General features: G+C 43.2%; 2 protein-coding genes and 1 long non-coding RNA gene across 4 annotated transcripts; 1 reads left to right on the forward strand and 2 right to left on the reverse strand.

Annotated features, from left to right (window-relative positions):
• The first annotated feature begins 7,063 nt into the window (after positions 1 to 7,063).
• LOC311522185 lies at positions 7,064 to 37,777 on the forward strand. Of its 2 annotated transcripts, none has more exons than XR_014712066.1 (6): positions 7,064 to 7,204; positions 17,217 to 17,405; positions 25,704 to 25,841; positions 26,193 to 26,241; positions 27,170 to 27,281; positions 36,089 to 37,777. It is a non-coding gene; the product is annotated as an uncharacterized lncRNA (long non-coding RNA). The 2 variants fall into 2 exon arrangements; XR_014712067.1 differs by having other exon boundaries at positions 17,217 to 17,298.
• RAD51 (RAD51 recombinase) lies at positions 32,046 to 49,799 on the reverse strand. Its single transcript, XM_084631234.1, has 10 exons — positions 49,654 to 49,799; positions 47,114 to 47,226; positions 46,298 to 46,435; positions 44,370 to 44,487; positions 43,619 to 43,710; positions 40,863 to 40,957; positions 35,757 to 35,870; positions 34,047 to 34,176; positions 33,636 to 33,757; positions 32,046 to 33,302 (listed from the first exon to the last, which is right to left on the reverse strand). Exons 2-10 carry the CDS (start codon positions 47,198 to 47,200, stop codon positions 33,179 to 33,181), a joined length of 1,020 nt encoding a protein of 339 aa, XP_084487360.1. The 5' UTR covers positions 47,201 to 47,226; positions 49,654 to 49,799; the 3' UTR covers positions 32,046 to 33,178.
• Positions 49,800 to 62,381: 12,582 nt separating this feature from the next.
• Positions 62,382 to 107,758, reverse strand: KNL1 (kinetochore scaffold 1). The gene is made up of 26 exons (XM_084632746.1): positions 107,638 to 107,758; positions 102,498 to 102,552; positions 102,027 to 102,066; positions 99,692 to 99,751; positions 98,572 to 98,633; positions 98,012 to 98,061; positions 96,973 to 97,012; positions 95,485 to 95,522; positions 95,088 to 95,140; positions 88,277 to 93,352; positions 86,206 to 86,353; positions 84,986 to 85,053; positions 84,745 to 84,843; positions 82,367 to 82,482; positions 80,119 to 80,209; positions 75,721 to 75,837; positions 74,828 to 74,915; positions 73,367 to 73,447; positions 72,892 to 72,931; positions 72,664 to 72,765; positions 72,093 to 72,193; positions 71,711 to 71,779; positions 71,433 to 71,542; positions 70,657 to 70,775; positions 64,578 to 64,700; positions 62,382 to 64,441 (listed from the first exon to the last, which is right to left on the reverse strand). The coding sequence occupies exons 2-26, from the start codon at positions 102,530 to 102,532 to the stop codon at positions 64,327 to 64,329; spliced, it is 7,041 nt and encodes a 2,346-aa protein (XP_084488872.1). The 5' UTR covers positions 102,533 to 102,552; positions 107,638 to 107,758; the 3' UTR covers positions 62,382 to 64,326.
• Positions 107,759 to 112,182: the final 4,424 nt, after the last annotated feature.

The raw sequence follows: 112,182 nt of genomic DNA on the forward strand, positions 1-112,182 counted from the left end.
TTTTATGTTGATGTAAATCCTCGAAATCAGTGGTGTTGCACTGGAGTAAAACTTGCTTAACTGAATGAAGAATTCAACCCAATACAATAGCTATACTAGTAAGTGCAGATGTAAGAATCTGGTACAGTATAGTAACTTGCGCTGCTCGTCCCACTGGTCAGTAATAGGTGTAACATGTTAACACTTTGTCAAGCATGACATAAAGTAGTCTTAACCACTGTTAGATGGCTGCTGCTGAACAGAGTGTTGGATAAATGAACTGTAATCGAGTCAGATTGTCAGTGAACCTCCTGAAAAATGTGAGCTCACCTGTCTGGTTGTGCAAAACCCCACAATTGTGTATACCCATTGTCTTCAGGTATGTAGTAACTCAGCCAGCAGGCACATTTTTGAAGCACTGTTGAAAATTTGACCCCAGATTTTTATCTACATACAATAATGCTTTTTCAGGACTGAAGTAACTATGAATTAAAACATAAATCAAACCATCTGTATGAGTGTGTGACAGAATGCACCCTGTGTTGGGATACCCGCCGAGATCTCTTTCTACTCAGCTTCCAAGAGCTCAGTTCGACTCCAACCTTCGTCACTCAGGTATCTTTATTTGGCAGACAGCAATGCTATGCATGTCTTTTTAAAAATATTCTGTGGTAGAAGTGCTTACTGCAGGCTGGGGCGGGGTGTTGCATGTTAGTTATTATTCGCCACCAAAACAGCTTTATATACCCATCCACCAATCATTCTGGGCCCACTAAAGTACAGTTGTTTTGCCTTAGAAACAAGTCTTGGGTTTTTCTATGCCATAACATTCAGCACCTTTTTAAAGGTGTCTTTCTGGAATGTATTATAGACCCATAAACTCTCAAACTATACAATCCCTGCCCCAGTTGTCCATTTTGGCCCACAGATACCATCCAAACGCACCTGTTGTAGTTCTCCAACAGCTGCCAATATTACCCCAGTGTACAAACAAGACACATTTTTCAGAAAGGTACATTGGTTTCGTTTAGTTCTAGATGGTGGTTTGTAGATCATTTTTCCATCCATTCTAATGGTGCAATTGGAGTCTTTTGTACTTCTGTGGAGGTCTTGGGACCGGAGAACCACGGATTGGAGAGTTTCTAAACTTTGGGACCAACTCCACAGCCTTCACATCAGGACACACAATGTTGTAAGCCTCCACCAGCTCATGACTGCAAATCTGTAAGACAAAAAGGGAAGAAACCATTTATCGCTTCTTTCTTTATTTTTTTCAGAGTGGTAGCTGTGTTAATCTGTATCAGCAAAAAGAATGAGGAGTACTTGTGGCACCTTAGAGACTAACAAATTTATTCGGGCTAAGCTTTCGTGGGCTAAAACCCACTTCATCGGATGCATGCAGTGGAACATACTGTAGGAAGATATATATATATACACAGAGAACATGAAAAAATGGGTGTTACCATACCAACTGTAACGAGCCTAATCAATTAAGATAGGCTATTATCAGCAGGAGAAAAAAAACTTTGTAGTGAAATCAGGATGGCCTATTTCAAGCAGTTGATAAGAACGTGTGAGTAACAGTAGGGGAAAAATTAGCTTGGGGAAATAGTTTTTACTTTGTGTAGTGACCCATCCATTCCCAGTCTTTATTCAAACCTAATTTAATGGTGTCCAGTTTGCAAATTAATTCCAATTCCGCAGTTTCTCGTTAGAGTCCGTTTTTGAAGTTTTTTTTGTTGGAGAATTGCGACTTTTAGGTCTAAAATTGAGTGACCAGGGAGGTTGAAGTGTTCTCCGACTAGTCTTTGAATGTTATAATTCTTGACGTCTGATTTGTGTCTGTTTATTGATTTGTGTAGAGATTGTCCAGTTTGGCTAATGTACATGGTAGAGGGGCATTGCTGGCACATGATGGCGTATATCACATTGGTAGATGTGCAGGTGAATGAGCCTCTGATGGTGTGGCTGGTGTGATTAGGTCCTGTGATGGTGTCCCTTGAATAGATATGTGGACAGAGCTGGCAACAGGCTTTGTTGCAAGGATAGGTTCCTGGGTTAGTGTTTTTGTTGTGTGGTGTGTGGTTGCTGGTGAGTATTTGCTTCAGGTTGGGGGGCTGTCTGTAAGCGAGGACTGGCCTGTCTCCCAAGATCTGTGAGAGTGAGGGATCGTCCTTCAGGATAGGTTGTAGATACTTGATGATGCACTGGCGAGGTTTTAGTTGGGGGCTGAAGGTGACAGCTAGTGGCGTTCTGGTACTTGCTTTGTTGGGCCTGTCCTGCAGTAGGTGACTTCTGGATATTTTTCTGGCTCTGTCAGTCTGTTTCTTCACTTCAGCAGGTGGGTATTGTAGTTTTAAGAACACTTGATAGAGATCTTGTAGATGTTTGTCTCTGTCTGAGGGATTGGAGCAGATGCGGTTGTGTCTTAGAGCTTGGCTATAGACAATGGATCATGGGATGTGGTCAGGGTGAAAGCTGAAAGCATGTAGGTAAGTATAGCAGTCAGTAGATTTCTGGTATAGGGTGGTGTTTATGTGACCATCGCTTATTAGCACTGTAGTATCTAGGAAGTGGATCTCTTCTGTGGACTGGTCCAGGCTGAGGTTGATGGTGGGATGGAAATTGTTGAAATCATGGTGGAATTCCTCAAGGGCTTCTTTTCCATGGGTCCAGATGATGAAGATATCATCAATGTAGCGTAAGTAGAGTAGGGGTGTTAGGGAACGAGAGCTGAGGAAGTGTTGTTCTAAGTGGATTTTAGCCCACAAAAGCTTATGCCCAAATAAATTTGTTAGTCTCTAAGGTGCCACAAGTACTCCTTGTTTTTTTATTTCCCCATGCTAATTTTTCCCCTACTGTTACTCACACCTTCTTGTCAACTGTTGGAAATGGGCCATCCTGATTATCACTACAAAAGTTTTTTTTTCTCCTGCTGATAATAGCTCCACCTTAATTGATTAGTCTCATTATAGTTGGTATGGCAACACCTATTTTTTCATGTTCTCTGTGTATATATATCTTCCTACTGTATTTTCTGCTGCACACATCCGATGAAGTGGATTTTAGCCCATGAAAGCTTATGCCCAAATAAATTTGTTAGTCTCTAAGGTGCCACAAGTACTCCTTGTTCTTTTTTCTTTATTTTTTGTGAGCTTTGAGTGCCTTTTTTTGAACCCAACGCTGCCCTTTACTTCCCAGGTCTACCAAGCATACAGAGGGGCCAAGTCAATCCAACACTAAGCAGAGCCCATACCACTTTGCCTTTGGAAAAGGGTGGTAGGGAGCTTGGTCTTGGATCATGACTTTAGATCCCACTTGATGCTCAGTTAGGTCTCCTTTGTCATCGAACCACACCTTGGTCTTCTGTACTTCTGCTTCATTGGTTGACATATTCTCCTTTCCATGGTCTTATTACCAGTGTTTGGTTCCTCCCCCCTTCCCAATATTAATCAGGTGAGTTACTCCAAAAACTCCCTGAATTCTCCCTTGTTTTGTCTTTTCTAACAAGTTCCCTATCATAGTTATTACTGCCCTGCTGTTGAGTAACATTTCCTTTACCACCTCCCCACCCCCACGATAGTGGCTTTTACCATGGGGCATCTTCAGCTGTCCTGTGAAAGGGGTGCTACAAAAGACAGCTGTGGTGCGGGGGTCTTGAAGTTTTATTGGTAGTTTACCAACTGAGGCTGCTCACTGGGCTGGCCCCCTTGGAGTGCTTTTAATCTCTTCACTTCTTCCTTCATTTCTTTTTCTTAAGATGCCTAAATTGCACCCCCGGTCTTCTGTGTTCCTGATTTGCCTGAGCCTTCCCCAAGAATCTCTTGCCCCTGGGGCCAGATTCCACCAAAGGAGGTGATTGTATTGCATGTACCTTAATGATCTCCTTTTTGCTCCTCCAGTCCTTTCTTTTCCTTTTCTAATTTGTGGACCTTGATGTTTAAGTCATTTATTTGCTGATTCAAGGCTCCAATTCCCAATATTAAGCCTTGTAACAATATAGTCTTTTGCTTGTCCTTTTTGCATTTCTTATCCAGCGTGATCTGTTGGAGTTCTTTTTCCAATTGGTCCCAGTCCCCTCCTAATACATCTCTGGGGAGTCCATAGGGGCATTCTTTGGATTTAACCCACTCCTCCAGCGTCCTGGAAACCTGTTCAAATTAGAACCTTTCCAATGCCATTGCTGAGCTGCTGGGTTGCAAAACTTAACAGCCAAGCTACACGTATAATAAACTATATGTTACCTGCTCCAGATTAATGGATCCAGGTTGAGTCATGGCACTGCTTATGTTGGGATTCCCTCCGAGACCTCTTTCTACTTGTCTTCCCAAGAACTCAGTTCAACTCCAGACTTCGTCACTCAGGTATCTTTATGCAGCATACAGCAGTGCTACGCTGAGTTGATCAGACTCAAATGCAGGGGGTAGGGGGTAGATGCAGGGTACATCATAGCTCCAAAGTTACACAGAAACCCTGTCCTTTTATATACATTACACATCTCATTGCATCACACGTTTTTTGACTGGCTTGGTTACTTTGCAGAAACCAATCCCTGTGCAGCATATGCTGTCCTCGCATTGTCTATGTTTTGACTTCCTCTTTACTTCATCTCTACAATCCTAACTTATTTTGTCCCTTGTTAGATAGTTCATAGTAAATATGGGTGTTCTCCCTCTTATCTGAGTTGGCTCAGAAATTCTGTCAGATGACTAATGGGTATTTGATAGAGGTCTATAAAATCATGACTGGTGTGGAGAAAGTAAATAGGGAAGTGTTATTTACACCTTCTCTGAACACAAGAACAAGGGGTCACCAAATGAAATTAACAGGCAGCAAGTTGAAAACAAACAAAAGGAAGTTTTTTTTTTTTGACACAACGCACAGTCAACCTGTGGAACTCCTGGCCAGAGGATGTGGTGAAGGCCAAGACAATAACAGGATTGAAAAAAAAGAACTAGATAAGTTCATGGAGGATAGGTCCATCAATGGCTAATAGCCAGGATGGACAGGGATGGTGTCCCTAGCCTCTGTTTGCCAGAAGCTGGGAATGGATCACTTTGTGATTACGTGTTCTGTTCATTCCCCCTGGGGCACCTGGCATTCAGAAGACAGGATACAGGGCTAGATGGACCTTTGGTCTGATCCAGTATGGCCGTTCTTATGTCCTTATGTCGTCTTAACCTACTGACATATTTACTTATCTTATTTAACACAAATACTCTGTCATCAACCTTCAGTTACATCCCTAATTCTATCTTCCAAAAGTTGAGGCCTACCTGCATATGTAAATTACTCATGGCTGGCCAGGCCTCCTTTACACCCTGTGTCCACACCCTACACACTACAAAGTATGCCTTGTGAGGGTCTGTGTAGTGCGGTATGGACACGTCCGCATGGTTGGGAGGCCATGGCTGGGTTTATAGTGCAGTGTGGACACTCAACCGTGGGCTTGAAAACACAAGTCAGCAGGCAAGGTCCCACAGACCCAAGTTTACTAAGCAGTGTAGACATAGCATACACCAAACCATAGCTGGAATGCAGTGCATTGCAGCCCACTGCTTCTCCCTGCCTGACATGCCTGTCCACTATAACATGCTATTGGGCTGAGTTGTTGGGGAGTGCCACAGGGGCTGAACATGCTGTCTCTGCCCCAGCTAAGAGCTCCCCAAGCCCCAGGAAATGCTCAGCAAGTCAGATCTGGCAGCTTATTGGGTCCTTTGTGGCACCTAAACAACAAACCTCCTAAAAATTGTAAGGCTCAAGGAGCTCCAACAGACCTCATAAAGCTCCCCCATAGGGCTGATGCACTTATACACACAGAGAGCGCCCTACTACTGTGCAACTCCTAAGGTCTGCAAGGGACTAGGTCCTTTCCAAAGGATCTTAATTAGTGACACTCCCCATCTGCAGACCTCAGGGAAGAAGGGGGGATTCCCCTGCCAAGTTTCCTTTTCTCCCCAGTCCTATGTTATGGCTATTGCAAAACCAAAGGCAATTCCCAAACAAAAAACTTTTAAGGTTGCAACATATATCAGTGGTTTCAGTGTATATCACTCTTCGAACCAGACACCCAAGCTATCTTACCTCTTCCCTGTGTAGTAATGCCTTGTCTCAACCCTAATCTTGAGGGACTTACTCTCGGGTTAATTGGGTAGTTTAGCCAAAGGATCATTTATTCCATCGCCTCTCACAGCGACCTCCATCAAGAGTGCCAGTCAGTACCAACTCTTGTGATTTTTTTGGGTTGGTCTGGTCCCTCCATATTTTTCTGTGTTGGGGCTGGAACATCATTGAGGCTTGACTTGACTGTGAGTCAGCTTCCCAGTTCTATAGCAGAATTTTGGCTTGCGCACCATCTGTCTGCCTGTGTCTAATTTAATCCATTCCAGTCTGCAGAGCATTGTCATTCATAATTATTCCCAGCTTGGCCGGTGTGAGTGAGGGAGAGAGACAGAGAGTGAGAGTGTGTTTTGGAGCGTGGCATCCTGCATCTGTGTTTGGAGACTGCGTAGTCATTTTGGGAGCTCTCCTCCCCCTCTCCAAACATTACATGCAGAGTTGGCTGCAAAAAGGGAACCTGACCCAGGGGCAACTCCAGCTGAATTTTGCGTGTGAAAAAATTGGCCGAGGAGCTGTCACGAAGGCCAGGGCAGTAAATTCTGGATCTGATCGCTGTTTACTGCTTTCATTTCCCTTTCCTCCCAGCTTCTGTCACGCACTCCCAGGATGGCAGAGCCAGGGAAGGGAGTGAGGGAGTTGGACATGTGAGGGAAGAGCTTTAGACAGCAAATGGAATATAGCTCTATTTCTTATTACTAGAAGAAGGAGAGTTCGGTATTAACAGCAGAGCGTTTTTTATGCACCAAGTCTGCAAGCCTGGGCCTTTAGAACAGTGTGGCATGTAAAGGCACATGCTTATACCTATAGGATTATGCCTACAGTACAGATACACACTTACGTAACCACACTTAGGATTAGGAATCTGTCAGATTGCCTAGGGAGGGGACTGATAGGGAGGGTGAAGGACAAGATAAGCAGCAAGGCCATGTTGGGAGGGGCAAGAAAGGTACAGAGAACTAGGGAAGGAAGTGAAAAGGGAAACAGAATGAAGAGCGGTGAAGAATAGCAGTGAGGAGAAGGCTAGGAATGCAACAGAGGAAGGTGAAGAATGAAGGAAAGAGCAGAACAGGAGAATGTACTAGAATCGCTTCCATGAAAATGTGAGGTAAAACTGAGTTCGAACCAGCTAGGAGGCATCTCCCAAGCCATGCCTTAGAAAAGGGCTGAGGAGGAAACAGGACGCTCCAGCAGCTTCCACACTGCTTCCCCTTTAGGTCAGACCCATTTATCTATTTGTTTACTGTTAGCCACATTTCTTAAAAGCCAGCTTTGTGGTTGGGGTGATTTACACACTCTATAAACATGTGGAAGTCAATGGCTCTCACAGCTGCCTGCATTTCCTCCCCGAGAAAAAATGGGCATAAACTATGCCATTCTCCCTACCCTCCTCTTTCCAGCATTGTTGCATGACCACACCTTGACAAGCCCCCCTCTGCCCGTTACCAAACCATGTAGACTCCTGAGTGGCTCCGTGCAGGATACCTGGCAACACATGGTTCTTTTTCCTTGTAAAGATTTTATACAGTTGTAGTTAATGTTTGCATTAGTCAGTGATATGAAAAGTTATGTGTTTAGTGTTTTTTCTCTTGAGGCATAATGAAGACATAACAGCTGGGTTTGATTATCTAGCTCAGTGGTCTCCAAAGGGGGTGCGTAAGACCGTCCCTGGGGGTGCGTGGCAGGAGGAGCGCTGCCGACACGGCGGCAGCAGCACTGCTGGACCTATGATTCTTCGGCGGCACGCCGGCAGGAGCTCTTCTTCTTCTTCTTTTTTTTTTTTTTGCTTCCCCATAGCTGGCCCTGGGGGTGCGCGATTCAAAAAGTTTGGAGACCCCATTCTAGCTGACTATCTCTAGATAGGTATATCTCAGTATTATTTGTATTATTGTAGCATCTAGGAGCCCTAGTCATGGGCGAGGACTCCATTAAGCTAGGTGATGTACAAAAACAGAACGAAAAGATGATCCCTGCCCCCAAAAATGTATTGCCTAATGCTTACATTTAAAAATCTTAAGTTGTTCCCCACAGCCATCATGAGATTTTGATAAATAATAACCTGGGGGGTTCTTTTTATTTGGAGTCTGCATTTTGAGCCTGTAGGGTTCCTGTTTTCAAGCTTTCTTCTGCAGCTAGAAGGGCTAAATATTTGTTTTTTTAAATGAAAGCTACAATTCTCATGTGCACATGTGACTCCAGGAGCTTTAAGAACAACAACAAATGTCACAAGGCTTGCAATAAAATTGTGAGTTGACAATAGTCTGTGTCTCTGTTTCTGTGGCTCTGTCACCAGTAATCTGAGTGCCAGGTGCTGAGAAGAGTAGGAACAAAACACTCTTGGTCTCTCTTTCCTCCTCCACCTCTTGGAGTAAACTTGAATAATCAGTCGAACTAGTCTGTTGGTATGAAGGGCTTACCGAGGGAAAGCTGAATCAGAGATGAAGTCAGCATTTGTGCTGAACATGGGGAGGTTAATGACTGCAGCACACAGGGAGATATAGCCTGTGGGCAGCAGGACTTCTGAAAGTGAGAGTTAAATTTAGGTTTCCCTCATAGTTTCAAGGCTGCCTTCTGTAAGGGTCTGGAACAGTTTGTCTCTAGGAAGTTTTTGTTTTATATTTTAAAACTTCAAACTAATCTAAAATGCTCAGGAGCTGAGTTTGGAGCTTTGTGCCTTTTGCCTCTCAGATCAGATCCTGTGAGCAGCTCCTGTGACATTGCAAGCGCCCTGGACTTCTATTGGACTTGGTGAGAATTGAAAGGTCTCAGAACTTTGGAAGATCTGACCCTTAGACAGTAGTTTAAAGAATCTTATGGGAAGCAGTGTGGTCCAGTGGATAGAGCTCTGAACTGGAGCTCAGGAGACCTGGCTTCTATTCATGGCTCGGTTGGTGGGTGACCTTGGGCAAGTCCCTTCCCTTCCCTGAGTCTCGGTTTTCTCATCTGCAAAATGAGGATAATGCTAGTGACCTCCTGTGTAATGTGCCTTGATATCTTCTAATGAAAAGTTCTATATAAGAACTCATTATTGTTATTACATATTGAAACCTAGCACTGTGACAGTCTCCAGCGGTTGAAATGTTCAGAGTAGTGGGTGAGCTTAGGGAGGTTTGTAATTCCCTTCATTTTGGGGGTGATGGGCCCACTTTTGCAGTCGGTCTCCTACAGTTTGTGTGAACTCTATGCAGTCGGTTGGGTATCTTAATAGTCCTTAGTGGTCGTGTGCAGTTTCCAGAGAGTGATGGAATGGCTGTGCCATAGCCGACATTAGCATTCTGGTGTTTTTTCAACACCATGTAAACAACGTGTTCAGAAAAGGAGATACATTTCTTCTGGTGCTTGAAGTTCCCCAGGTACATGCACATGGGGCAGAACTGGCAAGGGCAATCCTGCAATATGATGTCTGGTACATATATTCCAAACATTTTGGAATGGCTCTTGTGAAGCAATGCTACCAGCCTTAAAGCAGTGATCACCAAGCACAGGTAGCCTCTATTTCCAAGACTCTAAATGAATTGTGGGATATCTCATTGATGATAGGCTAAGGAGCCTTCTAACTCAAAGTTACTAATTTAAATCCAGCCCAGGCTGCAAATGACCAAAGTTGTTCCCTTCTGATGGTGGTTTGGTGAAATTAGTTGGCTGTCTCTCTTCAGTTCCTGATGGACAGGCATACACAGCACAAAACCCACCATAACAGCCTAAACTGATGGGCATCTTTGCTGCTGAGTGTCTCGGCAGCAGGACTAAGGACTGAGTGGGATGGAGATGGAAGTGTGCACTCTCACTTCTAGATGGAACTCTGTCAAATTGGTTTTGAGACATATGGGCCTGATGGTGAGACTTGCACTAGTGTTGCCTATTTTGTAACTGTTCTTTAGATACATGGAGGCCTCCAGGCCTGTCATTCTGGCACATTTAACCAATGCTGAATTTTAACACCTAATAATAATTCTGGACTTTAAACCTGAATTTCTGAGTGATGGGACAGTCCTGGGTCATTTCCAGGAATGAGTCCTTCAGAATCCAGTCTTGCTAGCACAGTCCAGATGGCCTTAATTTGGCCGTGAACTATTTCGAAGGGAGAGGGGGTCTAGTATACTTTGCGTAAAATCTACCTCTGTGCCAGTCTCTAATTGCTGAAATGCTCATTACAAAGCAAAATTTTGGCCCCAATTTAGCTCCCCAAAGGAACTGTGTTGCTTGGTTTACTCAATTCTTGTGAAATGAAAAAGTAAAATTTAGGTTATGTGTTAAAAATAATTGCTTAACAATAGGGGCAATTAGGTATTAAGATGATCTCAGGCTTCTTTTGGCACCATCTCTAGAGGTGTTTAGAGGGATAATGTCAAATAATTTAGGTCCAAAATGTAGGACTGGGGTCTGATTCACCCTCTGTTTATACCAGTTTAACTTGCATTCATAGACTTTAAGGCCAGAAAGGACCACCATGATCATCTAGTCTGACCTGCACATTGCAGGCCACAGAACCTCATCCACCCACTCTGGCAGTAGGCCCATAACATCTGGCTGAGTTACTGAAGTCCTCAAATCATGATTTAAAAACTTAAAGTTAGAGAATCCACCATTTACTCTAATTCAGACCAGCAAGTGACCCATGCCTCATTCTGCAGAGGAAGGTGAAAACCCTGCAGGGTATTCTGCCAATCTGACCTGGGGGGAAATTCCTTCATGACCCCAAATACAGTGATCAGTTAGACCCTGAGCATGTGGGCAAGACCTACCAGACAGACACCTGGGACAGAATTCTCTGTACAGTAACTCTGTAGTGTAGAGCTCTCCCTTTCTTGAGTCCCATCTCTGGCTGTTGGAGATATTTGCTAATTGCAGTCGCAGGTGGGCCACATGCCATTGTAGGCAATCTCATCATACAATCCCTTCCATAAACTTATGAAGCTGAGTCTTAAAACAAGTTTGATTTTTTTTTTTTATCCCCCCACGGCTCCCCATGGAAAGCTGTTTTAGAATTGCACTCCTCTGATAGTAAGAAAGCTTCATCTAATTTGAAGCCTAAAACTTGTTGATGGCCATCTTATATCCATTTGTTCTTGTGCCACCACTGGCTCCTAACTTAAATAACTCTTCTCTTTCCCTGATGTATATCCCTCTGATGTATTTATAGAAAACAATCATATCTCCCCTCGGCCTTGGTTTGGTTAGGCTAAACAAGCCAAGCTACTTAAACCTCTTGTAAGGAAGGTTCTCCGTTCCTGTGATCATTCTAATAGCTCTTCTCTGCACCTGTTCTACTTTGAATTCATCTTTCTTAAACATGGGAAACCAGAGTTGCTCACAGTATTCTCGATGAAGTCTTACCAGTGCCTTCTATAATGGTGTTAACTATCTCTACTGGAAATACTTCGCCTGATGCATCCTAGGATTGCCAGCAAAGGCCCTAATAGTTTTACTAAACCAGGGTGAATAGAATTTTTTTCATTATTTTTTGCAGCTCTTATTGAATACAACTTCTTTTAAAAAATGTCTTATTTTTCCAATCCCCTGCAGTGCTGGAAACCTAAACAAAACAGCATTATCCCAGGGCACGAGAACCTGGGGGTCAAATGAGTGAGCTATCGGGAGAAACTGGAACTGACTCAAAAGAGACCCATCTGTGTTAGTGTCACAGTACAAGCTAAAGGAATTGCAAGAAGTAAGCAAGCTGCATACATGGTGAAAAATAAATAAGGATTTTGAAGGTTCTTTCTGTGTTAATAATAAAAATTATTAGTGTTAGTAATGCAGTAGGAACATTTTTTTTAAAAAAATCTGATTTTTATTTTGACAGGGTAAATTAGATAAAACACCTGGGGGATTAGAGTGTAGAGAACAGTCTTGCTCCGTGCTGGATTTGGAAGTAGATAACCCAGGAGTCCTTTTCCATGTCCTATTACTTAAAATTCTAGGTAGGTAGCACTCCCATTGCAAATCAATGCAGGTATGAGTTGACAGGCCAGGAGCCATTACTGTGAATGCCTCCAACGGGAACCTGTGGAGGATGGGAACTTGTTAACAACAGGAGATTTGAAAATAGCTGTCCTGTCCTGGCCAGGTATGTCACAGTTAGCATCCAGTGGCCAGATGAGGGCACACAATGTTAATGGGAGGGCTGGTGTTGGAGCTGATGGGGGAAGAAGGCGCTAGGCTCTCTTCTGGCTCTGGATGACTTTGGGCAAAATGGTTGTCCCTTCTGTAAAAAGGGGGAACAGTTACCGATTGGTGTAAAGTACTTTTTTCTACGTAGCATTTTTTGTTGGTAGATCTCGCTCAGTAGCATTATTTATGTTAGTTTTGATGGAAGACTTCACTCTCTAGGGCCGCCAGACTGGTAGGTTTCACTAGCACTAACAGCACACAAATTTTAACAAGAAAGTTTAAAACAACCACCACCACCACCCAGTAATAGCTAAAGCTACCAGACTGTCTTATAACTGATGTGGCTTCTGGGGAGTGGAGTGGAGTGGAGTGGGGGGGGGGGGCAAGAAGCACTGGTCATCAATTAAACTGGGAACCGGTCTCAGCTGACCCAGAATCCAGCGTCACGAAGGTGGTATAGGCGCCTTCACCTCCCCTCCTGAGCTGTGCAGAGTGCGGGTCAGCCGCAAATAAGTCAGGCATGAAACTATGATGGAGGAACCGAAAATCAGGTGAAAGAAACCTCCCAATTGTGGGTTCTGGTCTCTCACCACGTTGGAAGGAGGGTCACTCATTCAAATCTCAGGCTGAGACTCTTGTCATTAGTGAGCAGACTGATACCTTTACCTGTGTGGATTCGTACTTTGCACTGGGAATAGTTCCTCTGACGTCAGTGGAGCTACGTGTGGAGTAAGATGCTACTCAATTGGTATATCTACACTAGGCTTTCCTCACCACTTGATTGCCAGTTAACTTGAGTCGCCTAACACACTTGTACGTACCAGTCTGGGCATTCCTGGAACAAACATTTGTGCACACTAATGTTCATGGTTTTCCTAGAGCATTCTGGGTTAGGATGTTTTACACCCACTTTGCACTAATGTACATGGTTCAGGGCAGCAAGAGAATCAGGCCTGTTGTCTTCAGGGGACTATGCAAGTGAGTAAAGTTATGGCCTGTGTGTTTTCAGGATCTGGCCCATGTTGGGGGTCTCTGAGGAAGCAAATATTGTCAATTTTGACCTGAGATGTTTCGGTTTTTGTTCTAGTTATAAAGTCTGGTCATAAAGAACAGATCTGCAGTGTTCCCGTTAAAGAATCTGAATGTAATTGTTTTTTGGCTTGTTGCTGCTGCCCATAAATCAGTCTCAAAACAAATTATATTTCCAGGGAGGGCTTGAATAATTTATTAGCTGCCTAAAGTTCCCAGCGATGTCTCTGTGCATGGTCAGCTTAATTGGACAGAATTTTCATTAAAAATAGCAGTGGGTGGGGACATCAATATTTCTATCAACTGTCTTCCCCAGATGTGTTCTCTCCCTCTTGCTGCCCGTCCTTTACATGCTCTCAGATTGATGGTTTCTTTGTTTCAGAGGGCATGGAAGTGTACTCGTGGCCTCCTTCATTTACTTTGTCCAAATGCGCTGTTACACTCATGGCAACAAACTGGGTGGGGAAGGGACGTGCTAGAAGATGGGAGCAAAAAAGGACAGGTTTGCGGGGGACAGGGCTTAGCAAGGTCTGTGACTACTACAACACACTCCCTTCCAGAGCCTGGAATGGTACCCAAGATTCCGGAGTCTCAAAATTCCTCTGCTGGCCTCAAATATCTGTGAAACCCACTGGCAACATGTGAGTCTCATCCTCCTATAGTGGGACCTGCTCTAGAGATGAATCGGGGCTGTGTAGAGATGGAGACTGTTGGACAAGAATCCTGCCTCATTTGTTGCAGAAGTTGGAAGATCTGTAAATAAATGATTGAGGCAGGGAATTGCAGGAATAGAAAGGGTGATTTCATGGTTAAGGCAGTTGAATGCTGCCTTGGAGAACTGGATTCTATCCCTACATCTGTCACAGAGTTCTTACGCGATGCTGGGCAAGTCACTTAAACCAAACTTTTTACAGATGGCCACGAATTGTGCTGCATGTTCCTCATTTTCTGGGTACCCAGTCTGACACCCTGGGGTCTGATTTACAGGAGTGCTGAGCACTCACAGCTGCAGATGGAGTCAGTGAGAGCTGTGTTCTGAACATATAAAGAGCTACATAACGCTAGGTTCTCTGAAAAATCAGGATCTGGGAGTCTCATACTGGAGCCCAGAATTAGTGGACGCTTCTGACAATAACTTTAGGCCTCAGTTCCCCCTCTGTAAGCTGAGGATAATACCACCATGAGCACCATTGAAAAGCCCATGGGGGAGTTAATTCTGTATTCAGTGCAGGGTGTGGACAGCGTGCGGTACATGTGGCATGGGTGTAAACACTGAATGCTGAGGATAAAAAGAAATATGGAATAGCTTCCTATTAAGTGAACACGATGCACCCTCTGCACTGAATGAGGCAGGAATCCTGTAGAAAAAATAGAATGTGATCACAAAATTAAAGGCCATATCATAATGTAATATGCACAAGGGGTGTTGAATTAAGGTTGCACAGGCAATCTTAATTCTAGCATTTCCTAACTTTTGAGAGCTTGTTTTTTAAACTTTTCAGGTTTTTTATATATGTAGTGTTTTGTATGTAATCTTTACCTATATATTAGACAGACCAATAAACGGCAAACTAATATAGTCCACAAATAAATAGAGAACCCTAAAAACCACAGTTTGTACTAAACCTAATTCAGCCCAAATACAGGTGTCTATCTTTATAAGTATAAAATAAACATGGAATTGGCATGAGCGAGAGGCTACGTAAACACACTCTTGTCTTCCGTAGGAAACACAAAACTTCTTACTGTGCTCCCATGTGTACAAATAAAATAATAAAACATTGTGGTTCTAAGTAAATCTAAACATGTCTTTCCCCACCCCCCATCACACAGCACCAGTGTACGGAAACAAAGCCAAGCAGGGGTCTCTAACAGCTCTGGATTTAAGATTTCATCCTACCCTCGTTGTTAGGTACCTTTCAACAAAGTCAGTGGAGCTACACTGGTGTAAATTAGAGGAGAGTTAAGGCCTGGGACCAGATCCTCAGGTGGAGTAGTTTCAGTTACTCCGGTGAAGTTATGCCTGTTTATATCAGCTGAGGATCTGGCCCTATATTTTTACTAAAACCCTACTGATGACCTAATCGTGCATTGCTTGGACACCAACAATTTCTGCTGCAGCCAGTTGTCCTTTGGGTTGCACAAGGTATGTAAGAACAGGTTCAGTTGTTCTATTATTTTATTATCTTTCCAGTCGCAGACCCCTATAATGAGAGGTGCACCCCCAATTTCCAGTTCCTTCATTAGGAACTGAGGGGCGTGCATCACCTCTTGGATTCAGACATGCTATGACTACCAGGCTATCTGAGTATAAATTACAAGTTTCAGAGTAGCAGCCGTGTTAGTCTGTATTCGCAAAAAGAAAAGGAGTACTTTTGGCACCTTAGAGACGAACCAATTTATTAGTCTCTAAGGTGCCACAAGTACTCGTTTTCTTTTTGAGTATAAATGCAAGCTTTCTCCTTTGTATTAAGCCTGCCCTCCCTGTCTGATTCCATTAGTAATGTCACAATCCAGTGTTTGTGACATCACAGTCCATCGGAAGGCATGTGAGGGGGATTGATGCGATGGGGATTTGACAAATGCTGGGTTATTCAGAAATCTGTGAATGAATCAGGCAGGAGGAGCAGACTGATTAGAACAGGAAATGCTTCTCTTTATTCACAGATTTCCTGGTACTTGGCAAGCATGGAAAGTAGGAAAAGTCCATTGGTATGGACTTTTAACTGGGGGGCTTGATCAAATTGCATTGCTATGTGGTGCTTTTAACACAAGCAAATGAAGGTTGTGTTTTAACAGTTAGTTCAGTATTTTGTAGGACTTGCCCTATTGTAAACAATAAGCCAATAAATTTGGTGAAATTAGTTTCAGATGGAGAGCATGGTATAAAATGCAATAAGTGAAATGTTTGATCATGATCCAAGTTTGCAATTCACACTATAAATGAAACTGTTACGAGTGTTGTTTTAAATGGTAAATTCTGTAACACTTGTAAAAACTGCCGTGATAAGTCAATACGCTTATCCTGTGGGCACACTGAACAGACTAGCCCGACTGTATTTTTATGGCAACTGGAAGAAACCCCAGACGCTCTCATTAACTGCTGGGGCTGATCAGCACAAAACTAAAATTGGAGCTAGACAGCCTAATATTAACGTGATGCATTTATTCCACGTTCTGTTGGTCATACTTTGCATTTCATGTTGCACAGATCCATAGATCAGAACCATAATTAGCCTCTCCACACGGATCTCCCCATGCCCAAAGGAACAGGGGTCAGCCATGTCCATGGTACCTCCCCTCTGCCCCCACTGATGTGGTCTCTATGGTCTCCCCGCCCCTTTCCCCCTTCGCATTACTGCATCCAGAATGCTCTATGCTCTCTGTGCTTCAAAGGAGTAGGAATACCTAGGAGAACGTGTGCTTTCCTGCCCTCTGCAAACCAGAATGCTGGATTCCACTCACATCCATCTCTCTGCTCCAGGCTGCTGGGCAGATCTCTCTGAACTTAGGCAGACTTACACTCAGGTCTATCTTCCTGCAACTCAGATGCCAGTTGTGCACATTTTCCCCCACATCAATTGAGTGAGCAAGATGGCTTTATGATTACTTTAAATGGGCTGCATACGAAGACATTTGAAATGTAGTGGCCTGTGGTTCTCTAACACAGTAATGTCCAAACACCTTGCAGATAAGGAAGAATCTCCCAAGGGAAATAGGGGAAGCCCTCTTAATTGATGGATTTAACACCAGCCTGATTAAAATGCTAACAAATATACAACGGGGAACGCTCCTGGACTGGAAGGGGCGAACTAGAAGATCTAATAGGGCTTTGCCATTGCTAGGCTCTGTGACTCTCAGTAGAAGTCACTATAGGCGAATGCTGGAGCTCCAGGCCCTTGCTGTAGGAGTAAAACTGTGAGTGCAGTTGTGTGTTTCGTTCTCTCACTCTTTTTTTTTTTATTCTCTTCCTGCAGGTCTCTCTTTCCCCCTTCCTGTTACAGACATACAGTTCTCTGTCATACAGCCAGGATCATAACTGAACTGTGTCACTGGATGGTTAGTATTCCGTGATTCTTTCGACTCTCTTCTGGAAAGATTTTCTGCTCCACCGGTGACCCAAACGGCAGCTGACATTTAACAAGCTAGGAACACAGAAGGCTCAGGTAGAGATTGGGGGATTTTCTTGACCTTTTTGCCAACAACTTACGCAGAGGTGGCAACTGAGGTGGGCATCCCCATCTACTATATGCCAGGGGGTGATGGTTTCAGTGAGGACTCTTTCCTCGCCAGGTACTTTCTAACAGGATATCTCGTCCCTGCAATTGCTTCTTGAGTTCCAGGTCCTCTGGACTCTCATATTTTTTTAGCCATATTCTCCTCCCTTTTTCCTAAACCCTTTTTGTCTCTCTCATTTATTTAAACTCCTGGGGCCAAATCCATTCCTAATGTAACCCCCCGGAGGTCCATGGAGTTCCAGCAGAATGCAATCTGCCTGATCTCTTGTGTTCATACACATGGCTGCTGGTGTAAACCTGCATGTTTATAATAATGCCATCTCTTTTGGGCCAGACCGTGAAATCTCAGTGCCCGTGGGTGAGCCGTTAGTCCCATGAAAGTGTCAGTAACAGCTTTTCACAATATGGCCCTAGGCATTGTTGATTATTATTTTTAGTATTTATTATTGTGTGGTGTTTGAGCTGTTGGGATTTTGTGTCTTTGGTGGGCGTCCTGGGTATTCTGTTAACTATTGCAGTGCTCTTGATGTGCTTTGGAGAGAGGGCACTGAATAATGGATTTATGATAACTATTTTTATTGTTGGTATCACATTCGTATGCCAGCAGACATACATTTAAACACACATCCATGGTCACGCACCCAGGCTTGTTTATATACCACCAGAGAAATACAGTGCGCTCATGTTGGAAACACGTGTGTCAAATTCTCTACTGGCTTGACTCCCTCGACTCTAGTGGGAACAAAGAATGGTGAAACCTGCAGTAGGGAATATCTGAACTATTGGTGTACCTTTTAGGCTTGTCATTTTCTTACTGACTGTAAAGTCAAATCTGTACTAAAAGGGCTGTTGAAGAGAATGGTGACATCTTTGTGAGTGCCACAGGTGACTCTCAAAGTGGTTCAGAGAACAAGTCCTTATCTGCCTATATCTCACATGCAGTTACATAAGAGCATAAGAGTGGCTATACTGGGTCAGACCAAAGGCGACCAATGCCAGGTGATTTAGAGGGAATGTACAGAACAGAGCAATTATTGAGTGATCCATCCCGTTGCCCATTCCCACCTTCTGCCAGTCAGAGGTTTAGGGACACCCAGAGCATGGGTTTGCATCCCTGACCATCCAGGAACTTACCTTACTGTTTCTGAACCCAGTTATACTTTTGGCCTTCATAACAGTCTCTGGCAATGCGTTCCTCTGGCTGATTGTGCGTTGTGTGAAGTAGTACTTCCTTTTGTTTGTTTTAAACTAGTTGCCTATTAATTTAATTTGGTGACCCCCCAGCTCTTGTGTTATGAGAAGGGGTAAATAACACTTCCTATTCACTTTCTCCGCACCAGTCATGGTTCTATAGACCTATGTTATATCCCTGGTTAGTCATGTATTTTTTCAGCTGAACGGTCCATTTTTTTAAAAATCTCTCCTCATACGGAAGCTGTTCCATACCTCTCATCATTTTGTTGCCCTTCTCTGCACCTGTTCCAATTCTAGTATCTCTTTCTGAGATAGGGTGACCAGAACTGCAGGCAGCATTGACACTGTGGGCATGCCAGGGATTTATACAGTGGTATTATGATATTTTCGGTCTTATTATCTATCCATGTCCTAATGGTTCCTAACATTCTGTTAGCTTTTTTGTCTGCTGCTGCATGTTGAGCAGATGTTTGCAGAAAACTACTGCTTTTAGAGTTTTTCTGCTACTTGGTTCTGTTTAAAATAGGTATGTGAACCAGTTCTGGTCCAACAGTCAACCTAAACCTTCACCCAAAACTTGATCCCAGATCTTGAAGCTCTTAAAAGTTGTATTTGTATAAAAAGCCCCAAAACCAAAGGCACCAGGAAAGCACAAAAGGCTGCTGTTCTGTTTCTGATCCAGACAAACACAGAAAGCACTGAAAATCAGGTGAAAGTCTGATCTGTTCAGATTGATAGCCACAAGCAGTCCAAATAAGTTTACTTAAGGTCTGGATAACAGGACGGGAAGGAGTGGGGTAGGCTGGGATGGGAACATGGAGGATTTACTTCTGTTATATGATACACCGTTTGAAAAATGGAAGGAAAGGGTGAATTGGAAGCTGCTCCTGAGTGCAGTAATCTACAGAGATGGATTTATAGGGATTTTCTGGGCTTCAGAAACTCAGCTAGCCTATAAAGAGAGGCCAGCATGCATGAGGATGATTAGAAAGCATAAAATAACAGAGGGGGAAAAAGGGAAAGTACTAACTGTTCGTAGCTGGGCCTTCGGTGAGTGTGGTGTTAAGGTATTTCTCTGAGCAGGACAGTGAAAATAAAACGAGAAAACAGCTGAGTATAAGAGATGGTAAAGAGCTGATGCATCCTAGTCTTTCCCTCACCAGAGCAGGTTTGTTCTTACAGTGCATTTTCTGGTGTTCTTGCTAGTCCCATTTTCAATGTCCAAAGCAATCGGGCTGCCCCAACTTCCTGCCCTAGATGAATCATCTCACTGTCAGGAAACTTTCCGGCTATTCAGCCTAAATTTACCTTTTCTTAATTGCAGCCTATTACTTCTACTTATAGCCCCTTGGAGATCCCTAAATATTTTTTCCTGCTCCTGTGGGACAAGCCAATCAAGGATAAAATACTTGTTATATTGTGTGCTACAGTTTGAAGGAAGATCACTCCAGCCCCTCCATCCCACTAGGAGACTAAATATGGCTTAGATTATTCAGGCTGAATACTTAGACTTCAGGAAGCCGTTCATGCATTTCTAGCCAGCTTGGCTTCATGCAAAGTTGCTGTCACTAATTAATCAAAGAGAGATTCCAGTCATGTTCTCTGCTCTGGAATCAGGCTGCTTTGGCCTGACATATCCATGAAAAAAACAAGGCGCTGTTCTCCCCCCCTGACATTCCCTCCTCCCCAGAAAAGCAAGAAAAGGTCCTTCTGCCTAATTTAGCGATACCAGACATCCCGATTTTATTGGGCCCATCCCGATATTAGGGACTTTGTCTTATATAAACAACTATGCCCTCTTACCCCCGAAAAAAAAAGTGTCCTGATTTTTCGCATTTGCTATCTGGTCACCCTAGCCTAAATTGAATTCAGGTATAATGCAAGGAAACGCAAATATAGTAGGTGAGCAATAAAATGTGGTAGCGGCTACTCTACTTTCATTACAGCAAGCTGGTACTTAAACTTGATTGCCAAATCTTCGCTCTATCCCTTTTGTAACCCAAACTGACAATGTTTTACATCTCAGGTGACTCCTTTTCCCTCTTGTTTCCTGGTATTACTCCTGTGGCTGAGGGGAGATGCTGGTTGCTATTGCTTTAGATACAGTGCTCAGCTAGTTATGAATTGTGCCAGCCCAAATCGGTCATAAAATCCATGTCAGTGCTGGGGAGTCCTTAGGTTTAGTTAGAGGACTTACCCTTCTCAAGTTTTCTTTTGTGCTCATTCCCTCTGGGGTTCGCTTGATTGATAAGCAGCACTGTAAGCCAAGCTCTCAGAGATGTGTCAAGAGTGAGGTGGGGAGACTGAATTCTTTGACCCTCTGATTAAAAAAGGGTAGGAAATGAAAGCCTGGGTCTCCTGTCACATTCTTTTTTGCACAGATTTAACTTCTTTGACTTGATGGGCATGACACCTGATTTACACAAGGCTGTGTGACGGGAGACTCATGCCCTGTGCTTGGAAACCATGTTTAAACTCAGTTTAAAGCCCTGTAGCCTATTAGTCTGCAGGAATGGTTTCTAGCCCTGTTAAAAGTTGGCACTATGGACAGACTGTAACTGTGCCCCCATAATCATCTATAGATTTTGGCAGTCCAGAGTTTCAAAGGAGTTAGGGCATCATGATTAGGGCCCTACCAAATTCATGGTCCATTTTGGTCAATTTCATGGCCATAGGCTTTTAAAAATAGTCAATTTCATGGTTTCAGATATTTACATCTTAAATTTCACAGTGTTATAACTATAGGGGACCCCACCCAAAAGAGGGCTGTGGGGGGGTGGGATGCAGTATTGCCACCCCTACATCTGCACTGCTGCTGATGGAGGCGCTGCCTTCAGAGCTGAGCAGCCAGGGAGCAGCAGGCAGTGCAGATGAGAAGGGTCCATGGTATGGGGGAGGATCACTTTTTGGGCAGGGGCAGGGCCAGCCTTACAGGTGAGTGATTGCCCAGGGTCCTGTGGTTCTCCTCCCCGCCCCCACAGCCAGCCCAAGGCCTCTTTAACCCCCCGAGTGCTGGGCCCGGAGCTGAGGAGGGTAGAAGTGTGATGGGGTGGCACTCCAGGGAATAGTCGCAGAGTTTCTTGCAGCCAAGGGAGGTTCCCAGAGAGCAGCCCCTGCAGGAGAAGAGGAAATCCCATCCCTCCCGAACCCTGCCAGGACTAGCAGCTGGAGCCCAGCACATGGTAGGAGCCCTAGCTGGGGGGCTCCTAGTCCTGCCCCTTCCCTGCAGATTTCACAGTGGAGACCAGATTTCACGGTCTATGATGCATTTTTCACAGCATGAATTTGGTAGGTCCCTACTCGTGATTAAGTCCCCTCTATGGAGCTGAATTGGAATTAATTTGCAAACTGGATACAAGTAACTTAGGCTTGAATAAAGACTGGGAGTGGATGGGCCATTACACAAAGTAAAACTATTTCCCCATGTTTATTCCCCTCCCCCACCCCCCACTGTTCCTCAGATGTTCTTGTCAATTGCTGGAAATGGCCCACCTTGATTATCACTACAAAAGGTCACCCCCCCCCCCCCACTCCCCTGTTGGTAATAGCTCACCTTAAGTGATCACTCTGGTTAGTGTGTATGGTAACACCCATTGTTTCATGTTCTCTGTGTATATAAATCTCCCCACTGTATTTTCCACTGAATGCATCCGATGAAGTGAGCTGTAGCTCACGAAAGCTTATGCTCAAATACATTTGTTAGTCTCTAAGGTGCCACAAGTCCTCCTTTTCAGCAAGCCCTTCTGTAACCCAGTGTAGCTGGAACTATGTTTAAACACAACCTCCAGACGCAGCTCACGGCCCAGTCTTGAAAGGACCTGTGTTTCATCCGCAGAGCTCAGAATGCTCCAGCCTCGCACTCTGACCTGTGAACTTCAGCCAGCATTGGGAGGCAGTGGTGTTTCACAGGAAGAAATTCATCCTCCTGACTCTAGACAGTGTCTCCTATACCTGCTAGAGTAAGACGACCTCACTGGTGCATCCAGGGATGTTACCCACAGCCGGATGGGCTTTTCTTCCCCTAATTAAATCTGAGGAGAAGTGGGGGGTCGGGGGGAGGGTGTTTGGCAGAGAGAGGGAGTTGTCAGCATGTCCTGCCAGTGAAAAGAAGGGACTGAAATGAAAAAGTTCCTTCTGGCATGCGTAATCAAAAACTAATCACTGCTGTGTATAACTCGCTGTTGTTTCTGTGCAAGTGTGAGCCAGGGGAGTGCAGGCTGCTTGGCTAAAGGACAGAGCCCCCGCCCCCAACTGTCTCACACTGGGGGTGTGGGGGGAGGGAAGTGTGTGGAGGGGAGGATTAATCCACTGTCGCTGTGGATTAATGCTGACAGGAGGGCTGGACTGCAACAAGATAGATGACAGGGTTACACGGCAATGCGTGAGAACCCTGCCCCTTTTAAGCGAGCTCTGTTTTCCTTGCGTGACTGCTTTCCTTCTCTCTTCCAGCCAGCTTCCACCTTGTGACCGGCTCTCTTAACTCATTCTTTTCTGTCCATGGGAGGGAGAGTGCAGAAACTGGAGGAGTCAGGGGGCAGGAGGGGAAATCTGGCCCAGGGTTTAGAAGTGAAACAAGATGCGAGAAGCCTGCTTTGTTCAGAGGGCAGCTTCTTTTACAAGAGTGGTTTGGTACGTTAGCACTGGAAGGGAGCACAAACTCCCCGCTCCTACCTTCCAGCTGCACAGCGCTCTCAGAGAGCAGGAGCTCCCATGATCTCAGCAATCAATCAGTAGCCTGATAGATCAGTTCATTAGGGTGACCATTTTACCCAATGAGAAAACGGGACATCCGGAGGGGCCCTTCTCCCCCGATGCTGTTGCCAGTCGCTGGAACCTGCAGGGCCCCCCTCAGGAGGCTTATGCCCATGGCTGGAATCATGTGCAGGGCCCCCACATGCTGGAATGTTGCCTCCCCCTAGCCCTGCCTCCCCACCTGCGGGGGGCTGGCATCTCCGCTCAACCCTTCCTGCACCGCACCTGACTCTTCTGACAAAAGTGGGCATTTGTCCAGTTTGCTCTTGCTAACTGATCAAGTCAGCAGGAGCAAACTGGACAAATGCCTCCTTTTGGGGGGGGTGGGGGAGAGTGGGGTCAGCTGGGACAGGGCTTAAAAAAAGGGACTGTCCCAGCCACAACCAGACATACATTCACCCTAGTTCACGTACCCACACTGCTAATGGTAGCAATTCAGCACTCAGGCTTTTATCCTGTCACTGTAAATACAAACCAGCTGTACAGAACGTGGTCTGCTGCTACTCCCTGCTCTGCTAAGGTCTTCCCCTTCAAAGGTCCAGTGTACGTCTAGCTTTCACCTTAAAAATCCCCAGTGTGCTCCTTCTAAGTAAGTCCCCAAGCCCAGCTCTGCTCCTGTTGGGGCAGTCTCTCACAGGCACCCCCAAACTCCCCTCCCCCATCACTTCCCCTGTGGCCACTCTTCAGACTGGCTCTCCCCTGAGCCCTCTACAGGGCCCCTGGCTCACTCTTCCCTCCACAGTAACCCCACCCTCACTCCCCCGTCCACCAGCGTGAAGCAAGCTGTGGGGGCAGTACAGTACGTGAGGAATCAAATGATTGTTGTTCCACTTCCTGCTTGAAACCTTCAGGATTTGACAAATATTAGAAAAGAGCTGCTGTGGTGGGAGTTTTTGTTTAAGATGGATATTTGTTTTAAAAGAGGTGGACTAATGCAGTCACAATGGATAAATAGCTCTGCTGGGAACACAGCAAAGTTTCTCAGAGTACAGGACGAATAAAGCAGATACATACCAACAGTTGCGGCCATGGGGCTTTCAGAGTGGTAGTAGCTAAATGTTGCTACTGGCTGAAGGCTGGTGTGGGCTTGTACTCTGATGTGATTTGGTTGTCTCAATCCCGTTCCTAGTGGACAAGTGAGCATATCAGATTGGTAAAACCAATACCAGTCTCCACAAAGAGGTAATAGAGCACATAGGTAGAACAACCTTACCTCCTCCAAGTTCATCCCCCACATCCATGCTAGGTCTGTTCCTTGGACAACTAAAGGATTTTGTCTCCAGGGCCAGCAGTCTGCTGACTTTCAAGAGTACTAAATTCACTCAGTTTTTTTAAGGATTACATTAAATGTAGAAAAAAGAGAGCCCTAAACATTAGTAACTACTTATGGGAGAATCTGGGACATGTTGCGATGGACTCCTGTTAACACAGGAATTTTGGTCACTGCCAAACTGGGATGGATTGGAACCTGTGATAGGCTGTTTCTCACCACTAACTAACTGTCTAAGGCTATGTCTACACTGGCACTTTTGTCGCTGAACGACAAAAAGTTTAGCAATGAAAAGTGCTGGTGAGGATAGCGCTTTGTCGGCAGGAGCCGCGCTCCTGGCGATGAAGCTACCAACCCTCATTGGGGGTGGTTTTATTTTGTCACCAGGAGAGCTCTCTCCTGGTGATAGAGAACGGCCATGCAGCGCACATTACAACGGTGTGGCCACAGCGGCACGGCCGTGGCATTGTACAGTGCACTGTGTCATCATAGCCTAATTCATCAAATCTTCCAGGACTGATGGAGCTTTGTAACACTAATGCATTCTTTCCTTCCCCAGCAAACTGCTGCCCAGTTCAGAGAGTGGCACTCCAACACTCAGAATGGGGGCAGGGGGGCAGAGAAAGAACACTATGAAATATTAAACACGCTCATCCACCTCTCATTGTATAAAATATAAACGTATAAATGTCTTCACATAGCACCCTAGATGTACACAGCCTTGTAAAACAGCTAAATAGCACCCAACAAAAACTAGAACAGCTGCTCCAAAACACTTACAGGGGGAAAGTATGAGGACAGGCTTAACTATTCAAAAGGGGCCTGGAATTTTAGGTACCTTAAAAAAAAAATTTGATATCTGGGGCCTAAGTTCCTGAGCAGCAGCAACTTCTTCTGAAGTAAATGGGAACTGAGGATGACACCACTAACAAACAGCTGCCTGCCTACCAAGCAGTGAGTTGTATTCACATGCAACGTGCTAATGCTGAAAATGTTTCCTTTGTTTTCAGACAGGCAGTGTGTCATGCCATTCCAGGCCAGGCTGCAGTTCTGGTGGGATGAGATCTGTTGCTACACCAGAAACCTTAGACACTACCTCACTAGCCAAATAAGAACTTTTCTGGGCACTGGAAAACACTGGGAAAGAGGTAAACCCTTAGAACGTCAGCACTAGCCGGTCTGTGAGCTAAATGAATGCTCAGGATGATGTGTGTAGAGGTACAGTCTCCAGAAGGATCATCTTTTCAATAGTAACATAAAAAGAGTAGTGTAATTCAAGGCATAGATGATTATTGAGAATAGCTATCATAAACCTAGAGAAAATAACTTTCTGCAATGTACTATACATGATATTTTAACCAGGGTGCCCCCAGCTCTGCATCCCTTTTAGCTGAAGATATTTTTGTGTTTACTTTTGCTCTACAGTGGGGCCATCAATTTAACTTCAGCCTCAGTGTTATGTCAGTTACATTTGTTTTCTTCCCTCTCAAAAATTGCAGATGCTACAAAAAACTATAAGGAAGAATTACTCAGCTGTAGAGCTATCAGGTAATAATTACTTTGTATTTCAGTTAGTATCTTTCATTCAAGGAGCTCGGTGGTCTCCACAGATTAATCAACTAAGCTTCAAATGATATGTGAGAGATAGATGAAGGGGGTCTCTATATAGCCCTTACCTACCGGTGCATGCAGTCTCAAGGAAGAAACATGGAATCAGTTGAACGGTAGAGGACAAACTTATAGAACAGTTTAGGGCAGGGAATGAAGAATAATGTAGCCAGTTATCACTGTGGGGGGAATTTAGATAATCAACATCCTGCTTATCTCAATAGGACACACTTTCTCTTAGAAAAAAGAAAAGGAGGACTTGTGGCACCTTAGAGTCTAACCAATTTATTTGAGCATAAGCTTTCGTGAGCTACAGCTCACTTCATCGGATGCATTCAGAGCGGATGCATTCAGTGGATTCCACTGAATGCATCCGATGAAGCGAGCTGTAGCTCACGAAAGCTTATGCTCAGATAAATTGGTTAGTCTCTAAGGTGCCACAAGTCCTCCTTTTCTTTTTGCGGATACAGACTAACACGGCTGCTACTCTGAAAACTTTCTCTTAGGTGATTGAATGCCAATAGTTGTTACTGAAAACAAGGAAAAGATTGGTGGCAATCCATGGGGCTTCAAAGCCCAAAGTTCACTGTAATAATTAAACTATCTTCCCCTATTCAACTAAATAAAAGAGATTCTAGAGACTAAAGCTAATGGAAATACTGAAGCCGATTGCGAGGGGGGAACAGAACAGATAACGCATGGTCCTGTTGGTAGCTACAATTGTATCCCCTTCCTGTAACTATCAGCCATACAATCTCTCCACTAGCACCAACAGCCAGTGTTTTACCACTGGTAGCAATGACCATTATATTATAGACCCTGTAGTACTCAAAGGAGACAGCTTTTTTTTTTTTTTTTTTTTTAAAAGGTTAATAGTGGATATTAAACTCGACGACACAAACTGCACTTGAATGAGAAGACAAGCAAGCATCCAGAGTTATCCCTTGTGGATGAGACTGATGCTTCAACTGCAGATTCTGGTGAGGAAACCTAGGCATGAGCAACGTTGAAATGAGATAACACAGGGGTTCTCAAACTTCATTGCACTGCAACCCCCTTTTGACAACAAACATTACTACGTGACCTCAGGAGGGGGGACCTGAGCCTGCCCGAGCCCCACCACCCGGGGTAAAGGGGCCCAAAGCCAAAGGGCTTCAGCCCCAGGCAGGAGGCCAGTAACCTGCACCCCGATGCCCCAAGCTGAAACCCTTTGGCTTTGGCCCTGGGGCCCAGTGAGTCTAAGCCAGTCTTGACAACCCCATTAAAATGGGGTTGTGACCTACTTTGGGGTCCTGACCCAGTTTGAGAATTGCTGAGATAACACAAACCATGTGCAGAAATGCTTCTGTTTTCCTTCTGAATTCTGACCTTTAACAAAGATCCCCTCCAGAGGCAAGTTCTGTTGTCCCACAGTGGGTTTGTATATTTGCAAAGCTAACAAAGAGGGATAACTGGAGCCATTGAGTAGTGCTTTCTTTACGCTTGCACCAGCATGTCTACATCTGGAAAAATTTAGCATATGCTTCTGAAGCTGGCTAGTTAGGAAAACTTTACTGACCACACACAATGGAATAAACTCAGCCAGCTATCTGCCCACAAAGTAAGATGCAGCAAGTTATGAGCTGTAACTGTTTTCTTATGAGAGAACACTGAAATATTTCTCAACAGCATGACACTATGTGCTATTCTTCCAACTGTGAGCCTAGTTCAATTCCTCAGGCCCCATGGTTTCTGCATTTCACATTTGAATCATGCCACTTTTCAATTTGTGTACAAAATGCAAATTATGTAGCCAATAGTGTTGCCAGTTTTCCTGGAGATGCAGAGCAGATGTGTCATTCCTCAGAGGACTGGCAGCTGGACTTTCGTGACTGGTAACTAACCAGAGCTGAAACCACTATGGGGTTGGTCCAGGCAGCAGGATATATTACAGTCTACCATACCGCAGTCAATGGCCCTCAGGGGGGAAAAGAAAAAGCAAAATATCACACTCTGGGCATGTATAGCTTTTAATTAATCCAAATACTTCAGCCCCCTGGTTTCCCCTACCAATACTTCTAAGAACACAGATTGTCATGCACTGTGAAACTTTCAGTTCAACAATAATCCTTTCAAATTAGTCATGTCTAGACTCCAATTTAGGTACTTAGCAAAATGGTCTTGAACAGTGTGGTCTGTGTAAAAAGAGCAGCTCTCTGAATTTATAACCACCCTGTTGACTAATCACATCCCAGTGCTCTCAAGGACACCTTTTTTTTTTTTTGTGGAAGTGTCAAGGAAAGTGCTATAAGGGGACACTAGGAAGAGTGTTTACAGGAAAAGCAGTATTAGCTGTGCTCCCCTGAGATCAAGGGATATGTTGATGACAGGCTTATTTTTAAGTATTTAACATGTTTCAAAGAGGATTATTACTTCAACATACAAATCACTGCTGTGTGATGAGCACTATCAGCCTTCATGGGGAAATGCCTAGCTGGCCAGCTCTATGGATAAAACAAAAGTTACATTAGGCAAAATTTCCTAAGTACTTTAGGAGCCTAAATCCCACGGACTTTCAATAGGTTTAGGCTTTAAGTAACTTAGGTGCTTTTGAAAATTTTACCTCTGTTCCCCCCTAATTGCTTAGCTCGAAGTCTTGCAACTACATCTAGACAGCTCTTAGTGTGGAAACCAGAGTTTTTATGGAGGGCAATTTGATACCAATACAGGTAAGAACTTCAGGAGTAATTGCAGTTGTGCAAAAGACCAAATATTAGAGATAGAAATAGAGGGGAAAAAATGGATTAGTAGCATCAGTTTAATTTTATGGAGCTAACATACAGGGAGATCCAAATAGAGACTATAACTAAATTATCAGATGCTGTCAAAGCACAGCAGAAGCAACACAATACATAATAGGATGAGAGTGGAAATGGAACTTTTACATTTCAGTGCTGCTGAAGGCTGAATAAAGCTAACCTTGTTCTCTGCAAATTCAGGAGTAGTTATCTGCTAGAAAAAGATGAGCTGGCATTACTATGCACCAAAAAAGTCTTCATAGACAAGAGAGGCCTTTAAACTCAAACTGCTCTCAGATTAAATCTCAGAAACTAAGCTGTCAAATCTAGCTGCTACTTCGTAGGACACCTGCAATGAAAATCTGTTGTAAAAATGTGCATCTATGCAGGAGACAGAACTTTCCTGGGGGCTGGTCTGAGATTGTGGAATGAATGCCACCAGGAACTAAGGATCATCACAAACCTGACCATCTTCTGTTCCAACTGCAAGGCTCATTGCCTTCTCTGACAAATTTATAGCATACACACAGCATAACCCTACTAAAACAAGACAGTCCACTGCACCTGCTTCTCCCCCTGGGAAGGATTAGAGGATAAATACATGACAGATGTTAGTCATGTTGCTTAATGCCTTACTAGAAGCCACTGATACCAGAGTGATGTGTGATATAAGAACCTAACTAGTGTGTTGGCGATTCAGTAGGTGACATTTCTCTGAGTTAGAATTGAGCTGCTTATCCAGCATGATATGAAGGGGCAGTCTGCTATTGGAGGGTTGGGTTCATATCAAACTTAAAACAGAACTCATGTAGAAATACTAATCCGAGTTTACTGGGTAAATTTCTCTTCAGCTAATTACATTCTGTGTGCAATTACAAACTGAATAATGTTTGTGATTTTCTAAATTATGGTGTAGTATTATGTGTGCTATTTAACAATAGGTGTGTTTTATACTAGATGTGACTGCAACTTTATATATTGTATACAAAAAACTATGTTAACAGAACATTAAAGTTGCAAAGTCAAACACTCAAAAGCTAAGAAATGGCTGAATTAAGGTAGTCTGTGCTGTCTCAGTTCCAGTCTCCTTAACCACCAAAAAGCACATCCTTGACCCAAAGGCTAGCTCCCTGCCACCTTTCAAGGCCCTGCTTAAAGGATCTGGGTGCTAGACTCTCTCAAAGAAAAGGGCAGAGCACAGTATTTTCCTCTAGCCTCATTTTTGAAAATATCCAAACTGTGTTGGCTGAAATTTTACAAAAACAATTCAGCTGAAAGATGACACGCAGTCTGGAAAAATCTGGCAAAATGATAAACTGAAAATGGAGTCTTATAATGGGAAATGTCAGCCTAATAAGAGGAGCTACCATCCCCACCTATAGTGTGTGTTTGCTGAAGTGCTGAGCCTCTTTGTCACTGAAAGGCACCAAACGTAGAGTAGTTTCAGTATTACTGCTAAAAGAAAAGTAGTACTTGTGGCACCTCAGAGACTAACCCACTTATTTGAGCATAAGCTTTCGTGAGCTACAGCTCACTTCATCGGATGTATTCAGTGGAAAATACAGTGGGGAGATTTATATACACAGAGAACATGAAACAATGGGTGTTACTAGAGTGATCACTTAAGGGGAGCTATTACCTGAGCTATTATGAGGGGTTGGGGGGGGGGGGTGGAAGAACAGGACTTTTGTAGTGATAATCAAAGTGGGCCATTTCCAGCAGTTAACAGGAACATCTGAGGAACATTGCGGGGGAGGGGAGGATAAACATGGGGAAATAGTTTTACCTTTGTGTAATGACCCACGCCCAATCTCTATTCAAGCCTAAGTTAATTGTATCCAGTTTGCAAATTAATTCCAATTCAGCAGTCTCTCTTTGGAGTCTGTTTTTGAAGTTTTTTTCTTGAAGTATTGCCACTTTTAGGGTCTGTAATTGAGTGACCAGAGAGATTGAAGTGTTCTCCGACTGGTTTTTGAATGTGTTAATTCTTGACATCTGATTTGTGTCCATTTATTCTTTTACGTAGAGACTGTCCAGTTTGACCAATGTACATGGCAGAGGGGCATTGCTGGCACATGATGGCATATATCACATTGGTGGATGTGCAGGTGAACGAGCTTCTGATAGTGTGGCTGATGTGATTAGGCCCTATGATGGTGTCCCCTGAATAGATATGTGGGCACAGTTGGCAACGTGCTTTGTTGTAAGGATAGGTTTCTGGGTTAGTGGTTCTGGTGTGTGGTTGCTGGTCACTCTCACAGATCTTGGGAGACAGGCCAGTCCTTGCTTACAGACAGCCCCCCAACCTGAAGCAAATACTCACCAGCAACCACACAACAGAATGAGAGACTGCTGAATTGGAATTAATTTGTGAACTGGATACAATTAACTTAGGCTTGAATAGAGACTGGGAATGGATGTCATTACACAAAGTAAAACTATTTCCCCTTGTTTATTCCCCCCTCCTCCACCCCCCCCCCCGTTCCTCAGACGTTCTTGTCAACTGCTGGAAATGGCCCACCTTGATCATCACTACAAAAAGATTTCCCCCCCGCTCTCCTGCTGGTAATAACTCACCTTAAGTGATCACTCTCCTTACAGTGTGTATAACAACACCCATTTTTTCATGTTCTCTATGTATATAAGTCTCCCCACTGTATTTTCCACTGAATGCATCCGATGAAGTGAGTTGTAGCTCACCAAAGCTTATGCTCAAATACATTTGTTAGTCTCTAAAGGTGCCACAAGTACTCCTTTTCTTTTTTCAGTATAGGTGCTGGTTCTTACATTATTCCATTGAAGCCAGTCCTAGTGAATAATTGTGCGCTTGTTTTGAATGTAATCAGTACATCAGTTGATATGGCCCCCTCTATATGAAGGAAAAGGAAGGGGGACAGTTTTCTGCCATCAATACAAAGAGAGAGAATAAAAACATCTTAATGTTAGGGAAGGGAAGTATTTGATAAAGACAGTACACAGTTTAGTTTAATAGTCACAGTGAGACTCAATTATATGTTTTCCTCCCTTCTATTCCCCAGAAACAATTATGAAGCCAGGTATGGACAAAGAATGAAACAAGGAGAAACCATTTTCACTGCCAACCATTACTGTTATGACTAACTTTAATCAATCAATCCTAAATCACAATTACCCCTTGTGTAAAAGGATTATTTACATGGCTAAGATCTAATCTCAAAAGCACTCCCAAAAGGGCTCTACAAGCTACTTATCTAGCACAGAGTCACAGTTTGCTTAGCTGTTTCAAGCAGACATGGAGACCCTACCCTTTTTTATCGCTGTGGTTGTGCAAAGGAACCGACAAAGAAAAGTTGTAGTTAGTAATACAGGTTCTGGGAATCAGCGGCACCAGGGCAGACTAATGTACTTTCTACTCATTGGGTCAGCACAAAACGCAGTAGTCTGAACTGGTGGCTGTCTAAATCCCAGAAACCACTAATATAACCAATATTTCATGACTCCTTTATTAAAAACAGATGCTCATTCAGTGCTATTGAGATACAAAAGCAAATTCAAAAACAGAGGATGTTTTCAACAGCCAAAAGAATGGAATTAGTATGTTGTGGTCTTCATTGGAGCTACATGATGCAGCAGTTATTCTTGTACCTGTATCTTGTAATACTAGTCTGTTTTATTTCTCAATTAATCATTCAAATAACTGGGAAAATGTTTAAGTTATCACTCCTCCCATTTGACAAACCCAATAACCTTGCACAGAATTCACAAAAAAAATTACAAATTGTTGCCAAGTGCAGTAACAACACTACTGTGCTACCTCCATTGGCAGCATCCAACTGTAGCAACAGTTGTCAGAACACCTGACAGGGCCATAATTCCCCTAAAGAAACCATGTTAGATTAACATGCAGCTATATCCCCAAGAGAAAAACTCCTCCAACCAGGACTAGCTGCTCCTGATGTGTCCCAAACATATCTGTGTAGTCACACAAATGAGATAGATTCTTCAAGCAGCCTTTCCAGTGGCTGCAGTAGGAGAGTATCAGTAAAAGTTGGCCCTATAGAGAAAGCAGCCTCCTTTGGTCAACAGCCTCATGCTGTTACAAGTGAAATGGAATGGACTCCTCAGTCTTTAGCATCTCCCACTCCATCAACATTAATAGCAAACATAGCTTCAGCCTCAGGAAGGCAAGGAGAGTCATAAATTTTGCATATTCTGGTTTCACCTCGGCCTTTTCTCAGATAGAGCCTGACAAAGAGAAAAACAAAGCAATTTATTCAAATACTGTTGGCTTTCAGTAAGTCAACATTACATTTCTGGTAGCATAAAGCTACAATGCACTGAGGACCACCAAGGTTTTTATGATTGCTGTACCACACTGTTTTAATTTCACCACATTAATTGGAAATAAAAGTCACCTTTCAGTGATCAAAGATGCCCTTAGGTTTTTGAAAAAGATCAGAAAAGCTATTGACTGACAGAAACAGAAAAAAAATCAGAAACATTTATGTGTCTAGTTAATTATGGCTTCATGAAGACTTTGAAGAACAACATGAATGGAATTTAGGAATGTGGTCTTACCTTGTGGTTGAGGCATGTGCTATGATGTTCCCTCCAATAGGCTTTTTGGGATCTGCAGCAAACATGGCAGCTCCATCTACCTGTGCTACCACCTGGTTAGTGATCACAACTGCCACACCAAACTATTAGGGAAGAGGCACAAAATCAAGTTCCATTTCTTTTTCACAGATAGAGCTAGTAAAAGCCAAACTCCCTGGTAACCAGATCTCCTCTGTAGGCACTACTTTCCCATTCTAGAGCTAGTGAGGTCCAATCAACTCTCCTCCCCCAGACTGATATTGGGAGATGTAGGAATATACGGAAAATCCTGTGTATGAAGTAAACTCCAGTAAGAGGAAACATTGCAGAAAGTGGTTACTCAGAGAATGAAATAATACGGGGAATGAAGGAGACAGTCCAGTGACAGTTTACCTCATCTGCAAGTCGAAGTAGCATACGCAAAAATCTGGCCAAATGCATCTGCCTGGCTGACAGCTCACCCCTGCCAGAGTAATCAGTCCTATATAGGGCTGTGGCGCTGTCCACTATCAGCAATGCATACCTAGAGAACATGGCATATGTATTACTTTCAGTGCCTGTCTAGCTCTCATAAGCATTTCAGGGCAGGAGCCATGCCTTCATTTGTCTTTGTACAATGTCCAGCACATTATGGGCATTACTGAAACAAAATCATAAATCAACATAATTGTCCTTCCAACTATCAGGAGCTATATTTTTAAAGAGATACCTCCCTAATACAATAGTTATACAATGTGTAGTGATCTAAAGGCCATACCCATTTCCCCATAATTAAGATGGTGCTAAACTCTTCTCTCCTACCCCTCTCCTCAGCTGTTTCAAGAGTATGAGAGAGGACTGGCACTGGCCATTGCTCCTCAGGGTTGATGTGGCTTAGTGCACACTCTAAGGTGGGGTTTCCTCAAGAACGGTCAGGTTTTCTAGGGAGGAGAACACAGCTGGTACCAACCCAAATACATTTTCAAATGGGGCTGAACTCACCAACCCACTGCTTACTGAACATCAATACCCGTAGCACTGTGCACCTAGCATGTCCCCCGCAGTCCTTTGCTGTGGTGCATGAGGAGGCTGCAGTAGTTTAGGAACTATGACAACTAGCACTACAGTCAAAGCTCGAAGATTCTGGAGCAGGATGGAGTCTCCACAACAGTAGGGCTCAATCCTACAGGGTGCTCAGCACTCTGATCTGTTTCAGCTAACCATTCAAGGATGTAAGTAGCCCATCAACTTCAGTGGAGCTACTCACATGTATCAAAGCTTTTAAGCATGTGCTTTAATGCTTTGATTCATCAGCTCAGAGTGATCAGCACCTTGGAAGGTCAAGCCTTTAATGAACAGTTTTAAATACCTACATCATCAGTTTATTCTTCTCTCCAGTTCAACTACTAATTTTAATTCTAAACTAAAATCCATCACAGCCCTCTGATTATATCACAGTTCTTTAACACTCAACAACATTTGAATTCAATTTCCCCTCTCCTAAAAATTAACGTGAACTGATAGTTAGAACTGCATCTATTGCTAGCACCTATTCTTTGTAATACACTACTCTCCAACCTACCACAGCATGAGTCAGAATCACCCAGAATTTCACCAGCAGTTATGGAACATCTCTTATTTACAAATATTTGCAGTTTCACATGAGGCTCATTGGCTGGATCCCTCTTTTAGTGGGATGACCCACTGTCTCTTCTGAAAAGAATCAAGACTGGTCTCATGATTCTGGGGGGAGGGATAGCTCAGTGGTTTGGGGGGAGGGATAGCTCAGTGGTTTGAGCATTGGCCTGCTAAACCCAGGGTTGTGAGTTCAATCCTTGAGGGGGCCATTTAGGGATCTGGGGCAAAAATTGGGGATTGGTCCTGCTTCAAGCAGGGGGTTGGACTAGATGACCTCCTGAGGTCCCTTCCAACCCTAACCTTCTATGATTCTATGACAGGTATTGTAGAGTGTAGATATGTTTAAAAGTATTTGATTAAAAATTAATTATTTTTAGTATCTGTTTAGCAATTATGCAAGCTACACACTTGTCCTTCATTTTGGGTAACTTTGCAGTATCATCATTTAAGAGTGCACAAGTTATTTCAGTTAGTCAGTTTTGTTACCTTGATTCAGCCATCATAGCAGATGCCTGATACAGGAGCTGGGTCTGATGGTCTGTGTTATATGCTCGAGCATATGCCACATTATCAAGGACATCACTGCCAGATAAGCCATACCTAGAGAAACAAATCAGACGGGAACAACTTGGGAGATTCTGCAACTTTGCCTACAGCAGTTAACTAGCAGGTGTACCTCAAGGCTAGCTTAAACTGACCCAAAACTAGGTAAGGGGGAGAGAGAGAGAGAGATTGAGATTTTTATAGGTAAATAAAAACTGGTGATAAAAAGAGCAATTAACTTGAAAATAAAAGTGATCTCCCCATTGAACTCACAGGATCTTACTGCCTAGAAACAGCAGCCACCCACCACCAACCAGGACACCTCTGCAAAACAAACTTGAGAACAAGAGAATGAAAACACACAAACTACCATCCTGCCATGGAATACGCTAAAGGCAGTGTGGTACTCCAATAAAACATTATGAGACTGAAAAACAATTCATGAACTAATTTGAATTTTATTTGATTATAAATTAAAGAGATATCTATGTAAAGAGTAATAAACTATCCTCTATATGCAATTCTTCTGTCACTGCTCCATTACTAAAGGTTGGAGCCACCTTTATGACTGATTTCTTGCCATTGGGCACATTGATAATGACCCAGAGGTCCCTTAAAATTTAGAGGAGAACAGCTGGTTAAGATACTTCCTTCCACAAAGACAAGAGTGTTGGCCAACAAGCTGGTAGTTGTACCAGTTTGTTGCCCGTCAGCATATTTGGTTTACCAAATATAGTCATGAAAGGCCTACAGACACTGAGTGTATGTTGCATATAGAATGGTAGCTGTGCTGTGTGATTTTACTACAGACATACTATGAAGTCATCCAAAGCAAGTGAAGCAGCTGTGGCTTTCCCCATAACACAGCTCATATGGGGTCTTGGCACAGACCACCCCCACCAGGATCATAGAATATCAGGATTGGAAGGGACCTCAGGAGGCCATCTAGTCCAACCCCCTGCTCAAAGCAGGACCAATCCCCAACTAAATCATCCCAGCCAGGGCTTTGTCAAGCCTGACCTTAAAAACCTCAAAGGAAGGAGATTCCACCATCTCCCCAGGTAATGCATTCCAGTGCTTTACCACCCTCCTAGTGGAAGTTTTTCCCCAATATCCAACCTAAACCTCCCCCACTGCAACTTGAGACCATTACTCCTTGTTCTGTCATCTCCTACCACTGAGGACAGTCTAGGTCCATCCTCTTTGGAACCCCCTTTCAGGTAGTTGAAAGCAGCTATCAAATTCCCCCTCATTCTTCTCTTCTGCAGACTAAACAATCCCAGTTCCCGCAGTTTCTCCTCATAAGTCACGTGTTCCAGTCCCCTAATCATTTTTGTTGCCCTCCGCTGGACGCTTTCCAATTTTTCCACATCCTTCTTGTGGTGTGGGGCCCAAAACTGGACACAGTACTCCCGATGAGGCCTCACCAATGTCGAATAGAGGGGAACGATCACGTCCCTCAATCTGCTGGCAGTGCTCCTACTTATACAGCCCAAAATGCCATTAGCCTTCTTGGCAACAAGGGCACACTGTTGACTCATATCCAGCTTCTTGTCCATTGTAACCCCTAGGTCCTTTTCTGCAGAATTGCTGCCTAGCCATTCATAGATTCATAGATATTTAGGTCAGAAGGGACCATCATGATCATCTAGTCTGACCTCCTGCACAATGCAGGCCACAGAACCCCACCCACCACTCCTAAAAAAGACCTCACACCTATATCTGTGCTATTGAAGTCCTCAAATTGTAGTTTGAAGACCTCAAGGAGCAGAGAATCCTCCAGCAAGTGACCCGTGCCCCATGCTACAGAGGAAGGCGAAAAACCTCCAGGGCCTTCCAATCTGACCTGGAGGAAAATTCCTTCCCGACCCCAAATATGGCGATCAGCTAAACCCTGAGCATATGGGCAAGATTCATCAGCCAGATACTACAGAAAATTCTTTCCCGGGTAACTTGGATCTTACCCCATCTAAAAACCCATCACAGGCCATTGGGCCTATTTACCATGAATATTTAATTACCAAAACCATGTTATCCCATCATACCATCTCCTCCATAAACTTATCGAGTTTAATCTTAAAGCAAGATAGATCTTTTGCCCCCACTACTTCCCTCGGAAGGCTATTCCAAAACTTCACTCCTCTGATGGTTAGAAACCTTCGTCTAATTTCTAATCTAAATTTCCTAGTGGCCAGTTTATATCCATTTGTTCTTGTGTCCACATTGGTACTGAGTTTAAATAATTCCTCTCCCTCTCTGGTATTTATCCCTCTGATATATTTATAGAGAGCAATCATATCTCCCCTCAACCTTCTTTTAGTTAGGCTAAACAAGCCAAGCTCCCTGAGTCTCCTTTCATAAGACAAGTTTTCCATTCCTCGGATCATCCTAGTAGCCCTTCTCTGTACCTGTTCCAGTTTGAATTCATCCTTCTTAAACATGGGAGACCAGAACTGCACACAGTATTCCAGGTGAGGTCTCACCAGTGCCTTATATAACGGTACTAAAACCTCCTTATCCCTACTGGAAATACCTCTCCTGATGCATCCCAAGACGACATTAGCTTTTTTCACAGCCATATCACATTGGCAGCTCATAGTCATCCTATGATCAACCAATACTCCAAGGTCCTTTTCCTCCTCCGTTACTTCTAGTTGATGCGTCCCTAGCTTATAACTAAAATTCTTGTTATTAATCCCTAAATGCATGACCTTACACTTCTCACTATTAAATTTCATCCTATTCCTATTACTCCAGTTTATAAGGTCATCCAGATCCTCCTGTAGGGTATCCCTGTCCTTCTCTAAATTAGCAATACCTCCCAGCTTTGTATCATCTGCAAACTTTATTAGCACACTCCCACTTTTTGTGCCCAGGTCAGTAATAAAAAGATTAAATAAGATTGGTCCCAAAACTGATCCTTGAGGAACTCCACTGGTAACCTCCCTCCAACTTGACAGTTCACCTTTCAGTAAGACCCGTTCGGTCCCTAGTCTGTAGCGGTGCATGGGATTCTTCCCTCTTAAGCACAGGACTCTGCACTTGTCCTTGTTGAACCTCATCAGATTTCTTTTGGCCCAATCCTCTAATTTGTCTAGGTCCCTGTGTATCCTATCCCTACCCTCCAGCGTACCTACCACTCCTCCCAGTTTAGTGTCATCTGCAAAGTTGCTAAGAGTGCAATCCATGCCATCCTTCAGATCATTAATGAAGATATTGAACAAAACCGGCCCGAGGACCGACCCTTGGGGCACTCCGCTTGATACCGGCTGCCAACTAGATATGGAGCCATTGATCACTACCTGTTGAGCCCAACGATCTAGCCAGCTTCCTATTCACCTTATAGTCCATTCATCTAGCCCATACTACTTTAACTTGCTGGCAAGAATACTGTGGGACACCGTATCAAAAGCTTTGCTAAAGTCAAGGAACAACACATCCACTGCTTTTCCCTCATCCACAGAGCCAGTTATCTCGTCATAGAAGGCAATTAGATCAGTCAGGCATAACAGAAGAAATATGCTGAGGAATGAGAAGGGCATAGTGCTGAGGAAGTCTCTGTAATGACAGCCAAGGCCTCTAGAAGGAAACACCCTTGGGTAGTTTGAGAGGGAACAATCACTTACAGATTGATAAACCTTGCCTGTGTGTGTACTAGTTACTCCAGAAGGAAACAAGTAAAGGGCTTTTTTTTAAGACAGGAAATTGGTGCATGGCAGGTTTTTTCCAAAAGCAGACAGCATTCTGACAAACCACAAACCCGAAGCAGGTTAGCCAGAGGAAAGCAGGAAGCCAGCTGAATACTTTTACTGTTAGATCTCTGCAGAACATCTTAACCTGTGTATCCAAATCAAACCAGCCTTTCTGCATGATGCAACAGGCTGCAGGCCAGAAACACAATGTTCATTTTATTGGGAAGTCCAGCTGGCAGGGTGTTTTGGTTAATTAATGCTGCTGATCCCTCTGGTCTAGTGCTGTGATTCTAGTCACTCACAAAGTGGATGAGTTAACTAGATCTGCTAATTATTACAGTACTAGAAGTGTTAGCCTCAGATTTACGGCCAAATTCCAAACCGGGGAGTTACATTCTGCTTCCCTAAAATTCTTCTGCCATTTCAGTTGCATATGATATCTTCACTTACTGTCCTAACCTCTGACATGTCTTTACTCTGTTAAAGTTGCAGCAGTCCAGTGGGAATGATATCAAACAATATACTTGAACCCAGACTAAGTGAAGTTCAGATGTACCCCTTAATGTTTCATTTAAACAGTCACATGTAGTTAGGTGCCACAGACACAGTGCTTTAGTCCTGCAGAGCTCTAAAGCTCCACAGAAGTAGAACTACTTGGCTGTTTCTAATCAGTGGAACCAGCAACTCAGGCTTTATACACTGATAAGGATCCTTGCAGGGACAAGATTTTTGGTGCCTCCCCAAACAGATAATCAGAGCTGTGGCATATATCCAAGTTTGTAAAGCATTTTAGAATCTTCAAATGGAGGTCAACAGTGACCTGGCTGCAGTTTTGAAGAAGGGACAATAGATTTCACAGCTTTTCAGAGATGGTGAACGTTGGCCTACCTTTTCTGACAAGAACCTAGTTCTAATAGGTATCGTGAAGAGGTTTACACATGGGATCCTCTATTGTTTCTACAGTAATATTTGTAGGCTAAGCTTAAAATGAAATCTTTTGCATGTACAGTACTTTAGGCAGAAATGGGTTTACAAGGAACAGCTACTAAAAAGTAAATTAGTGTCATCAGCTGTAATAAAGGCTAATTATTCTTGCTTCTCAATAAAGTCGGAGAACTTGTGTCACAAAATGTGTTTGCCAAAAGCCAACGTATGCGTACTGTTTCAAACTGCTTCTATATAGGTGGACAGTTGTAATGTGGGAAGATCTTGTAGGAACAGTCCTCACAGGCAGCTTCCACTGAAGTATATATAAGGAGTCAAGTTGATGTACAATGGTACTGGACAACTTACTGATGAGGCAATGCATGCATTTGTTTTAACTAGAGTCAGTGAATGTCTAACCATAAGTACACACCTTTCAGCCACAGCAAGCAGACGTTCTGGGCGGAAGGTACCCTCTGTGTCAATGTACATGGCCTTTCCTTCACCACCACCTCGGTCAATGGGAAGCTAATGAGACCAACAAATAAATGTTACTAAACACAGTTTCTAGGTCTCGGAAATTAAAGCCAATTACTGCCTCATACCCTACTGATACTAGTATATTTAGTGATACACCTGGGGACCGTTATGATCATCTAGTCCGACCCCCCGCACAACGCAGGCCACAGAATCTCCCTAGATGGGAATAAGATCATACCACTAACTCCATCTGATCTGGTATCTGACCACCAGCAATGGCCAAAACTGGTTTCTTCAAGACAAGGCCCCTTAAATGCACCCCAATCAATTGTGCTATGCTGTGCATTAGGGGCAGGGAGGAAATGCCTTCTATACCCCTACAAGCAATGAATCTTCAGATCACAAACTATTTCAGTACCTCACTTATTTTAACTTGCATAACTATAGATGCTATTGCGTTGTGGAGCTGAGAATTAGTGGACTGTGGGAATTTTCCTAAAAGAGAAAGCCTTAAGGCAAGGGTGCATGTGTGACGAACTACTCCATACTTAAGTGATAAAAACGTTTTTTACATCTCTTTACAGAACTTAAAATAACTAAAAAAACACTTTAATATTAATCAAAAGTTTGTTAGTTTTAAAGGGTGCACCTGGAGAACACATGGCAACACTGGAATGGGATAACTGAAAGCAACAGCAGGGATTCAAGATGTTATGTAACATGCTAATTTGTCAGAAGATTCCCCCTGAGAATATTGCTGATTATTACCTACAGCGTTCTCCACCTAACTACAGATTGCTTAATTACACAATCAGTTTACGCATATAAGAATCAGAGCATGATCGGTCGCAAGTTATTACAGTAGAACCAGTAGGAATACCAGCGTTAGGAACTGACTAGTCAAGGACACACTGCATTTGGAACCGGAAGTATGCAACCAGGCAGCAGCAGAGATTAAAAAAAAAGAAAAAAAAACAAATACAGCACAGTACTGTGTTAAACATAAAGGGAAAGCAGCACTTTTCTTCTACGTAATAAAGTTTCAGAGCTGTATTGAGTCAATAGTCAGCTGTAAACTTCTGGAAGAACCACCATAAGGGTTTGTTCAGAGTTAGGAGCAGCCTCCACTCCCGAGGTGTTTGTAAGGCTGAGGCCCTAGTGTAAAAGTTAGCTACACCAGGGGCCTTTTAAAGATTCACTCTTCAAAGTGAGCTGTAAACGCTGCTCGCTGATGTGTTACAGCTTCTGCCCCTTCACTTCTCCGAAGAGGTTTGGTCCCCCCGCGACCTTTCCCACCAGCAATTAGCAGCTGCAGCACAGTGCAAGGCAACACGTCACTGGGGTATAAAAACATCCCGTTGGGAAACAACACACGTGTCTCACTGGCCAAGGGAACGTGCAAGGCCCTGAGAGGGCTGGACAGTTTCCAGCTCTCTCCATGCCTCCCTCCCTTCGCGCTTGCACCCAGGAGCGGGCGCGCAGCGTGGGGCAGGTCCCGGGTTGTGCGCTCAGCAGACAGCGACTAACCAGGGTTTGTAAAATCAAGCCTCTGACTCCGGTGCCAGCGAGTTAAAATCGGAGGCAAACAAAACAAACCCTCCCACCGCTCGAGCCTGCGGGAACCGGCCGGCGCTGGCAGCCCTCGCCCCGGACTGGCTGGAGGCCCCAGAGCTGGGCGAAGGAGGCGGAGGGGCGTCCCCCGGGCTGGGATCGAGGCGGGCAGGTGGCGCTGCGGGAGGCCGCGGAAGGGAGCTCTCCAATGGGCGGCAGGGCGCAGCGCACCTCAGCCCCGCCCAGCGGAGCAGGGACTCTGGTGCCCACAGAGCCCGCAGGAAACGGCCACTTCGGACGGGGGGGCGGACAACACTACGTCCTAGCCTTCCTCTGTCTGAGAACTAAGCTGGAAAGTGAAAAACCCCACTATAGGAGCCTAATTTTCAAAGTGGTCACATAAGTTAGGGTAGTCAACTCTATACCAAGTGCACAAATCAGCACTAAGGTTCCTAAAACCTGAGCACCCAATAACCAATTTGAACACAAAAATGCTGACTTATGCACCCTAACTTAAGTGGTCAAGTTGAATACTATGCCCTTGTCATAGTATGCATACGAATCTAATTTAAAGACAACCCTCTTATTCAATCTTACGTAACCATTTCCACCTTACACTGATGTACTGTCTGATAACAAGAGCCAATTGAAGCTTGTTGAAAGGACATGAGATGAAGCTTGAGACATGTAAAACACAAGCAGCTGGACAGGGGATGAGTTGGGCCCATGTAAACAGCTTCACCTCCCTTTTCTCAGTTGTTGGCAAGGAGAGAGGTTTTTTGCAGTGTGGTGACCAGGTTAGAGAGAAACCAGAAAGTTTGTTTTCTGTTCCCAAACTTCCTCAAAGAACCAAAGCAAGGCAACAACTAGCTTCCTGAGTACCATTTATTATTTCTGTAGTTCGACTGAACATAATTTGGTTTTTATTTCCATGCTTGATTTCTATCATAGGTTTCTTTTTAAACACATTGAATCTCTACTAAAAAGTTACCCCTACAAGCAGAGTAAGCATGGTACACTAGATCCTAGCAAGTTGCCAATTCAGTCCATGGCGTTGCAAAGTCTGGATGGTTTGAAAGGCACTTTGACTGGCAAGGATTCAGAAACATTTTTTTTCTAAATACATATTTGATTTTAATAAAATGAGCAACCACTCACTTGACAGGTTACTGCCAGAGTGTGACACAACTGTGTCTTCCCAGTGCGGAATTCCCCAAACATCTCAGTTATGGACCCTGTTTCTATTCCCCCTGGAAAACAAAAAACAATCACACTTATATCATCATCATAGGCTATAAATGCACAACGCAAGTAAATAATTTCAGATTTATGGGGATTTGTCTGTCATATTTTTCTGTATCTGCATAGCTTATTTTAGAAGTGATCACTTACATTTCAAAACTCAATTAATTAATTAGTTAACTAACTAGTTATAACAACAGTTCTGGGTACCTGGGTTTGTGCATTTTGTGGATAAGAAGCCCAGATAAAGTTCTTGTGAGAACAGGTTAGTTAAGGGGAATACCATTCTACTTTACATTCTCATGTAGGCAAGGGGAGGGGGAGGGAGGGAGGGAAGGGGAATTAAGGAGAAGCAAATACCTGCTTCTGTTTCTCAATAAAAAAATTTACTAATAGTCAATAACAGGAAATGTGTTTAAAATGTAAAACTGTGTCTTGTGTCCTCCCACATCCAGTGAAGTTCCTTTCCTATTGGAACTACTCCTGCAACTTTCTCTGGAGGTGCTAGCTGAAGGGAATTGATCATTACAAGGCAGAGCAGTGCTAAGGAGATTCCAGTGCAGATAGCAGAAAACCCCTTATACCATGCACTTCTCATGTGTGGTTTATGATTTCCAGAAGTGACAGGAGAACTAAAATAATGCACAAAGATAAGTAGAATTAACACCTTGAAGAAGTTTATCAAGTTCTTTGGATCCAGTGGTGATCTGGATGATCTCGGACCTCCGCTGATGGAACTCTGTTGCTGTGGTGAAACCCATTGGAATCAGTTTAGCTGCTTCTGCCTGAAGACAAGAATAACAAAACCAAACTATATATAGGGTGAAGGGGAGACATATTGTGGGTTTACAAGCTGTATTATCTTTCGTATAGCTAATACAGGAATTTTCCTCTTCCACAATCTGGAGAAGTATTTACATAAATTGGTATGTATTTCAGCACATTTCTTCCGTTAGATTATACCTTCAGTTACTTGTACCTCATTGGTGGAAGCGAATCTCATTCAAAGAAATAGCTCCAGAATCTATTTTGCCTATTTTACAGCAGCAATCATTTTCACAAAAACCAGCTTGCCTGATTCCTCCGTGTGTGAAGGTAGAAATATTTAGCATGTGCACATATTTTATTTTCAAAGCTAGTTAGCTCCTTATAGTACATAAGCAAATATACGCAGTGAGGAAAGCTCTGAGTTTTATCAGCTCAGATTTTGATAAATGAGAAGTGGTTCAGTGTCTTATGTAGCATCTTCTAATTCAGAATGTTCTTGATACAGTAACTCAGGGTTCACTCAATCAAAAGAGAACAACTGCAGCAGATGTGTATTCTTGTCTATAGTACACAGTTGACAAATCTGAAAAGAGGCCAGTGCCACAGAATGGAGTAATTTAAAGAATACCTGTTGGCCTATCACTTCCAGTAGCACAGATGCACACAGTGTCAACATCTGTATTACCCACAATTTCCAACTCAATTGTCAACCCAGAGTTCATGGCTGTTTTGATATCATTGGACAGAAGTCCCAAAACACAACAAACAGTTCTCAAATGGTCTCACTATGAATGTACCAACACTGTTGTAGCATGGTTTTATAGGTATTGCTATAATGTGGATATACTGAACAATGTTCAGGCAGAACTGGGTTAAAAAACTGTTTTTAAACACACTGTTCTGGTCAATATGGTTACAAGCCAAATGTAGACAGGGCCCCCTAGTACACAGCATAGTTTTATAAAACTATCTCCACTGATTTATAACAAATGTTAGCAAGAACACACACCACAGCATTCTGACTAGTAAATAGGGCCTTCCGGCCAATTTGTAAGGTTTCTATTAGTCATTGTCATGACTTTCATGACAAAAAAAATTTACTTTTAGGGTTTTTATTCATAGTAAGTTGTCTTTTTTGTATCCCCAACTTGCCACCACCAAGCAAGAACTCTTCCATCAGTTTTTACAGATTTGGCTTTATAAGAAAATACGGGAATGTAACCAAGTAATAATAAACAGAGTTTTTAAACTGTTTTAAAAGTAAATATGTTAAAATACTTGTATTACAAAATGAAGGTTATTTTCACAAAACAATGCGACCCTGTGGCTTTTTGCATATTTTCCCTGTAAACTGTAGGCTTCACATTGTTTGTCATGAACAACAAACTTAGGCCAGGTCTATACTACATACTTCTTGCAATATAACTATATTGTTCAGGGTTGTGAAAAATCCACACCTGTGAGTAACACAGTTTATGCTGACCTTAACCCCCCTGTGAAGACAGTGCTATGTCCACAGGAGAGCTTCTCCCGCCAACACAGCTACAGTCTCTCACTGAGTTGCAGTCATTAAGCCGACAGGAGAGGCCCCCTCCCATTGGCTTAGAGTGTTCACCAGAAGCACCAAGATTTTTAAAAGGTAATTAGTGGTTTTAGGTGCCCCACTTGAGACATTTTAATGGGACTTTGTTTTCAAAAAGTGCCAGGCACCAACAAATTGAGGTCCCCAAGATCACTTAAGTCCCTTTTTAAAGTCATGGCCAGCGTCTGTAAAGCATTTTGAAATTCTTGGATTAAATTGTTTATGTAACTGCAAAGTATAATTACCAAGATTTTGTCAGCTTTGGCTTCACTGATGCCTTTAATATTTAGCAGCTCCTTCTTTGGTGCATAAGCAACAGCCTCAACTGTGTGAAATCCAGCTTCTTCCAACTTCTTCACATCATTTGCATTTATACCACATTGCTGAAAGAAAAAAAATACATAGGACATTCAGGAGCAGACACACTGATCCAGCCTGATCCAACTTCCACCAATGTCAATGGAAACTCTCTAATTGATGTCACTGGGAGCTGTATCAGACACTAAGTCTAATACTACAAGGCAACATTAATGAGTGTCACTTCCCCATTGCAAATAAAACCATAGATGAAATGACTGCTTCTCTCCATAAATTCTCCTTTATACTGTATACTATTTGCATGTGTCAGTATCAATGTTAAAGATAGCACATCATATGAAACAGGCACTATTCACCATTTGGCTTATTAGCTATTGAAGAAGGAACAGTACAAGGAGTCCATCCTGCCCCAACAGGATATTTGGCATGTAATTTTATGTTGTAGTTCAGAATCTAACCTCTTTATGAAAAAAGTTAGTTTTATTTGGTTTCAGTGCATTTATTACAAACCCTGGAGTACCAGTATATTATTAGAGTGTTAACTGAACATTATGTTTCGTATTAATGCATTCCTGAAGTTAATCTTTCATATTTTTAAAATACATTTCTGGATAAGATTTTTCTTCTTTGACAAAAGTCAAGTAGGCAAAGACAGTGGCAACTTTTAAATGCAATTCTAGTTAAAGATAAAGACTGTTGGTTTGTCTGGCAAACAGTTCCTGAGCTAGCCACTCTTTACATACCTCTAGCCTAGATATGGGCTGTGGACCCAAGCTCTCTTCCTCAGTTGATGTCTCTGCATTTGCTTCATATTGCATTTGCATGGCCATTGCGCCAAATATTAGATACAACTTCCCTAAGAGAAAATACAATATTTGTAGCATCACAAACATCCACTGTTCAAACATGCTTCTCTTCCACAAGACAATCAAATGTTTCTAAACATACTGCATTTGTTCAACAGCTTTTTCATCATAGAACACAGGAACTTTTCTCTCCCACATGGTATTAAACTGTGCGTATATTGCAGCGAATGATTAATTCCTTATGTGTATTTTTCTCTTTGTGCAACTCACTAAAAAATGTTAAGGTCACCTAATAAAAACTATCGGGGATTTAACAGGGAATTTTCCAAAACGTAATTTTAAATCTAAATGATGAAGAGTGTGATATCAAAGATCTCTTTATAGGATTTCTTGTTGATTATCCACCACTCTTGGAGACTCATGTTAGCACCAAATTTCCTTGACATACTAAAGGATCACAAAAATTATTCTGAAGATGTGAATCAAGTCTGCACTTCATGACATATGTTGAGTTGACTAAATCCCTGATATTTATCTGGCCCCAACACGTGCTAAACAAATTTGTCTCCTGGCAGGAAAGTTTATGATTTTTTCTCTATATATCTGTAGGAGTTTAAGAGATCTAGCCTGATGTTTTGGATGTTGGGAAAAGGGATCTGAGAAAGACCTGTAACAGTTAAAGAAACAATGACTAAGGATACATTTTAGTCATGGATATTTTGAGTAAAGGTCATGGACAGGTCACGGGCTGTAAACAAAAATTCACAGCTCAGGACCTGTCCATGACTTGTCCGATATACCCCTGACTAAACCTTGGGGAGGGGTGCAGCTCAGGGGTGCTGTTGGTGCTTGGGGTTGAGTGGGTGTGGTACACACTGGGTGCTCAGGGAGGGGGGGCAGCCCAGAGGAGCGCTGCAGGTGAGGAGGAGGGACTGAAGGGGCGCTGCAGGTGCCAGCCCAGGGGAGCGCTGCCGGTGGGGAGGAGGGACAGCCCCGGGGTTGGCAGGGCTGGCAGGCTCCCTACCTGGCTCCCCACCTCCCTGGAAGCAGCGACATCCTTCAGCTCCGGTGGAAGCGTGGCCAGGCAGCTCTGCCAATGGGAGCTACGGGGCATGGTGCCTGCAGGTGGAGACAGTGCACAGAGGCCCCTGGCCACGTCTCTCTCTAGGAGCCGAGGGATGTTGCTGCTTCCAGGGAGCCCCCCCGAGGTAAGCGCCACCTGGAGCCCTCACCCCCTCCCAACCTCCAGCCCTGAGCCCCCCACCCAAACTCCTGCTGCTGGGGGCGGGGGAGCAGTGGCAGCTGCAGAAGTCATGGAGGTCACAGAAAGTCACAGCATCCGTGACTTCCATAACAAACTCACAGCCTTAACAATAACCTCTCATGGAAAACTCAGAAAATTGTTTATTTAGAAACAACACTGCCTAGGTCATTATCTGTTTGCCTTATATTTATAGGGACAGAATGCACAAAATAGCTTTTTGGATTTTAAATTGCTATTATTTGCTATTAGCTCCTTTGAGACCAAAGAGACCTCTGTGAAGGAACATAAGAATTGACATACTGGATCAGAGACAAAAACCATCTAATCCAGTACCCTGTATCCAAGAGTCACTAATACCAGGTGCTTCAGAGAAGGTGAAAGAATCTCACTGCAAGCAAATGGGGCAATCTGTTCCCATTAGGCCTCATCTTAGACTTTAATACTTGGAGATGATTTTAAATCCCTGGAGCATGAGCTTTAATATCCCTTCCAAATTTTTTATCGTAAATTATGATGACTCTGGATATTCTTGTTATCCACATAAATGTCCAATCCTTTTTTGAATCTTCCTAAGTTCTTGCCCTCAATGACATCCAGTAGCAATGACATCCACAGCCTAATTACATACACATTGTGTGAAAAAGTGTTTCCTTTTATTGTTCTGAATTTCCCACTTTAGTTTTATTGACTGTCCCCATGTTCTTGTGCTATGAGGCAGGAAAAACAGAAGTCCCTAAATTACCTTTTCTATACCATTCATTATTGTATGCACTTTTATCATGTCCCCTCTTATTCAACTCCTTTCTAAGGTCAGGAACCCCAATCTTTCCATTCTCTCCCCCTATGAGCTTTTTCCCCCAAACCCCATATCACTTTCTGAACCCCGGCTAAGCCTGTATTATCCTTTTTGAGAAGGATAGTCCAGAGGAGGCTGTATCACTGATTTTATAGCCCTGCTCCGCAGCGTGCGGGCCCCAACTTGGATTCATCTGCACAGCGCCGCAGAAACAGCAGCCGGGCAGCGAGCAGGAGGAGCCCGGCCCCCGCTTCGCACAGCCGCGGCCCCGAGGGCGACGCCGGGCTGCGCCTTGGAGGCCGCGCATCTGCCCCGGCCCCGGCCTTGGCCCGGGGAGGGGGGGAGGCTGCTGGCCAGGCCCCTGGGGCGTCGCTGTCGCGGAGGGGAGGGGAGGCGCTGAGGCCGCCGCACACTCACCCCGCCGCGGCGGCTCCTGTCCCGCGGAGCTGGCCCGTCTCCCCGCCCCGGCCCGTTGGCTCTCCCCGTCGGCTCGACTCCACCAGCAGATTCGGAAGAGCCCGCCAGACCGTCACGTGACGTGACGTCCGCGCGCCGATAGGACCCCTTCCCTGAGACGCAACGCCCCGCCTCTTCCTAACGCTGCCTTGTCACCGGGATCCACAGGCGGCGTCGGCGTTACTGCGCATGCGCTTGAGAGCTGCGCCTGCTCCGTAACATCTGTTGAAACCGCTGCCCTCACTTTGCCCTCGAGTCTCTGGATTCCACCGCGCCGCGTTCCCCGCCGTTCCCGAGGGCGGGGGGAGAAGCGGGGTCGTGGGGTATCTGCGCAGGGGCAGGCCTGCTGCACAGGCGGGTCAGACAGCTGGAAGCAGGGGAAGGAGCGGGGCCAAGCCAAGCCAGGGGGCGATGCACTGCCAGGCCGGGGCAGAGGGGATGACAGTGAGCCCAGCTGGGGTGAGCCCTCTGCATCGGTTGCAGCAGAGCGGCTCCAGCCCCCGGCAGGACTGTGCATCTCAGCCCCCGCTTCCCAGGGAGGCACGGTGCACCCCTGAGCACAGCCAAGCCAGCTCTTCCATGTCCGACCGGATGCAGTGAGCTGCTAAAGGAGTCTGATTGATTCCCTGGGTAGGTGTAAAAACTGCTGCAGTTCCCATAAACTGCCCTTGGAGGGTGCTTTTGTCAACTGTTATTGTGCCTCTCTGTCATCCAAATGAGGAAAGCAGGGACCCCCCCCAAGAAACTATGACCCCTAAATTCCCCCTTGAACAGACTAGATGGCATTTTTTGTTCTTAGCTCTGGCAAAGAGGTCCACTTCTAGAAGCCCCCAAGCCTGAAATATGCTGACAAGAACCTAGGAATCCAACTCCCATTAGTAGTCTTGGGAAAAACACCTGCTGAAAGTATCAGCAGTGACATTTTGCCTGTCCAGGAGATACATAACAATTTCAGCAATGTGATGTATTATGCACCACTTCCATAACTTTATTATCTTGGTAAAGAGAGAAAGGGATCCTCCTCCTCTCTGACGATTGATATAAAACATGCAGGGCATGTTTCTGTCATGACTTTGATAGACCTGTGTCTGGTGAGAGGCAGAAAATGAAGGCAGGCATTTCTGACCACTCAGTCCAACAGGCTGATATAGAGGATGGTTTCTTGGGGTGACATCTGCCTTGTACCAGGAGAGCACTAAGGTACACCTCCATCCAAACAGAGATGCATCCATGGTTACAGTTAGCACTAGTGTCTGGTGGAGGAAGAGAACTCCCACCCCTGCACCGTGATAAGCTTTCCCTCAGTCTAGGGAGCTTTCACCTGTTGCACTGACCCATTGGTCCAGGCTGTGTCTGTAAACTGATCTGAGCCGGCCCTGGAAAAAGCAAAGGCATAAACTTATATGTTCTGTCACACTAGTGCAAGCTGCCATGTGATCTAGAAGTTGAAGACCGTTTCTGACTGAAGTCTAGGGGTTCCCATGAATAGTTCAGAGAAGGTTTAATAGTGTCATAAATCTGACCCTGGGAAGGACGTTTCTGGCTGCCAAAGAATCCAGGGATGCCCCTATAAATTGATCTGAACATGAGTTTAGGGGGGATTTTCCTACATTCAACTGAAGACTTAAGTCCAAGAACAGAGAAAGCACTTCCCATGCAGTAGTCAACACCTCTTGATGGGACAGACTCTTGAGCAACCAATTGTCAAGATACAGAATACAATTGCTTGACAATGCAAACAGGCAGCTACCACTGACAGACCATTGTAAACATTCTTGAGAACAAATGGGAGCACCCGATACTGAAAGTGATCCTGGCCTATGACAAAACACAGGAACCTTCTGTGGGACGGGTGTATTGCTATACAGAAGTATTAGTCTTGAAGGCTGAAAATCAATCCCCCTGAAATCTAGAGAAGGAATTATAGTGGTCAGTTACCATCCTGAATTTTTGAGACCTCATGAATTTGTTTAGGAGTCTTAGATCTAAGATTGGTCTCTACCCTCCATTTTTCTTTGGCATGAGAAAGTACCTTGGGTGGAAGCTCCTTCCCCTATGCTGAGCAGGGACTGGCTCTATCACTCTTAACTGAAGAAGGGAGTTTATTTCATTCCCTACTAAGAACTCATGACAAGGGTTTTTGAAGGGAGATAGGGTAAGGGGATGAGGAGGAGGGATGGAGGTAAAATGTATAGTGTAATCCAATATAATCTCTAAGAGCATGCAACGATTTGGCAGTATTCTCCATGAACATAGTCCATCAAGCAGGAAATCCTCTACTGTATTCTGGACTTCTCTGGGGAAATCAGACAACTGTGCATCACCACTGCTGTGGAGAGGGAATAGGCTGTGGTATCTGCAGCATCAAGAGCTGCCTGAAGAGATTTTCTAGCCAGTAAATGCCCTGCAATAATGGTATCCTGAAATTGTTCCTGGTGATCTGGAGGAAAATGTTGAAAAAAGGAACCAAATTTTGCATAATTTACAACTGTAAAGTTATATTTAGACATCAGCGCCCGGGAATTCACAGCGCAGAATTGTAGGATTTTTCTCCCCAAAAGGTGCAGGTGCTTCTGGTCTCTATCATATGGGATGGACTTACATCAGTGTTACTTGCACTGTTCATTTGCACCACATTTACCAACAGAGAACTGGGCAGAGATTGAGGAAAAATAAGTACTCAGAGTCCTTGGTGGGAAAATAATACTTTTTTTCAGCTCTCTCAAACATAGGTATTACTGTAGCTGTGGTTTGCCAAGTGGCTTTTCCACGTTCCAGCAGAGCCTCGTTGATAGGAAGGGCAACTCTGGTTGCTGTCAGAGTGAAGAATATCTAACAGCTTGTGTTGCGATTCTTTGACCTTCTCAAGAGATATCCAGAGGGAATCTGCCATCTGTTTAATGAGATCTTGAAAGTGCTGAAAATTGCCCACAGATGGAGGAGGAAACATTACTGCCTCATCAGATGAGGAGATGAATGGTAGTCTCAAGGGTAGCCTCTTTGTCCTCCCTAGTCTCTTGGTTCTCAAATGATTCCTTCTGGTTTTGGGGAAGGGGAAGCTTGAGTCTCTTTATCATCCCAATGGGAAAGGGTTGGGGCTCTCGAAAACTGTTGACGATAAGCTGCCCAGGGATCCTAATATGACCATAAAGGCCATAATGGAGAAGGGGTGGCATCCAGGATTGCTCCCACTAAGAGTGATGAGGTTCCCGGACATCTTCACTGTTTCTCCAAGAAAAGGGGTCCTATATGGGTATGTAGGAGAACCCTAGAGAGATATCAATGATATTGAAGGCAGGTCTCCATCATTGTCGTCTTCTTTCTCTAACAGGGGAGTTCCAACTGAAAAGGGAAACAACAGTACTGGGGATGTATAAGGGTCTGAGACCAAGTCATTCTTGGTACTGAGAGACACTCAGTACCTGCAAACAATGGAGACTCTGGTTCAGCAGTCACAGATGAGCCCTTCATGTACCTAAAAGTCTTGCAGTAGAGCGAAGCATTACGGTATCAACAGTGTGGTGTGCTTGTCCCTGAAGGATGGAACAGAGCGTTCTGAGTGCTTCACAAACAGCACTGACATAGATGGAGGCTTAGCCTTACTCAGTACTGAAGAGTTTGATAGGGTACCAAGAAAGGGGGTAAGTCTGATGGTACCAGTCTTCTATGTTTACTCTGGCCATTTCCAGTAGACTGTATTGGAGCCATGCTTACTCTTAAAAGAGCTACCGGATTTTCTTGATTCACTGGTGCTGGAGGAGCCCTTCACCTCTATGGTACTGAGCCTTGAGGACAAAGTCTCTGAGGCTGTTGCCCTGCTTGGAGAGAGAGGTCTTTTTGGGGTGGTTTCCTTAAGAAGGGAGTTTCGTTTAGGATCTTTAGATGAAGTCTGAGGCTTTCCCCTTCTAAGAGTGTTGCACTGAGATTGAAGGGGTGCTAGAAACCTCCAGAGACTGATATACAGGGAGTTCTCCTGATCTGGCTCCGAAGCAGGATAAAGGGAGCACTCCATCATTTACAGTTGCAGCTTGATTTCCCAGTTCTTCCATGCCATAGATGTGAGGGCTAAACAGAAGTTACACTTCTGCGAGACAAGCAACTCTCCTTGGCAGCAGTCACACTCAGTGTCCATCACTGACTGAGATAGCCTCTCTATACGAGAGGCAACCTTTAACCCCTGTTGAACTGGGCATGCACCTCACTGGGAGGATTTCTCCAGAGGAAATAAAACCTCTCAAATAACCGGTAACTACTACTAACCAACCAGCTAAACTAAAACAGTTCTAACTTAAAGTCAGCAAGCAGCTAAGGTGCACACCATGTGGACATGCTAAGCTCCGTCTCAGGCCTTGAGAAGGAACTGAGGGTGGTGCCTGCACAGCCTGATATAGCCCTGGTGCAGGGCACAAGGATATCAGCAGTGCATGTGCAGGCCAAATGGACACTGCTAATGAAAATCTCCAGTTGAAGGTATGTGGGGTGCACATGAACCTGAAGTGAAGCATCCATAGAGACACTACTCAAAGAATTAACAGTTTATTGCCCTACTTTCTATTGTTTGTGTTGGTGAGATATGGAGTCACTGCATTAACTGTTTGTGGGAACATATAATGGTCATAGGCGCCAGAGATGGGGGAGTGGGGACAAAAGGCCATTGACCTCCCCGACTTTTGAGAACCTAAACTTAGGAGGGATGCAATGGGAGCGGGGGTAGCCCCACCCCTTGTCCACGGACTAGAGCTGGGTGGAATAAAGGCAGAGCCCTGCTGGCATGGAGGGGTGACCAGGCTAAATTTGAATGAGTGGCATTGTGTCCTGGCACACAGGATCACAAGTAATTCCATTCCAATTTGTCCCAGTTTGGTTGCTTTCCCCTCCACCCCACCCCCCCGCTGTCTTTTCAGCATACTTGGCAAGGTCTAGAACTTAAGTCAGGAAAAGGAGCCTCCAGTTAGCCAACAAGTTCCAATTAACAGATAATCTGATAAGATGCCACTGCCACTTTATTCATAATTTATATAAAATAATTTTAACGAAAGTAACAAGACATGTCAAGGCAGGGGTGTGCTTAAACAGGAGTATCTACATTTCATTGGTGCATGCCTTAGAATGACCAAGATTTGTATGGCATCCTAGCATTCATCTGCTACTGATCAACAAGAAAAAGGAAGATATTAGGACAAAATGTAATGGCATGGTATCATTATAGACACTGACAGGAAATTGTCTTAACAACATAGACAAAGCATTGCCTAAGCAGGATAGCATTGTTTGTAGATACTTCTAAGTCTTCATGATTTCCATTAAGATATTTAATCTTTTAGTACTGGCAAACTACCAGGCATGTGGACATGTGCAACAGTAACAGCCATCCATAGAGAGAATAGAGAAGATTTTTAAAGGTGGACAGCCTGTCTCATATTCAGTAGTAAGAGAGAGCATTTTAGGATTAAGTATATTAAGTAGTACAATATATACACAGCACTCACAATCAGGGTTTAAAAGTCATAACATTTCATGAGCCACCCCCTCATAAGTCAACAGTGGTATCAAGTTGGGGTGGGGGGGGGAGAACATGGTGAATCTTAGGTAGAGAACAATGTGGAAAAAGCTAATGTACTCAATGCTTTTTTTGCCTCTGTTTTCACTAACAAGGTCAGCTCCCAGACTGCTGCGCATCACAAAATGGGGAAGAGATGGCCAGCCCTCTGTGGAGATAGTCCCTAACCACCTCTATTTAGAAAAGCTGGACGTGCACAAGTCCATGGGGCCGGACGAGTTGCATCCGAGAGTGCTGAAGGAATTGGCGGCTGTGATTGCAGAGCCATTGGCCATTATCTTTGAAAACTCGTGGAGAACCGGGGAAGTCCCGGATGATTGGAAAAAGGCTAATATAGTGCCAATCTTTAAAAAAGGGAAGAAGGAGGATCCTGGGAACTACAGGCCAGTCAGCCTCACCTCAGTCCCTGGAAAAATCATGGAGCAGGTCCTCAAAGAATCAATCCTGAAGCACTTGCATGAGAGGAAAGTGATCAGGAACAGCCAGCATGGATTCACCAAGGGAAGGTCATGCCTGACTAATCTAATCGCCTTTTATGATGAGATTACTGGTTCTGTGGATGAAGGGTAAGCAGTGGATGTATTGTTTCTTGACTTTAGCAAAGCTTTTGACACGGTCTTCCACAGTATTCTTGTCAGCAAGTTAAGGAAGTATGGGCTGGATGAATGCACTATAAGGTGGGTAGAAAGCTGGCTAGATTGTCGGGCTCAACAGGTAGTGATCAATGGCTCCATGTCTAGTTGGCAGCCGGTATCAAGTGGAGTGCCCCAAGGGTCGGTCCTGGGGCCGGTTTTGTTCAATATCTTTATAAATGATCTGGAGGATGGTGTGGATTGCACTCTCAGCAAATTTGCGGATGATACTAAACTGGGAGGAGTGGTAGATACGCTGGAGGGGAGGGATAGGATACAGAAGGACCTAGACAAATTGGAGGATTGGGCCAAAAGAAATCTGATGAGGTTCAATAAGGATAAGTGCAGGGTCCTGCACTTAGGACGGAAGAACCCAATGCACAGCTACAGACTAGGGACGGAATGGCTAGGCAGCAGTTCTGCGGAAAAGGACCTAGGGGTGACAGTGGACGAGAAGCTGGATATGAGTCAGCAGTGTGCCCTTGTTGCCAAGAAGGCCAATGGCATTTTGGGATGTATAAGTAGGGGCATAGTGAGCAGATCGAGGAACATGATCGTTCCCCTCTATTTGACATTGGTGAGGCCTCATCTGGAGTACTGTGTCCAGTTTTGGGCCCCACACTACAAGAAGGATGTGGATAAATTGGAGAGAGTCCAGCGAAGGGCAACAAAAATGATTAGGGGTCTGGAACACATGACTTACGAGGAGAGGCTGAGGGAGCTGGGATTGTTTAGCCTGCAGAAGAGAAGAATGAGGGGGGATTTGATAGCTGCTTTCAACTACCTGAAAGGGGGTTCCAAAGAGGATGGCTCTAGACTGTTCTCAGTGGTAGAAGAGGACAGGACAAGGAGTAATGGTCTCAAGTTGCAGTGGGGGAGGTTTAGATTGGATATTAGGAAAAACTTTTTCACTAAGAGGGTGGTGAAACACTGGAATGCGTTACCTAGGGAGGTGGTAGAATCTCCTTCCTTAGAGGTTTTTAAGGTCAGGCTTGACAAAGCCCTGGCTGGGATGATTTAACTGGGAATTGGTCCTGCTTCGAGCAGGGGGTTGGACTAGATGACCTTCTGGGGTCCCTTCCAACCCTGATATTCTATGATTCTATGATCCCTCCTTCCCCCCCCCCCCTCGCTGTTTGATACCACTTTCTTACCTTTTATTTGGATTATGTCCTTCCAATGTAGCTCATAAGTATCTCAAGGCAGAGATCTTTAACTCATTTGTAAAATGCCACATGTAGGTATGTGGCACTATGAAAGTACTACTTGATCTGCTAATTATTTTTCAGTGGTCTTATTCTTTTGCTTAACAAATTGCCTACTTTATATTTGGCAGCAGCTACCATATAATGGTAAATGCCTAACTTCATAAAAAGCAAGTCCTGAAAAGAGCAGTACTTGCCAAATGATCAGCCTTAAACAACACACACATAGATTATAGTATATAGAATCAAAAAGCCATTTCCACTGTAAATTTTTGATCATGCCACCATGGCGTTCTTATCACTGTCAGTACCTATTCTGCCTCCCCACCTCCCAACTAAATTTAAATAAAGCCTGTAAAATGATCTCTTTATATAAAGTCCTCTGCCAAACTAGGTTACAAATTCTGAGGAGAGCTTTAGTTTTTGAGAACTGTGGGCTTTGGAGGAGGGAGACTGGAAAAGGGGAACTAGTTATCTCAGAAAGCCTGATTTTCTCTCATTGCGGAGAAATCCCCAGCACAAGAGGAAGCCAAAGGGTTACCAGAGGTGTTGCAGCCTTGGATTCATTACTGAACTTTGCTGACCTCATAGCACTAAGATGAAAGAGCAGGAAATTATTGGCAGTTGTAATCCGACTCCTGGAACCACTCATGCCAACTTTCACTGGGCTGGAAAGGTTAGGAGCAGTTTACTGCTCACATGCGCTGGAGCCCCAGTCAGGCAGACAGGAGCTTCATACGGCTTAGAGCCACACCAGTCTGAAAAGGAGGACAGCAGCAGCCCCAGTTTTTCACATTAACATATAGAGTAGTTCTGATGATAGAGGGGCCTTTGTAGGTTTGATTAGAAAAATAAGGTACAAGTATAATGAGAAGTAACTACAAATATCTACCCAGACCAACAACTGCATTTCATTGGCTGGACTGGAGGAATCATAAAAAAATATCCACAGTTTTGGGAGCCTGGCTGAGAAAGTTCTACACAGGATTATCAGTTTATCTGAATAAAATTAAATGAGCTGTGTACTGTAAGTGCAAAAGTCTAAGCCATTAGATGTAATGAAGTCCTTGATACCAAACAGGTCATTCTGAGTTAAACGGAAGCAATTTTGAAAGCATAACCCTGAGAAGCATATTTAGAGACCCCATTTCTAATCCAGGAGCATGAGAAGAGGTTTTTTCCTCAGAGTTCCTAAAAAAAGAATGGAATTTACATTGAAGCTAAATATTAGTAGCTTCCATATCTGCAGGTGATGTAAAAAAAGTTTGTGAAATACACACTAAGTTAAAATTTAAATTTTAGTTATTTTACAAGTATAATGGCACATGGGGCTCTTTAAAAAGAACCTGGTTTCTCAAGTGCTAGAGGCACTGGGCCCAACAAAACAGAGGCACAGGCAAGATCAGGCTTTACTCTAAGTCTGATTTTTACTAGATCTTCTGCTGTGGCGATAGATGTAAATCTAATCCCAACTCAAGAGTTTCCTTTTCACTCTCTTATTATCTTCGATGAGTAGGCTAATCACTTGGCATACTATGTTGGGGCACTACCTCGTGTACATGCCTGAAGGCAGAGACTTGAATGGGAGCAGCAGCATGCACCTTCTTTCAACCAGTGCATCTGTCCTAGGGACAGAGTTTTAGATGTTTCCTATGAAATTTAAAGTTGAGGGCACGAGAAATATAAATATTTATAATACAGGGCAAAGTGACCTTCATCCTCGTCCTTCATCCTCACCTTAATCCTTCTGCAGCTAGTTGGAGAATTTAATCCAGCATCAAATTTGATTTACTCAAGCAAGATGTGAAGACTGAACATGAAGAATGGACGCGTTGAGTGGCTTCTGCACTTACCACTACACAGAAATCAGTCCCAAATCAGTAACTGGAGAGAAACTGATACCCTGTGTTTCCTCAGAAAGATTTCCTTCTCATGACACTGTGAATTTAATTTCCAAGTGTAGACAAGCCTTAATTCAGATTAAGGGAAGGTGTGAATTTAAAGTGAAATAGTTATTTTGGATTTATTCTGAAATAAAAACTTCTACACAAAGAGTTAATCAGAAATAGCTATTCTGGAATAGTTCCCTGTGTAAACAAACCATTAGTCAAATTGGAACCCCTCCTGAAACATACACTGTTTATTTTACACGAATGATTTTTTTGTAATTGGTTATTTTAGATGCCTGTACATCACTTAATATTTACAGTCAAAAACAGGTGTTTCAAATTAAATCAGTTAAGTGAAAGTACAATAAGTACAATTACCATGTTTTATCACCAATATCTATAAAAACTATCAAGACAGAACACCACAGTCAAGTTAGGATTTAAGTTGAGTGTTTATATTAGGACTGTCGATTAATCGCAGTTAACTCACGCGATTAACTCAAAAAATTAATTGCAATTAAAAAAATTGCAATTAATCACAGTTTTAATCACACTGTTACACAATAGAATACCAAATGAAATTTATTAAATATTTTGGATGTTTTTCTACATTTTCAAATATACTGATTTCAATTACAACACAGAATACGAAGTATACAGTGCTCATTTTATATTTTTTATTACAAATATTTGCACTGTAAATATGATAAATAAAAGGAATAGTATTTTTCAATGCACCTCATACAAGTATTGTAGTGCAATCTCGATCATGAAAGTGCAATTTACAAATGTAGTTTTTTTGGGTTACATAACTGGACTCAAAAACAAAACAATGCAAAACTTTAGAGCCTACAAGTCCACTCAGTCCTACTTCTTGTTCAGCCAATAGCTAAGATAAACAAGTTTGTTTACATTTATGGGAGATAATGCTGCCCTCTTCTTATTTACGTCATCAGAATGTGAGAACAGGCATTCGCATGGGACTTTTGTAGCCAGCATTGCAAGATATTTACATGCCAGGTATGCTAAACATTCGTATGCCCCTTCATGCTTCAGCCACCATTCCAGAGGACATGCTTCCATGCTGATGACTCTCATTAAAAAAAAATGTGTTAATTAAATTTGTGGCTCCTTGGGGGAAAATTGTATGTCTCCAGCTCTGTTTTACCTCCATTCTGCCATATATTTCATGTTATGGCAGTCTTGGATGATGACTCAGCACATGTTCATTTTAAGAACACTTTCGCTGCCGATTTGACAAAATGCAAAGAAGGTACCAATGTGAGATTTCTCAAGATAGCGACAGCACTCTACCCAAAGTTTAAGAATCCGAAGTACCTTCCAAAATCTGAGAGTGATGAGGTGTGGAGCATGCTTTCTGAAGTCTTAAAAGAGCAACACTTTGATGCGGAACTACAGAACCTGAACCACCAAAAAAAGAAAATCAGTCTTCTGCTGGTGGCATCTGACTCAGATGATGAAAATGAACATGTACCAATCCACACTGCTTTGGATTGTTATTGAGCAGAACCAGTCATCAGCATGGACGCATGTCCTCTGGAATGGTGGTTGAAGCATGAAGGGACATATGAATCTTTAGCATATCTGGCATGTAAATATCTTGCGATGCCAGCTACAACAGTGCCATGAGAACGTCTGTCCTCACTTTCAGATGACATTGTGAACAAGAAGTGGGCAGCATTATCTCCTGCAAATGTAAACAAACTTGTTTGAGTGACTGGCTGAACAAGAAATAGGACTGAGTGGACTTGTAGGCTCTAAAGTTTTACATTGTTTTATTCTTTAATGCAGGGGTTTTTTTTTCCATAATTTTACATTTGTAAGTTCAACTTTCATGATAAAGAGATTGCACTACAGTATTTGTATTAGGTGAATTGAAAAATACTATTTCTTTTGTTTTTTACAGTGCAAATATCTAATAAAAAATTTGATTCTCTTAAAGTGTTGAGCTGGGTTTAGAATCCAACACCTCTGAATCCCAGGCCTGTGCCTCTTTTTCGAAAGCTTGGGTAGTTAGATAAAGTGAGCAGTATACACATCGTATTCTGTGTTGTAATTGAAATCAATATATTTGAAAATGTAGAAAACACCCAAAATATTTAAATAAATAGTATTCTATTATTGTTTAACAGTGCAATTAATTGTGATGTTTTAATCGCTTGACAGCCCTAGTTTATATTAAAATAGGGTAGTTCTGACTCATGTTCCTTCTTTTGCATCACCAGCCTCTTCTACAGATGGCATTGTATTCTTATGATAAAAGAGAATTTAAAAAGGAGCAAATACTGTCATTTGTAGATTACTCATACTGAAGTCATCTCTCTCTTTTTATGCAAAATCTAACAGCTACCCAGGCTTTCGAAAAAGAGGCACAGGCCCGGGATTCAGAGGTGTTGGGTTCTAACCCAGCTCAACACTTTTAGAGAATCAAATTGAAGACGCAAATGATCAGATACTTGACAGAGTTATTCATGGAGTTGCCTGACTGAACAATGGGCATATGCAGAATAATTGTGAAAACTTTAGAAATGAGGTTCTAATTGAATTTATCTTTGCAAATTAATTCTAGTAGATATATTACTTCTACGTTTAGAGTCATAAGTCAAGTCTGAAACCGTAGAGGAAAACTGGGGGAAATTACTCTTTGAATGACAATATGCCGTTAACGTCAACTTCTAAAATCCTTGGAGGAGTTCATGTGTACACACACTATGACTAAAAATTATATGCAAGACTAGAGCTGCTTCATTTCTGCTGTGCTTACATTCTCTCTGCTATTTCCCCTACCCTCTAGGTCTCCAACTAGAGCAGCTACAAAGATCGCTCTGATCAGACAATTCACCATATTCCACCCCAGTCCTTGTAGTCCCGATTTTCTTGGCTTAGTTTTTCTTTGATGTCTCTCAGCAATTCATTTACCGCCATGCAGCACAGCACTTTATGAAGTATTGCAGGAGCACCCTCTGCTGGTTAAAAATGTCAAGACTTCATCAATTTAAATATATATTTTAAAATGCATTAGAAGTAGTTTCTGGTACTGCCTCTCAAGAGTCTTCTGCCAGTTTGTGGTCATTTTCCTAGGGTATTTTTATATACATTTTTTCTCCTGTTTTGTGAAAGTCATTCACAGACAATGGGAGGAAATTAAGACTATATACAGGAGAATCAGTGGAACACACACACAGTCAAATTTACAAACAAAAGACAGAAGAAAAATATTGCTGTAATAATTTACAGGTAATGACAAAAGCTAGTCCCATGCTATTAGATAAATTTTCAGATGGAAATCTGATATGAGTTGACAATATCCATTTAACTTCTAAATTATTTCACAGTAAAGAAGAGAAAAAAAGTATTAATGATACAAATGTTTAATGAGCTTTTCTCTACCTTATGTAGAAGGAAAAATTGGAAAAACCAGAGAACTTCATAAAAATATATCAATGCTTAAACATCTGAAAACACATTTTAAAATACTTATACTTTACAGGCATATAGAAACAGTCAGGCACCTACAGAATGGAGAGTTGAGAAGTGCTAGATGCTTCAACACCATAGGAACAGTGTCTGTACACCCAGGACATGACCATGTCAGTCCCGACAATCTGAAGAATATACTTTATTAAGACTAATAAAACAGTCCAGAGTATGCCAAAGGTATTATCCAGATCTCCTAGTTTTGAAACCAAAGAATTCAGTCTCTATGAACAAAATTTGCTACAAAGACTAACATTGAAATATAGTGCACTGATTGCTCCTTAAGGCTCCTAGAACATTACAGCTCATGCAATTTATAGGAAACTTGGGGACAGACAGGATGTCAGTTAGTGATTTCTGTGGCAAATTATATACCAACTTCTCCAGGGCATTCAGCAAATGTTTAGAATTTGTTACTAGTTTATCTATTACCAGTATCAGTACAAAGAGTTAAAGAAAAGCAATGATCTGGATGGTTTGCTAAACAAGGATCCTATTCCAGTGAGGATACAAAAGGAGATTGTATTTGGAAGAAAAATGCATTTATGATGAAATTTAAAAAAAGGTTTTGCCATAAAGTATCCATAAAGGTAAAGCAAAAAATTCTAGTAGTGGCAGTTTCATTAAAGTTACTAAAATTTTCTTTAGAAACTTAATTATAAAATAATTAAGCAAAACATGATCAATTTGACTGAAATACAACTAAAAGAGCTGCTTGTTTCTGAGACCATAGTACACATCACAAGACATTTTCAGATAGCTGGAATTTGTTTAGATGGATTTGTTGTATCTATTATAACCATTTGTACCAATACTGCAGATAAAAACAGAGCAAACACTATTTGGGTCTCTGTTTAGGCAGAGAAAAGTCCATCTATTTAATGAAAATCACCACAGAGTTTTTTTTTCTAAGGAAACAGCTGCCTCAAGCAAGATAGTATCAAAATGGTCGGTGCTAGAAGTGTGCTTGATAGATCCAGCCCTTCTGAACATCTCCTACCATGTCACCTCCTGAATACACTAAGCAAAAGCAGATTTACATATCTAGCCTTCTTACCCCTTTGAGAAATAGGGAGCCTAGCCTAAGTAAGTGCATCAAATAGCTTAACACCTTAGCAATAGAAAAGGATCTATGTGCAGAATGATTAGAACCAAATTCCACAATGAAAAGTTCACAACTTGATCCATGTGACTTTGGGGTCTGTTGCGCTGCAAAATCAATGGTTAGAAACAGGGATCTGTAACTTAAAAAGAAACTTCTAACTGTGTGCATGACATTTGTGAATTTTGTAAGTTATAATTTTGTCAAGCAGCAGAAACCAGAATTATAGTTTCTGTGATCTGAGCGACATTCCAGTCAGCTGATATAATCAAACTTGAAATCTGGGCTAGTTAGTGATAATAACTTCCAGTCATGCAAGCCTTGGAAGATAGACAATAGCCCTTGGTAATAACAGACCAGAGAAATTACCAGGCTAATTCTGGTGGTTATAGAAGCTAGAATTTCTTTTATGTGGCAGAGTGTAACAAAAGAGAAACCAAAACCAGCAGTGGCTGGAAGGGTTGGGGAAGAGGAAAAAAAATATGAGAAAAGTGGGACAAATTAATGGAAGCCATCCGAAATTCCTCCTTGGCTCTACAGAGATTTCTGCATTCCCTCAGCATGCTTTAGTATAGGAGAGGTATTTGGTAGTAGGCTTACTGAGATTTCATTTCAGTGGTTTAAATATTGGACAATTTCACAGTCAGTTGCTAAATCAGATTCTCATAGCACTGAAAGAAGCTGGCAACTCTTGTAAGTTTGAAGAGGACAGACATCCAGCTTGAGAACTGTCTTGACCTGAGTGGATTTAGTGAATGATCAGGGAACCCTGGAGCAAGTTATGATGAATCATTTTGACCATTCTCGTCAGGTAGTTGGTGCCCAGTGGCACATTGGACAGAACAGCAGAAATTTCATCATGGCTGGGAAAGACAAAAAGAAATCATCATCTCAGGTGAGCTTCTGACAGTATACTTCTTAGCATTTAAGCTTCCTGTTCCCTGCTTTGAAGTGAAAAGTATGCCCAAAGTCCTTTATTCTTCTGCTTGTGCTACTCACCCAAGGCTCCCAATCCATTTTTGGACAGTGAAAGGGAGTGGAGCTGATGGGTAGTTGGCAGATAGAAAGAGTGTCACCTCAAACTTTGCAAAAGCTGTGGAAGTGGAGAACAAGAGCTTCACTCTGCATGGAAAACAAAATGTACATGCAGAGGGTTAAGTCATGGCTTTCTATAATACAGCTTCCTTTGAAATTGTGTCTCCAGATGTGAAAGACTAGTGTCTTAACACAGACGTTACACACAGCCTCACTGTATATTCTTGAAGAGCATCAATAGAATTTGTTTATAGTGTAGCAGTGGGTAAGGTTGAAGGAATCTTCCCATTTTAAGTAATAAGGCCCAAGTTCCCCTCAGAAGAAACCAATCTCCCTAAAGGTTAATATGCCACATTTTGTCTTAAGGCAGAATTGTTTTGGAAGGACTAGGGCAGGAAGGGAGAGGAAAGATTCCTTTTCTGGATTTCCACCCTTCAAAAAAAACCCAAAAACAAACAAACCTCATTTCTCCAAATATGTAACTGCACATTTGTTTTGTTGACCTCGCTAAAGAGTACTGCCTTTTCTTTTGTTATGTTGTGATGAGGGACACAGGGCATTAATGAGGGATATTACCAAAAAAATCCAGCCTGTGTATATACCCCACATTAAGGAACATAGAGAAAGGGTTAACTAGAACAGGGATACAAAGAGGCAATGGAAATCTGGAAGAGGGATCCTGCAATGAAGAGTAAGTACTTTTCCAGCTCAGCCCAGCCATGCCACAGGACAAGGAAGCACCATGGGAAAGTGGGAACTGGGAAAATGAAGGATTACTGTGCTTTAAATGAACTTGAAGTTAAGCAATGTGTTTTTCTACCTGTCTGAAGCAAACTTAAGATGTCTTCGCTTTGCTGTTTTGATTTTTTTCCCTGAAGACCAACTGTAAGAAAAAGACAGTTACTTACTGTAACTGAGATTCTTTGAGATGTGATGCAGCTGTGTATTCCACTTAGATGTGTGCGCACCCAGCACACCAAAGCCAGAGAATTTTGCCTAGCAGTACCGTAAATGGGGAGTGCTTGTGCCTTGTAGCCACAGCCCCTCCTTTGGCCATATGAGGTGGGGGCGTCCCAACCCCCCTCAGTTCCTTCACACCAACGTGCAGAGACTAGACTCCGATGCAGAGGGGACAGAAGTGGGTCACAGAATACACGTCTGCACCACATCTCAAAGAACCACAGTTACAGTAAGTAACCATTTCTTCTTCAAACAGATGCAGCAGTGTATTCCACTTAGGTGACTCATAAGCAGTACCTTCCACCCCAGAAGGCAGGGCTTAACACGGGGTGGGCAAACTACAGGCCACGGGCTGGATCCAGGCCCTCAGGGCTTTGGATCCAGCCAGCAGGATTACCCCCCGTGGTGCTGCAGGCCCCGTGCTGTTCTCAGAAGCGGCCGGAACCACTTCCCTGGGGCCCCGTGCATTGCCCTTGCCTCCAGGCACCGCCCCCGCAGCTTCCATTGGCTGGGAACGGGGAACCACGGCTAATGGGAGCTTCGGGGGAGGTACCTGGAGGCGTGGCAAGGACAGCACACAGAGCCCTGTGTCCCCCTCCCCTCCCCCCCAGGGACCATGCAGGGACATGGTTCTGGCTGTTTCCCGGAGTGGCGCGGCGTGGGGCCAGGGCAGGCAGACAGGGAGCCCCAGTGTGCGCTGCTGCCACCCCAGAGCCACTTTAGGTAAGCGGTGCTGGGCCTGAGCCCGAACCCCTCCTGCACCCTGTCCCCCAACTCCCTTCCCTAAGCCCCCTGCCTGCACCCTGCACCCCTGTGCACCCCAATCCCCTGCCCTGAGCTCCCTCCCGCAGTCCACACCCCTCCTGCACCCCAACCCCCCTTCCCTGAGCCCCCCATACACCCTGCACCCCAACTCTGCCCCAATCCCTTGCCCTGAGCCAGTTTTTGCACACCGCAGCCCCCCACCCCCTGCACTCCCTCCTGCACCCCAACCCCCTGCCCTGCATACAATTTCCCCACCCAGATGTGGCCCTCGGCCCAAAAAGTGTGCCCACCGCTGGCTTACAGCCTACCCAAAGATTACAGGACAGCCCTACCAAAGCTTGCTTCTTCCCTGGCAGATGCGATAATGGCATAATGGTTCGTAAATGTATGGATGGATGCCCACTTAAGCAGCCCTGCAAATGTCCGAACTGTTGTGGAAGACTGCCTCAGTCTGTAGTCTCAAAGGTGGCAAATCGCCTGAAGGCTCTTGGTAGGCAAAAATGCTCTCAAACTCTTAGAGTTTATTAGGATCCCAATGAACTCTATTTTCTGCGCGAGAACCAAAGTTAACTTACTGAGACCCAGACGGGTCAAGCAAAGAGACCCAGACGGGTCAAGCAACCGCAACGTAGCATCGACATGGGAAAGGACTTCCTCTCTGGACCTGCCTCTCAGTAACCAGTCATCCAGGTACAGGAAGATGTTGATTTTTTCTTCCTGAGGTACACCATCACCACAACCATGCAGTTGGTAAAAACCCCAGGGGCTAAAGAGAGGTCAACGGGAAGCACCATATACTGAAAACGGCACTCCACTATGATGAATCAAAGGAATAGTCTAAGGCTTGGCAAAATCACCATGTGAATCGTGTCCTGAAGGTTCGGAGCAGCAAACCAGACATTCTGAGACAACGCAGGGAGGATAGTTGATAGAGTGACCATTCAGAACCTCATGTATTTGATATATTTGTTGAGGCCGTGAAGGTCAAGAATAGGTCTCATTTCTTCCTTGGATCTGGACACCAGAAAGTACTGAGATTAGAAGCCTTGACCCCAGTGTTCTGGCAGAACATCCTCCACTGCTCTCAAAGCCAGTAGCAAGCAAACCTGCTTGAGGAGCACTATCTCATGAGAGGGGTCCCTGAAGAGGAATGGGGAGGGAGGGTCGGTAGAGAGGTGGAAAGGAACTGGATGGCTTAGCCCAATCTGATGGTTCTTAGAACCCAGCTGTCTGGGGAGATCAAACCCCAAGCATTGTGAAAACGAGTCAGCCAGTCCCCAAACAAAGGGTACCGGAAGAAGGGAGTGACCCCTGGAACACTGCTCTGGACCAAGGAGTCAAAACAGGTGCTCGGGGGGTGCCAGGTGAAGGTGTGTGGGATTGGCCAAACCCCAGACCCGAATGCCTCTTCGTCTGGGACCTATGCCCCTTTCTGGGGTAGTCCCGCTGTCGTGGGGGAGGGAAAGGCTGCCCAAATGCATGCTGTGGATGATACTGCTGCTGATATTGATCACAGCAGTGGTCCCTCTCCACTGCCGGTGTGTACACCCCCGAGAACCGTAGGGTAGCCCTAGAGTGTAGAGTCTCATCCATCTTGTCAAACAAAACACTTGTCCATCGAAGGGCAAATCCTCTATGGCCTGTTGCATGTTGGGAGCAATGCCCAAATTCAGCAGCTAAGATGCTTTTCTCATGGTCACTGCCGAGGCCATCACTCTGGCTGAACTATTCGCCACATCCAGTGCAGACTGCAACAAAGTCTTAGCCACCAACCAGCCCTCAGTGATAAATGCCTGAAAGTCCTTCCTCGAGGCTTCAGGCAGCTAGTTCGCAAACTTAGACATAGCCATCCAGTTCACAAAATCGTATTTGGACAGCAGTGCCTGCTGGTCAGCAATACACATCTGCAAGGAAGAGAAGGTGTAAATCTTCCTACCCACCAGGACCATCTATCTAGAGTTCTTGTCGTTGGGAGTGGAAATAAACCTGCCCTGTTGGGCTCTATTGTTCACTGCAGTTACAACCATGGAGTTTGAGGCATTATGGGACTAAAACCCCTCAAATCCCTGCACTGGAATGAAGTAGAATTTCTCCATGGGTTTCACATTAGGCAGTATTGAATCCAGAGTGCTCCAGAGAACCTTAGCAGGTTCTAGGAGCGCACTGTTAGTAGGAAGGGTGACTCTCCCAGGGACAGATGGCTGCAAGAGATCCAAAACATATGGGTATTCTTCTAGAGAAACTCCTCCTGAATACCCAGGGAGGTCCTGGTATGCCTTGACATCCTCTGGTACTGAAGGAGAGGAAGAGCTTGGCAGTGCAGAATTGTTCGGGGATAAAGAGGAAGTGGTTAACTGTGCCAGAGCCAGATCCTGCTTCAGGACCAATGGACCTGGATGGACGAGGCTGGAGGTGATGGGAAGGTTTACTGGTGCCTGGACCTATGGTGGCTTGACGGTCACTGCCACAGACCTGCCTGGTGACCTCACCTTAGGGCAAGATGAGGAGCATCCATGGATTCCACAGGTATAGGTAAGGGCATTGGTGGCCAATAGGCTTCCTGACCACAAGACAAGCACCAATTCTGATTGCCAGTGTTCCATAAATGGCCCCCAATGCCAGTCAGACAATGGAGAGTGGGAGAGGAGGAGGAAGATCCCAATCTGGATGCTGATGAGTCCTGGACTTAAGAGGATAAAGGTGGAGCCAGCCCTGAGGGTGAGAGCAACCAGTCTGGCTCATCCGTAGCCCACAACGAAGAGAAAACTGACACAGACGGTGGAAATGGTATCGCTGGCACTGAGTACACCTCCATTGTTTCCAGTGGTAGAAGTAGAGTCGACCCCAAAGTCAGCCCTGGTACCAAGGTGATTGACGGTGCTGAAGTGGAAGGTGATGAGTGCCACCACAGTAACACCTCAGCTCCAACTGCAACAGTGCCAAGGAGTTTCCCAGTGCTAAGGTCCCTTCCATTGAGCCTGGTACTTCCCCCGTTCCAGACTGTGGAAGGGGAACACTGGGGTGTAGTGTCAACAGACGTAAGGGTTCAGTGGCCTGTCCAGCCAATGGGGCTAAAAATGACTCAGCCGTGGCAAAGTCTAGGACCAAAGGAGAGGTCGGGGCAGAAGGGCAAAGGAGGTCTGCAGTCACCTGGTATGGTACCGACATGGAAACAATCTAACAGGGTCTCTAACATCCCTACTGAGTCCTGGGGAGCGGTAGGGAGGTTAGCACTAACTCTGTGCTGCTCCATGCTCTTCCTGGAAGAGGCAAGAGTCCCCACAAGATCTAGAGTAGTCTTGATTGGCCTTACATGACCTTTTCGTTGGTACATGCCACAGGGAACAGCTCCTCCGTTTCTTCGGAGAGAAACCTGCTCCAGGGCACAAAGTGGCAGCACTCTCAGAACCTGAGGGTGATCTCTGATCTCTGATCCAACAAGGGCCTTGGTATTGAAGCAAGCCACATGGCCTCTTCAAGCAGGTGCTGTTTTAGGCAAAGGCCCTTAGCCACTTGAGTTCATTTTGTGACTGATTTACAGATCGAACACTGTTCCTTGACGTGGGCCTCACCCAAACACCACAAACTCCACGTCTGAAGAATTGTTAGGGATCACTCCCCGACACAATAGACCATGTTTAAACCCTGGTAAGGGCATCAGAAGGGAATACTTAACTAAATACAGCTAACCCTAATTTAACTACCACTAAGTGTACTAATTAATTATATACAACTAGAAAAAACACTAAAATAGTGAGAGGTTAAGACCACACAGAGCAAACTCCTCCAGCCACAAGGGGAAAGAAGGATCTGGGAGGGGCCGGGTGGAGGTTTTGGGGTGATGCTGCCCCATAGAGCCAGGGAGGGGCTCATCCCTCGTGGCCACAGCACTGCTCCTCTACTGGTACTGCTAGGCAAAATTCTCCAGCTCCAGTGTGTTGGGTGCGCATACACCTAAGTGGAATACACAGCTACATCTACCTGAAGAACTCTTGGTCCTGACTCCCTGATCTAATGCTTTGGATAGAGGTATGTATCAAAGTGGCAGGTAGCAAGTGATGAAAGATGTGTCAGTAAGGAAGCTGACAGAATCCCTGAACTGTTCATTTTCTGCTATTCTGAAGTTAGGGTTTTGTTTTTTAAAAAGGTGCTGAATTTTTAAAAAAAACAACAAAAACAATGACGTTTTTGGATGTCAGCTGACTTCCATTATTAAAGTTAGACGGAAAGTGTGTTTCAAAGTCTTCTGTTTGTGAGTAGTCACTAACAGCACTTTTGTGGCGTTGAATTGCAGTAGATGTGATCTTTAATCACTCACTTTGTATTGTCCACTTCTGTCTTCAGAAGATTAAACTTTCCACCCCATCTGTTCAGAAACACAATCTCTTCTCCTAAGAGTCGACAGCGATTCACCACTAATGAGACCTCATGCAGCATCTAAGTGGACAATCAGATAAAGTAATCATATTAGAGTTTACTCTTGTAAGCTACATAACATTTTAAATTGCAGTTCTACTCTAGAAAGTACATAAAAAAAACCCATAATCTTAACTGCTAGCTCTACACTCAGTCTGGGATCTAAAAATGAAACTGCTCAAGTATCACCACAGATAAAAATTCCGCTGCCTGAATTCTGCTCTCAAATATACCTCTGCATCGTTGTGGGAAGGCCAAATTTGGTTCTGCAATTAAAACCACTATTCTATTAATTATGTAGGAACCAGAATAGAATTTCTGTCCTGGATGGTTGTGCTGTCTCTGTAGTACTAACAGAAGCAGTAAAACATTTCAATTGTAAAGCAAGCAGACATCAATCAGGGAACAGATCTATTGATTGAGGAATCTACAGTTATACAGAGTAACCATTCAGAGCAGAACCAGATACTTTACTGTATGATTTATGATTGATTGAAACTAAGCTTTAGAATCACTTTCCTTATGGCAAACACTTAAGCAGCAGAATATGAATTAATTCAAGGCTGAACTTTATTTTAAGAAATCATTGTTAAAGAATATCATCTTTATTCTGTTGAACAGAATAGATTCCATGATCATCTTCTCAGGGCTCCGTAGTTTAGCTTCTTGGAACATTACCTGGGGCAGGTGGTCCATTGTTGTGCATTTTGTATGCCAGGAACCCTGACTTTCAATAAACTGGAAGATGAGCCTTTGGACTAGACATGATGAGAGTGGAGCTTTTTCTTCTGTAAGACAAAAGAAAGAATTATTCTTCAGAACTGTTTATATTTGTAATCAATCTCTGTTTGGCACTGCCAGGCAATGCACTTGCAGATAAAGTGCAAGTGTGCAGATGCCTTCCCACAAAACGGCAAACCCAAGGACCAGAGCAGCAAGCCACTTCAGAGCCTTACCATCCAACAGAGATTCAAAGCTCATATCAACAATCTTTCTGCAGGGATTGTGATTGAAAATAGCACCATCTGTGAGAGACCAAAAACAAACCAGATTATAAGGGTGTATTTCCAGACTGTGTGCACTTTCTAACACCTCAGAAATCTCTCTCTAGAGCAGACATCCAGGTTGTATAATTTAATCCTTTTGTTAAAAAAAAAAAAAAAAAATCAGGCCCAGACTCCAATCCATAACTACCGTAACTCACAGTTTGAGTGCTTCCATTCTAGTATGTTTGCCCTCTCCTACTAGTATAAGGTCAGCCTGATCTGATGAATTTATATTATGTAAACCTTTTGGTTTGTAAGCCAGAGAAAGCTCCTGCCAGATTTTGCCACTCACCCACTGGTGGTCCAAATGTAATAGTCAGTTCTATAGAATCATAAAGGAAGAAGAACACTGCCTGTTGATCGCTCCATTCACTGATCTCCCATTCAGTGAAGCTAAAGAAGAAAAATGTGAGTTACAAACAAAGACACAAAGTGGAAAAAGATAAAAGTACTAGATGTACATACAACATCTAGCACCACATAAATGTGCTAATAGAAGCCGGCATTTTGCTGTCCCTGTGGACAGATGGAAACAGTAGCATGAGCATGACCTTCCAGGAAATATTTAAAATTTTGTCTTCTATTGAGAGGTAACACTAAACATTAAAACAAAAATACTCATTTTGGAAGGGGAGGAGACTGCTATAGGAAGAGATTTTGCAATGTCTCTTTTGTATATAAAATCAGTGCATCCTACTATGCACTAAACTCACAGAAACTTTACTGCTAATTCTACATTGCCAGGAGATAGGCTCCCAAATGTAGCAACAATTAAAAATACATTAGCACTACCAATGTGGGGAGAGGAAACTGGTTGATCTCTGGGATAAGAATCAAAGGTGAAGACCCTTCCCTTCTCTTACTTGTATTTGTCAAGGAGCTCCTCACAGTCACTTGCTTTATTCTTCAGACGGTTTATCTCAGAAAACCCCTGCTTCTTCTGAACCTCCAGATTTGACAGATCCCTACAGAAATATAGCAACAAAATCAGATGCTCCTGGGAAGACAAAGCACCCTGATTCAATCTCTAGAACCTTAGTGCACATGCAGGCTTTAAATAGATGTAAAAGAATCATTGTGCGAAATTCTACCTTTGAAGCTCCTCTTCTTGGACTTTGAGGTTTTCAAGTTCTAAGAAATTTAAAAAAAGCTATGAAAGATCTGCAAGCAGTATGAGAAGCATGAAAAAAAACCCGACTGGCTGTGCAGCCCTGGTTCTCAACATCAGGAGAGACCCCAGAGTGATGGTAATTACCCTTTCTAGGATGTCAGTAGAAATGGGCAATTATTCAGCACTTGTAGAACAATGCACTATAGCCAGCCCATGTTCTTTTCAGCTCATTGTATTCCAAGTTCTGATTTTCCAGAAAAAAGACAAAATGCAGAAAGGATGGTTTTTGTGGATAGCCATCTCCCAACCCAGTGAAGACAACTGTGGTGGTAAGATGCCCACCGTCAGTGTTTGCTTTCACACTAGCCTGGAGGTAGATATCCCCTACTCTGGATCACAAACCTTTCCATCCCCAGAGTTCATTAATGGAAATACACCTCAGCTGGCCCCATTACCTTTCTCAGAGTTTCTCACTTTGGACTCCCACTCTGACACTGGATCACTGATATCTGCTTCACATTCTTCCAACTTAGTAACTAAAGGAAAGAAGCGTTAGAAGCCATTCTCTACCTACCACACTATTCTGAAGCACAGCAGTGACTTCTGCAGGAATTCAGCCTCTCTTTGTATCAGTCAGTCAGGCTCAATGTTTAGGTTTCAGTTGTCTTCAGCTATTATAACAATGAGCTGCAGTTTTACTTTGTCAAAAATGACAATATGGACACATGTGACAAGAAGCCTGTAGTTCTAGAGTTTACACAGAAAATTTCAGGTAGCAGTGGATGGTGGGTAAAAATCTTATTTGTGCTATATCCCATTATAGCAATTTTGAAACTCATGGTGCACATTTGTCTTGAGCACTGAAATATATTAGGAAAAAAAAAATCAAACTGGTCACTTAGTCTCCACGTCCTACTTACAAGGTCCCCTTAAGCCAAATCTACAATCACAGGCCTATCCAACCAGCCTCGTACAGACAAGTTACTCACAGTACAGGACTTGTAATGCTCCAACACCCCTTTGCTAGTTTCTACTTGTAAGTGATCATTTGAATAGTACAGGGGTGGGCAAACTTTTTGACCCAAGGGCCAAATCAGGGTTGGGAAACTGTATGGAGGGCCGGGTAGGAAAGGCTTTGCCTCCCCAAACAGCCTAGCCCCCGCCCCCTATCCGCCCACTCCCACTTCTCACCCCCTGCCTGCGCCCTCAGATCCCCCGACCCATCCAACCCCCCCAGGAAGCTGCCCCAACTGCCCCCCCCAGACCCCAGCCCCTATCCAACCCCCCCTGCTCCCTGTCCCCTGACTGCCCCAACCCCTATCCACACCCCTGCTCCCTGACAGGCCCCCCCGAGACTCCCACGCCTATCCAACTTCCCATGTTCCCTGTCCTCTGACCACCCCCTCCCAGAATCTCTACCCCATCCAACCACCTCCTGCTCCCTGACTGCCCCGACCCCTATCTACCCCCCACCCCCTGAGAGGCCCCCCTGGGACTCCGTCTATCCAATCGCTCCCTGCTCCCTGTCCTCTGACCGCCCCACCCCAGAACCTCCGCCCCATCCAACCACCCCATTCCCTGTCCCTGGAAACCCCCTGCCCCTTATCCAACCCCCAACCACCTCCTTACCATGCCACTCGGAGAGGCAGGACTGACTTATTGGAAAGCCTGGGAGGTGGGCAGGCACAAGCCACGCTGCCCGCGTGGCTGCTGGAAAGGGGGGACAGCAGGGGCAGGGCCAGGAGCTAGCCTCCCCCCCTGGGAGCTCAAGGGCTGGGCAGGACGGTCCCGTGGGCCAGATGTGGCCCGCGGGCCGTAGTTTGACCACCTCTGGAATAGTAACTCTTCCAGAGAAGTTAAGAGGTGTTTATACTCCAGTAAATGAAAATTCTTGAACTAGGATCTGAAACACTTACTTGTTTCCAGAGCAAAAAGACAACTATCCATCTCCCTGAGGAATTCATCCATTTTTGCTATTCTTGACTGTAGTTTCTCCCATTGGATCTAAGAGTAAAATTGAACAATTATGTTTCATTTTTGTTTGGTAATATATTTTCACATAAATCTATGGCTGTATTTAAATAATAGTTCTGGTTTTCTAGGACTCTCACACTGATCTCTGCTTGCTAGGAAATGGACCAGTGAAGCCAATGCAGTCTATCATACTTTGTCCTAAAACCAGATAGACAGCAGTTAAGGCAATCACAGGATTTCAGATGACACCAGAGCTGCTTTGCCATAATCTTTCAATCACTTTTCTCAGGAAGAAGAGAGATGATGCAGGGTGCTAACTGAGAAGATAGTTTTTTGAGCAAATGCTAACCTGTTTGACCCTTCAAGAAATAAGCAAATTCGGAGATGTCCTTCACAATGGGACAAATGCTCCATTTATTTCTCTCACTGGTGGCCTATGCTGATATCCCCACTCTCATTACTTGTAGTGCAATATGATCACACCATAAGAAGATAGCAGTGCCCATGTCATTGCTACTCTCCCCCTCCCCTTTTGTACTTTGCAGTGTGTAGCATCCACAGGTCTGAATCAGGAGCAAGGTCCCCACTGTGTAAGTGCATAGAAAGATATTGCCCCTGCCCTAACGTGTTCACAATCAAATTTAAAATAAGATTCCACAATATGAGGGAATAAGTAGGAGATTAACAGTAGTAGAATGCATATTTACATAGGATAGTTATGTGCATGATTTGATAGTCCCAACTCACCTTACACATTTTAAATATAAATGAAATAAATAAATCAGGAATCCCTAATGGCTCTCTACCACCCTCTTCCCTTCTCCAACCCTAATACCTGTGTGTTCTGCACCAAATGATCATACAATTTCACTTTCCCCTTGTGAGCCAGGACTTTACTCTTCTTGGTGAAACAGGATTTCATTTTATTCAACTCTGTTCCAAAGTTCTTCAGCTGCAATGGATGGGAAGAACAATAGGCAAGGTGAATTAGAAAGTTACATAAAGTTAGTCTTTGGGACTGATTCAACTGTCTAGTAGCAGCATATGAAAGTCACAAGTAGAGCCCAGCAAATCTGCGGATATCCATGGACCATGTTTGCGGATCACAGATGAACGCGGATCCAAGTTTTATATCTAGAGTCCTGCAAATCTGCAGATATCCTTGTGAAACTGCATTCCATATTCACCATAGTGATATGATTATGATATGAGTATGATGCATCTTGTACAAAATATGTCATGAGGTGTGAATGGAAAAGTTATGGTTTGCTGCATATGATTATCCTATATGTATGCATGTATCATTTTTGTATCTGGAGTTATGAATATTTGACTATGCATCTGTATTTCAAATGTGCTTTCTCTTGGGTAACTCCCATAAGGTAATTTACATCCAGTCTAGGTGGCATATTGTGATGGGTCTATTCAAGGTAAGGGCCCATCAACGAAAACAATGGGCCATGGGAAAAGCTTAGCCTCACCTGATGAGTTTTCCTGTGGACACTTGAGCCAATATATAGGTAATGGCTGCTATGACTCATCGAAGCACGCAAGGGCACATGACTAGGTCATGTGATATTAAACTCCATCCTGTGTCAGTATTTTTCCACTAACTGTGGTGGGGCTTTGCTTGGAGCAATGAAGTCCCCTCCACATGGAGGAAGCTATAAAAGGGGGGAAAATGACACCACCACTGGCCTCACTCCCCCTACAACACATCACCTGGAAACACCTTAGGAACAAAGACTGATCTGAGGAAGAGGGTCCCAGGCGAGAAAGAACAAAACACTGCCTGTGTATGGAAGATTGGTGGACTACTGGTACCATCAGGGTAAAACACTGCTTATTTCAAATCCTGTCTAGTTTATAAAATTTAGATTGTAATTTTATTTATTTCTTAGGTAACCAACTTTGATCTGTACACTATTACTTATAATCACTTAAAATATTTCTGTAGATAATAAATTTGTTTTATATTTTTACTAAAACAGTGTGGTGTTTGAAGTGCAAAGGTAAATCTGCTCAGGAACAGGGGCTGGTGCATTGTCCTCTCCACATTGAGTGAGGGGTGGACAGGGAAATAAACTTACACTGGTCAGGCTTTTGACCAGTGCAAGCTGGTACAGCTCTGGGGTCCTAGGCTGTGGAGTTGGGAGGGAGGGGGGCGAAGCTGGCTGGAGCCTCCCTATTCTTGGTTCATGACTGGCTAGGAGAAGCATTCATGTAACTGCAGCTTGGGGTGTCCCAGCTTGTGTATGGCTGTGTAAGAATAAGGCCTGGAGAGGATTGCAGCTTGTCACGGCCTCACAATGTGAGAGGGGCCCAGGCTGGTATGCCAGAGGTCTCAGCGGTACCCCAGTTCCAGGCTGCACCCCAAGGAAGTCCATCACAATCCTCTTTGGGACAGGGCCCACGTTTGTGGATCGGATGCAGATAAAAATTTTGTATCCACACAGGGTGCTACACACTAGGAATCAAACATTTGGGTCAGGAAGTTCCATAATGATAATCAGGCTCAATACAATTTAGTACTTTATCCTTTGCACAGACTTAGCAAATTGGAAATCCCTTATTCAAAAGGTAGAGTAGCACAAAGTATCTAAACACCAATAGCATTGGACACTTATGTCCAATAACCAGAGAAGAGGAGCTTTCAGAACATAAAAGGAGTGATATGTATTTTTTTTTGCCTTACTGTATATCCTCGTTCATTAGCCCGTTCGTTTCTAAGCCGACACCCCTCCTCCCCAAGATGGAAAGGTAAAAATAGTAAAAACTGTATGACCCTTTCATAAGCCGACCTTATATTTCAGGGGTTGGCAAACTTTGGCTCCTGGCCCGTCAGGGTAAGCCGCTGGCGGGTTGGGACGTTTTGTTTATCTGGAGCATTCACAGGCACAAAGCCCCTCAGCTCCTTGTGGCTGCGGTTCACCGTTCAAGCTCCCGTTGGCTGGGAACAGCGAACCGTGGCCACAGGGAGCTGAGGGGCTCCATGCCTGTGAACGCTTCAGGTAAACAAAACGACCATGTATTAGATATTCAATTCAATGATTTCATAGAGTTTAAAATCATCAAATTTTGGTGTAGACCCATTTATAACCTGACCCCCACTCTTTGATGCAATACTTTTTTACCAAAAGTATTCGGCTTATGAATGAGTATATACGGTAAACACTCTGAAATTTGTTGCCCTGGTTATTTGAGACACTTAGCAAAACTCTACAATATATATATATGGTATTGCCATACTGAATTACATTTGTGGTTCATCTAGTCCAATATCTTGGCTCCAACAGTGGCCAGCTCTAGAAGCTTCAGGGGAGGGTGAAAGACACACACCAGCCACACTCTAGACATGCAGATACATTACAATCTACCTCCACATGAAGGTTTCATTCTAATCCCTAATAGAGATTGGTTTAGTATCTCTTGCAACATTTGTTAGCATTAGCTATAACAAATATCCAAAAGTTGTTATCCATAATGTCCAACCCATCTCTGAATCCTGCTAAGGTCTTGGCCTCAATGACATAATCCTATGACAATGAGTTCCACAGTTTAATTATGAATCGCGTGATAAAGTATTTCTTTATCACTTTTGATTTTACCATGTTCCAGTTTCATTGAATGTCCCCTTGTTCTTGTATTGAGACATTGAAGCTCCTGATCTACTTTCTCAATACTATTAATTATTTTGTATACTTTTATTTGTCCCCTTTTTTTTCAGATCCAAATGTTTTCAATTTCTTCATATAAGAATTTTTCCATGTCCCTAATCATTTTCATTGTCTTTCTCCAAACCCTTGCCAACTCTAATACCCCTTTCTGAGATGGAGTGACCAATGCTGCATACAGCATTCTAGATGGGAGGCAGCCCACTGATTTATATAATGGCATAATTTTTTCTGTATTATCCATAACTAAGGCTACGTTTTAGTCATGGGTATTTTCAGTAAAAGTCATGGACAGGTCACAGGCAGTAAACTTGGGCCAGGGGGCCATGGGTGCTGAGGGAGCGGGTGGCCCAGGACCCCTGCTGGTGGTTGGGGGCGGGGGAAGGAGACTCAAGTGGCAGCACATGGCCTGGGACCCCTGCTGGTGCTGGGGGAGGGGAGGGGCTGGAAGGGCTTCCTACCCCTTACTAGGCTCCCTACTCAGTCCTAGGAGCTACAGGAACATGCCAGTGGGAGCCGGGGAGCCCCTCCCCCAGGTAAGCGCCGCCCTGCACCTCAATCCCCTCCCACAGCCCTGAGCCCCCTCCCACACACCCAAACTGCTGCTGCTGGCGCAGGGGCTGCCTGGCTCAAGCAGCCTCTGAGCCAGCACAGACCGCTGCAGAAGTCACGGAGGTCATGGAAACTCACGGAATCCGTGACTTCCATGACCTCTGTGACAGACAGACAGCCTTATCCATAACATTCGTTACGCATCCTAACATCTTGTTTGCTCTTCTGACTGTAGGAGTGCACTGAGCAGAATTCTTCATTGCATGGTCTACAGTGACATGCCGATCCTTTTCCTGAGTTGATTAATTAATTTAGAATCCAGAAAGGTGTATGAGTAGTTCAAATTTTTCCATCCAACATTCATTACTTTGCATTTGTCAACACTGGTCATCATCTGCCATTGTGTAGTCAATTCTCCTAGCTTGGTTAGGTCCCTCTGAAATTCCTAAGTCTTCTCTGAACTCAACTAAGCCAAATAACTTTGTATCACCCTCAAACTGAAGATTGAAACTAGACAAATTCAGACTAGAAATATGGGGTAAATTTTTAACAGTTGTTAAAACAATTTACCAAGGATCCTGTGGATTCTCCATCGCTGACAATTTTAAAATTAAGATTGGATATTTTTCTAAAACTATACTCTTGGGATTATTTTGGGGAAGTTCTACAGCCTGTGTTATACAAGAAGTGAGACATGATAATCCAAATGGTCCCTTCTGGCCTGAGAACCTATGAAATTTTGCTACCTTACAACTCACTCCCCTTTTCCAGATTGTTAACATACTAAAGCACAAGACTTAATATACAATTCTTAGCTATTCTGCTGTTAACTTTTTGTCATGATGAAAATCAATCATTGTTGATTCCAGCTCTTTATTTCCTGTCTCCTAGCCAGTTTTGGATCTATAATAACAATTTGCCTTTTGTCCCACAATTAGTGAGTCATGTCCAGTCACCATTCAAGTTTTTATAACTGCATGCAATAAGACTGTAACAGTTGGTATTACCTCTTTGTCAGAGAAGGTCCTCATCACCTCCCAGAGGCTCTTATTCACATCCACCAAAAGTTTATCCTGGACTCCTGCACATAACTTTAAACTGAAATATGAAAAAAGGTCAGAGAACGGTCTTGTTATAAGCCAGCACACAAGAGGTTATGCATTTTATGCAAATCTACTACACTGAGTTTTAACTAAGCATGGAGATGTAAGTATTTTTTTTAAGTAGGACTCAGTGCCTTTGACTAACTTGTCAGACCTGACTCCTTCACTACCCTTTCACTATCTTTTGGATATTACCCCTCTTTTGATTAAAAATTCCTAACAGACCACATTGTGAAGGAGGTAGTCTTCGCAGAATATTTAATCTCCTCAATTTCTTTACACTTAATTATGTTATTCTTTAATCCCAGTTACAAAATTACAGGTCAACAAACTCCAGAAGCGTGAATTTATGTAGAATAAAGGGGCATAATCTCTTTTTGTTGTCCAGGGAATTAAATGCATGAAGACTGCTATATCAGAATGAAAGTAGAACTGTTGGTTTCTAACTGCTGTATAGCTGCTTTATTCTTAAAGAAGCATTTCCGACCCAATTCAGCGCTCCATTTGTACTATTGTGGCTATGTGAATAGTATGGGTACTGTGGGTACAGCTTAAGTGTGGTTCCTATATTTATAGGAAAAACTCCTCAGAAGTAAAACTAACTGGACTGACTGATCTCCGAGGTTTATATTCATACTCCTCTTGCTCAAGGTTAATGTACGGCTGCTGGGAGAGTTAGTGAGTAGCTGCAGGTAACATCCTCAGTATGCTGTCGTCATTCAATTTATTTCCATATCTGGCTGGCTGGTTCAGTGCAGTGACTTATTTGGTGTCTAAGATTGGGGCATGGATGAGATCAAGGTGACTAAAGATGAAATCCTGACCCCACTCAAGTCAATGGAGTTTTGCCTTTGACTTCAGTGGAGCCAAGATTTCATCCATAATTTTTACAGGATAAGTAAGGCACCCAGAAGTAATTCCCAATATATCAGAACCTACGCCAATTAACAGGATAAACCTACAGTTTTATTCACAACTTGGAGATTTTGTTGGATATCCATGTAAAAATTTACCAAAAGTGTTTTTTTATTTTTATCCTCGGCCTGGGGCATAAAGGCTGTACCATTTTTTTTTTTTTAATATGGACCATGCTATGGTTATCAAGTCTTGTCACCTTGAAGCTGGATTATTGCAATGAAATCTAGAAATTCAAGTAATCTGAAAATTGCAGCTTGCTTTCATGCTGAAAGCACATTAAACATCTGCTGCTCGGATATCTCCATTGGTTACTAGCTGTGTTCCAGGTGAAGTTTAAGGTGGTGTTTTTGAGCTATAAATTCCCAAGTGGCTTTTTCCTTGATTACTTGAGAGACTGCCTCTTCCTGTGAGATACTGTGTTAGATTATCCATGACAATAAAGCTAACAGTCCATTGGTTTAAACAAGAGGCAACCTGGAATTTATTTCCATCTCAAATCTGCACAAGCCCAGATTTGATGACCTACAGAATATGATGCAAAGCTCATGTTTTCCCCAGCTGTCTTTTTTTTTTTTTTTTTAGGGAAGGCTGAGCATGCAGGGAAGAGTTGTTCAGGGAACAAAGGAGGAGGAAATGGAATTGGTGTTATGGTTGTTAAGGTTTTAGGATGGCTTTTACATTCTATTTCCTATATTTTGTTTTAGCAGTTTAACTGCAGTGTGACTAAAGAATCAGATACTAGAATCAATCATGAACAGGAAAACTTAAGTCTCTGGGATATCGTACGGTCTGTATTTTAAATTTGATAAATTCTGGAGAATTAGAACAGATAATGGCAGATTATAATCCACCATGATCTTTCTTCTGTTTGCTATCTTCTGTCGGCTTTGATAAAAATGTTTACTTCTGCTAACATTAAGTTACATTTACAGGTCAGAGGAGATAAAGAACAAATTAAATCACTGTTGGCAGATTTGTCTCTACCCACCTCCACACCCACAAGTCCTACCAAGACTTTCCCACATTCAGCTTTAACCCATAGGTTTAAATGATACTTGTTTAAAATTAAACAGGCTTACTACAGTCTTGAACTTTTTTCCACCTGTCCATTGGAAAATAATGGAATTATTCCCTTCAGGCCATCCTGCATATAGCCAAATCTAAGATGATGGGTTAACAAACAAAAAAACTAACATTCCCTGTGAATGACAAAAAAAAACAACCCCTCTCTTACTCTTCTATCATCTGAGAGAGAACCTGGCAATCTTCTTCATAAATCTGCAGCTTGGGGCGATAAATGTACTGGCTGAAAATCAGGTCTTCTGGAGTAGGAGCTGTGTTTACTGCATACTAGAGAGGGAAATAGGAATGAAACTGAAAAATCCAAGAGTGCATTTCAGAAACACCAACTTCAAGTCAAATCCACATCCAGAAATTAGTTCCAAGATCAAGGTAGTTATTTAGCGGAAATTTTATTGGAGAGAAAGTTCCTATGGCTGGCAGCATGGCCTAGTGGAAAGGGCACAGCACGAGGAGTTAGAAGTGCTGAGTTATATTCCATCCTGTACCAAATTTACCATGCATCTTAAGGTAAGTCACATCACTTCTATACCTCAAATTTACTCACCTTTGTGAAGCACTTTGAGATCTAGGGATGAAGCATGCTACATGAGTGCCAAGTATTATTTTTATTCTTAAAGGCCAGTCCTAGAGTATCTGTAGACAGGTTACAGTTCAGGAAAACTGGTAGAGTAAAACATGAAGGCTACAATTTTCAAAAGCACCCATGTGACTTAGAAGACCAAGTCCAACTGACTTTCAATCAGACTCCTAAGTGCTTAAGTCCCTGGATGCTTTTGAAAATTTTATTCATAGACAAGAATTTACGTAGGCTGTTCTAACTTGACGCAAGGATGGATGAAGGAAGCTTTTGGTTTTGTTGACTGTTCATTCACTAGTAAAATGGCTAGAGTCTGCAAATCCATGTATAACCGCTTTATATCAGTGGAGATACGCATCTGTGGATGCAGATATCCACGGTCCATTTTTGTGGATTGGATGCGGATACAAATTTTGTATCCATGCAGAGCTCTAAATATAGGATCTCAAAGGCAGGGAAGCAGCTGTCTTCAGCTCATAGCCTATGAGGCTACTTCCACATCTTCCAGACCCTATATTCCCTCTCCCAACACGTACAGAGAAAAGGGAGGTGATAGATCAAGACAGGTAGCAAAATCGCCCATGCTCCTATTGCCACAGTTTAAGAAGCCAAACAATTTAGGAAACCTCTCCCAACATCATTGTCATATCAGATCAATTGGGGAGGGAGGCAGCTACTTCTGCAAATTAAGTCAGGAAGCCATATTGACTTACTTTGCAGAAGCAGCTGCTTCCCTCTCCAACTGACCTGATACAGCACAAATTAAGCACTGGCTAGGCAGCTGAAGAACAACTTCACCCCCATCTGTGCCCGTAACCCCTGCACCAACCTCCAACACTCCTAACCCTTGCACCAACCTCCTGCACCCCTAACCCCTGCACTGTGCCCCCTTTACCCCTAACCCTTGCACCCCCTCCTGCGCCCATCTGGGGAAACTGATCTGGAGTCATGGAGCGCCTGCTATCATTGCTCCTCCCCCCACCCCACAGTCCTCTAGGGCAGTGGTCTCCAAACTGGGGTGCGCGAGATTATCCCAGAGGGTGCGCGGCAGCAATAGCGCCGCCGGACGGCGCTCCACAGTTTTTTTTCTTCGGCAGCAGCTCTGCACGTCCACCACTGGTGTTCCCCTCCAGCAGCCCACCTGCAGCTGGTCTTCTGGTCTTCTTCCGTCAGTGGCCCGCCTGCGGCGGGTCACTCGGGGGGTGTGCGAGCCAAGAAGTTTGGAGACCACTGCTCTAGAGGGCTGCGGAGGATGACCTGCCAAAGCACTGGCTGGGCAGCCAGAGAGCACCTTTATCTCCCTCCTATGCCCATCACCCCTGCACTACCCTAACCCTAAGCTACTCCTAAGCTAGACAGAGATTGCTGTTATAAGAAGCTAAATGTTCCCACTTTCCAGGAGTGCTGTGTGCATCATCTCTGGCACAACGAGCAGTTCCTATTGGCACAAGGAAGAAATCAGAAACAGAAATTGGACTATTAGACGAGCCCCAATGTAATTGGACTATTAGACGAGCCATTTTACCAATTAGAAGCTGCACTACAGAATATATTTACAAAGCCAGTTTCAAAGCAGAGTACAGGATATATGCATACAAAAGAACTACTAGTGCACGTTAGAAGGGCCCACACAGATACTTAGTGCGCAGCAGGCTAGCAGGGGTAGATTCACACCCTGGCATGCCACAAACTAAGCGTTCATGTAGATAAGCCCTTCGTGTGTAATAATTCTGAAGCGCTCTGATCTACAGGGCTGGAAAATAAACTGTCCAGATTTATTCAGAAGTAAACTGGGGGAAAGGGAAGGAGGCTGGTTAGTCTGTGGGCCTGGTAACAAAGATCTTTACAACTCAATTTCTTTAACTGTCTTTAGTCAGATTCTATAAAATAATTGAAATAAATACATTTTAAGTGGCAGTGATGAGTATGCGTTTGAGAGGTTAGATACTCACATTGGCTGGAAGATGACTCTGCCGGGGCTTCTGAATTAGAATATGGACCTGGAGAAGTGTAAAAAACTCCCCTACTGTGATAACACCATCCTGAAATTTCTACAGAGTGAATAAAGTGTACACATCAATTATTAGAGTATGCTCATTAGCAAGAGTGCATGCAAAAGAGTATCTAAAGAGAAGACAGGCAATATATCTCTTATTAGGAAAAAAATTAATGGCCTTTTAGATACCTACATACCTCAAATAAATTCTGTTCACAAATACTGTCCATGAGAAGCTGAGTCTCCATCTGACTGCTTCGCTGCACTAGAGAGAAAGGAGATTGCTGCGGTTCAAAAATAAAACTTTATGAAGTCATGACTGTAGGTCCATACCAGTTCAGATTATAAGAACAATTTTCATACAGTTCAGAGTTTGACCTTCACACCATATGAACAATGCTTTTTCTGCCTAAAAAATATGCTTACTCAGAACTTGTCTACACATACGGTACTACAGCGATGCAGATACACCACTTTAGGGCTTAGTGAAGACACTACCTATGCCAAAGGCAGAGCTTCTCCCATCGGCATAGGTACTCCACTTCCCTGAGAGGCAGTAGTTATGTTGACAGGAGAAGCCCTCCCGTTGACATAGCGCTGTCTACACTGGGAGTTAGGCTGGTATAACTGTGTTGCTCAGGGCTGTGGATTTTCCACACCCCTCAGTAATGTAGTTATACTGATGTAAGTTTACAGTGTAGACAAGGGCTTAGCAGCCAAAGAAATACTGCTGGGGAAATTTGAGGTAATAGGGAAGTTCATTAGTAGTTAATGATATGAAGTTTCTAATGTTTAGAAATATATCCTAATATCATTCGAATATTATTCACATGACTTATTAGGCTGGTGGTGAAAAGGGTTATGGGATCAGAGTTAAGTTGCTTATGAATCTTAAATCCACCTTTCTCAAATTTCAAGGCTGTTTTTGTTTTTAAATTACATTTTAATTTGATTTTCTGTTCAAAGTATATTTCCAACTTTCAAATCTTATTTGTCTGAATAATCAAATGAAATAAACTTAGCTGTATTTTCTTCAGTTCTCTCTGTTATACATTCCATTACTCTCACTTGTATCATCTCAATTGATCTGTGACACCTGAGCCTCTCTATTATGAATACAACCACCATTTCTGGTGAGGACAGAGAAATATTATTGCAGGCCTTCCTTCAACTGGTAACAAGAGTCTGCTTTTTCTAAATCACTTCTTAGGAAAAATGCCATTACAATTTGTACTCATCCACAGAATCGAAGAGCTATCTTAACTGAAAAAGATTAATACATATTACCATACAGCGCTTACATGACATGCAACATCCCCAGAGAAAATAAATGCTGGTAAGAGACCCTTATCTACTGAGCTGATTAAAACCGAAATAAGTTAACAGTTTTAGGTGAATACTGCCAAGAGAGTCTTACTGCTAAGATCTGTGTCAGCTTTAAGAGAATCCAGACTGCTGCTGTTGCTAGAGTTGCTCCTCTCCAGGCTTTTAGCTGATAGACTTGGAGGATTTTCACCCTCATGAGTTTCTACTTGGGTATGAGATAAAATGATACTGGAGGTAGCCTGAAATCAAACAAATATATTTATTAGGACACTTGCTATACAACAGCTACATTGTTACTTCCAATAGCAAATCATGTTTAGCTTCTGCATATTTATATGTAGGGCCCTACCAAATTCACGGTCCATTTGGTTCAATTTCACAATCATATGATTTTAAAAATAATAAATTTCATGCTTTCAGCTATTTAAATCTGAAATTTCATGGTGTTGGAATTATACGAGTCTTGACCCAAAAAGGAAGTGTGTGTGGGGGGTCGCAGTACTGCTACCCTTACTTCTGTGCCTTCAGAGCTGGGCAGCTGAAGAGCAGCGCCTGCTGGCCGGGAGCCCAAATCTGAAGGCAGATCCACTGCCAGCAGCAGCGCAAAAGTAAAGATGGCATGGTATGGTATTGCCACCTTTACTTCTGCGCTGCTGCCTGCAGAGCTGGGCACTCAGTCAGCAGCCACCACTCTCCAGCTGCCCAGCTCTAGAAGGCAACACAGAAGTAAGGTTGGCAATACTGTGACCCCCCTGCAACTCCCTTTTGGATCAGGACCGCCATTTTGAGAAACGCTGGTCTCCCCCATGAAATCTGTATAATATAGGGTAAAAGCACACAAAAGACCAGATTTCATGGTCCATGATGCATTCTTCATGGCCGAGAATTTGGTAGGGCCCTATTTATATATACTAAATAGTAGGGCATCCCACTATAAGGCCATACCAGCCACCTAACTCCCAGCTCTTCTGGCAGGTGGGACTGCAGTCACCTTTCCAGCTTTTGGACATTCTCACCACTCTTTGTGAAGTAAAAGCCCAGTTCAGTTCCACTCCAGAACATCACTCCTCCAAGGACAACCAGTCAGTTGCCTCTTGTTTTGTATGCAGTTGCTAATGCAAACTTTTGCTGTTTGTCTGCTGTTTCATACCTCCCACCTGCTCTCATTATAGAAATAGTTTAAGGAATTAAAAAATATAATTTTAGAAAAGAGCCAGGCAAAGTTATAAAAATAGAAGTAGGGCAAAGGAATTACAAATAAAGAAATAGAAAAAGCTAAGGGATTAAAAAGAGCCAAACAAAGGCATGACTCATGACTAGTCTATATAACCACATGACCTCACTATTGTTATCCTTGTTCTCCCTATCCCTTCTTCCTGCTGTTTGTCCCTCACTTGTTGAGCCTTATCTCAGCTAAAGCTATTCAGGACAAGGACAATATCTTATTCCTTGTTTTCATTCAAAGTTGCACGGTGGTTTAACTCAAGGTATGATTTTAAACAGATTTAATTAAATCTGTGCAAAACCCTGTGTGGACACCTCCAATTCAATTTAAGACAGGATAAGGAATCAGTTTAAATTAAATCTCTATTACACACAAAGAACATTATTAAGGGTGCAAATTCAGGCACTGAAAAATGCTAGAATTAAGGTTGCCTGTGCATTTGGCAGGGATGAAATTAAATATTCTGCTAGAGAACAGGTCATAATTCTAAGTATTAACAACATCCTGCTCCATCTTTCTTACTAGCAATACAAGGGTTGCTAAGTTTGGGTCTGTAGGGGAAAGCAAATGAAGCAATGTGACCTTGTCGAATGGTCTGATGACTATGAACACATGTCAAGGAAAGAATTAGCATGAAACTATTAAGGGTGGGTGCTTTAAAACTGGCATGAAAATCAGTACTCTGTTGTCCCAAATTCCTCTCACTTCAGAAGTGAGTTCCACACATCAATTTATTTTGTAGCTCTGGCAAGAGACAGGAAAGATAGTGGGGAAAGGCAGAGAACCATGATCATTAATGAACTAGTGACTGAGAGAATCCCAAGGAGTAAAGACTACACTAAAACTTTTTAATTCACACGCCTATAATTTAGGCAGAATGAAATCAAAGCCCTGGGGACAGCTGACCACATTCTGATTACTGAGTAATTAGGCTCACCCGCTGTTCTGTTGTGGTATCTCCATCCCAGCTCTCAGCCCTCTTGATCTTCTTTCCTTTCTGGAGTTCCTCTTCCTCTTGTTCCCAAGCTCTCTTCTGGTTGCTGCAAGTTTCTTGCTCCTCTAATGGACAGCTTTTATTGTGAAAGATCTCTTTTTTATTCATCTCTTTACAGGTTCCATCAAGGGGCCCATTTATAATCTCAACTGAATCCATTTCCTCTGGGCATGTAGGAAGCAATTCCTCATCTATATACTGAGAAGGGCTCAAGATCTGCCTTCCAATGGGATAAATGTTGTCAGAGGTTTTGCTGGTGACTAAATTTATTTCTGGAACCTGAGCTTCTACTCCACCCACTGATTTGGCATTGAGGTCTTCTACACTTGGAACAGTGGAATTTCTTTTGTTTGGCAATTTAGGCAAGAAGATACCTAGGGGTAGCTTTCTCACTTGACATTTATCTGTATGTGTTGTGTCTAGGGGTGCATCTCCAGTTTCAAAATATATATTTTCCTCTTCTTTGATATAAAATGCATTAATGGACTCCTTTTCAACATCTTTTCCTAAGCTCAAAGGATCTTCTGGCTGTGTCGCCAATTTGGGAAAATTGTCAGCAAGGTTAGAGACAGCAGCAGTTTGAGAGAATGGGACAACTTCTGACTTCCTTCTACAATTTTTCAGCCTTGAACAAATGTTAACAATACCTGATAATTCAGACACAAGGCTGGGATCTACTTGTTCTGCAGGAATGTCATTGACTTGGGAGAATTGCTTAATCTGTTCAGAGTCTTTTTGGGAGTCTTTTTGGGAATCTTTTGTAAGTTTTTCCCATTCAGCAGACACTCCCTCATTTTCCTTAGTCTCTTTGTAAGAAAGTATAACAGTGTCTGCTCCATCAATGTCTAACTCTGTGGATCTGCGTCCATGTCTAGATGAAGTCAACTTCCCTGGATCATCTTTCAAGTCTATACTACCAGTATCCAACATATTAACTGCACCCCTGTTCAAACTATCAGTGATCTCCTTAAATAAGTGATATTGCTGGACTGGAATTTGAACCCGAGACACACCATTATCATTTTCTCCATCACAATCCAAGAGGCTATTCTCAGCAACTTCTTTTCTTTGACTTTCAATCTTGTAAGTCGAGGATTCTATCTGGTTCTCTGGAAGCTTGAAAGACACTCTCTTTGATTTAAGTTTTACTTGTTTTTTCAGATCCTTGCAGTATACAGAACTTGAGTTGCCCTTGGAAAGGTTAATAACATTCTGTGGTTCCTGAACAATATCCAAAGTGACTTCAGGAAGTGGCAGAGTGACAGGACCAATGGACTTTTCCGTGGCAACATTGTGGATTTTGAGTGTATCTGTTTCTTCCTTTTTATAGGGAAATACTAAAACTGACAAAGCAGGGAAATCCAGGCCATGTTTGTCCCTAAAATCTGAGTGGCATCCCTTATCTAAATCTTCTACGTGCATAAAATACATTTTCTCTCCACATGTAGGGGCCGATGTTCTACATAAATTCTGCTGCTGGTGGTTTTTACTTGACACTTCTTGGTTCTCAGATCCTTTAAGATTATTACTATTAATATCAACAGTGTGAGATGCAGTGATATCCATCTTATCCTGGTTACATGTAAACACAATGGTTTCATTAACAGGAAGTACAGGACCAACGTGGGTGGTTTGTCCACCTTGTAGGGCAATATCATCATCTGAGGACACTGTATGGATTTTAGTGGTCTCCATGTCATCACCCATCGCAAACACAACTGTTTTGCTATTTGAAAAAGCTTCCTGTCCAACCCATTTATCCAGTTTTAATCTATCCACATGCATGACCCTTTCCATAGTTTTATCAATAGTGTGAGATTCAGTTATTTCCAAATCATCCTGATTAAACATAAACACCATTTTATCTCCATGAACTACAGACTGGGTTTGAGGTGCTCTCTCACCTTGTGAGGCAATTTCACTGTTTATTGCTGCTATATGGCTCTTTGTGATCTCCATGTCATTCTCACCACGCAGTGAAAACACAACAGTCTTTTCACTAGTTGATCCAATCAGACTTTTCCTTCCAGTCCCTTTACCTAGTTCTGGCACAGTCTGGGATGCAGCCTTTTCCATAGGTTTATCAATTACAACAGTGTTGGGTCTAGTTATTTCCATGTCATCATTGTATGTAAATACAACAGTTTTATCTGCAGGAATTAAGGGTATTACATTACTTGAACTCTCGCCTTGTAGGTAAATTTTATTGTCTGATGCCATGGTGTGACTTTTAGTCATCTCCATATCATCATCCACTGAAAATATGACAGTCTTCTCATTTGAAAGAAACAATGGCTTTAAGCCATTGTTGCTTAACGTCTTCTTGCCATATATCAAGGGGCACTGGTCACATCCTTGTTGCTGCACACTATCTGCAGCTATAATGGTAGGGCATGAGGTCAAGTCCTTTTTCTTTGGAAATAAAGTATCTTTTCTTTCCGTTAAAACTGTATCAGGAACATTTACTACACAGCTACCAGTCAAATCCATATTTTCTTCAGAGAAAAACACAACTGACTTTTCCAAAAGAGAAGCCATCTGTGAATTTTTTGTATCTGGCATTGATGTTCTGGCTGTTTTAATGAAGTCCTGTTTTGAAGAAAGTGAAGCTGCTTTACTAGTTGAAGAAAGTCTCTCAGAATTTGCAGTGTTTGACAGTACCTTGTTTAATGCTGCCATAGTATGGCTTTGCTGTTGCAATTCAGAATTTGAGTCAATGTGTATTCCTGCTGTCTTCCCAAAATGCACATTTCCTTTAATATCAGAGGGAAGGGTCTCATCACCAGAAGTGAAAGCAAATCTTGGAGCAGCAAGGGCTGGAATTTGGTTATTTCCAGGAGTGTCATTCTTTTGATTTGAGTTCATTCCGAGACTCCCACATTCTATTGCCGCAGTCTGACTTCTAGTAATATCTATATCAGAACCATCAGAAAATAAGAGGGTCTTATTTTGTAGTTGTTGTGGTTTAGATATTACATTGTTCTGAGTATGTGTACTCTCATATTCTTGTGCTACTAGAATAGGAGCAAAGTCAAGAACAGCAGTATGATTTCTGGTTATATCCATACTTTGATTATCTGGAAAAACAACAGTTTTGTCGTTAGTATAGGCAAGTGAAGGGTTGACTAGGCTTCTCCTCAATTGTTGAGATATTTCACAGTTTTGTCTTTGCAAAGGTTTCAGCACACAGTTGTTGCTGGCAATGGTGTGGCTTTTACTGACTTCCATCTCTTGCTCTTGTGATGAAAAAATAATGGTTTTGGGATTGGGATGGCTTCTTTTAATATCTATGTGATCACCCATTCCTGAAAGAGGATATTCCTTGTCAAGGTTTAGAAGACTTACAGCTTCATTCACTTCGTTGTTCCAGTTCTCTCCTGGAATAGTTTTAGGCTGCATTTGTTGTTGGCTTGTAGTTATTCCAGTGTTTTGATGGTCAATGACTACAGCATGACATTTAGTTATTTCCATTTCTTCCTGCTCATTTAAATTAGAAGAGCTAGATTTGTTACCAAAAATTTGAGGTTTGAATTTCACAGAGGTGGACATACCAGCAGAGACAGGGGGAAGTTGACTTGCAATGCCCTTTTCGACATCCTTGGCAATATAACTTCTAGTCAAGCCCATATCTTCCCCTGAGAAGACTATTGTTTTGTCACATGGCCGTGAAACGAGCAGAGGGGTCACTGTGCTGTGTTGAAATGTGCCCTTAGAAGTCCAAGAACCAGGATTTGCACTTGAATTTAGACCCAGAGTCTCAGAAGCAGCTCTGTGATTTTGGATCCCTTTTTCACTTCCGTTATCTGGCACAGAAGATATTGTGTGTGCATTGTTTTTACATTGCCTGAGAACTTGATTATCTGAAGTTATTTGACATTTTGTAACGTTCATGTCATCATCTCTTGAAACTGTATTTTCCATTAGCAAAGAGATGGCATTTTCTTGTTTTTGAAAAGCTTCATAATAAGACTTGCCAATTGCCTTGGAAGTTTCATTATAGTTTACAAATGTACAATTCCCAGTAACTTCCATATCATTACAACTGGAAAAGACAATGGTTTTATCACCATGGAAGATAGGCTCAAAAGAAACACATCCAGGAACCACAGTCTTTGTTCTGCAACCTTGATTAGAGGTTTGTGATGCTTTGTGATTGTCTATCAAGATAGTATGGCTTCGAGTAATACCTTCCTCATCTTCTACACTTACAGTTTTCTTTTCAACACACCTTTGGGGGTCTTGTGGAACAACCAATTGATGGTTAGATGTTCTCTTTAATCTAGATTGGTCAGCAACAAAACTGGATGATAAATCCATTCTGATGGTCTGACTTTGTTTCTCAGTGTTGAATGTGTTATTTTTGGAGAGGGACATTTTTACAGTTTGGCTGGCCGTCATATCCATATCTCCACAAGCCACAGTAACATCATCACATTCTAATTTCTTTGATATGGCCTCAAAAGCATTGGGGAACATGGTATTAATGTTAGATACGTGACACTTTGTAATATCCATCCCATCATCTTGTCCACTGAAGATTCTAGTCACACTGCTGGTGTTCTCTTGTGCAAGGGAATATACACACTCCACTGGAGAAAATGTACTAGTTTCTGGAAGTTGTGAAGGGACAAAAAACAGGTTCTCCTTGTCAGGTCCTTCAAGAGTGGGGTTGACAAACATTTCACTTGACTTCAGACTTGTCAAGAATTCACTGAAATCTATTTTCTTTACTGGCTCAAAGTCTGGCTTCTGTTGAAGAGACGGACATGCATAATTTGCCTCTGTAGGATCACAGAAAAAACGAAATTCCTTGTTCATTTCTGGCCCTTCATTTTTAGATGTTAACCCAGCTAAAAATGATTTGATGTCTATTTTCCTAGGTTTGTCAATTTCTTCATTGCTTTTAAGGTTACGTGTGATCACTGCAGTGTGACTAGCTGTCATATCCATTTCATTTTCATCCAAAAAGATAAGTGTTCTGTCGTTTCTATTCGTTTGATTGTTGTCTGTATCATGCCACTAATAAAGAACAGGAAATGACAGTTACTGACATATACAAGAAGCGCTAAACCAATTATTCTGGTTAATACATGGCTCAATTAAAGTGAGCTAAAGACCAGTTTTATTTATTTATTTAAAAATACAGACTATCACTTGTATCTGACCTTCTAGGTGAGCAGTAAATAGACACAGCTTTAGCTAAAAATGAAAGCTTACCCACCTTCAAGGAAAGAGACAGGGCTCCATAATTACAGCATAATGCTATGTAACATTTTAGAGTTAGAGTTTACTTCAGAACTTTACAGCGATATATAAACTTCTGATATGTTGGATCTATCTTGCTTAGATTATGGCTGGATCACTGATCCTTATTCATAAAGTTGGGTCACTTATGGATCAAAAATGTTCCATTTTTCTTTCTAGTTATATGTTGTGGCCTAATCCTTTCTTCTTGGCTGCAATCAAAGCCCTCCCTTGTTGCTGGTACATGTATGCTCATATAAGCAATGGGATCTGGAAGTTATACAATTCTTTTTCCCACAACCAAGACGAGAATGAAGAAAAGATTTAGACAGGCTCAACCAATCTAACATAGTGAAAGAAAATTGACCAATAATGATCCACAATTGACCAGGGTCCTCATATTTTATAAAGTGTAGATCAAGGGAAAATATTCTATACACTTTATTTAAAGTACAATTATTTTATGCAATAAGCAGTATGCTTGAAGAAGCATGACCTGTTTGGACTTTTCTAAAACGATCAGGAGCCTAGGCTTTAACTTGACCAGTTTAGCATGTGTTAAGGCAGGGGTCTCAAACACATTGCCCGTGGAGTTATTTCCTGCGGGCTGCCATAGGCAGCCAAGCTCCCGTCACCGCCCGCCCCGCTCCTCCACCTACCTCCCAGTGCTTCCCGCTGCCAAACAGCTGTGATTTGAGTTTGAGATCCCTGTGTTAAGGTATACACTGCCTTGTCTACACTAGACTTTAGAACATTTTAGTTAGCTTGTATTAGATAACATCTTTAAATCCTAGTCTAGAAAAAGCCAAAGGGCATTGCAACAGCAGCAAGTATCTTGGCAAATGCCTGTCTGGAAAAAAAAAGAAGTACGAGCATGTTCTACAACACTGGATTACATGCTCCCAGGATCCATGAGTGAAGTGTAAGAACACACAAGCTCAATGATTTACATGACCAGGACTACAAAAATATTAGCTGCAAGGTTGGATTTTTCACTGCCTGAGTCAGTAGGGAAAACTACAGAGACATGCTCAAACACCAACTGTTTACTATCTTTCTGGAATGTTGCAGTGGCCATAGGGATAATGTATCTATTCTTACCTCCATCTTTAAAGGAATATCACTAGATGAGAAAAGCATGGGTGAGCTCTCCCAGCTATGAAAAGGCGGTTGGCACAAAAGTCTCTTCTGCATACCCCGAGATCACAACTAGAAATAATGGAGATGCTCCCTCTAATGCTGAAATTAACAAGCTACTTTAAAGTAGAAGTCTGCAGTATCACAGTATGATATTCATCAGATTGGAGGGAAATACTTGGAAGAAAGTCTGAACATTTTTCTCTTCCCAAGAGAATTATGAACAAAGATCCTGTTTGTTCAGTAACTCATTTACATTTTAAGTTGTATTTTCATCTTTGTTGGTTAGGCCTCTTGCATTCATTTGTGTAGGAAGTAATAGATTTTTGGACCCAAATATTCTCAGCATGAAAGAGTGAATGTATTCACATACCTCAGTCTGCTGCACCGGTGTTTGGATTGGGGCATGAAGCAAAGTGTCCATCCCTTTTAAGAGAAAAAAGTATTGCATCCATTGAGTTCAGGATCGTAGGAAATGGGATCTGTGAACTTACTCTACATGTATCAGTAACTGAGTGTGGATAGAACACAAATACAGCCGACTATGATGAAAACTTATTTTAGGGTATATTTGTCTGTGTCTTGTGAGGAAGTAGCTGAGGTCCAACAGCAGGATGCTTGCCAAGCAGTTATGGGGTAAAAACCCCAGTTACACAACAGTTCTCTTCATTAACAGACAGATTGTTCCAGGACTGCTCACATCCTTTATCACAATAAGTAGTTTTGGACAAAAGTAACTTGTTAATAAAGAAATCTATTTTCAAACTTACCAGTAATCTCGCACTGAACAGTTTCAGACCCTTCATTTCTAAAAAAAAGTAGTTTTACATAAACAGTTTACTAAAAGATTTCAAAACTCAGAGCTCTCATTTCGGTAATATAGCAAGAAGTGAGCATTAGGCTTGGAACAGTGTTCAGGTATTGAACAGCAGGTAACAGATGCTGTGAGTAGATCTGTAAGATACAAAGTTGCAGTCCAATAACGCTGAAGAGAGTCCTTAACCCAAGAAATGACTGCAACATTACATGTCAAGAAGATACTGCCCGTCCCAAATATTTTGCATACTGGTGAATTATTACTTGCCACTGAGGAAGAGAGAAGGGCTAAAATTAATTCCTTATTCTAAACCCAGACCTTTTGCTTTAGGTTATCCCCTTCTGCTCCCAATGGGCTATAAGGCAGTTTGAGTTCAATCTTCTGTAAACTAAAAGGCTCCAGTAATTCCATCTAAGGAAAAGGGGAGTATCAGGTAAACACCTTTTGTTTACCTAATACTGAGAGTTCTGCTCTCAGTGAGACTTCTGATGCCCTCTCCTTTTGGTGTCCTTTACTGCTCTTTCAGGACAGACAGACTTTAGCATGATGAAGGAAAAATGTGGGGGGTGGGAGAGAAGTGGGAAGAGAGTTGGTTTAAAGCATGTTAGTACCTAGACAGGGCTTGACTCCTTTAAAAATGTTAGCTGTTCGTGGCCAACCCTAAGCTCCTCCCTCACCAACTAAAATGTTTTAAAGGCATCAAACTCTACATTCATGAGGTGCATCAATATGTTTTAAACACTTTAATCAAAATCACACTAATTCTTTTTTTAAACACCACCATTCCCCCTCATTTAGACAAGGCCTTAGAGCACAGATTCCATGGGCTTGTCTTCACTATGACAAGAGGTGTATTTTTAGCATGAATTAGTAAACTCAGTAGGGATCACCTCAAAGAGCTAACATGTTCAAAATATTTTTATCTAGTATAGAATGATACAAACTATCTTCCCTGTCCCATTAATTTGTTTTTGAAGTGCAAATACCACCACTGTGGTACCTCAATGCTGCATAAGGAGTGGAAGTCTTTGAAACATGCAGGTCTTATTTCTGTTCATCCTTTAAAAATCTTTCTGAAAAAATCTAGGCTTTGTTATTTTCCAAAGACTTCTACTCCCTTCATAGAACTAAGCATCACTAGCAGCAGAAAGCTTGAACAAGAACCTGTTCTAGATTCTTTGGGAGCTATGACTAGTGGCAAATACCATGACCCATACAGCCTTATTATTCTGAGTGGCTGAACTGAACATGCGCTTTCTTCAAGATTATTGTTTCCATAACCAAGCTAAACCCCTTAAACTATTTTTTAAAATAAGAGTATGCCATGCTTAATCTTGTTTTTGAGAGAAACATTAACTTTGATAGTTGTATCATGTAAGGAATTTCCCCCCCTCAGAGCATAGCTCTTAAGGTGTGCAAAAAAGCAATTTTCCAAACTTACTGGTTAAATAGGATTTGATTCCTTATATTTGCTGCTCTCTCTAAAAATAAAATGAGAATATAAATATTAAATCAACAAAAGGAGAAGCGACATCAAGACATTCAGAGATAGGAATTAACTGCAGGAAAAAGGTTCTACTCTTTCTGACTTTTGATGTGCCCTCTCAGTCGGAAAAACCAGAAGAACAGAACAGCTTGACGTTCTGTTAACTCTTTTCAGGTACTTGCTACACAAACTTTTGGAAGCTGGAAATAGATAGAAGGATATTCTGCTGGGTCTGTAGAAACTGAATGCTAAATACACCTCTACCCCGACATAACGCAGTCCTCAGGAGCCAAAAAATCTTACCACGTTATAGGTGAAACTGCGTTATATCGAACTTGCTTTGGCCTCAAGCATTTCCATTATTAATAGTCACTTCCTGCCCCCTGACTGACCCATCCAACCCCTGCCCCCCGACTGCGCCGACCCTTATCCACACCCGCCCCCTGACAGGCCCCCCGGGACTCCACGCCCTATCCAACACCCCTGTTCCCCGTCACCCGACCGCCCCACCCCCAGAACCATCCAACCCTCCACTCCTTATCCCCTGACCAACCCCCAAGACCCTCTGCCCCGGCCCAGCACCCTTAACACGCTGCTCAGAGCAGCATGTGGGAGCCAGACACACTCACACGCTGATCCACTGGAGTGCGCAGCCCCACCCCCCAGAGCACTGCTTTATCGTGTTATATCTGAATTCGTGTTATATTGGGTCACGTTATATCGGGGTAGAGGTGTATATAGAATAGGAACTTTTATTTTGATCAAAAGTTTCCTCTTAGTTACATGATCTACAGAGCTGTTAACTAATGGGCTCTCTCAGCCTGCATGCAGCTACATAGACTGAATCAGACCTTTCAGTCACTGACAGTTGGCCCCACCCTACCCTATCAGTGACTGACAGGTCTAGTTCTGCTTATGTAGCTGCATACAAGCTGAAAACCCACTGGCCAACAGATCTGTAGACCCTGTAATTGAAAGAGAAAGAAATTTTTACCTGTATTTTCTGGCTCTACCACATTAGTTTGAAGATCTGTCTGGAAAACCCTGAAACAAAGAACAGAACAGACATTTTATAAGCTACACAAAATTATCTCTACTGGAACAAAGGGTGTTCTGTTTAAAACCAAGTTAAAAAAAAATCAGTTTTGATTTCAGCCCTTCTCTATATTGTATGTTCTACAAAATACCTGAACACAAGTGCTCAGAAAGACAAGAACTTCCTGAACTTACCTCCAACTTCCCATGGGAAATTATCTTTATTAGACTTAAAATGAAAGCCACAAAGTGAATGACACAACCAAAACATTCTGGTTATAAAATCTTCCCTTTTGCCCTCTTTTCGAGACAGGCAGAAGAATGGGTTAAGGATCTCTTCAAATTCCTGAGGTCTCTGACTTTCTATTTTCTCCTGCCACCAATAATATTCAGTTCCTTCACTTGAATTCTCATGCATTTATGCAAACCTATCAGTTTCACTGGTCACCAGCTCACTGCCTGGGATGTACATTTATACATAAACAACCTGTAGATCAGCAACCTTCAGATTAAACTTACTTTATGGTATCTGCAAAGCTGACACGGCGAGAGTTCTTCCGACGCTTCTCAGTTTCATAATCCTAAAGATATAGAGAGGACACAACAATATGATTTACAGACGACTGTAGACATAGACTTTAGACATAGTCTGAAGACCCCCAGGAGTCCTCAGACCACAAGTTGAAAACCCTACACTCATGATACAGGACAGACTGTGTGGGCAGACAGGAGTATTTTGAATAGAGGAGTTGAAGAAAAATGGCCAAGATAGTGATTAAGTAAATAGACCATAAAAGAAAGACACAGAAATTAACTAACCACATTCAAAAGCTCAAAAGTCAAATATCGGCATCCTGTATATCTTTCTTGTACTCCTCAGTGAAAAATGGGACAAGCAAACAATTGAAAATTTAAATTCTGTGATCAGTGAAAACCACATGTACACAGCAAACTCCTTCTGGTGAGTAAGTTAAATTTTCCACATCCATATTTATCATAGTGTAATGAACAGCAAAGTCCATGTATAGCCTAGAGCACAGATTTAAAGGAATGTATTACAAACTTGCAGAGCGGCTGGGACTATGTCCACATGTACTATGGGGTGGCAGACGTTTACTTGAACTAAATCATGTACTAAAAGTTACTCTGTATAAAATGAAAATATTAATGTTTGTTAACCTTTACCTTAAATAGAGAGTTTGCTGCCTAGTTTTTAACAAGTTAATTTTAGCTTTTCATATGTAAAATAATTTTAACTGCTATAATAGTCTATAAACATTAATCAGCCTTAAAACTCTAAGTCTTATGGACTGTAACAAAAGCAAGTAATATCTACTAATTTGTTAATCATTGCTCTCTTCCCTCTCCTTTTACTTTAAGTAAGTTTGCTTTTGTTAAAGCAAACAAAAAAATAAAACACTGACTGGAATAAACACTTTAGTTAGCCTACAATATATCAGATAAATGTTACAGGAAGTCCACAGAATTTTAGCAACTGAACCATTCATATTCTTGAGCAGTTATAAGAAGAGTTTCCACTTGTGCAGCTATGCCAGTGAGGTGACTCAATCGATGACATTTGTTCAGAACAGATTGCAGTCGTTAAAAAAATATTGACGAGTAAAGGGTTAATCCCTACCTGAGTGAATTCATTCCCACTCCCAAGGTCCTTGAGAGGACTCCGTGGAGCTTTTAAAATCTAAAAGGAAATATTTATAATAGTTGAGAAAATGATTTCTGCAGCTTCAACAATTGGCCTCCTATAAAAGATCAGGCACTCAGGAAAGCTAGCAAATGAGTAACATGTTCCAATACAGACTCTCTCTCTCTCTCTCCTCTACTATGATCAGAATGCTAATCAAGCACACACTTTGCTGTTGCTTCCTGATTTCTAGAACTTCACCTACCACAAATGACAGTTTTATATGAAGATTTCCAAAAAGCAAGACAGTACAAAACTCCATCTGAGAAAAGTAGTGCACAGGATTGGGACATTAGAAAATGGATGAGACAGTAAGGTTAATTTGGTATTGCACATTGGTGCAGAAGATAAGTTTGTTTTTTTTTAAAAGAGATGTTAAATGACCAAAGGAAGATGAGAGTGCAGCAGGTCTTAAAACCTCTTAGGAATTTTTAAAGCAATCATGCAAGATATACATCTTAGGCAAAGAGCTCACTCTGAATTTCTGAGCATATGTCTCATTTCACTGTTTTAAGCACTTCTAATTCTTCTATTAGACAATAAGGTACATAAGGCTGTCCCTTTCAGTAATGAGTTCTTACACTTTTGTCAGAAAGATACTAAATGAGCCCAAGTATGTTTTTTCTTAAATTATAAACCTTTCCACGGAAAGGGTGTCAAACTGTGTTACGTCATTTTGTTATCAGCAATGCTTCCATCCTCTTCCATGATGCAACATACGGACCACTAAATAGTTGTCTGATCTACCAGTATATCCATCGAGCAGCTATTTCAATATGCTGTGGAGAACGGTGAGGACATATCTTCACTACAAAATTAAGTCAACATAAATTAACTCGACATACAGCCACCAGAATAATTACACCTCTACCCCGATATAATGCGGTCCTCGGGAGACAAAAAAAAAATCTCACCGCATCATAGGTGAGACTGCGTTATATCGAACTTGCTTTGGCCACCCTGTTCCTTGTTCCCTGACCGCCCCCTCCAGAGACCCCCGTCCCTAATCATCCCCACGACCCCACCAAACCCCTCCGCTCCCTGACTGCTCCGACCCCTATCTACACACCCCTGCGGCAGGAAGCAGAGCGCTGTGGCTGGGAGCTGGCAGAGTGGAGCAGGCTGGGGCTGGGCTGCTCCGCTCCAGGCTGCTCCACTTCTGCCACTGCCAGTGAGTGCGGGGGGGGATCCCTTCCCCCCCAAACCCCCTCCCCCCAGAGACACGGCTGGGTCGAGGGAAGCGAAGTGGGCTGCTCCCGGCCTCCTGCTAATCCCCCGGGCCACTCTGGGACTACAGGGCCCCCAAAAGTGCCCCCCACAGCTCCTGCCCTGTGGTTCCTGTGGGGGGAAGGAAGGGGGAAGCCACCGAGACCCTCTGCCCCTTATCCAACCCCTCTGCCCCGGCCCAGCCCAGCACCCTTAACATGCTGCTCAGGGCAGCATGTCAGAGCTTTATCGCATTGTATGTGAACCCATGTTATATTAAGTCGCATTATATCGGGATAGAGGTGTAATCTGATTTTTAATGTCTACACTATGCTCTTTCTGTCGGTGGCTCGCATCCTCATCAGGAGCACTTGCACAGATTTAACTGACAATGTGGGGCACTGACAGCCTGAGCCCCGCCACCTGGGCTCAGACTCTCCCCCCATCCTCCTCAAATCCCTCACCGTGAGGCAGACGAAGCTCAGGCTGTCCTTCCACACACACACACATCCCCAAATCCCTCACCAGGAGCTGGTGGCAGCTGTCCTTCCCCTCTTACCCCTCCTCCATCCCTCACTGGGACGCAACTCCAGTTCGGGCTCTCCTCCCCACCTACCCTCAAATCGTCATTGGGCAGTGGAGGTGAGGTTCCAGCTCTCCTCCCCACCACCCGCAATTCCTCACTGGAAGAGCAGCAGTGGGCTCTGGCTGTCAGCCCCTGATGGCAAAGGGCGATGTAAGCAACACAGGCTCTACATGGACACTGCATTGACTTAACTACATCAACTTAAGCACTACGTTTTCACAGAAGTGGAGTTATTAAATTACCGTAGTGAGCGACTTACATCGGCAGGAGTGCCATTTTAATTTAGACGCTTACTGAGTAAGTGGCCAGACTGCACTATAGAAAGCAAGTAGAACAACCATCAGAAAGAGATGGATAGGCAAACCCACTTGACTTATTCTTTTTTGACTCGGAGGATTTTCCATATGCTAGGGAGAAAAGCAGGCTCATCTATACCAACTTCCACTACTGATAAATGATCTTATTCAAAGTCACACTCACCGAGGAAAGCCTTTGCCTTCTGATGCATTCTGTATGATCACTGAGAAAAGAAAAGAGGAACTGTTAGGGTGTAAACTCACACAAAGGATGTCGTTCTTCAATGACACTATCTTTAGCAACAAGTTTCTAAAATGGGCAGGATTTCATTATTTTTATGTTTAGAAAATAATTCAATCCAAGCCCTCTTGGCACAGCTGATCCCAATGCTAGAGAGCAGAAAAGAAATTCTGGAAAATATAGTGCTGTCCCCCCCCCCGATGAGACCTCAAACAACCTACTGCTATGAAATATTTGTAGAACTTTCCCTTATTGTAACAACGAAGCTCCCTCTGTCCTTTGGGTTTAATGGAGATGTTAGCGTCTCTGGGGACAGCTGCTGTGTGTAGGGCCAAGGACAGGAAATAATCTTTATCCACTAAAACAAAACAATGTTTGGCACCTTAAAATTCTCAGTTGGAAGCTTCAACTTACTTTTCGTCATTTGATTCTGAATAAATCCTGTCCATTTCTGAAGGGCAAGTTTTTCCTGTAACAAACACACAACATTTAAATCCAAAAAACAGCTAAGAGTCAAAGCAATAGGGAAATCACATTAAGCCATGATACGCAACCACTGCCACACCCGGGTCATTGAAGTGGTGCAGGATAACAATCACTATTGTTAAGGTTGCATCATGACATCTGTTTAAAGGTGGACCTAAGTCCTCTAAAATCAACATGCTTAGCTGGATTTCTTTGAAGTTTGGTGTGCCTCAGGAAGGTGCAGGGCAGGGTTAAGGCTCCAAAATTGGAATAATTTAAGCCAGGAGTCACAGAAAAGTTTCTAGGGTTTTTTTTTGTTTGTTTTTTTTTGCCCAGAGCTACAAGTCAAACTATTGATGCAATGTGGATCAAAATGGTCTCAATCTGTCAAGTTTTATCCAAGGTATTGTATGGCACTCACTAAATCTTTGGGGGACCCAGATTGAGAGTGGTATTTAAGAAAAATGTCCATTTACACTGTGCATGTGCCAATACTAGGAAAACAGCTAGAGTTCAATTCCTGACATTACAAATGCTTTAAACTTGACTTTTGTAAGTGCTCTAGAATCCAAAATGTAACTCTGATTGCTTTGAAATTTGGTGTGCCTCAAGGGAGGACAGGGTAACATTAGTGATCCAAATTTGAGGTCATTTGACCCAGGGGTTCCTGAATTAAAGCTCCCATTTCCAAATGGTTTTCTTTTGCAGCTTCGTTAAAACTGAGAGGTACTAATAAAAACGTAAGAGCTGCCATACCAGGTCAGAGCAATGGTCCATCTAGCCCAATATCCAGTCTCCAACAGTGGCTAATACCAGAGTTTCAAGGGGGATGTACAGAACAGGGAAATTTTGGAGAGATTCACCCCGGCTTTTTCTCTCTTCATTCCAGGCATGGGGCTACATCCCTGACCATCTTGGCTAATAGCCATTTATACACCTATCCTCCATGAACCTATCTAGTTGTTTTTTTCCACCCAGTTATGTTTTTGGACATCACAACATTCCATATCAATGAGTTCCACAGGTTAATTGTGCATTGTGTGAAAAAGTATTTCCTCTTGCTTGTAGTAAACCTACTGCCTATTAATTTCATCAAGAGACCCCTGTTTTTTGTATTTTGGGAAAGGGTATATAACATTTCTCTATTCACTTTTTATACACCATTCATGATTTTATAGACCTTTATCATATCTCCCCTCAATTATCCCGTTTTTAAGCTGAACAGCCCTAGTTTTTTTTTCAGTCTCTCCTCGTATGAAAGCCATTCTATACCCCGATCACCTTTGTTACCCTTCTCTGAACATTTTCCAGTCCCACCACACCTTTGAGACGAAGTGACCAGAACTCGACACAGTATTCAAGGTGTGGGCATACCGTGGATTTATATAGTGGCACTGTACTTTGTCTTATTTTCTATTCCTTTCCTAATAGTTCTTAACATTCTATTCAACATTTGACCACTGATGCACATTGAGCTGAAGTTTTCAGAGAACTATCCACCATGACTCCAAGATCTCCTTCTTGAGTGGAAACAACTAATTTAGACCCCCATCATTATATTTGTGTAATTGGAATTATTTTTTCCAATGACTGGATGAATGACAGACCTCTTAATGGCCGCGAACCCACCCTTCAATTAACAGAACTAAGGAAAAGTAAATCATAAGTCCCCACCTAAGAGAAAAGGAGTTTGAGACTGAGCAGCTGGAAGTTGCTGCAATTTGTGAATCACGGGTGGCAGTTTCATTTTGGAGGGACTATAATCACAGTATTTGGGGGGGAGGGGCGGAAATAAGACAAATTACTTCTTGGGAGGGAAAGGGAAAGATATTAGGGGACAAAGGAGTGGGGGAATAAGAGGTTGGGGTTTGGAGCTTCAGCAAGGAGAGGGGTCTTACGGGGAGGTGGATAAATAGGGTTGAATACTAGGGAAGGCAAGAGAGTTTGTAGGCTCAGATGAGGAAGGTATAGCACTCCCAGCTCTTCCAGTGCACCCCAATACTCTGCACCCCACAACTCTGCCAGTATACTCCAACTGCACTGCTCTCCCAGCTGCCCATGCACCCCAACCAGCCTAAACCTCAACTCTCCTGCATCCCAGCTCTGCCAGTCCCCGCCAACCTCCTGCATTGCCAATTCCCCCAGTCCCCTGCACCTCAGAGCTCTGCCAGTGTGCTAGCTCAAGCGGAGGTAGCACAGGTACATCTACATGAACTAGGAATCACATCTTCAAGGTCAAATGCAGAAGTACTGTTACTCACAGAATACAATTTCAACCTATACTTTAACTTAACCATCATTAAAGCATTAGAATTCTCTCCTATTCCACCTCACTGCTGACAATATCCTTTATTATAAAGGCCCTATGCCTTGCTACTGACATTCTACTACATTCTGCTCCTACACAATTCAGCATAGAAATAATGCATACTGCATCCTGAAGGCATACATGCACCTCTTCTCTTTCTTTACACTGGAGGGTGAAAAACAGATTACCTCATCTCACAATCATAGCCGTCTCACACCTCAAAGTAATCCACAGATCTTGACCAAGCAGAATTAACTAAATACCTCCACTGTCAGTTAATCCTGGGGGAATTCTGCGCCAAAGATATAAAAATTCTGCACTAAAAAATTAAAAATTCTGTACACAATATTTTAAAATTTTGCAAAATTCAGCAAATTTTATTTGTCAAAATAACACTAGATAATCACACCAGTTTCAATTTTAGTAATTTATTTCAAAATACCTGTCAGCAAGTATGTCTGCAATATTACAGACACAAAAAAATCCCCCCCAGGAGTAGAGAGTTAAAGAAACCCCTATGACAACCCAGTTCATGTTTCTCTGCTCGCTTTCTCCCCCTCCCAGAGCCCAGCCAGGGTGCCAGACACCCACAACCCCTTCCCACGCCACCCCCCTTAGCATTTCCTGGGTTTCTGACATTAGAGTTTTGCTCAGCTCAATGTTCTGCAAGGGGATGACATATATCACCAACCAACCTTATCTCTGCATTTTGCAATAGCTTTTTGTCATTGAATTATAATATTTATCTTCTCCTGTCTAGTCACAGAAAAGTATGGAGCACTCAACGTCCATATTTTCTAATCTAAGTTACAAGTTTATTCAACATTTGTGCTAGACCAGTGCTTCTCAAACTTTTGTACTGGTGACCCTCTTCAGAGAGCAAGCCTCTGAATGCGACCCCCCCCTTTATAAATTAAAAAAACACTTTTAAAAATATATTTTACACCATTATAAATGCTGGAGGCAAAGCAGGGTTTGGGGTCTAGGCTGACAGCTCGCGACCCCCCATATAATAACCTCATGACCCCCCGTTTGAGAATCCCTGTGCTAGACAATCTTCAACAATCACAACCCATCCATTAAATTCTCTTTAGAACACTCCCACACTAGCATCAACTTCCTAGACACCACAATCAGCTTCATCATTGGAACCCACAGACAACTGTACGGAAGAAACCTACAGATTGCCACACCTACTTTCACAGACCCAGTAACCCCTTTCCTCCCCACAATTACACCAAAAAATCTGTTATCTAAAGCCAGGTGCTCAGATAACACAGAATATACTCCAAAGATAAGGTCCGGAATATACACCTTAACATTCTTAAAACCATCTTCACCAAACAAGGACAGTCCCCCAAAGAACTAGATCATGTAATGGAACAGACCACCCAAATTCTCCGAGATAACTTCCTCTAATCCCATACCCCTAGTTGCCACCTACTACCCCCCACACTAGAACCCATGTGTGGTATCATTAAACAATTACAACCCATACTCAATGGGGGCCACATCCTGAAAGATATCTTTCCCGAACCCCCTTTTCTGGCCTTCAAACAACCCTCCAAGTTAATCATCAGAAGCAACATAAGAACGGCTATACTGCATCAGACCAAAGGTCCATCTAGCCCAGGGGTTCTCAAACTGGGGGTCAGGACCCCTCAGGGGGTCATGAGGTTATTACATGGGGGTCGCGAGCTGTCAGCCTCCACCCCAAACCCCGCTTTGCCTCCAGCATTTATAAGGATGTTAAATATATATACAAGTGTTTTTCATTTAAAAGGGGGGAGTCTACTCAGAGGCTTGCTATGTGAAAGGGGTCACCAGTACAATAGTTTGAGAACCACTGATCTAGCCCAGGTTTCAGAGTAGCAGTCACTGCAAAAGTATCCTGTCTTCCAACATTTATACATTATACATGTAGACATAGCCTTACAGATTTCCCCTCACCAAAAGACGTTGATCCAATGAAAGAATTACCTTACCCACCTTGCCTCTCTAATATTTTGAGACCTACACAACAACAGCCCTGCGTATGTGAGAAATAAACCATACCAGCAAAAGCACTGTTCTACTGGTACGATCTGCACTAGGGCTTTTGTCAGTAGAGAAAGGTCACCAAAAAAATCACATACCCCTAACCAATATTAGTATACCAACAAAAGTTTCTCATGTAGATGTGGCCTAAGAAGGGGGAGGAACAAAATATTGGCACAAAATAGCTATAAAAAACTACTGTCTGGGCTTAATAACGTTAGCATGCAAATGGTCCCAAAACTTATTAATGGGACAGGCTGCATGGAGGTCTCCCCAGAACGGCTGCTGTCTGGCTGAGAACAGGTTTCCATCAGCGGCGGTGGCCGTGTTCGCAACGGAAACAGGAGGGTTTTAAAAACGGAGCGCTCAGCATCCGCAGGCAGCGGCACAGAACCGGCGCAGAGACCTGCACGCGCGGGACCGAGATCTCGGCTTCCCCCTAAGGCCGCGGCGAACACCTCTCGCAAGACTGAGCTGGTCCCATGGGACAGTTACCGTCACCTCACGGCACACGACCCGCCCTCAGCCCCAGCCCGGGAGAGGGGCCCATGGGGATCCAAGGAGCCCCCCGCCCAGTCAGAGACCCTCCCGCCCGACACAGGGCGGCGGCAGCGGCTCTCATGGGACCCGCCCTCCCTGCAGTACCCGGGCCGGGCCCGCTCCCTCCCACCTCTGCTCCGGGCCGGCTCCCCGCAGAGCCCGCTCCCAGCCCCTCACGAGCCGCCGCCATTACGGACTCCTCACCCTCCACAGCTCCGCTCCAAATCCAGCCCTCAAGACACCAACGCCTCCTCGCCGCCGCCCCTTACTCCCACGGCGCCCATCGGGCTCGGCTAGGGCCGCCGCTTCACTATTCAAACCTAACCGCCTATTCTTGCGCATGCGCCATAGGCTCCTGGCAAATCGCACTCCACAAGTACAATATGGCGGCCCCTACACCCTCCGCCGTACAACATGGCGGCCACCGAATTTCCGTACAACATGACGGCCTCGGTTTAGTCAGCTCTACGTATTGCATTACAATGTCTCCTCCTAAACTGTCTCAGGGCTCGCCCCGAGGCAGAAGTGGAGCTAGGAGCATTGTTCGTTCATGGTGGGAATTTCTTTAGGTGTACTCTGTACAGGGAGCCCAAAAACAAGCTGAGCCTGGCTAGATTCGTTTCTTATAGACTACTGGAGGTGGTAGGTTTCTGTGACGAGGTGGCCGAGTGGTTAAGGCGATGGACTGCTAATCCATTGTGCTCTGCACGCGTGGGTTCGAATCCCATCCTCGTCGCAAAATGCTTTTCCTTCTCTTTAATTAATATAGGAAGCGGCTGGGTTCACATTATTGCTGGCTGGGAGGGCGGTTAATTTTTTAGCAGCGTGCCGAACATGCCCCCCAGCTTCATTGATCTCGATCACAATCGCCTATCAGGGCGCTGGGTGACTATAAAGTGATGGGGGAGCTCGCCAGTGACAGTGAATGCCTCCCCAGCTGAAAGGCAGTTTTCTGCCCCCCCAGCAGCTCCGCAGGTGCGGGGGGGGCACGCGGTGCCTTCCGTCGCACCGAGGCGGCCCGAGCGGCTGTGGTCCAGGCGGAGGAGGCTGCCCGAGGCGGGACGCGCGGGCTGATCCGCACTGTCCCAGGGCAGCGCGCTGGCAGAACCCGAACCGCTCTCTCGTGTAGGGGAAAGATCTGCCCTGTTTTCTTCTAGGGGACATTTCAGGTCTCCGTCATGGGGCAGGCGGGGGGAAGGGGCGCACATCGGGACTACTGAATTATGGGAGACAGCCCCCCTGCTCTTGGGTAGGGGGTCGACTCGCACCCGTCCTTTTTGTTACAGTTTCTGGGCTGCCCCTCTGCTGCAGGCAGGCAACACTTCCTTAGTTACCGAAGAACGCCTGGGCACCTCTTTGTCGCAGAAGAGCTGCTTTCCTGTGGCAGGGAAGACACTTGTGCGTCTCACTGTGGTAGGGGGATCATCTGTGTGCTTCTCTCCAGGACCGGCTCCCCGCACCAGCAGAGCAAGCAGGTGCTTGGGGCACAATGCCAGGGGCGGCGTTCCCGCCACCCTTCTTGTTTCCTTTGTTTTGTTTGGGCAGTTGCGCTCTTGGAACTTGGGGCAGCACATTTTTTGCTCGGGGCGGCAAAAAACCTAGAGCCGGCCCTGTTTCCCTCTGCTGTGGGCTGGTCTGGCCCAGACCTGAAGAAGAGATCTGTGGAGCTCCAAAGCTTGTCTCTTTCACCAGCGGAAGTTGGTTCAGTAAAAGATAGGACCTCACCCATCTTGTCATTCTAATATCCTGGGACCCACAGGGCTGCAACACTGCAGACAACAGTGGACTAGGGAGGCATCTGGGCTTCCATAGTGGGGAGACATATGGAGCCAACAAATGGGCTTTCCTCTGTTATTAGGATAACCTGAAAATCCCTGCTATGATGGTTGCAATATTTGCTTCGCTCACCCTGTGATAAAGAACAAAAACTGGGTTTGTTCCTGTAATAGGAGTAACCTCACTGAACTATCCACTTTTCCAGGGAGCAAGGAATTAACATCTGGGCTTCTTGCAAGGGGGACTTTTGACCTCTGTCACTGAGGTGAGAAAGTGCAGCTTGGCTGTCCCCTGATGGTGGTAGCGATTTATCTGGATTTCCCTATTTTAACAAGCTGAAGTGAGCTGCTTTCTGTTCTAAATAAGCTTGGAAGGGTTAGATTTTTCATTGGTAAATGTCAGTAAATGTTGATTTCACCATAGACACACAAACTGATGAAAATTATTTCCATCAATAATAATCAAAGTTTACAGATAAGCAAAGTAAGAAAAATTATACCTCAGAACTTATTAGCCTTTGATTGAAGGATGTTTACTTTGTATATTTTTGACATGTCACATTGACAATTTTTATTTTAATGGGTGTACAGCTTTAACTTTTGATTCTCAACATCAGCTGTCCCCTCCCAGCACTATATTACACCTCTCATAATTTCCTGCAGCTGTGAAAATTTAAACTGATAAAAATTGAAAAAATGCTTAAAAATGAACATAGATATTATCCATCAAAATTATATTTAAAAAATTGAATTCTGCCAAGCCTAGTTATAGTGGATGGACATCTGTGCTTCCTTATAGTAGAGAGTAACAGCTGAACTTTCATGAACATTTCCTGTGTCTATATGTTTCCCACTAACACGTATGCCTATCCTCCCAGCTACATGCTTTAAAGGTGATTAACAAAGGAAGTGGGGAAAAGACTTAGCCCCTGTTCTAGTTCTTATTTTTAAAGGTCAACAAAGTTCCTTGGGAAAAATGGAAAGAAAGAAAAAGAAAAAAAAGTCCTCCCCCCTGGTTTTTTGTATGAAGAGGTTTCACTCCTGTCTAGAGTGGAAGACTACAAGCCAGTGAAATTGCACAAATCAAGAGAATAAAAGCTGAGCAACTGACAGTGGAAGGAATTTTTAGTCAGACTCTTTAAAACTCCAATTTTATCTATTTACAACTGTTTAATATTCGTACCTAATATTTTAGAGAGAGGTTATCTTTGCGTGATCTGGTCAGGTGAGAAGCAGCGGACATTGCCCTGGTTATTAATACAGACAAAACTAAGTCCCTGGCCATCGCCATCAAGCACCCTCCAACTCTAGATTACAACTAGCTCACTGTTAACCAGTCCAGATGGGACACTTGGCAGGTGGCAACTGTACAATACTTGGGAAGCATCACAGACAGTGCTGAAGGATGCCAGAGAGAGGTAGACACCCCGCTGCTGCTGCTTTGTTTCGAGCCCTTCAGCAGCCTCTGTGGCAATGTTGTGACACCAAGCTTGCTAGGAATCTGCAGCTCTATGTAGTCGTAGTTGTATGGCAGTGAAATGTGTGCACTAAGGTAGGCTGAAGAGCAGTTGATTGGCATTTTTGATTCTCATCTCTATAAACTGTTCCATATTAAGTGGCAGGACAAGATAAAAAATGAGAATATTTGTAGCCAAACCCACCAACCACCTCCACCAGTGCTAGTTCCATTTCAGCAGCTTTCTTGGTACAGACATAGTATTATGATGGCAGATCCACAAATTATAAAGCATATTTACTAAGGAATCTTGCCACATGGAAAGTGATCATATGGTTACCAAAAGCTTGGGTGATGCGATAAGATTACCAATGATGGACAAAGACTGAATATCCAGCCAGACTGTCTTAGGAACCTAGCTAAAGATTGATTGGAGTTGTGCTTGATCTGCAAGGAGGCTACATCCCTTTGGGATTTGCTTTGGTGGTGATGATAATGATGAATGAAGATGTCTTTGCTAAAAGATTCAACCTCCCGCACCCCTTCAATGAATGTTTGAGAGGTCACAATAACTATCACAGAGATCTTGATATTTCCACAGCAAAATAGAAGCAGGAAAACAAACTGATTCAGTCTTCTTTAGACATGATAAAGCAGTAAAACAAAACACAAAAATAAAACTATGGAAATTCAATTAAAAAAACTCCTTACAGGTTATCTTTAAAGGGCAAAATGCCTTGGAAATCAGAGGAACTGATGGATTTGCTTTAGCGGTTTTTTAAAAAATATGAAACTGGGAGAGATCAAATTTGTGTTAATAATTTACATGTAAATAATACTTTTCATCTGAAGGGTTCCAAAGTACTTTGTAAACTAAGCACAGTGAAACCTGATATAAAGCGAACACATTAGTGCAAAGCAAAAATCAGCTGCACATAAGACTGGCCATACTGAGTCAGACCAGCGGTCCATCTAGCCCAATAGCCTGTCTTCTGACAGTGGCCAATGCCAGATGCTTCAAAGGGAATGAATAGAACAGGGCAATCATGGGGTGATCCGTCCCCTGCTGTCCAGTCCAAGCATCTGGCAATCAGATGCTTGAGGACATCCAGAGCATGGAGTTGCATCCCTGTCCATCTTCTCTAATAGCTGTTGATGGACCTATCCTCTATGAACTTATCTAATTCTCTTTTGAACCCAGATATAGTTTTTGCCTTCACAACATCCCCTGGTAATGAGTTCCAGAGGTTGATTGTGTGCTGTGTGAAGAAGTACTTCCTTTTGTTTGTTTTAAACCTGCTGTTTATTAATTTCATTGGATGACCCCTGGTTCTTGTGTTATGTGAAGGGGTAAATAACACTTCTTCGCACCAGTCATGATTTTATAGACCTCTGTCATATTCTCTCTTGGCCTATTCACAATATCTTTATCTATGCAAAGAGGCACATTGGCAGGCTGATGAGTTAGTAAGGTAAGCAAGATATGACTACATAGATCTTGGACACATTTTAGAGGTT

Source organism: Lepidochelys olivacea (assembly GCF_965140295.1).
Source record: "Lepidochelys olivacea isolate rLepOli2 genome assembly, chromosome: 6".
Classification (NCBI taxonomy): Eukaryota; Metazoa; Chordata; order Testudines; family Cheloniidae; genus Lepidochelys; species Lepidochelys olivacea.

Excerpts from the sequence above, each read along its gene's own strand:
- KNL1 (XM_084632746.1), bottom strand. The coding sequence starts at position 102,532 with ATGGACAGGATTTATTCAGAATCAAATGACGAAAA. Across the intron at positions 95,523-96,972 it reads AATCAAATCCTATTTAACCA|AAATGAAGGGTCTGAAACTG; the intron begins GTAAGTTTGGAA and ends ACTTTTTTTTAG. Across the intron at positions 80,210-82,366 it reads CTCTCTCAGATGATAGAAGA|TTTAAAGTTATGTGCAGGAG; the intron begins GTAAGAGAGGGG and ends TTCATATTTCAG.
- RAD51 (XM_084631234.1), bottom strand. The coding sequence starts at position 47,200 with ATGGCCATGCAAATGCAATATGAAGCAAATGCAGAGACATCAACTGAG. Across the intron at positions 46,436-47,113 it reads AGCCCATATCTAGGCTAGAG|CAATGTGGTATAAATGCAAA; the intron begins GTATGTAAAGAG and ends TTTTTCTTTCAG. Across the intron at positions 43,711-44,369 it reads ACTTGATAAACTTCTTCAAG|GGGGAATAGAAACAGGGTCC; the intron begins GTGTTAATTCTA and ends TTTGTTTTCCAG.